The 144,179-nt window shown below is 36.9% G+C and overlaps 7 protein-coding genes and 1 long non-coding RNA gene across 14 annotated transcripts in view; 4 read left to right on the top strand and 4 right to left on the bottom strand.

The window, feature by feature from the left end:
• Window positions 1-31,041: 31,041 nt before the first annotated feature.
• On the bottom strand, window positions 31,042-44,535 carry LOC113111821 (suppressor of cytokine signaling 5-like). 3 transcript variants are annotated; one of them, XM_026276922.1, is made up of 2 exons: window positions 44,410-44,535; window positions 31,042-34,363 (listed from the first exon to the last, which is right to left on the bottom strand). In XM_026276922.1, the coding sequence occupies exon 2, from the start codon at window positions 34,342-34,344 to the stop codon at window positions 32,755-32,757; it is 1,590 nt and encodes a 529-aa protein (XP_026132707.1). In that variant the 5' UTR covers window positions 34,345-34,363; window positions 44,410-44,535; the 3' UTR covers window positions 31,042-32,754. The 3 variants fall into 3 exon arrangements, with proteins under 3 accessions (XP_026132707.1, XP_026132706.1, XP_026132708.1); XM_026276921.1 differs by lacking the exon at window positions 44,410-44,535 and adding an exon at window positions 43,494-43,900; XM_026276923.1 differs by lacking the exon at window positions 44,410-44,535 and adding an exon at window positions 39,661-40,364.
• An 11,722-nt stretch (window positions 44,536-56,257) lies between these two features.
• Window positions 56,258-61,100, top strand: LOC113111822 (GTP cyclohydrolase 1). The gene is made up of 6 exons (XM_026276924.1): window positions 56,258-56,821; window positions 57,652-57,761; window positions 57,987-58,042; window positions 58,660-58,691; window positions 59,278-59,362; window positions 59,588-61,100. The coding sequence occupies exons 1-6, from the start codon at window positions 56,515-56,517 to the stop codon at window positions 59,718-59,720; spliced, it is 723 nt and encodes a 240-aa protein (XP_026132709.1). The 5' UTR covers window positions 56,258-56,514; the 3' UTR covers window positions 59,721-61,100.
• On the bottom strand, window positions 60,478-62,391 carry LOC113111823 (cysteine-rich PDZ-binding protein-like). Its single transcript, XM_026276925.1, has 5 exons — window positions 62,257-62,391; window positions 61,896-61,961; window positions 61,750-61,804; window positions 61,544-61,647; window positions 60,478-61,453 (listed from the first exon to the last, which is right to left on the bottom strand). The coding sequence occupies exons 1-5, from the start codon at window positions 62,270-62,272 to the stop codon at window positions 61,389-61,391; spliced, it is 306 nt and encodes a 101-aa protein (XP_026132710.1). The 5' UTR covers window positions 62,273-62,391; the 3' UTR covers window positions 60,478-61,388.
• Window positions 62,392-62,613: 222 nt separating this feature from the next.
• On the top strand, window positions 62,614-67,925 carry LOC113111818 (phosphatidylinositol-glycan biosynthesis class F protein-like). Of its 4 annotated transcripts, none has more exons than XM_026276916.1 (6): window positions 62,614-62,748; window positions 63,062-63,317; window positions 63,412-63,503; window positions 63,581-63,697; window positions 64,450-64,558; window positions 67,706-67,925. In XM_026276916.1, the coding sequence occupies exons 2-6, from the start codon at window positions 63,090-63,092 to the stop codon at window positions 67,817-67,819; spliced, it is 660 nt and encodes a 219-aa protein (XP_026132701.1). In that variant the 5' UTR covers window positions 62,614-62,748; window positions 63,062-63,089; the 3' UTR covers window positions 67,820-67,925. The 4 variants fall into 4 exon arrangements, with proteins under 4 accessions (XP_026132701.1, XP_026132700.1, XP_026132704.1 ...); XM_026276915.1 differs by having other exon boundaries at window positions 62,614-62,816; XM_026276919.1 differs by having other exon boundaries at window positions 62,626-62,644.
• LOC113111819 (rho-related GTP-binding protein RhoQ) lies at window positions 66,651-85,280 on the bottom strand. The gene is made up of 5 exons (XM_026276920.1): window positions 84,698-85,280; window positions 84,084-84,142; window positions 71,697-71,861; window positions 68,801-68,896; window positions 66,651-68,652 (listed from the first exon to the last, which is right to left on the bottom strand). The coding sequence occupies exons 1-5, from the start codon at window positions 84,837-84,839 to the stop codon at window positions 68,497-68,499; spliced, it is 618 nt and encodes a 205-aa protein (XP_026132705.1). The 5' UTR covers window positions 84,840-85,280; the 3' UTR covers window positions 66,651-68,496.
• An 11,228-nt stretch (window positions 85,281-96,508) lies between these two features.
• On the bottom strand, window positions 96,509-102,880 carry LOC113111820 (uncharacterized). Its single transcript, XR_003293364.1, has 3 exons — window positions 102,250-102,880; window positions 99,895-100,095; window positions 96,509-96,964 (listed from the first exon to the last, which is right to left on the bottom strand). It is a non-coding gene; the product is annotated as an uncharacterized LOC113111820 (long non-coding RNA).
• Window positions 102,881-105,533: 2,653 nt separating this feature from the next.
• Window positions 105,534-118,563, top strand: LOC113111817 (uncharacterized). Its single transcript, XM_026276914.1, has 2 exons — window positions 105,534-106,792; window positions 113,910-118,563. Exon 2 carries the CDS (start codon window positions 113,913-113,915, stop codon window positions 116,037-116,039), a length of 2,127 nt encoding a protein of 708 aa, XP_026132699.1. The 5' UTR covers window positions 105,534-106,792; window positions 113,910-113,912; the 3' UTR covers window positions 116,040-118,563.
• Window positions 118,564-125,980: 7,417 nt separating this feature from the next.
• The window catches only part of LOC113111815 (ephrin-A5b), a 96,013-nt gene continuing 77,814 nt past the window's right edge, over window positions 125,981-144,179 (top strand). The window contains exon 1 of one of the 2 annotated variants that reach the window (XM_026276913.1): window positions 125,981-126,647. In XM_026276913.1, coding sequence (XP_026132698.1) covers window positions 126,523-126,647 — 125 coding nt within the window. In that variant the 5' untranslated portion in view covers window positions 125,981-126,522. The remainder of the gene's footprint in view (window positions 126,648-144,179) is intronic. The other variant, XM_026276912.1, reaches the window with a different exon arrangement.

Below are 144,179 nucleotides of genomic sequence, written 5' to 3'. Positions count from 1 at the left end.
TATGTCATCATTTATTCACCCTCAAGTTATTCCAAACTTGCAAAACATTCTCTCATTATTTACTTAATGTCATTGCACACCTTTGACTTTTGTTTTTGTTCATTGGATCCCCGATAAGTCTTTATTTATTTGTAAGTTTATTTATTTGTATCAGGTCAGCAGAAGTATAAGTGGTTTGTATCTGATGCAATAAAGCCATGTATCTCTCCCTCAAAATTAGAGCAGCTCACGTTTTGTGAATTAATCTTTGTGAATCAATTTTGTGAATCCAAATTAGTTGGATTATTTTAAAGACTCAGTCAATCTGGTTCACAAAACCTATTTGAATGATTTGTTCACAAATTAGACTGGTTCTTGACTCCAGTTCACTAAATCTTGTAGAAATGGTTAAAGGGATGTTTTGACCCTCATGTTGTTCCATACCCATGAGACCTTCAATCATTTTCAGAACACAAATGAATATATTTTTGGATGAAATCCGAGAGCTTTTTGATCCTGCATAGACCGCAATGCAACTGACACATTCAAGGCCCAGAAAGGTTGTAAGAACATTGTTAAAATAGTCCATTTGACATCAGTGGTTCAACTGTAATTTTACGAAGCTACAAAAAAACATTTGCGTGCAAAGAAAACGTTTTTGTGTGTGTCTTCCGTCAATGTAACATGAACTATTTTAAAAATGCCCTTATACCTTTCTTGGCCTTGAACGTGTCAGTTGCTTTGCTCTCTATGCAGGCTCAGAAAGCTCTCAGATTTCATCAAAAGTATCTTCATTTTTGTTCTGAAGATGAACAAAGGTCTTATGGGTTTGGAACGACGTGAGGGTAATTAATTATAGATTTTTAATTTTGGGGTAAACTTTCCCTTTAAGGGAGGATTATTTGAAGCTTGCAATGGCATCCTCAATGGTGTTCACAAATGAAAAAAGGTCACAGATTTGGGACAAAATGAAGGTGAGTGCACGATGACAGAAATTTCATTTTATGCTATGATTGATTAGTGTACATGGGTTATATGGCTTCGCAATGCCAAGGTTTTGAGTTCACGTCCAATCTGACAAATGCTGATATTCTAATCTTGGACCTTTGCCATAAGCACAAGGGTTACAAATTCAGATCCACTTACTCTGTGACTTAATATGATCGTAATTCTGCCCAATTTTCCATCATGGACTTGAGTGATGCACTTATCGGCAGGTTGTTCCAGAGGAACAGCTCCTGTGGTTTGTGTAAAAAGGCTTCAGCTGAATGAAAAGTTACCCTTATATCACCCTTGGAGTGTTTCCCATTATTACCAGAGCAACAGCACAGTGTATCACACCATCCTTCTGCTGATGAGAAAAAGTAGACAACTAAAGTAGCCACTGGGATGTCTCTAAACAGCCCATACATAATGGCCAACATAAATTTGGATCAAAGCAATATCGCTTTTATTAGATGCAATATATCCTTCAGCATTCCTAAATGCAAAACGAGAGCCATGAGAACAATTTGTGTTGTGCTTTACGACCTGTACTTACTTGTCATGTGCTTTTACCTCATCCCTAGATGCATGTGTTAAGTCTGACATTAAAACCATTCATCTGTCCGACTGGTCCTTTGACCTTTTAGCCCAGGTGAAATTCCAGCATCTGGAGGAAAAGTTATTTAGTCTGTTTGCAGAGACATGGTTTAAGTGGTCAAACAAAGATATTTATGAGCCAACTAAATGTAATCCGTATGAATATCTTTTATTTATTGTATGACAATAGATGTTAGTGATCTTTAGGCAATGATCTACAAAGGTTTGAAATCGAGTTTGAACATTTCTTGCCAGAGCTGTGGTGAGTCTAATGTGATCATGCACACAGTAATCCATTTAAGTCATTTTATGAATGCTCAGCAGGGAGACGGCTCAGTCTCCTGTCTCAGATGGCCTTGACTTCTCTAATTGATCCACAATAATCGATGAGCTACTCACGTCCGGAGCATGGTATTGTACTCCTGCAATTATATTCAAATGTTAATCATGTAAAGATAATTCAGTTTTATAGTTTAGTTCCAGAGAGGATGTATTATGTTTCTTGGTGTACAAACACAATAATGGCGGAGTGAAATGAATTGAATTCCCAATTGCTTGAGTTGGAAATCTTTTGTCTGCCATATCACAAAGCATAACCAAATAAAACAATGATAGACAGAGGTATCACCACGTAATTACTACCATTACTTTTGGGCTGCACATTACCATTCAAAATTTTGTCTGGTAAGGTTTTGTTTTTAATGTTTTTTTTTTTTTAATGCCTCAAAATATTTATAAAGCTTGCTGAAATCATATAGATTTTAATGTTTTTTCTTCTACAGTCTTGCACACAAAACAGTTTAAAATTGCCATAAAAAATATATTCCATATGGGGTTCAGGTCAGACATGTTGGCTGGCCAATGAAGCACAGTCATATCATGGTCAGCAAGCCATTTGGAAGTGGTTTTGGCACTGTGGACAGGTGCTAAGTCCCGCTGAAAAAGTAAATCAGCATCTCCATAAAGCTTGTCAGCAGATGGAAGCATAAAGTTCTCCAAAATCTACTGGTAGATGGCTGTATTGACTTTGATAACTTGACTTGATAAAACACAATGGATTAACACCAGCAGAAGTTACGGCATCCCAAATCATCACTGACTTCAGAAACTTCACACTGGACTTCAAGCAGCTTGGATTCTGTGCCTCTCCAGTCTTCCTCCAGACTCCAGACCTTGATTTCCAAATGAAATGGAAAATTTACTTTTATCTGAAAAGAGGACTTTGAACCACTGAGCAACAGTCCAGTTATTTTTCTCTTTAGCCCAGGTAAGAGCCTTCTGATGTTGTTTCTGTTTCAGAAGTGGCTTGGTGGTCCTTCTCCCAAAAACATCTGAGCATGGTGACTCTTAATGCACTGACTCCAGCTTCAGTCCACTCCTTGTGAAGCTCTCCCAAGTGTTAGAACCAGCTTTGCTTGACAGTATTTTCAAGCTTGCGGTCATCCCTGTTGCTTGTGTACCTTTTCCTACCAAATTTTTCCAGTCAATTTTGCATTTAATATGCTTTGATACAGCACTCTGTGAACAGCCACCCATTTCAGCAATGACTTTCTGTGACTTACCCTCTTTTTGGAGGGTGTCAGTGATCGTCTTCTGGACCATTGCCAAGCCAGCAGTATTCCCCTTTATTGTGGTTTCAAAGAACAAGCGATACCTGGAATTTATACTGTAGAGATGGTCATTTAATGAAACTTAACGTAAATATTGTAATATTTTGAGATACTGGATTTTTTACTTTCATGAGCTGTAAGCTCTAATCATGAAAATGTAAACAAAAAAACTTTTGAAATATCTTACCTTACATGTAACGAATCTAGGATCTATGAAACTTTATAAGTTACTACAAAATGAACTTTTCACGATATTCAAATTTTTTAGATGCACCTGTATGTATGCATATATATATATATATATATATATATAGAGAGAGAGAGAGAGAGAGAGAGAGAGAGAGAGAGAGAGAGAGACAGAGAGAGAGAGAGAGAGAGAGACATTATCATTAATTTAAGCATGGCTGTTTAAAGAATTATTTAACAATGCCAGATTTTTTGGTTATGAAGTCATGAAATTCATTAGATAATAGCTTGTGCTCAAATATAATCCATGCATGATCTCTGTTTGTGATCACACACAGGCCCCAGAGCAGACAGACATAACCAATATAAATTATGATTTTGAGTTAAAGCAGTTCTGTGAGGGATTTAGGTACAGTAGCTCTTGAAAGAGAGTGTTGTTTTAAGTAATGGCTTTCTGTACTGGTCATTTTTGGAAGAATCACTAATGACAAAATCCAAGGAATCAGCTGTCTCCTCAGTGCCATTGCCCATGCACCATGATCCAGTGATCCTGCCATGACCAATCTCTAACATATGCTTCTCACTATGATTAAAACGCCCACACTCGATCTAAGTTACAGAGACAGATGATATTTATCTGCATAGCTGCATGCACTCGCATGCTAATGAAAACAAGATCCCTTGAAATCTCTGTGACCTCAGCTTAACCTGTCTGAACCTCTCTGAAGCAAAAGAAATGAAGCTAAATTAATGATTTAGACACAAGTGAGGAAAACTGACACTCCTTTGAAAATACTTTCCCACTGAAAATTTTGAGTAACACTCAAAACATAAAAACAAATTGTATATTCATAATAGAATATTTATTTCATTCTAATATTGTGTATTTTTTCTTCATTTGATAAGTATTTTATAATATAATATAATATAATATAATAATGGGTGAAAAACTATTACAGTGATATGAACCTTCATAGATCTTACCAGAGAAGGTCACATTTGAATTATCCATGGCTTAGAACCCCACCTGTGTTTTTTTCCAGTGACTCCCCAGATGAGATGGCCCTGACAGGGCCTCAGTAATGGAGTCGGACCCAGGTGCCCCAGTATCCATTTCCTCTACCAACACGGGCTCCCCTGGATGGGCTGCACTGCTCGATTGAATGACTCTTGAAACTTTGATGAGCTTGAATAGGCCAGTGCCCCACAGACAAAGAGGCAGTGTTCTTTGCCCAATAGCGCTACTAGGAAGATGCTGGGTCAGCCATGGGACATGGATAAAACCTGTTATTGAAGCCAATCCAGTGCTCATGCCTCCATGAAAACAGGCTAATGGGAAACCGCTGGTTTATGCCAAAATGCAAACAGATTGATTAGACTTGTAAATAGAACTAGCCTCAAGTTCACCTGTGAGGAAGACGATAGCATATTTCTGTTCTGCGGTATTTCATATTAACAGCTGAACTGTAAAATCATTTAAAAAACAGAATAAAAAATAGAACCTTAGGTGATAAAACCAAAGCTGTTTATTAGACAAAAAAGATTTATAAAAGGTAAAGGTATTTATTGAAATCTGAGTCTCAGTAGTATGGAAATACTTTAAAATAGTGAGCCCTTTATGGATATTTACGAATATGCAGCGCATAGTTACACAAACCTGATCAAAACATTAGATAATCCATCTTCAACCCAGACTGAAATTCCTGGCAGAGGACCAATAACATCTTCACAACAAAACATCTGAAGAGGAGATGCATTCCTGAGAAACATCGCAGATAATGTGCAGCTTCAAAAACATATTTCCATCACAAGACATTTATAAAAATAACAATGCTACACAGGAAAGCTATTTGTAGTTTGTGTATGCTATTTGTAGTTAAGTTATAAGCATCTCATAATAAAGTAGTGAAGCAACCCTTTGAAAAAAAGCAGTTAGCTTCAAGCTACAAGCAAACTGATGCAACAACAAAGCAGGCTCGAGATCTCCTCCACATTGAAATAATGCCATTTACAGTAATATGACATAAATATATAAAAATGCAGGGATATTTACATCGATTACCACACATTCTATATTTAAGTACCAAGTTTTAACTCTGCTTGCAGACCGTAAACCACCAAGGTAATTTACCACCAAAACTATTATGATAACTATAATGATAACTATATTAGCATCCACATCAACGGAAGATAACGTTTTGTTTATTATGAGTGTGTGCTGCAGTTACTGTATGTTGTCTACCACTTTAATTGCTTAGGGTTTCAAAGTTCTAAATGGCTGTCAGTGTTTTTATTGTTCGCCATTTGGAGAAAAAAATCCAGTGTTTGTTCCATTTCTATATCATTTGTTTGTGTTGTTATTATTATAGTGTGGTGTGGAAATAAATAGAATTACAACATTACCACTTACTGTCCTTAAAGTGATCAGCCCTTAAATGCACAGTCACACTTGAACATAATTTTGGCGGGAAAATTTAGAGGGCAAAAAAGATTCATATTCAATTGCATAGCTATTGATAGACGTAATTTTCAAACCAAAAACATATATACTGTATAGCTTGGCGAAAGAAAGAAATATATTATTCTGAACAATTACTGGTGTATTTTATTTGTCATATTTTAGTTTTCTCAAAAGCAATTAGCCATTTGAGGCAGTGATGTTATTAAAAATAAGGGGCTTATAGGTAATATGCTTCACATTGAGCCAAATGTCAAGTAATCAAGCAATGTATGGTATTAAGTTGCTTACTGCTTTATGTTTAGCATTCTGTCACAAAACACTGCTATTTAATTCCTTGCAATAGAGAAGCTAGTATTTTCAAAACGGCTGCAATACTGAAAGTTTGCCTCTGAAAGCTACTCATCAATATGAATAAATACTGTAAGAAGATGTGAAGGTTTTTTTTTTTTTTACATATTATTATCACTTTTTCATCTCTCTCTGAAAGCTGATGGTCTAGAATAATGGTTAATTATAGCCACTGCACATCCATAACCAAGATATACAACTCATCCCCATTGTGAACAGAAAGGAAGGTGGGCTGATTATAAAGAAGGAGAAGAGAGAAAAGAGGCAAGAATGGGGGAGGGGGGGGGTGCTGGAGAGAAAGTCTGAAATGATTTCCCTTTCCACAAACCCATGCATTAAAAGAACCTCCCACACTTGAGGGCGAGGAGAACGAGAGACTTTACATCACAAGTGATGGTATAGATTTCAGATATTCCCACCAAAAGGGAACACGATCACATCCCCCACATAAGCAATCTTCTCCTGGGGACCTTAAGGGTTCTGCTGGGATCCACGGTGTGGGATACAAGAGAAAAGGATAAGAGGATTAGACATTAAACACCTGCCTCTGGGAGTCCTCACCTTACATGCCCTGCGTGTGAGAGAGTTTTTAACCGTTTGGTGCACAGCACTGCTTCTTTCATGCAGGCAGGCCTCTCTGTTAGACAATATTTATCCTGTCAGGCTGCAGCCAAGGGTTCAATACTGCCATTGCGTAATTGCCCGGAATGCTACCCCACCAATGGAATTTAATTATATCCCCTGGAGAGTCGATGTCTCTTGACAGGTAATTGAAAAAATGCAGGGGACAGAAAGCCCCGCTCAGGAATAATAGGATGCCTGGAAACTGCAGTGCAATGAGGAAATCCTAAAACACCAAGGACAAATTAAATTACTACTAGGCTGGAGTCAGACAGAAGAAATTGTACTGTATCATTCTATGACTTTATACTGTTTAAAGAATTTTGAGAGATACATACATACTCTGATCAGGACAGATGGAGGAGCAATGTCTGCTGGCCATGAAGCACAATTCACGCACAGTTGCTTCTCTTCATAAGTTACTGTCTGATTAGTAGAGGAGAAAAGTGAACAAAGGGGAAAATCAACTACATAACACTATGTATACTAGTCTTGTACTATTCAAGTGTCAGGCCCACACACAACTTTAATATGAACTGCATGCTCAAAATTAAATATTAAAATATTATAACATATTTGAGCCATAGCTATGTGAAAGCTAGCACATTCATTCTTAAAATCAGAAACAGTCACATTTTAAGATATAAAATCAGTATTTACCCTTAAATAAAGTTGAATTGTGATAAATAGTCACATTATGAGAAGACATGATGTAAAAAATGTTTGTCGGGACACAAAGGTTTTGTGAGTGAACACAAAGTATTTACATATATGGGCCATTCTACAGAATTGGTCAGGGGTTAGAGTTGAAAAAAAATGAATAATATATATATATTAATAAGTAATATATTTATTTTTTGACAAAACAGATTTTTCATTTACAAGATGATGAGATCTACTCACACCTCACATAAATGTATGGGTTTAATTTAAATCAGTCTCGGCCAATAGACTAAAACATACAGTAGAAGTACGGTAATGCCATGAAAAATGCGGGACACTTTTAGTTTTATTTTTTCATAATTTACTTTTTTTTTACCACTTTTTAAAAGAATCAAAAAGATACTTACAATAGAACAAAACAACAATAAAAAAAATTACAAAAATGAATTCAATAACATTTTTATAAGTAAAAAATTATGATTTTATATATATTAAACTTACTAATATTTGAAATGTTATTGTGGGTTGCATTTTAATACTTAAATACTTTCTAAATGTATTTATTTATTTTTTTTTGGTTGTGAGAAAGCAGTTTGCATCAATTCTGTAGAATGGCATACATGTGTATGTGTATGTGTATGTGTATGTGTATGTGTATGTGTGTGTGTATATGTATATATGTAAATATACATATACATATATACACACACACACACAGACAAATGAATGGACAAATGGACTTTGGATGTGAGACTGAAAAATGCCTAAGTGCTTCCCCCCCATCTATCAAAAAGTTTAGTGACATGCAGTGATATACAGTTAGCATCTATTAACAGCACCAGACATGTTGGTGTGACTATTTCATCATGTGCTATAATGGACAGCACAGTCATCACACTGACGACCCCAATTATATAAATCCAAAAACGCACCAGACAACTCCAACAGTTACTGTCACTTACACAATGTGGCTCCTCTTCCTTTCCATCTAATTAAAATATTACGCATTGTCAAATGTCTGACATGTATGTGCTTGAAAATCATCGCGTCTATTTTTAAACCAAGGTGGTTACATAAATCTTCACACAATGAAGGAGATCTGAATGCCGATCTTTTCTGACTGACTCTCCCCTCCCTTCTCACCCCAGTCTGTCCTTCTCCGGACCTCTTCTCTTTCTTTATGTGCATTCTCAGTGAGACACTTATTCCAATGGAATAAATATTCAATTATTCACACTGCGATTGTGTGGCTATGCCCTCAGGTCTGCATCACACTAATGGAGATGGCAGGCTGCTTTTACTATAGTACTAGAAACAGATGAGCAACACCCCCTCAGTCTCAAATCCATCCTGGCCTTCGATGCAATCACCAGATATCCTCATTAAAGCTGTTTATTGATCCAAGTGCTCTGCTTTCTCCAGTTTAGTGACTGACTTGTGTCTGTTAATGACCTGAAGCGGAGACCGCACACAAAAGGCCCAGCTGACTCCCTTGAATTATAGAAACTCAAATGTACTCAGACTGCTGTGCCTGTTGCCTTTGTAATGCTGTGTAAATGTTTAGGTCAACCTGGTCTTCTAAAGTACACAGGATGGTCATTACATAGTGTACAGCAGGTGGAAGATGATACAATTCTGTTCCAACCTCAATGACTTTCTTTCTTTGATGAAACACAAAAGGAGTTTTAAAATTGTAGCGCTTGCTCTTTTTCACGTAATTGCGATGAATGGGATACTTAAGCTCCATTAAAGAATCATAAAAGCGGTCCATATGACTCATGTGCTGTTTCCTTTTCTTTACAGAGAGATTTTTTTTTGTTGAGAAAATCTTTTCAAAAACCTGGACATAATATCTAGTCCCGATTACATTCATGAGAGAAGTAATAAGCGGTTTGTGAACAAATTGTTCTTTTGAATCAGGTCTTTTCAATGAATCAAGTTTAATAAAACCTGTCTGAATGATTTATTATCAAATCAGAAGTTTAACTCGATGACTTAATAATCTATTTGCAGCAGTTAAAGTCTAATTGAATGAGAAGATGACTAAATATATAGTTAAATGTAAATGAAATAAAGTAACAATTAAAATTCTGCTAACATTTACTTACAGTACCCCCATGTTTTGAGGATCATGAGAAATTATAGTGGGATCTGTCAGGCACAAAGAAGCATTCTGTCCAATGCCGTTCATACTTGTTGTTGTCATGCATTGATTTACTTCATTAATATTTCATTAAAGAAAATTAAAATGTGTCCCCGTCCCAGATTAATGATAACAAGGCGAGATTTACATTCTATTTGTATGTATTTGGTAGCCACAGCTGACGTTTCATTACTTAAGCAAACTTAATAAATGAAATACTTTGTGCTCAAAAAACTAAACAAACATACTGTATTATTGGACTTTGAGAAATGCAACCTTGAATAAGTAGAAAGCATGTTTAAGTGGTCCCTGAAAATAGTAGATATATGAACAATAACTGCTGTCCATTCTCTTTGTCTCTCTCTCTCTCACACACACACACACACACATACGAAAGTGTCTGGGTGATGCAACCCACTGAAATAATGAGAACAACATTCGATTTTTCTTGCTACATTTGAGCTAAGAATTTACAGCCATTTTGAGATGTACTGTACGTGCATCTTCTGCTTGATAGTTATGTATTATGTTATTCATCGTTCTACTTTGTGCATGCAAAATGTATCCTTGCAAATAATATCTGTAACTGCAGCCAGTCAATCAATTACCAATGAGTCTCTTTCATTAGATCTGTTCCATCGCAGAGCCTACCCCGTCTGACTTTGAAATGAACTCAAATGACATCAGACATTACACTTAGGTTTCGTCTGTGCGAGGAGAAAGTGATGGCCCCCGTATGTGTGCGAGAATAAAAGCAGGTCATAAGTGCTTTGACCTCATCTACACCTACACCCATCTGTCCCTGGTCTCATCTCACTGCAGCGCTGACTTAATTGGACAAGAGATGACACTCGCACTAACCAAAACCCTGGAGGTCACAACCTCATCATGGAGAGGGAGGCGGAGCTAAAGAGACAGCCATTATAAACTACAGTGTTAACTATGCGGTGAATTTATGGTAAAACTGGTTAACCCTAATGGGATTACCCTTGTATTTGCATGGATTTGAAATAGAAATCTTTTGTAATATTAACTGCCTATCAAAAATTTTATCGTTTACATCATGTTGACAATCAAAAGTACTATGGAATCTATGGAGTTATGGATGAAAAGCTGTCACTGGGGCAGTACCTTTGTAAAATGGTACAAATATGTACTATTAAGGTACTAATATGCACTTTTTAGGAGCAAATAAGGTACAGATGTTTACATTTTGAGAGGGTACAACACCAGTGACAGTTTCTGAGAGTGTACAAACATATCCACATAAAAATAAAGAGGAGTGTGCATTGGTGCTAAGGCCCATTCGCACCAAGAATATAATAATAACGATAATGATATCAGCGTCTACATCAATAAAAAAATAACATGCTTGAGCTCTTTAAAGCAGGATAGATTTTGATTGAAAGTCAATAGCTGGATAAAATGGTTCTGAAAGTGATTTTAATGATATTGTGTTGTTACCGTTATGTGGACTTTCCCATTCTCATAGATTTAAAATGATTATTTAAACTTAATAGTTGTCGTTATAGTCAACCTTTATTATTATTTCTATACTATTTTAGTTTTTATTTATATTTTAAGTTCTAGAATTGAGAATTTTTTTTTTTGGGACATTTGTTTAAAGGTTTCTTTTTCTTTCAGTTTAGTTCAGTTTTTGTATTTATTCATTTCCAGTTAGTCATTTTAGTTCTTCTCCCGAGGATTCGTGTATTATAACTACAGCTTTCTGTCAATGAATAAAAACATTTTTTTTAAGTTTTAGTTGCCCTAATTGGTGCAGAGACCACATGGGCAACCTTTGGGTGCCTTTGGTGCTTCTCATACCCATCAGTCTCCAGGAAGTCACTGGGAGTTTAGTTGGATCAACAAATGCCGGTGTTAAAATCCCTTGGCAGCATGAAAAGGGCACCGCGAGCTCCCTTTGCCAAAATTTACCTCATCGAACAATTTGGGTCAGCAGGGCTTGGCATGTTTACACATCTTCCCTGTGAAGCATTGACTCAGTTTTAGACATTATGCACAGTGATACATGTCCTTCCCACTAGTTCACCCATTACAAATATTCTTATTTTATGAATAATCTACCTTCTCTCTCTCATTATCTCTTACTCTCCCTGTCTCTCACTGGAATTAATTAGATAGCTTGTTAGAGGAAACCTCAAGGCCCATGGTGCAAGTTCTGGTTATTTATAAAAGTATCTTCGCACCATCTAATAAGGTACCAAAAAAAAAAAAGAAAAAAAAGAAAACACACACTCAAGAGGAAAAAGAAGAACAGATATAAAAATGATTTATGGGACTGTTAGAAAGAAAGCTTGCCCCTCGCTGTCTGTTCTGTTTTCAACAAAACCACCAAAAAGAAAAAAAAAAGAAAAAAAAAAAAACCTTTTTATCAAAGCGAGTATTATACTGCAGACTCTTCTAAGGAGCACTTCAGACTAAAACATTCAGGGAATTATGGACCTCTAGAGAATCCTCATCTTACCTCTGTTACTATCTCTTCCCCTGGATGGAAATAAGTGTGTTGGGAGACAATGTGTTGGATGAAACTGGCTGAAGTACTCTGATGGAAGAGAAAGAGACAGTATGTGGATAAGCGAGATTCATCGCATTGCTCATTGTAACAGACCTTAATGTGCTCTCATATTTTTGGTATTCTTTAACAGAGAAGAACAGATAATATACAGCTATTAGTGGTGCTTGCTAAGGCAATATTTCACTGTTTTAATGGTTAGGGATTTCAAAAAACTCTTAACCTAAGCATTAAAATTCAGCACATATCTCATCATGCACTATAATGAAACACTTCAAACCCAGTCATTTCAAAAGACACCGATGTGTTCAGAAGTATCACATGAAACTGAAAAACAGCCCTACGTATATTCCACTCATGATCAAGTTGGTGGCATGAATTCTTGATTGAACCTTTTCTGTCTGATTAGAAAACCAATCACTGAGTCATCTTAAGCCCACCTTGTAAACTTGAATACATCACCAAAAAGAAAACTGTGCTTTTGTTCAGAAGGTCCAGTTATAATAGTTTGATTAGACATTACAAGGGCAAATAAAACAAATAATAATACAAACCCGATTGCAAAAGAGTTGGGACACTGTACAAATTGTGAATGAAAACAGAATGCAATGATGTGGAAGTTTCAAATAACATTTTTTTTATTCAGAATACAACATAGATGACATATCAAATGTTTAAATGAGAAAATGTATCATTTTAAGGGAAAATAAGTTTATTTAAAATTTCATGGCATCAACACATCTCAAAAAAGTTGGGACAAGGCCATGTTTACCACTTTGTGGCATCCCCTCTTCTTTTTATAACAATCTGCAAACGTCTGTGATTTCCATCACAGTAGCATTCCTGTATGTGATGCTGTCTAAGGGCCCAAAGATCATGGGCATCCAGTATGGTTTTGTGGCCTTGACCCTTAAGCACAGAGATTGTTCCAGATTCTCTGAATCTTTGGATGATATTATGCACTGTAGATGATGATAACTTCAAACTCTTTGCAATTTTTCTCTGATAAACTCCTTTCTGATATTGCTCCACTATTTTTCTCTGCAGCATTTGGGGGAATTGGTGATCCTCTGCCCATCTTGACTTCTGAGAGGCACTGCCACTTTGAGAGGCTCTTTTTATACCCAATCATGTTGCCAATTGATCTAATAAGTTGCAAATTGATCCTCCAGATATTCCTTATATGTACATTTAACTTTTCCAGCCTCTTATTGCTACCTGTTCCAACTTTTTTGTAGCTCTCATGAAATCCAAAATGAGCCAATATTTGGCATGACATTTCAAAATTTCTCACTTACAACATTTGATATGTTATTTATGTTCTATTGTGAATAAAATATAAGTTTATGTGATTTGTAAATTATCCCATTCCTTTTTTTTTACACACAATTTGTACAGTGTCCCAACTTTTTTGGAATCAGGTTTGTACATATACAAATATTAACTGTTCAAAATAAGATCTATATATCATGCATTTAGGAAATAGATAAACCAGATCTCACAGGAAAATGAAATTATCTTCATAGGACGCGATTTCATATAAATTTGTACATTTTAAATTGTACGAAAACATATGTTTTTAGAAAACAAGGAAGCATGAAGGTCCACAGATAACCAGAACCATCAGAAAGGCGCAAGCAGATTGTACAAAAATGTATGAATGATATTCATACAAATTAACCTCTAATTCGCCAAAACATAAAATAGTTACGAACTGCCATGAGATCGAGTTGAATACATATGCTGAATTTCCATTTCATGGCAACTTTTGCCCTCCATCCACACATCATGACAAAGATCCACTTCTGCTTTCCGGGGAAAGAACATGGCAAAATAGAGTGATGTGTATCTGAGAGAGAGAGAGAGAGAGAGAGAGAGAGAGAGAGAGAGAGAGAGAGAGAGAAAGATACAGGGATGGGTAATGGGAGGAAGCAGTGATCGATGCTCTAATGCATTACTGATGTTTTGCACTCACCCAGTTAGTGGTTTTTGGACACACAGTCATTAATGAGCCATGTCTGTCCTCACCTCAACCACATACAAATACAATGAGAGTGGACGTGGCTCTTAGCTCGACAATGCACACACCCACAGACACACATTAGGTGCACAGATATACTGAATGCACAAGCTCTTAAAAGTGTTCACCAAAAAGCATCTCCAGAGCAGTTTAGATGCAGGAACTTAATTTGGTGTGACTCCACCAGAAGAATTAGAGAGATGAGCTGGGCAGAATGAATTGTGTAAGTATTGCTCCAAACACCCCAGCCCCCTCCAGCAGGCAGAGCTGTGAGTCACTCTTCCCCCTCATTCTCATTTCACTCAGCCCAGCCATGAGCTCCAGCACTCGGCTCTCAGCTGCTCAACCCAACAGACACATGGATGCATGAATACCAGCAGGCGCTTGTTTACCAAAAGAAAGCGAATGCCTCATGCAAATCAGCTGGGCTCATTTTAACACACCTTTCAGGATGTCTACTGTGTCTCATTTCTCGTGTTGGGCAGGATGCAAATCTTCCATTTGGATTTACAATATGGAAATCACCTAAGGCTGTGTTTAGTTGGACTGATTCTGTCCAGATTTGAGCACAGCTTGTGTATAGGCCTGGATTTCTGCATTGGAAGAGTGAATCACCACCCACTAGTAATCACCTCTATATTCACGTATAGTCACAGTGTCCTTCCCATGCTCTACACCCACACCCAGCCTACAGCTGACCATCTCCTTATGGAGCTCTCTCTCTCTCTCTCTCTCTCTCTCTCTCTCACACACACACACACACACACACACATACACTTCAATTTATCTATCCATCCATTCATCTATTTATTTATTTATTTATTCTTGTTTTAAATAAAAAAATAAATACATTTCAACAACTCTCAATAGGCTAAATATTACTACTAATAAAAACAATAATAGGTTAATACTATAAATAATAACAATATTTTTTAATGTTATTATTGAATATGGCTACATATCTAATAGGAATCAAGAACCTTTTCACAGGATTAAATAAATAAATACATGTTTTGAGGGCTAAATAATAATAATCTGATAGTAATAATAATTGATTATTATTATTACTATTGAATACATCCATATCTCTAACACCAACCAAGACCGGTTTTACAAGCGTAAATAAATAAATGACAAACAATACTTAATAGCAGCTAAAACGTTTAATACACACACACACACACACACACACACACACACACACACACACACACACATATATATATATATATATATATATATATGTATCATGTAGATTTCACTTGAATCTGTAAAGCAGGTCTTGAGTGGCATCAGACAAATAAAACTATAATCTCTAAGGCACAAAAGTCTGCAGTGATGCTGTAAAATACTTTTGTCATTCTGAATCAAAACAGCACTATTTACATAAGATGAGAGCAGATTTAGGAATGGCTTCGAGTCTCTGGAGAACAGTATGTTCTCTCTGGTTTGCACCCACGAAAAGCAGGGTCTTGATGTGCTACTTACAGAACTCTCAGCTGACTCATCAGGTTCATTCCAACTGACCACAGACAAGTGTGAACATGACTCACTCCGTTTGTAGATCCGACAGTCACACATTTATCAAAGACCAACATCATGCAGTAAGATCTTTGGTATAGCGTAACACCACACACAGAGTTGGAAAGAGGGCCAGGTGTAGCCCTCAGACCACATCTGAATCCATCTGTATTATCCTTCTACTTCCTTGCTTCAGACTCCCTCACCTGACCTCTCTCTGCCTGTTGGGTGCACTACCTCTGCCTACATAGTTCACTGTATACCAGCTGCCTATTTTTATTGCTACTTTTCAATATTGGATGTAATGTTTATTAATCTTAATCTTTAAATATCTTTTTATTTAAAGACAGCCTAACAGTGGCTCTCGTTTAGTGCAGTCAGCTGGACACAAGCAGTTGTGTCAGATGCAGAGAACATTGCTTAACCAACAGGAACAATGTCTCATATCCATGGCAAGATTTTCACCAGTTTTTACCCACAGCTAGGGGCTTACATAACTGAGTTATTCAGTGCTTGGCAGTACTTCATTTTGGATGCAGTACAGTGCTGTTCTTATCTCTGCTCCACCTGTACATGAAACAACACACACGCGGGGCTCAACAATAAGGAGGGCCTGGCAGAGTATGAGAGATTTGGTCATGAATTCTGCTTGTCAGCGAAAATTATTGGGTTCGAGTTCCTTTCAAAATTGGAAGAATATGAGCATCAATAAGAACGCCTTGGAAATTGCAATAATCAGATATGTTTGTCATAATTTTCCAGGAAAGATCTAATTACCCACATCATTTTGTATAGCATTATGTCATCAAAGTGTGGACTCGGAGGTGGATTGCGAGGCCTCAGGCCAGCGTTTGAGACTGGGCTAATGTTCAGACAGTGTATCCTTCTTTATATCACTAATGGTCCATCTGCATCCTTGCTTTATGCAATACTTTTGTAAACCCCTATCTGTTTGAGCTGACCCACTAGAGGATTCTGAGAGGAACAGAGAGTGAGGACGAATCTGAATTTGAACCGAGGCTGTAGAAGCTCATGAAGCAAACACAAAACAGCTGTGGCCCGCAATCATGTGACGTCGGCTGTTTACTTACTTCATAATCAACCTAGATTACCAGCACATTCGTGTCAATGTTCTCCTAAAAGCACAACAGCAATGATGGTTTGAACTGATAGTAACACGGTAACAAAATAAAAGAAATCCTCACGAGTCAGTGATAACAGATACACATTCACACGAACATAAATTGCCACATGCAAATTTGGTTACATGTTGTGTATTCCGTTTGTTGGGCTTTTGACCCAATTAGAGGCTTCTCTCGATCTCTAAACCAATCAGATCCATCCATGAGTTAGGAATCCCCGTTGCCCTAGCAACTGTGAGGTCACTGAAACAGATGGGGGGAGGGTGGTGCTTGGTCGTAAGGTTGTAAAATGCAGTTTCTCTCCCTTGACAGTACAGCTGCTGTGCAAGTGTTTGATGCATGCATGCATTCATTAGCGCAGGCATACAGGAAGGAACAGAGGGAGACAGGAATCCATTGAGGCAGATGTGCTTTGAAAAGGAATTTTCCTCTGCATGTTCCTCACTGCATCATTGCAAAGCCAATCCCTCACTACTGATGACCGAAATCAGGGCAGATCTGATTGCTCATGATCAAACTTCTCCGCTGTGAGTGAAAACTGCAGCCTGAACACATCAGAAGAGAAAAGCAAAGCAAGGTGATAAAACTCCTCCATTCTCTTTTCCAGCCTGACCTATTATTATTCACTGAGAGAATTCGCTCTCATCCATGTTTTAAACTCCCATCTCTCCCCCACAAAGAAAAGCACTAGCTCAAGCTGAAATGTTAATGATGACGCCAACAAAATGAATCGCAAAAACAGTCCTCGCACGTTTCTTGCAGTCTGAAATCGGGTGACCAAGCTGAATAAAGGAGGACTGGATTATGGAACGAGAGCAGATGAAAGGAGAGAGGAAGAAAGGCGAGTAGAAGTGGAGACCAGGGCAGCGGAGTTGAAAAGCAAGGAGAGTGGGGGCGTATAGAGCTGTCATTTCATCTTAGATTTTGCTCTCTCCTTGTCTCCACTCGTCTTGCATGGTGAAATGTTAATCTGGCTTGGAGTGGAAAACAGCACAGAAGATCAAAAATAGGTCAGAGGGAAAGAAAAGAGAGGGTGAAGAACGCTCCGTCCTGTGATTCGAAATGCACACGAGAGAGATGATCAAGCTTCAGAAGATGTTGAAGATATTTACTGAACACAGGCTGCAGATACTTTCTGTATATATAAAAAATCATACCCAACTGCTGTAAATAGTTTCTTCTGATGGGATTCAACTTAAAATGGGCCACAGGTCTGCTCTGACAGGGTCGAGAAGAGCTACATGCAAATAATAAATATCAACTTTTAAAAGTGAGGGGAAAACACTTCACGGTGCAAATTTGCAAAACACGCAAATTCATCTGTCACACTAGACAAATTAGGCAATGGTTGCCTGGCATGCCCTTATCCTCAAAAACAATGAACAAAAAGGACACAATGTGAAAGAAAAAGCTGCATGCTTCATTAAATATGGTTATGCTGTTCTATGCTGCATCACTAACTGGTTACTAAAGCAAAACAGCTTTTGCAATTTCTAGTCTCTTTAAAAACAAATTTGCACTTTAGTAAAAAAATATATATAGCTCAAAATAATATATACATATTGGAAAGATAAACTGTCATTATTCTGCTTTATAAGATAACATGGTTTCATATAGCGAGTCCAAATTGCTTTTTTCTGCTCTTATTCTGTTCCATCGTTCAGTCTGAGCATCTTAGGATGTGCTCTGCACGGATCATAATTCCTCCTCCTCTCACTCTCAGTCTGTCCCGGACAGCAGGGGGCTGGGAGGCAGTCCTTAGACTACATTGCTTACACGTTGAGTGGAGGAGGGAAGCAGAAGGGGTTAAAGATAATAAGGAGTTACTTTGAACAACAAACCTGCTGAGACAGGAAGTATGTGCCCTCATGCACAGACTCATTCCACACATGCAGAAACATCTCACACTACCTTCCCTGAAGAGTTCGGTCTCCTTCACAGAGCTCTTTAGTGCTCTCTGCTGGGTGAGACGCAAACCTGCCACTGCTGACAGACTGATAAACGTCAGAATTCATGAAACAGCACCAACACCACTCAGCTAATAAAAGCAGTGGGTTTCATATGTGAACTCTCAGTGTGCACCATCTGCAGCCTTGTGAGGTAAATCACACTGAGCCTTATTTAAAGAGATAGTCCACCATAATATTACAATTCTGTCATCGTTTTATCACCCTTGTGTCATTGCAAAAGTGTATGACTTATTTTCTGGTGTGGAATATAACAGAATGTACTTGTTGTGTAACCAAACAATTTCAGTTCCCATTGACTTCCATTGTATTTTTGGCCATAAATTGGAAGTGAATGGGAACCGAAATGTTGTGATTACCAACCATCTTCAAACTATCTTCTATTATGTTCCACAGAAGAACATCTCTCCTCTGGTGACTTCTGCTACATTTGCTACATTTTTCCTGGTTCAAGAGGAAACACACACACACACACACACACACACAAATGGAAATGTTAATCAATAGCTTTCTACAGGTATTTCATTAAAAAGGAACACTAATACTCAGAAACATCAGATGTGCCCAAATGTTCTCTTGACATCATAATCACAAGGTGAACCATTTTATAATCTGAAAGCAATTTGCTATTCACCTATTTTTAATTTGTATTGCTCGCATATATGTGTGCTGCAAAAGCCTAGCTCGTAATGTGGTGCTAATGTAATCCAACTATTCTGGACTCACTGACCCCCATTATGAAACTAAAAATGTGTGAAAAGATGTTTCCATCAAAAGAGGCCAGTCTCCTCCCCTGTTTCTCTGCTCCTAAGCTTCTTGTCCATCCAGCTTTATCTCAATCTCCTTCCACAGCTTCCTTCTCCCCATCACCAGCTGCGCACACAATCCCTGGCTCTGTAGGCCTTCTCCGAGGGGTCATAATCTTCCATCTTCTTAATCACACCCATCCACCGCTACCTCCTGCAGAGAGAGAGATGGATATGTATTTTACTGTCGCTCCGCTGTTCACGCTGAAATGAGCAGCCCCAGCTTTCTCACCATTCCCAGAGGCAGAGAAAGATGAGCCTTTTCAAAGTTCAAGACAAAGTGACACGTCCAAGGCCACCTTTTCTCCCTCAACACTCGCTCACACATTCACACACACCTCTCTCTGGTTTTAGGTCTAATTATACTGAGAAGTAGGCTGCTGTTCTAGTTCAGAGCACCCAAGTGGGTGGCCTGATTCACCATCACTGGGTGTGGAGAGGACAGGAGGGGGTGAGAGAGAGAGAGAGAGAGAAAGGGAGAGCTCAGCATAATGTGATGAGGGAGATGATAAGCATGGTCCTGGAGAGCAATGGGATGTGCTGGAAACCGTTCCTTCTGCTTACTGCAGTGATCTCCTGAGATATGGGATTTGTACAAATTTCTAAAATGAAAGGACTTTAAATTTTATCACCAGAATATCACACATTTGAGTGCAGCCTCTTCTAAAAAGCAAAACAGTGGCAACTAACCAGAACAGCCTGTAACAGAAGCTAACTGCAGAGCAGTGTGGGTATGCCTAGGGTGACCATATTTCAGTCTTCAGAGAGAGAGAGAAGAGTGAGGGCCAGAGCCATAGAGAGAGAGAGACAGACAGACAGAGAGAGAGAGAGAGAAGAGTGAGGGCCAGAGCCATAGAGAGAGAGAGAGACAGAGAGAGAGAGAGAGAGAGTGTGTGTGTGTTCAAAATGCTCAATCGTAATGTGATTCATATAGACCTCAAATATTTCCAGGAAGTACATAGCGGCCAATATGAAGTTTAAAACAACTTAAAACATTTTAACATATTTAATCATATATTTAATGTATGTTGACTTTTGATATGCACTTATTTGCAGTAATTGTTTTATACATATGTTATAAACCGAAAAGCATGTTGTATAGTCTCCACCACAGTTTGTTGTACTGCATATGAATGGTCCAGTCACTCACAGAAAAGAGTGTGAATGTATGGTTTGCCTACTGATCTGGAAAGGAGACAAAAAATTATGTATCATGTTTTGTTTAATTCACATTTATTTGTAAAGCTTTTTATTATACACATTGTTTCAAAGCAGCTTTACAGAAAATGAATGTTTCTAAATTAGCCCAAAAGTAGCACACTGACCATATCCCAAATATCAAAACTCAAAAAATGTTCCATACCTAAAACACATTTTATTTACGGTTATCCAGATTGGTCTTAAACACAGCTAAAAGCCTTCCAACCAGTGGTCACCCCAGTTATCATAGTTAGAATGCAAAATGTTTCAGTACAATGATTTCAGACCAATGCAATTTCTGCAATATTTAAAACCTTTAACCATTAAACAAAATGAACCCACCGCCAGAGTTCAGACCAATTCCATGCAAAAAATGTGGATTTGGTAACCCTGCATTCAACACAAGCTGCATCCAAAAGGATTTAAATACTTCACAAATTGATAGTGGCTCCCTGATGCATGAAAATGATATTCAATATTAGAATGTTTGTGGGAGCAGGTCAGAAATTCAGCGGGAGTGGGATTAAGAAAACAGTCCTGTGCAGAGCTTTAATACAAAAATCTTACACAATGAATTACAACTGTAGAAAGCAAAAGCAGAATCCCGGACATTTTTGGGCTATTTAGAAATTCCAGCCAGACACATTTCTTTATGTCCGGGAAAAACAGGACATATGGTCACCACCCTAAGTAAACCTAACTCCCTTGATCTCCAGCGACTGATGCTAGGCTTCTTGTAAGCAATCCTGGCTCCCATGCCGGAAATGTCAGCTTGAATCCCACTTGAAGCAAGTGAGGCGAGTAGAAGGGGAGGGGTTAAGTTGGTGCCGTGACCCGGATGGGAGTGAGGTTTAGGGAGGAGGTGTAATGAAGGCAAGCTGGTTAGGGTGGTGATGGTAAACCTCAATCTCCTGATCTTAAGTGGCACACTAGTGACTGATGCTAGCAGAGTGAGGCAAGTAAAATACGAGCCAAGAAGGGGTTACACAAGCAAGTACTCAATGCATAAGCAACCACTCAGGATGTCCTAACAATGTATAAGCCTAACAACTACATCTGGGTTAAAAAATATCAATGTCTCGAATTCAACTGATTCTCGGATTTTATGAAACAATATTGATCATTTAATTCCAAGAATCGTAATCTAGCTTGTTTTCATTTAATTCACAGAATACTGTAGTGCGCCTCGTAACAAGGATCTGTGCTGTCTTAAGCTATTTTGGACACAGAACAAAGTCTCAGATTTTAAATTCTGTCCATTTTATCGCAACATTAAAACAGTAAGTGCTTTGCCACTGTTTAATGTGCCATCATTTGATTTCACAAGCGAAAACGGTGTACTAGTTCTAATGCTATAGTGAAAGTTTGAGCAAAGCATGCTAACTGTTCTACCTTTGGCTTCACAGACGAGTCCCAGCCTCAGAGGAGACGAGAGCAGTGGATTTATTGATTTATTTACTGTTTGTTGTTGCTGCCACACAGATCTAAAATAAACTTGCATATTTTTTTCCAGCTGTATACCTTCACAGACATAACCAACTTATTTTTGTAACTCATGTATATTTTAAACATAAACTTGTGTGTGAATGAGGACTTCACATGCTTTGTCTGCTGCTTTATGTACGTGTGTACTCAGAAAACTGTGTATCAGAAGATTTAACACTAATATTGTTTAAAACGCATGATTCCAGCTTGATAAACATGATAATCAGAACCAAAACACATGTTTTTTTTTTAGCAGGTACAAGCTCAAATTGCACAGCTCTATTCTGGAAAAGGGGGCAGAGAGCAGCAGCTCATTTGCATTTAAAGAGACATGCACGAAACAGCGGTTTCTGCTTCTACTCAAAATTAGTATTTTTAAAATGATATAATACATGATCTGTGGGGTATTTTGGGCTGAAGCTTCACAGACAAATTCTAGGAACACCAGAGACTTATATTACATATTGTAAAAAGGGGCATAGTATCCGAAGTCCGTATTATTTTAATTCAATTATTTAATTCCTGTTTCATTCATAATTCATGTCTGAATAAATATATTGGCAGCGAGTTTACATGCATTGTAGAAATTGGCCATAAAGGGGACTAAATATAAAGTTAGCATTATAACTTTTAGCTGCCCAGGACAACTAAGCTATGCACTAGCAACTAACCATAATATCTTAGCAGCCACCCAGAAAATCTTTAAAATGTTTGCAGGCCCAAATAAATACTTTAAAATGGATAAAACGGAGACCTTTACTCTACAGGCAATCACTCCCATCAAGTCCAAGAGTGCATCATGTACCCGGACAATGTTTATGTCAGACCAACGGAAGTCATCCACATATAAACATGCTGTCAGGCAAAAAAAAAAAAAGACCCCAATGAAAAGAGCCTAGAGTTAAAACGAATGAAGATGAACCAAAAAAGAGAGAGGACTTGCATAACCATGAGCAGCTTCTGGTGAAGCGTTGGTTGCTAAGCAACAGCATCCGAGCAGCAGCTGCATTGCGACAGAGTTGAGAACACTTAGTCTGTAGTTGACCACTGTCTCCCCATTTGACATGCTTTCCACACAGTTGTGACTTTGAATTGAACACGGGTTTCAGAGAAGGCCTAAAATAATATTTTCCTACCACATCTATGAAAAACAACTGCCTTTGGTGCAGGCATACAGTGTGCAGATCATGGACTCGTGTGTGTGAGCTGTTGTGCTGAGTCACACAGAGCCAATGAGAGAAGAGTTAACTCATCATGTATGGAGGAATGTAGGAGAGAGAGGGAGGAGGGATAAAGAGAGGGTGAGAATGATATAATCATGGCAGATAGAGTAAATATCTTAGTCATTTTATATTGTGTAAGCTTTTCATCTAAAGAAAATTCCAGCACACCAAAGTTCCAAATGGTTTGTTCCACATCAACCAGTCACATATAACAATAAACATAATATAAGATAGAACATAGATCAAAGAGTTCAATTTAGAAGCAAAGATGTGGCATCAGAGAAACCTGCAGGTCTTCACCTCCTAATTGCGACAGTGCAGTGGCGAATGTCTTTTCCTTTTAAGCTGCAGCGACACCTGCTGGTTAAAATGGGAAGCACAGGAATCATTAAGAACCTTGAAACCACTATAATATATTACACTAAATAACTTTAAACTTAATTATTTCCTTGCCTTCATCTCTTTTCAAAACTGTATGTCTGGAATCTGGCTCTTCAAAAAGGTTGCTGAACACCTAACAAGTATCATGAATGCAGTTCATATGACCTAAAACCCTCTAATACAAGTCTTTCTGTGAGAAGAACATGCCATCATTTAAATTTTTCAAATATAAATTTCCCGCCAGTTAAGCCCCATGAATGCAGTAACATCTGCGACCAAGTGCATCAAGGAGTTAAAACTGAAAACAGATCAGTCTGATTCATAAATGAATGACAAAAGTGAAACAAATGATTCATTAAAAGGGTCATGAACTAAGGAATTTAAATTCCCTTAATCTTTTGACATAAGAGGTCCCTGTGCCATAAAAATATCCTGTAAGTTTCAGAACTTTCTCGTTACTCTAAAAACAGCTTATATTGAGGCCAGTTTGCCAAAAATAATTTTGAAGTGAAGTGACATTCAGCCAAGTATGGTGACCCATACTCAGAATTTGTGCTCTGCATTTAACCCATCCGAAATGCACACACACAGAGCAGTGAACACACACACACACACACACACACTGTGAGCACACACCCGGAGCAGTGGGCAGCCATTTATGCTGCGGCGCCCGGGGAGCAGTTGGGGGTTCGATGCCTTGCTCAAGGGCACCTAAGTCGTGGTATTGAAGGTGGAGAGAGAGCTGTTCATGCACTACCCCCACCCACAATTCCGTCCGGCCCGAGACTAGAACTCACAACCCTTCGATTGGAAGTCCAACCCTCTAACCATTAGGCCACGACTCCCCTTAAAATTCCCCTTTGGAATGCTGTGCAATGCTGTGGTGATTATATTGGATCGGACAGTAGTCACACCACATAAGTGTGTGTTATTGTTTTAATCACACGGTCACTATTGCTTTGTTATTACAGATCATTTGATATGTACTGAGAATTTATGCGTTTTTAAACCTAAAACACAGCAGCCACCATCTGTGAAGGATGTAAGCTGTCAAACACACACAACGGAAAGACAATCATATCATTAGGTATTTACTTCAGAGTCTACAATCTGCCACAACTATTCAAACAGAGCATTACAATGAGGGGGTAAAAACAGCTCAAAATTGCACTATATACTTCTGAATTTATGATTTTTTTTTAATGTAAAAGTGTATAAATGGGCCTGAAAGAACAGTACCAAATAATAAAAAAGGCAGTTCATGACCCCTTTAAAAAGATTTTTATGAAAAGGTTCCGCTCTGTATATCTTAAGAATCCATCAAGTGAATAATGATTTTAGTTTTGGTATGATATGGTATGCCTTTATATTTCTTTAACCTCTTAACTGCCTACGCCACTTGGTGCTTTTTGTTGTTGTTGTTGTCATTTTCTCTATCAAATTTTTTAGTAATAATCATAAACATATTATGTATTATATACCTTTGAAAGCTTAGAAGCCCAAGATTCATCCTGTGAAAACTATTTTAAATCGGATATTGCTTTGCCATGGAAATTATATTTTAAAATCATCTGATGTTCTCCTCCCCTTAGTGGGCAGTGTCAATTACAAAATGCATTAATCTTTCACAATCAAAACTTTTTATAATCTTGACAAAAAAAAAAAAAAAAAAAGAGTCACATGATTCCATATTTTGAGACAGAATTAGACATTTGTGAAAGAAAATGCATACATTTTTTTAACGGAGTTTGGATGGCACCCAGTGGCTGTGGTATAATGCCTTAAATAAAATCTCAAAGGAACCTCAATTATTTTTATATCAACTTCGATTTTGGAACCTATCTTATTTATACACAAGGCTTTAATTTTATACCAACTTTAGAGTAAAACCTGTTATGTAAAATACTTATTTTAAGATATCATAAAATGAAAACAGTATAGTGAATTGTCTTTACAGAAAATTTAAACTTCTATAAGTTTTTGATACTTTAATTCCACTTTTGCAATAATCTGCTGATTTTCTCCTTTAAAAAGAGCCCACCTTAGGTCTTTATTTCAAAATGTTTTAAATTACCACAATTTAATTCTGGATAGTGCACTTTCTTTTGTTCAAATCAAAGCGTAAATATACATAGAAAATGTATCCTTGTGTCGCACCTGACACAGAATAGTGTTCAGTTTGCGTTCAGTGGATATTCTCCAAAATGGTGCAATGATGACACAGAGACACAGAGGAGACAAATTGTTGAATAAAGTCGTTATTTTTGTTTTCTTCACATAAAAAAAGTAAAGTACTTACTTGGGAGTCCGTGGGACAGTCACAAGCCTCCCGGTTTTCATCCAAAATATCTTAAATTGTGTTCTGAAAATGAACGAAGCTTAATTAAAAGGACATTTTTATTTTGGGGTGGCGTAACCCTTTAACAAGACCTCCAAAAGAGACCCACGACTGTCAGCGACTGTCTGTTTGTGTGTGAACTACATCTCAGTGTTGGCAGCAAATTCTTAGAACTCTTAATCAACAGCAAGACATAGATTTCTCCAAAGTTACTGTATCGAGTTCAAAAAAAAAAAAAAGGAAAAAGGAAAACAATTTCTAGAGGACAACTTTGATGTGGATTGTTTGATGAATAGGTTTACTTTATGTCATTTGGTAGTCCACTGCCCATTACATGGGGGTCTTCCAAACCCCAGCCAGACATGGCGTACAGAGGAGGGAATGCAACCCGACCCTTGCCCTCCCCGTTTCTGTGAAAGAGACGGAGATGATGAACTGACAACATATTATAGTATCACAGAGTCGAGGAGGAGGGAATCTGAACACTGGGTCCAGCAATAAGAGGTGAGTGACCTTGGACCTTTCCTACAAATTTAAGAGACAGCCAATACAGAAAGCTATTCTGAGCCACAAGAGATAGAGCTGAGCATTACAGAGGTTCTGAAGTTAAATTAATAGGATGGATTTTTCTTTTTCTAAATGTAAAAAGTCTCTAGCAGAAGAAGAGTCTTTTAAAATTACAGTGTTTAAGTGTCTTGGCTGCAGTAAAGAAACAAGGCAAGTTATTTCCCTTCTTACCTTGTTTGAGCTGGATGACGAGACCAGATGAACCAGATGTCACTTGAACACAGTTATTCCATTGCGGCTAACACAAGACCACGAGAACCTTACTGTGAACTTTTAAATGTTGGCAAGGCCCAGATGTCTGGGGATATTTATAGCACAGTACAGTGTCTTCAAGGCAGACTCCAACCACACTGAACTCCTGCAGGTACCTACACATTTACCCACTGACCTGAAGCCTCCAGAACAGGGCACTGAAAACACATGGAACGTGGGTTAATACAGAATTGGTAAGAAGTGCATTACATAATACTGGTTTGATATGGCTAGAGCATTTCATTTTAGAGGTTACATAATTTTTTCACTTAGCTCTCATCTTCCATCTTCTCAATCAATGCAGCCTTTCTGTGTTTAAATAGATCTGCTGCAGATAAACCGAACCCCCCGATTTCAACACAACTCACTGCATGACAACCTGACTCATCCTTGGGACTTAGAGTCATGCAAGATCCCTTTACTTAATGCCTAACCAGAAATATAGCACATTATCATCTTAAATTTTTTTTTTCTTAAACATGTTAGCATAATGCTTAGTAGTGTAATGCTAATACACTGCTAGGCAAGGGGTAACTAAAAACAAAAAAAGATGTAATTTAGCACCCTAAGATCTTACACAAACTAAAATAATGGAGGTGAGTCAGGTGACCTTTTCAAATATTCAAAATTTCAAATCTAAATTTAAAAAAAGGATTTGTTTTTGTTTTTCTCTCCCCCTTAATACCCTAATTTGATAGATGTTATTTATTTATAAATCATCGTAGAAGCAACCTGGGACCTTTTTCATAAAACAAGTTCACCAAATAAGCCAGGCTTATTTCAGTTAGTCCATCTTATTTTGAATCAAATCAACTGACAAGAAGTCAAACTAACTGAAATAAACCTGGCTTATTTGGTAAACTTGTTTTATGGAACAGGCCCCAGATGTCATTGTGACAAATTAAAAAGTAAATCAAGGAAAACAGATTACACATAGAACACTTTTATTTCTGAATATTAAGACAATGAAGCATAAGCCAAAAGCACCAAGAGTGACAGGTACTGGTGAAAGAGGGGCATGCTGAGCTGCAACCCTCTGCCCCCCAAAAACAGCAAACTGTAACTGAAAGTCAAACCAAATAGTACAACAGAGCAACTTAGTAACAGCCTGGGAGTAGGGACCATTAACCATACATTAGAGAGAATGAAGGAAAGATAAGAGAAAGGGCATCAAGAGGAATTACATCATACAGAACAAACCTTGGGCAGTGTATACAAATAATAATGATTGAAACATAAAAGATGGTGAGAGACAGTGATAACCATTTCACCCCAGATAATCCATGGTGCATGTCTCAGCAATTGTTTTGAGGGGCTAGTCTCAACGGTCCTATCAGAAATACAAAGGCAGGTCATGGGTGGCGCAAAAGTCATCCTTGTCCTAAACTTCATCTTCAGCCCCTTTCTCTAAAACAAATGTGCATATAGAGCTTTACAGTAACATAGTTACCATAATGATGCTTGTGATGTAGTGAATCTGAAACAGATTGAACAGAATCGAATACAAGTTGGACAGCCAGTCTTTTATTTCTGTCTAAACATTGTCAAACTCAACCTCCCTATAGTTTGTGAACATATCAAATAACATTGAACAGAAATTCTTTCCTGTAGGTAATGTGCAAGGCTCTACACACAAAATCATTTTCTTTCTAATATTTTAACATAGTCTTGTTACTTTCTAAAATAAATTCCAGCTACACCAGCGTATTGATAGGTGTATATCATGTGAGGCAACACGCTGCCAATCTAAGCATTAGTATCACATCTGAGAATTATGACCTTTTATCTATTTTATCTATCTTAATTATGAAGTCTCCATCCACGCTGACTGATCACTTGAGCCAATCATACACATGATGGTCTATAAATATTTGATAATCATGTTTAACTACATTCTTCTGATAGCATATCCAGATCTTAAATTGGGCACTAAAATATGGGAGATTAAAAGCTTTGTGCAGGCTAATTCTTTGAGAGATTTTCAACTTTCTTGTGGCACCCAACTACACGCTTGTAGAAAAACAAATAAAACGAATGCATATGTTTTTGTTGCATTTTCTACAACAGGGAATTTTGATTTGCTGCAACATGCAAATGATCCAGACTAGTGACCTTGAAGAAAGGGTAAGAAAAGGCACTTCTGAAAGTTAATAAATCTATACAGTGAGCCAATTAGCACCTTTGGGGTCTTAAACAAGGCCCTTTCTAACTTTGAAAACATTTACCTTGGAACATATTTGTAATCATTTTGTGAGGATGGGATCTAAAAGCTATCGCACTGACATTTTTTTCACCAAACTGAAACCTTTGGTCACAATAATCCATAGTATCTCTCTCATACATTTATAACACATTGCACCATGTCCATTTTTCTCACGATGTGAACACTGATCCTAACCTGGAGACAATTTCAAAGGAGACCGACTTCCCAGAAAATTCACATCAGTTTTCAGAAGGGTCACCATTAGAGCTAAGCCCAAGATTGTTATTGCATTTTCTTTACTAATATAAAAAATATTTTATTTAAAAATCTGCATGTGTGTGAGATATATATATATATATATATATATATATATATATATATATATATATATATATATATATATATATATATATATATATATATATATATATATATATATTTTTTTTTTTTATCCATTATGTCTTTAGTAAAACTAGGGAAAACTGGGGGAGAGAGAAGAGGCACCAGGACCCCATCTCTGCCCCCATCTGACTGAGCATATGTTCCATCCCTGATGAAAATTGGTACACACAGGTATAAGTAGGTTCACCTCAAGTTTCATGAGTTAGTGCAGTGTGGAGTGTCTGGAGCGAAGCCAAGCATGACACTTTTACAGGCGAGTGGTTAGCAGGACAGCTGGCACCTTCAGATGCCATGTCAACCTGAAACCTGCTTCATAACCTCCATCTAAGCCAAGGCTCTGTCTAAATTGCACTAATTTCACCCACACCGTACAGAAAGAGAGGAGGTGAGGGGGAACACACCACACAGTGGTGAGTCAGCATCTACCCCAAAGTTCCCTCCCCGGGTCTTTGAATTCTTCCCAGAATGACCCCGACATCCATTCTTGTGCAAGGAAAAAGACTCAGCGGGATAATGTGCAGGAAGACGACTTTAAATGCATCAGGATAGACTGTGGATTAGTGTTGCTTGGGAGGAACGGATAACACAAAACCTTTCATATCAGCAGAAGTCTCTTGCGGTTGATGGGGAGGTCAGGGGCAGTGCAACACATTCACACAAGCACACAAAGCTGGTTATAGTCGCATGGTACCACACTGCTGCTTAGGTGTTGTTGTTTTTTATCGCTTTGGACAAAAGCGTCTGCTAAATGAATAAATGTAATGTAAATGTGTGCCTGAGCTGAGCATTTGGCAGTTCTACCTCATCTCATCGATCGAAAACAAGTCAGAAAGATGTGGGACTCAATAGTTGTATCCCTAGCAGTACTCAAAATACATCACACATCAGCACCAGGCACATGAAGAGGATGTCTCACAGCGCCATTGGCACTCAGTGCAGGAACAGTCACTGGAAAACATGTTTTTTTTTTCCAATAGGACAACTGTTAGCAACCCATCCACTGAATGCACCATATGATGAACTAAAAGTTTTAGATGTATGAAGGCACACTGCTAAAGTGATCTAGGTCTTTTGTTGAGACTAAACAGATGGGGCAAATGGCACGAAAGTTAGAAATCTGTCTTTTCCTTTTTCCAGCATTCATCAAAAACAACCGTGGTATTTGAAATCCCTCATTTTAGTCAAAGAAATTTGAGTGCGGATATGGCTGATTCTAAAGTGAAAAAGAAGCTGGTCTTGGCTTAGGGGCCAATAATGTGATTATACTCTTCCTTAAAAAAAAAAAAAAAATCTACTTAATGTACTACAGAGTTAAAGGGATAGTTCAACTATAAAAAAAAATAATTCTGTCATTAATTACTCACCCTCATGTCATTTCAAACCTGTAAGACCTTTGTTCATCTTCAGAACACAAATAAAGATATTTTTGGATGAAATCTGAGAGCTTTCTGACCCTGCATAGACAGTAACACAACACAAGGCCCAGAAAGGTAGTAGGGACAATGTTTAAAATAATGCATGTGACATCATCAACCTGAATGTTAATGAAGCTACGAGAATCAATTTTATGCGTCAGCAGCACCACATGCGTCATGGTGAACTCTTGTGAATGCACGTCAAAGACTGACATGGATAAGAAGAAATTGTGGAGTAAAGTCATTGTTTTTGTTTTCTTTGCACACAAATATTCTTGCAGTTTAATAAAGTTATGGTTGAACCACTGATGTCACATGGACTATTTTAATGATGTCCTTGTTACCTTTCTGGGTCTTGAAAGTGGTTTTTGTTGCGGTCTATGTAGGGTCGGAAAGCTCTTGGGTTTCATTAAATAAAATCTTTATCGGTGCTCTGAAGATGAACAGAGGTCTTTAAGGTTGCGGAATCAATGAGAGAATTTTCCTTTTTGGGTGAATTATCCAAATAATCAATTATTAAATCATCCCAAATCCAATGGCACTGATGGGGTCACCTCAAAACAGAACAATATGGGCTAGACAAAGTAAAAGTAGACTGTTTATATCTATATAGGAGGATGTTTATGCCAAAAAACAATGGTCCCACTGTAGCAGGTTTATGTATTGCCTCTGCTTCACCAACTTACATAAGCACAGTTAAGTTAAAGTGCTCTCAACCAGCGCCCTATTTCCAGGTCTCTGATAGACCATTCAAAACAACAACAAAAAAAGACGAAACAGAATAAGTCAACCCTCCCTGTGCAATTAGTGGTAGGAATTAATGATTACAAAACATTGACAGCAACAGAACGAAGAGTGTGAGTAATGTTTTTTGAAAACCAAGCACTCTCACATCACACCGTGTCACGTTGTGCACATCATCCTTATAGCTTCCTGGAAGCAGAACAGCATAGAACCCTTCTCTCCACTGCAACGCATTCCCAAAAGCTGTCTGGACACACAGTGTAAGGTCAATCCATCTTGGAAATCTCCATCACGTTCTCAATTAGGCAAGGTGAAAGCCTTTCTGTGTCCTGCTCTAGAACGCCTCCTCCTTTAACAACGGAATGAGCGCAGGATGTTACCATAGGAACCACTGACAGAGCACCATGAAAGCTAAGGATGATGAAAGAACCTGGAAAAGCAATATTTTAACATCACCCTTCATTTCCCCTCCCTTCAAAATTTGTCCGCAATGTTACTTTGAATAAACATTAACAATGCATATTTAATGCAAGGGAATTAAGAACAGGTGAATGGTACAACACAAATAAAATGGAAAGGATATAAACCACATAGTCGAGCAGTGAAAGAGTGGAGGGGCATGAAAATATATGTATCTGCAGATTCCCCCACAGCCATGGGAACTGAGGGAAAGGAAAAAGGAGACTAAGACCTCTGCTGCTTCTTCAAAGTCCAGAGTCCAGAAGCTGTAGTGAAATGTGCACACTGGAGAGCCAATGTATATGTGATTTCTTTGTTTGTTAGAGTGATAACAAAAAATGATAGAAGCTTATATAGGTTTCAGTTTAAGGTCCCTCCTTTCAACCCCTTAACCCCCACTCTCCCCCCTCCCCACCAAAAAAAAGAACTGTAATTCCTCCACCTCTGCAAAGTGCTGAACGGACTACTCCTATTGGAGAGCTGAGAAGTATCTGCCCTGCCTCACTTGGCCTTGACTGGCTCCTTCTCAAGCCAGCGTACGCGCACCCTCTGCTTATAGTGATACTCCCTGAGGTGATCCTGCAGAGCAGGGGGCAGTGGCAGTGCCCCGATGCCATCATAGGTGATCCCATTACAAATGGCTGATCGAGCCAGACTTTGCAGGCCAAATGGGAAGGTCCGGTGCAGAGGCACAGTGAGCAATGGCTCAAAGAACATGCAAGCGCTAGGGTCCTTGTAGTGTTCCAAGAGTGCCGTGACGGTGGCTGCATGGAACACGCAAGGGTCGTGTGCATCAAAGCTGAAGTTGTGATTCCACTGCTCAATGCGTGCGTGCAGTGAACGGCCATAGCGGCGGAAGCTAACGGAAAATAGGTAGTCTTCCTGAGCCGAGTCTCGCAGGAGAAAGGTTCCCTCGGGCCGACCATCCAGCAGCGCTTCAGCCTCATAACGGTCCATCACACCCCAGTAGCAGGAAAGTGCTGTGATCTGTAGCAGATCTGGAACCAAGCAGTGGATGTAGTCAATCTGAGTGTGTACCTTCCAAGGCCCCTGTTGCTTGCTGCTCAGGTGGCCCTCTGCCGAAGCATGTCGCTGCTTGGGCCTGCGAGCTTGCAAGCAAAGAGTGGTGGTATCGTCGTCCTCAGAATCACAGCTAGCTGCTGTTGCCCCCCGGCTATCGCCTAGGGCCTCACCAATTCCAGGGGCCAACTTAGGTCCCAGTTTATAAAGGGAAACAAGAGGGGCTGTGGCAGCCTCCACTGTGTGGATTTGGGCATCTGGAGGTGGGTCAACACCCTCCTCGATGCTGAGTCGTCTCCTCTCTCTCAAACGCTCCTCCTCATCTTCTGGCGATGCACAGATAGCACCGCAAGCACCTGAGGATGAATCTACTGGTGACACTGGGACTGGTGCTGTGTGCTGTTTAATGAGGTGCCATTTTCGGGCAAGGTCTGATCCTGGTGCGAAGGGGCATGTCTCCAGCATCAGCTCTGTGATTTGTATCTTACGTTTGGGTGGTGGAAGGTGACTGTTCCGAGAGGATGAGCGCAGTGGGAGGCACAGGCCCACTGTATCATGAATCTGCTGTCGTAGAGAGCGTGTTCCCCCTGACTCCAGCTCCTCATGGCTGCTACCAGTCCCATGTCTGCGACGAGACCGGCCTGATCGCCGATCAGTGGTCTCCAGAGAACTCTGAGCCTTAGTGGAACATGAGTGTCTCTTCTTTCCACTCCAAGGTGCATGACGTGTGTAAGAGTCTCTGCGGGCACCCATAGGAACACGAGCATCTTCGGTATCCTGCTCTACTGTGATCTCCAGTATCTGGGGTACATCCACTACACAGTTATGGCCCTGTCGTGTCACACTCCCACCGGTCCTCCATGCCACCAGAGGGAGTGCCTCCACACTACTAGAGGGACTAGCAGCCTCCAGTGTGATGTCTCCCTGGGCCTTGTCCACACTCTTGCAGACTGTCTCTCTTTGTGGTTGAAGCTGTGGTGGTGGCGTTTCAATTCGAGAACCCCCATCTGTGTGGAGCAAAGATTGGCATCCCCTCTTAAGGTTGCTCCACACCTTGCCAACCTTCTCCATGAGGCGGGGGCACCTGGATCTGGAACAAAAAGTCAGCCTTCTATTAGTACATGATGACAAATCCCAATGAGATGAAAACCATTTAGTTATAAGTACGAAAAAAACAGAGGAAGCACAGACATTGGTGTGTGCATATGGGTTGACTAAGGTCCATTTATAAGTCTATCTTGGGTTATCCAATCACAAGTTAATAATTTTAAATATAAGTGTTGATCTTCAAAACTGTTTCTTCCACGTTCAGAGGAAGTCAGAAACACATTTGACCACTTTGCTTGTGTAGTAACTTGTTAAGCCATCCATAAATAACCTGAACAATCAATTCCTTAAACATATTTATACTCTGCCAGCCAAATCAGTATTTTTTTAAGAAACCTTTAATTTAAATGAGTCCAACATATAAAAGACTTACCAATATATATATAAAAAGACCATTTTAAAACAGCATAAAAAACATAAGTTCCTTAAATAATTGCATAATGGCTATGATAGTGAATTAATGTTAACTCACACAGTTACAGATCTAGCACAATTGAACGTCAATTAACATTGAAATAAGACAATAACATACTCAAAAAAAAAAAAAAAAAAAAAAAAAAAAAAAACATTGCTACTGGAAAGTGATCATATTTTTATGATTTATCAACAGGGAGTGATAATCATTCAATACATGATGCAATCATAAGTGGCCACAGGAGACCATCATGTTAATTTCAGGTGAATACGGCAATCTTTCTCGACTGACCACTAAGGATTGCATCACCCAAGAGGGATGTTAATACCAGGTGTAAACAGGGCCTAAGTGATTAAAGTGTTGCCAGGCAGACTAACTGAGACTCAAGGCCAGCGCTAAAAATGAACTCATGGAACTGCTCCCAGTCAACATGCTGCCGTGGGCTGAGTTACAATGCTGGTCTAGGCCTGTCTTTTTCTGACCCGCCATAGCAGAGCACTAAGCATCTCATGAACTGAAAGATTTTGCATGATCTCTGAAAATACTATCTTAACTTGAAAAAGCTTATGCACTCTTCCCAAACATAAGCATGAATCTGTGTTTGGGCTAAGTAACTGTTAACTGGCAGTTATTCACAAGTAACACCATTATGGAGCAGACCAAAAAGTCAGAAAAGGCCAAACGTGAGTCTGCAAAAATTAGAGTGATAGCCTCCAGATGAAGCATGAGCTCAAGAACTCAGAAAAACTAGCTTTTTTTATTTTTATTGAGCACATGTACTATGGCTAACCCATCATTTCACATGATAAACTTTCCACCTATGAACACATAAAGCAAACTGTATAACCCAAGAGCATATCTTTCTATGCAAAGATAAGTGAGTTGCAAAATGTTTTAATAAATAAATAGTAATAAAACCAATAACATAGTATAAAAAGCCCCCACAAAATAACTAATCAAAGCATGTCATTGCATTAATTTGCTATCAAAAACTAGGACTTTAAATTATTTAATGTAAAATATGTCACAACAAGAGAAGCCTGAACTAGAGAGAGAAACTGCCATAAATAATTAATGATAGTTCATCAAGTCTCCTGATAAAAAGAACAACAGAATGTAGGTCAGTTGGGAGAAAGAGCTACAGTGCATTATTCCCCTTCTCTCAGATAGTGGAGAGGAAAAGGATAGGTGTCATGTTTTTTTAGAAGCTGCTAGGCTACATGTCTACTGTAATTGTCCTACAAATCACAGTTGGAACCAACTTATGACTTGTATCAGAATGGATTGTGATATTGATTAGGAATGGGAGGTGAAGACAATTCTGTAAAACTGTCTAGTTAAAATTATACAAGGCTATATTTTCTACGTCTAGAAGAGAACAGCTTATTTGAGTAAGGGTCCAGTTCAAATGCTCCTGAAAATATGGTCTTGGACTTGAGACTCGAGCCCAGTCTTGTCCAAACTCATCCAAACCAAACTTCCAAATTCCAACTCCTGAACCGAGAGAGAGATATTTTGTTGCTTTAATATCATGGTGGACTAATCTTTGTGCTAGTGTTCATCAGGTTAGCCGACTGTAAATGCAGTAAAAGTAATAAAATGTGATCACAGTCGCTAAATGGAGAGGCATCTCAACTTTAATTGAGAATTTACATTTTCTTTTAACTGGATGAGTTACAAGATTTAAGGACAGCAAGTCATAATACCCCTGTACTTTTAAACCTTCACCTCCATTCATGTTTCTAAATATTGGACATGGTGACATTTTGGCAGAACCTGCTGCTCAATGTCAGTACGTTGAGTGGACATAAAGCAAAATCTTATGAACTCCCTTTTGTCTTTTCTGCCCATCTTTCCTCTGGTTACCCTGTCAAAGCCAGTCTGAGAGCAAGGATGACCATAAATCAAAGTTCAGATCTGGCAGTGCAGCTATGGCAATAATGTGCACAGAGGCCAACAAGCCTAACCTTTCCCCCAAACTGAGAAACTTGCTACACTTCCAGAATGAGCTTGTACTACATATGTGAAATTGTGGTGCAGGGTGGTCAGAAGGGTTCATGAAAAAGGGTCAAAGAGTTCATTAAGATGTATTCTGTGAAACTTTGTGCTAAATATGAAGCCAAGGGTCATTTGTTTTTTGCCTAGATTCTTAATCAGAAAAGTTGCAATACATACTGAAACAAGACTGTTGCGCAAAAAGTATTGCACGACCAACGTTAGCACTACTGAAATGACTAAAACTGTGGCAAATTGATATTATATAACCTAGCTAGCCTAGGCAAATGTGGTTGGGAGGCACAACAGAGTGAATGTACATTAACTTCCTAGTGCACTCTGGTCTCAAAGGCCAAGTCTATCACTTGAAGTCAACACCTTCCCAACATACACCAACTGTGGAGATTTTCAATATACTGTCTTTTGAACACCCAAGGTCAAAAGGCCAAAACTAGAGTACACCCTTTAATCATGCAATGCTATACCTTAGGGGTTTTCATGTAAATGAATTGTAAATATGTCTTAGAAGGATGTGTATATATTCTATGCAATGGTAATCTTGGCAATAACCTATAACACATACATGATGTAATGAATCCAGCTGTTTTGTCAAATGTATCTTATCATTTTCTTATTCTTTTACTGTGCAAGTGACACAGGGGAGGCTCATATTTGGCTGTGGGGCTCCCTTGTGTGGCTAAGAGATAGAACTGCTCCCCCAAGAACAAACAAAACTATTTAAAGGTCCCGTTCTTCGTGATCCCATGTTTCAAACTTTAGTTAGGGTGTAATGTTGTTGTTAAGAGTATAAATAATATCTTTAAAATTCTAAAGCTCAAAGTTCAATGCCAAGCGAGATATTTGATGTAACAGAATTTGCCTACATCAAACGACCAGTTTAGACAACATCACAGTTCCTGGAGTAATGACGTCACCAGAACCATTTTTTGACTAACCTCCGGCCACAGGAATACACAAAAAGGGGGGCGTGGTCTTGTTGCACTCTCAGGGTGAAGAGGAAGAGTTGCGTTTGTGTTTGTCGCCGAAACGTTATTTTCATCTTGGAGTCCAATCACCTTTGTTTGGCCTTCCCAGGGACGCTGTACTTCGAGATCAATGGTTACAATTTATGTTTAACTTGGTTCTCGAAAATTATAATCCACATGTAAAACTATGTGCAGCACATTTTGCTGAGGACAGCTTCCTCATTCTCAATCAGTTTAATGTCGGATTCGCACAAAGATTATTCTTGAAAGATGGAGCAGTTCCCTTGTCTGGAGAAGGCGTTATTAATGGACCACAAAAGGTAAGTGTATTTTGTTATTTAAATTGGTGCGTTTAACTAATTACATTAAGGGCAATGCTGTTTAGCTTTGTTAACTAGATGGTAGGGCTGTGCAAAAAATCAAATGCGATTTTCATGCGCATCTCGTCAGTAAAGGCGTTCTGTGATTAGAATTACATCTCCAGCATGTGCGTTCAGATCAGGATTGCCAGGTTTTCAAAACAAATCCTGCCCATTTGCTTCTCAAAACTACTCCAAACCTAGCCCAATCACGTTTCCAGGAGGGCAGCGTGCGCTCAGCTGGTGTCGAATCACAACACCGGAACTGCTGGCACAATCAGAACTTGTTACGTATTTATAAAGGAGGGACTTTATAGAACAAGGAAGACATCAGCCCGTTTTTATGACAGTGAAAACAGCAGTATACAGAGAATTGTGTGAAAAAACAGTGTTTTTATACATGCGAAACATGAACACATGTTATATTGCACACTGTAAACACAATCAAAGCTTAAAAAAAAACACCAAAAATGTGACCTTTAAAATATTTGGCTCAAAAATGGGTTGAGACAGCGTACTGGCAAAGGCAATGCCCCTTTCTCAAGTGGAAATCATACCTAAACAGACACTACAAATAACTCCAGAATTTGCCATTCAGGATTGAGATGATGATATAGTTAAACCAATATATCCATATCCTTACGTATATAATTATATTACAATACTTATATAGTTAATACAACACATTATAGTCCTTATATTATAATATCAGGAATGGAATAAAGAACTAGTCTACACAGGGTCTATGGGTAACAAAGTGAAATTGATTCTTATTTGCAGATTTTGTCTTGGTTTGTACACCTATTACTTCAATGACAGCAGTACTCAAGCTGCATGAACTCCAGAAGTCTGTGTCAAACCTGATGATCATGTTCCTCAGCATGATTTGAGATTGTTCCAAAGAGCATCTTGTGCTTCAGTGGAAGAACATCTGACTGTCTGTACAAAGGAGTTCACATGATCAGCATAACAAATTGAATTACTTGATTAGCAACCTGGAAATCCAAAATCTTAAATATCTCACTTAATATGAAAAAAATATGCTTTCAGTCCTTTTCTTAAAACGTCATAACCATTAATTTCTGTAATATTTTTATATATAATATTTAAAATACTTAAGAGTAACGTAGTTATAAATCGTTAGAATTTCAGAATTTCTGTATTTAATTAAATACAGATATGTGCTGGTATATTGTACATTACTACAAGAAAACACATTACTACAAATAAAATTACATTACAGATTCGACTGCAAGAATACATCCTATTATATCAGAATCACCAAATACTTGAGTCATACCCACCTTAAGAAATTTTTCCTACCAACATTTACATTCAAGCTTTTTTAGCAAATGCATACTGCAGAAATATAGTGCAATGAGATGAGTTCAAATACTAAGAATGGCATTTTCAAATCCTACATTTACCCCATTATTTATGCTTTTCCAATGGCATTTTGAGAACACGCACACGTACACATACATGTATATTAAATATTAGCAATACTTGATACTTCTGTACTTACCAATTTAAACCCTCATAACTCTGCACTCCATGACTTTGGTTTTTGCTTTAACCAGTTTGAGTATAGTAATGGATAAGTAGATCTGTTCTTGTATTCCCCTTGTTCTACCATTGACAAGATGCAACAGAACTGTCTGTGGATGAATCCTGGCACCAGATCACAAAACACTAGCCCGTTAAATACTATGCTATTCTCTGCTCAGCTTGGGTTTCTGCTACCAAGAACACTAACAAGTCTTGCCCAGAGTTGCAGCTTCCTGGTAGCGTGGGCACAGCCCCCTCTGTCCCCCCAGGTCTCGCCCCCCTTCACCTGATACTGCAGCCAAATTCTACACCAGACATCTCTAGCACCTAAGCGCCAGAAGAGGAAGCAGTCCGGAACAGTCCGCCTCGTTCTCATGCCGGACAGACTCTCACAATCTACAGAGTCATTTAAAATAAACATTCACACCAAAATTCAGCTCCGGTTCTCGACAGATCTCGCCTGCTGGTCGTGCCTGAACTCTTTTGATAAAAGTCTGAGCACCACATGAGATTAAGAAAGAGGCCCTGTCAACCGCATACGCCTTCAGTAACTGCAGAAACTACCTGATGTAGAATATGCCCTTCTCTGATGATAAAAACATCTGTATTATAAGAAGTAAAATAGGAGTACACTCAGTGGTAGAGTCGTACATATAGTTGACCATAACACATCCATGCCCTGGAAAAGCAGACAGACAGGGTGGGATGTACTTCCTTGCACAACAGATAAGACAGACCTAGCCTCAGCAATGGTGTGTTATACTATAGCTGTTCTAAGAAAAAGTGGCATCTTTGTTCAACTATACACTAGTCCTTTTAAACGCAAGGAGCAAGCTTTTTTTTTGTAATTAACACATGATCACACAATTATGATCCACGTAATACCATGACATTTTTTGTTTTTGTTTTAATATAAAACTTAACAGCATTATGTATGCTATTATTTAAAATTTTTGGGGTCCAAAAGATAAACTTTTTTTTTAAAGAACAGTTCACCAATGGTTCTTCTATGGCATCACTGTAAAAATCTCCTTTCAGAACCTTTGTTTTTAAGGGTGCAGTATAAATTTAAGACACATGGAGCCTGTAATTTCTTTAATAAAATATCCAATAAACAAATCTTATTAGCATTGATATTTGAGACTAATTTGAATCATACAACCTGGCCACTAAGAAGTTAAACCCAGATATTACCACTTTACAATAAGGTTTCAGTTGCTAACATTAACTATATTAGTTCAGCATTTATTAATCATATGTTAATTTCAACATTTACCAAACATTTATTTAAAAAGATATCTGTAAGCAATAGATAATTCACTAAACATTTTTAACACTAACTATAATTAATAAATGTTGTAAAAAAAAAAAAAAAACATACTGCTCGTTAGTTCATGTTAGTTAATGTGGCCTCCCTGTACAGTATTACTGATGTACTTAATGTAGTGAAGCAGCTTTCTAGGAAACGTCTGCTGCAATGTCTAAGCCCTGCTCAAGACAACTAAAATATCTGGACAGGCCTTAACCTCTGCACGCAGAAATATGCCAGCAGGAGTTTAGAGCCTCTTACTCTCTGTTAATTGTCTTGCGTGTCAAAAGAATGTATCTGTGATACCCTGAACTAGCAGGTAATATTTCAAAAGCTAATTTGTTTTCTGAACAAACCCACTTAAGCACTGTGGGAGGTCTCCAGAAATAGAAAATATTCCTAGGCATCCTCAAACTCCACAAACCACACTTTTTGGGGAAAAGTCCATTGTAAAGCTGTGGTGTTAAGGAGGTTTTATGGGCCTACTGAAGTTACACCACTGTATATCTTATGCAGCAATGAGTCATAACCCCCTATATTTAGGACATATAGATAGGCATTAAACCTATATTGAGTAACATTTCCCACCTGATAGCACTTGGATCAGTGCACTTTTTGCAAATTCAAACAAACTAAACAAGGTTTGAGGCAAATTGCCTCTCGGAAGTTACAAAAACATTTTATCTAACATTTGACATATTTCATAAAATATTTTCTAATTTTTTTTATTAACAGATTCAGTATGGGTTTTGTTTCCCTGCAGACACTGTGACCTCACATATCTGTCTCAAAAACAAGTTCTAGTGGTGATTGTTTTATGATATTTTGGGATTATTTATGGATTCTTTCCTATTTAATTTCACAAATTCATTTCACAAGTATTGGTCAAAATTGTTCAGATTCAGAATGACCAGATTTAATTATAGTATCCAAGTTTTTTTTATGACACTGGACCACAAAACCAGTCAATAAGGGTCAGTCAATGTTTTGAAATTGAGATTTTATATATCATCTGAAAACAGAATAAAAAAATGTGGTAACACTTTAGAATAAGGTTCCATTAGTTAATGTTAGTTAACTACTTTCGTTAACATGAACTAAGCAAGAACAATCCTTCTACAGCATTTATAAGTCTTAGTTCATGTTAATTTCAACATTTACTAATGCATTATTTAAATCAAAGGTTGTGCTTGTTAACATTAGTTAATGCACTGTGAATTACCATGAACTAACAATGAATAACTGTATTTTCATTAACTTACATTAACGAAGATGAATAAATACAGTAATAAATGTATTATTCATTGTTTGTTCATGTTAATTAATACATTAACTAACATTAACTAATGGAACCTTATTCTAAAGTGTTACCAAAAATGTTTTATTTTGTTTGTTAGGATAGGACAATATTTGGCTGAGATACAGCCATTTGAAAATCTGGAATCTGAGGGTGCAAATAAAAAAATAAAAAATTCTTAGCCATGCATATTACTAATCATAAATTAAGTTGAGAGATTTATGGGATCTTCATGGAACATGATCTTTACTTAATATCCAAATTATTTTTGGCATAAAAGAAAAATCGATAACTTTGACCCATGCAATGTTTTGTTGGCTATTGCTACAAATATACCTGTGCTACTTATGACTGGTTTTGTGCTCGCGGGTCACATATGTATAAAAAATAAAATAAAAGTGGCCCACATAACAGCAATAAATTGTCCTTAAAGTTATAATGTGAAGCTGATTAAAAATGTATGCTCGCAGCTTAAAATTCATATATATTTTAAAAAATCTATTCTGGTGTGCAATTTGAAGAAAATGTGAAATGTAAGAAATAAGCAAAAAAAAAACCTTAAAGATGAAAAGTTTATCACACAGAACTGAACTTGGTTGGATTTACTCTATAGCCAAGCATTTTTATTCTTTGACATGTTATGTCATTTCATAAGCAGTCATGTGTATATGGCTAATAAACTTTGGATAAAGAGATTACATTTTCTTTACATGTGCCCAAATTTGTCAATTAATAAACCTCAGATAAAGATAATAACTTTTCTTTGCCAAGTGCCTAAATTTATGTCAGTAAAAAATAAATAAACCTATTACTTATTTATTGACATGACGTAAACTTTGCTAAATAGACTAGTGTAGGCCTTTGCATTAACAGTGAGGCAGGTATAGCAGTCAATCCAGGAAAGGAAATAGCGGTATTTTTTGGGATATCCTCATGATTGTCACCACACTTTGCCTGCTATTAGAACCACTGAATAGCATACATTATATTTGTGGATGATCACCAATCTAAGTATTTGCTGAATAACTCAATGTACGTCATTTTAAGTGTTTCTATACATGTCTCTTGGTTGCTTTAGTTGAACCGGTTTCGGACAATCAGAAAGGGGGCCGACTGAAAAAAAAACTAGTTAAAAGACATCGAACATTTGCCATAACATGAAATAATCGATGGGCATTCACAACACACGGGGAGATAAACTCACCGATCCTTCTGTCGTGCTCTTTTATTGGTTTTTCGTGTGTCTTCTTTTGTTTGTGAAAAAAATGCAATCAAGAATTGTCGGGTACATTTTCCCGAGGCTAGAGACGGTGGCGGATAAAACACACGGACGGGATTCGATTGGAACCATAACTGCGATCATCGAAAAGCAAACTGCACGTCAATGTGTCGTAAACATTTTACATTTTGTATTTACATAGCCTTACGATCCCCTCATCCCGTTGGCATTTCTTTCCCTAACGGCCGTTATGGTCGCCAAGTGCAGCAGAGAAGAGAATCAGGAGAGGTGCTGGTGGCAAAGCTGCAGTTGACTGACATCAAGGGACTCCAATTGCGCAAAGTTCTGTGTTCCGGCGGATGCGGATGGGGAAAGACTTTGGAAGAACGCGTCACTTCCCCGCTCGAATTCCAGCTAGTGATGTGATGTCTGAATCAATTCGTTTGAACAGTTAGTTTCAGAGAATCGGTTCAAATATGATTCAGACGTTATTTTACATATTTACGACCATAGGTGGTCCCTGATATCCTGATATATTTCTGAAACTTTCCGAACAATAAAGCCGAATATAGGCACGTTTTGCAGTTTAAAAGCGTTATAAATAATTATAAATAGGTGAACATATTTTGCTTAATGTAATATCATATCTAATTTCAGTGTGTTCAGCCTTTATGTGCATAAAAGCACTTTAATCATAACTTGCATTGAAATTAGGCCAATACCTACTAAAACTATATTTCATTTCTTAGCTAAAAAGGTTCCCACGTGGTACAGTGATATTTATTAAAACTAAAACTCTTTCGTATGTTGATAAAACAATGAGGACATACAATGTTGCACAAAAACATACTTAAGATTCGTTTTAAATTAATTTTAGCATTTCCGAATTAAAGTAACTTACTTTTTGCCTCATTAAATTCTCAGTACACTTTTAAAATTCGTGTCTTCTCATTCTGGTTATCTTCTCCTTTCGGTTTACTACCGCGAATCGGGCATGTCCGAACAATTTCCTCCTGGATCTGTTCAGTTCGATAAATGAATCGTTAAGGCGATATTTGTGAATCGGTTCAGCTCCATAAAAGAGATCCGATTCGAAAGAACGCCTCGTTAACGATTCGGGCTTCATCCAGTCCCCAAACTGTAGTCTGCTCTGGACGACAGCCTCAGGACTCAGCTGGTGGCTCAAGTGAAAATATATAAACAAATGAAGACGTTAAGTGTCTGTGCTGACAACATAAAAGCAAACTCGCGGGAATGGATAGTAACTTGCATAACGTGTTTTGATATGTAGTAGCCTAATGTAGGGCGATTATATAACCAGAAAAACGAGCAATTGCATGAAGAAGCGTTGCCGATTAAAAGAAAGAATAATCTTAATAATAATAATAATAATAATTTAAAGCTATATATATATATATTTGTGAGTGTAATGAAAAATAATCTTAAAAAACGCCCTGACATTATATTTAGCTATATTATAGTAAACAATAAGGGGAAAAAAAAGAGTTTGTCTACAAGTAGTTCTAAGAAAGTAGATAGCGTTGATTGTCATGTGAGTGGGTCTTCCTTCATCCTTCATGAAACCTAGTCAGGTGACATGGGTGCATGTCCTGTGACAAAGGCTTGTTGTTCTTTAAAATCCCCCTGTAAGCCACAGTGTTAACTACTGACCTTTACAATCAGTGAAGCTCATGCGTGGTTGGATTCTAGCAACATATGCTTTTCATCTCCTTAGAGTGCTCAGATACTTTGATATTCATATAGGGCTCTCTGTGGATTACTTAATCATGCGACTTTAGAAAGTATTAGTCAGCAAAATTCACATGAGGAAGATTAGGCAAAAATGTGTCCAACCTTCTTAATTCCTTGAAGGATACCGCAGTGTTTGTTTCCTGATATTTGGAGACATTTGGATGGAATTTACAACATATCCTTCCAAACTTAAATAGAGGTATATAATATATAAAAAGTAGTTTAAATTTTAGGTCGTTTGCTAAGACAACCCCCACCTCTTATTTCATGTAAAGTTGTTTCAATTAATCCTTATAGAATAATTAAAAGTGATATACTGCCCTCTACTGATTTAATCTGCTTTAAACATAAAAATGCCTTTTTCAACCACAACACAAATTTGATTGATTTATTTGTAAACTGCATTTGTTATGTTGTTAGGGTAATTTTTTAGTGTGCGATTAATTATTGGTGTTCTTTTTATTAGTTTTTATCTGATTTGTTGCACTTTAAACTGTTCATTTTTAGTGAATGCACTAGTCTTTCAAAGCTAAGACTTAAAACTTACAGAAAGTGAGTAGTTTTAAAAGGATTTTCTAAGGATATTTAGATCATTGATTAGTCTATGCTTTGAGAATTCATGTGAATGAACTAAGAAATCACAAGATCTTTGGCTCAAAACCAATTTCATGGAATTAAGGTGTGATACTAGAATGGAAGGCAGTATTAAATTAAGTAAATATAGAAATAGTATTTCATAATAATATTTTCAATAGTTATAACACGCCAAGAAGGAACAGAGTTTGTGTTTTACAGATTCCAGTATTGGCTTGAAAAATTACATTTACTTTTATTCATTTAGCAGACGCTTTTATCCAAAGCAACTTACAAATGAGGACAGTGGAAGCAATGATATATAAGTGCTATAACAAGTCTCAGTTAGGTTAACACAGTACACGTATCATGGGATTTTAAATAAAATAATAAATAAAAAGAAAACAGATAGAATTAAAAAAAAGAATAGAGCAAGCTAGTGTTAGAGGTCTTTACACACACACACACACACACATATATATATATGTACATACATATATATATATATATATATATATATATATATATATATAATTACTTACCAGATTTACCTGTATTATTTCAAACCCGTATGGCTTTCATTCAGATTTTGAAAAATATGCATCTACTGTTCTTACAGTTACATTAAATGAATCCTGGAGCTTACAAGCATAAAGAACATCCCAACTATAGTCCATGCAACTTGGGTGCCATATTCACAGTTATCTCAAAGCATATGCAAAAGCTTCAAGATGTGAAATGTCTGACATCACTAAGGTATGTATGAATATATATATATATATATATATATATATATATATATATATATATATATATATATATATATATATATGCTTCCAAAAAATGCTAAAATATAGTGGATGAGTCATACACAGACCAAAAAATTTGTAAAATCAGGCAAAGTTAAATTAATCAACTTTTTAAACTAATCGGTTGATTCAACTCAATTATTAAGAAAGTCACTTGCTGCCACCTCTTGGCGTTTGTAGTTTCTTATTTTAAAGAGTACATAACATAACAGTTTCACCTAATCTCATGTTAATCTTGAGTACCAATAGTGTAGTACTGCATCCTTCATATATTCAAAAAGTCAAAAGTGCTGTGAGCGGAGATATAATACTGATGTTTCGTGTTGTTTCCATTAACATATATTCACTTATGTGCTGATGTCCAACAAAATATAGAAATCTGATGCAATTGTACATCCATGAATGGGGTCTTTTATCACTGGGACGGCTCCATGTTTTAATAGCAAACGATGTGCAAATCCATTGTCGACTTGGACCTTGTTTATAAAACATTCATCACTCAAATGACCAGAACACACAAACGCACTTGATACACTCTGTTGCTGTCCCGGAAAAACAAACTGCATCCACTGTTCATGTAACGCTAGGTTCTTGGGGAAGCTGAATACGGTAAACTTTCTTTCACTTCCAAAGATGCACTTATTTGGAGGCATTCTCGAACAAATCCTATGCAGCGATGCCAACTATTTTGAAGTGCATTGATATGCTCCTCTGGTTCTCCTCTGGTATATGTGTGTGCGGGTGCGCTTCTCCGGGAGAAATGCTCATATAAGGACTTCCGTTCTCGTCTATGTCATTAGATCCACGATCTAAAAAATAATAATTAAGAGTTTCGGCACAGAACTTCTCAGTCATTCTTCTAAATTATGTTTTAAAACTTTGTCCATGTTTAGCATGAGAATCCATCTTTTTAACACTGTGAACAACTCTGAATACATGAAACACCATTGTACTTCCCCTTTAAAAAGTAGCTTATAAAATTTGTCCAATCATTTAATATTTCTGTTTAAGCTTAACATTTATGCACAACCTATCTATGAATTTTGTTGACTGTGATTTCATTTCATTGTTAATAGCCAACATGTCTTTTTATTCGATTGAATTTATTGATTAAAAAAGAACCTGACTTAAGAGGACAGATATAACAGTAACTTTTATAATACTAATAAGCCAACATCCTTTTTTTTTTTTGGTCAAAGTTATTTCAGGGTTTTGATCTCTTAACTGAGAGAACACATTCTGTTTATTATATTGTAATGAATATTTAATATCACATTTAAACTTTGAATAGCCTAGACGTGTTGCATATTAATTGTATTTATTAACCTCAAAGCATATGTTTGTGTATTTTGTGTTACTCCATAAGGATGTTCTATTTGAGGGCCTTTGTATTGTAGGTATAAGGCCCAAACACAACCTCAAGCCCAGGGCACCCCACCCCCCTAAGTCCTGCCCTGGTCATGCACTATGGTCTTGGCACTTCATGCTACCAAGCATTTTAGAGACCTGTGTGAATGAGTTCATGTGCACTAGTATTTTCTTATGGCAAGCTATAAATACTTAACATAGTCAGCCTACTTCATGTGATTGATGCTGCACTTATGCTACCAACACTTGCTTCACATGATTGGCTCCACTACGTGACTGCATGCTTCATGCTACCAAGTAGTGATTTGGATGACTAATTACTTTGTTCTTGTCAGCTCTGCTGTCACATTGAGCTTGAACTTTTGCATGAATGTGGGCAATTTATTAGTGTGTTAAGTTTCTTAGCTACGGAGATTGAGAGGATAGCTCTAAGGCCATTGGTGCAGGGTCTAAGTTGACATCCAAGCTTTCACTTCTGTGGTTGGTGCTGGCTTGCCTGATTTTAGGATCTATTTCCTGTTTCAGAGTTTTTCCCCGCAACTTGGGTGTTTCAGTGCCTCAAGAAGGATGATTAGTCTGTTATATAGTTACACCATCCAGCTTTTATGGTACTTCCCATTTAGGAACTAACGCTTTAACTTCTAATCTGACTCTTTAATTTGGATTTGCGTCACCTAATCTTGTGCTTGAGTAGCAATTTCATATTGCAGACGCAGAGGTTCATCCTGTCTCTATCTGAACCAGAGATTGGTTTGTGACCATTGATCTATAAAGATGTGTACTTCTGCATCCAGATTGTCAAGAGACACAGGAAGTCCCTCAGGTTTGCTTTTGGAAGAAAGCTTGCTGATACTTTATTCTTCTGTTTAAACTGGCCTCAAACACAAGGTCAATGGACATGTCTCTGGCTCCGGTCGGTCAGAGCAGTCCATGTCCCAGGTCACCTGAACTCAAGAGCGGACTTATTCTTCAGAGTTTGGAGGGCGGAGTATGGATTATGGAGATTGCACCCTCAGTTGGTGAGTCTCATTTGGCTGCAGTCCGGCCAAGCAGAAGTGAACTTGTTTGCTTCAAGCATGACTACGCATTGCCCGATCTGGTTTTCCCTGTCTCCTCCATCACCTTTGGTATGGACTCTCTGGCCCATGGTTCTGTTAAGAGTATGGACAGAGAGGAACATTTCCTGTTGTTGGCCCCTTACTGGCCCACTCAGATGTGGTTCTCGGAATTAGTTAGTCTGTTATCTGGCCCTCCTTGGGAGGTTCCCCTCAGACATGACCTGTTGACTCAGGCTCGGGGCATGATTGGCACCCACATTAGGATTATGTGTGTGGCCCCTGAGTGGAGTACATTGATGTGTTCTGGTTTCTCGGCAGAGATTACAGACACTATTCTTAATTCTAGGGCTTCCTACATGAGACTCTTGTGAGGAAGCTTGTTGCTTCCTGGTGTAGGCAACACAATCTCGACCTAGACCATTGCCCTGTAGGTCGATACTAAGTTTCTTTAGAGTAATTCTTCTAAAGGGGTGGCCCCTGCCACTCTTAAAGGGGTCATATGATTGAGCTAAAAAAAAAAAAAAACATTATTTTGGGTATTTGATGTAATTAAATGTGTTTATGCAGTTTAAGGGAAAAAAAAAACACCTTATTTTCTACATACAGCACCTTATTATTTCTCCTCTATGCCCCGCATATCTTATCATTCTGAAAAGCGAGGTGTGTTCTGATTGGCCAGCTATCCAGTGAGTTTTGATAGGCTGAATGCCTCAAGCATGTGATGGAAATGTTAAGCCACTTTGATGACGTGTCCCGGTCAGAACACTGGTGCAACAAGACAAAAATAATAAAACACATTTTAAACGAGGCATTTGTTGCATCCAATAGGGACATACAGTAATTACGGATTATAATGACTTATACTGTCTTTTTACGAGTTGCGTTGCATTGCGCCGCGTAAACATAAAACCATGTCTGCATTTGTGAACTGAGAAATGATAAACAAGCGCTACTCTACACTGCTCAAAACTCATGTTTGAATCATCAGTGGCAAATCCTTTAAATATGTTAACGTACTTACAGACGTACTTACAATGCGCTGCACACATTTGAATATTTGGGTTGAACTATTCTGGAACAGTGTTGTAAACATGTCCTCTTTTGGAAGACCAAACAAAGTAGTTTCACATTCGCAACGAAACACAGAGCATCTACACAACATGCTGGCGATGGTGGCAGCAACAATAAAGTAACGCCTTGTTTTTTTGGCTGAACATTTGGGCGGTGTTATGTAAATCTTCCCACATCATCACCATAGCGCCATTTTGGAGAATATGTGCTGAAAGCAGGCTGTGTATGTTCTTCAGTGTCAGCTGCGGAACAAGGATGCACTGTTTTCTTTCAAATCAAAGTGCAAATACATGTAGAAAACTAGTGGCGCAGCTGAAACAGAAGAACGTATGCAGCCTTTAGCTCATATTCTCCAAAATGGAGCTACGATGATGTGGGGAAAGACAGAGGAGACGAATAGTTGAATAAAGTCATTATTTTTGTTTTCTTCTTGTACAAAAAGTATTTTTGCCGCTACATAAAATTATGGTTGAATCACTAATGGCAGATGGAATATTCTGTCGATACTTTTGTATTTTACTTGCCAGTCTATGGAACAGTCAAAAGCCTCCTGGTTTTCATCCAAAATATCTTAAATTGTGTTCCGAAGATGAATAAAGCTTTTTCCGAGTTTGGGGTAAGTGATTAATGACAAAACTTTCATTTTGCGGTGGAGTATGCCTTAAAGAAATCAATTCAATATGCTGATTTTGTAATGTAAAATGTAACAATGTAAAAGTCTTTACTGTCACTTTTGATTAAATGTATGCATCCTTGCTGAATCCAAGAAAATAAGTTATCACTGGCTTCAATCTAACCTTAAACTTTTCTAGTGAAAAAAAAGCCTATAAATTCAACAGAGGAAATAGTCATACAGGACTGGACGTAAATAACATGATTTCATTTTTTATGAACTTTTTTATTAATTTGATATCTCAATTCTTGACTTGTATCGCCACATGCTTAATATGGCTGCCACTGTATACAATACATGTTCTTGTGAAGGGAAGCTTCTGTTTCAGAACATGTGGTTTCTCATATGGCCTGTATCTCAAGCGTGATCGACACAGCTTTCGTTCCTCACGTCATCAGCAAATACTAAAGTCCTGTGCATGAAGAACTTCTCCACACTGATTTGCACAGATATCTTTTTTCGATTTTAACATCTCCTGTGTAGCCGTACATGTGTCTGTACATTATAGACATGTTTCATAGAACCATTCTTCTCAAAAAATATACGGCCATTCATCCAGGGTGTTCTTTTCTTGTGAAGAAATTTTCAACCTTACTTTATTATAGCTGACCCTTGCTGTAATCTAGTGTTCATTGTTGTTATTGTTAACTAAAATTAAAGTCTTAAATTTTTTTGTAAACTGAAATACAGCTGAAATAAAATATAAATGTTAGATAAAAAATGAAAATAAATAAATAAATAAAAATAAATAAATTACTAAAACTAAAACTGAAAGATTTTTCTGAAGAACAGCAGGAAGTTTAACTCGTGAACAACTAAATCACTAACAAAAAAACAAAAAAACAGCTTTGGATCATCCAGTTAACAACACAGTGTTACCAGTTCTTACCACAGTTCTTTCTAGGAATCAATGCTTTTTTTGAATCTTTAAAGTCTCTGCGAGCAATCTTACAGGTGCAGATATATTTGTGCCAGCTCAGCTATTCGACATTCATGTTGCTAGTGGCTAGGCCAGAGATAGTGTTCTCTCTTGTCTGACGTCCATTGAATAAGAAACGAAAGAAAAAAAATCGCACATCAAAGAGGGTGGAGTTTCAGAACATACCCACCGATTGTGTAAACGCCACAGACTAATAGAAACTCAAAGATGTTTAGGAGCCGAAACGAACTTCCCCAGAAAGTTCCCTTTGGTCAGCTGTTTCAAACTGCAGAAACGAACTCAAAACGTACTTTGTTTTGGCCTGATTTTGTTCGAAATGACGTCATATCAGTTCGTTCTTCGATTCAGTTTGAAGTATATCGGGGCCTTTAATATTCAACTGGGTCATTTTTAAAAATAAAACTATTATTTTCTCTTGTGGACTGTATAAACATATTTTATGTGAAATATATTATTCAGGTCAGTACTAAATAAACAATAACGTGCATTTTGTATGATCCCTCGTCTTGTTAAAAATAATTAACATTTTGCAGATTCTCAAAGGGGGGTGTAAACTTTTGACCTCAACTGTAACCCTTTAAATAATAAATTTGGCAAAATCTTGCAATTTTCTACATCATGTATAAAAACACTAATACTTGTTCCCTCAAGGTTTTTTCAACAGTGAGTTAGAAACTCTTCCTCTGTGCATGCACATGGGTCATGAACAGTCCAAAAAGCCTGAGGGGAAAGCATTTTGTTCGCCTGGTCTCCAAAGTAACCTGGCTTATTTGATCTGCTTGCATGGATGTTGTGATTCATGCCATCCACTGATATCCTGATCTTGTCATACACTGGTGACGTCTGGCCCGTTAACAGCAGAACAGCATCATCCTTGTACAATGTCAAAGCAGGTCTACATTAAACAGAGCACGCAGCAGGCCTTGCGACTGGCGAAGGGAATTCTGGCTTTTTAGTGAGCCAGATCCTTCCGTTTAGCTCAGCTGTATTTTGTATATTTATATTTAGGTTCCCCAATTGTTTTGCATGTCTGGCTTTTATAATTCAAAACATTTAGAAATGGTTTGACCTATGCTTAAAAATATCACTTAAAATGTAAAATTTCAAGAATAACATAATTGTACATTGTTTGGTGTAAAAACCTTAAATAATGTAAAACTATCAAGCATACACATTATCACTAAACATTTAATTTATATTGAACTATCAAAAAAAGAAAAGAAAAGAAAAACACTCCAATGCAAACACTCACACAATCACAGCAGCATCCAAAAGTTCTGAAATTGATAAAGCTCATCTCTTGAATTCCACTGTGATGTTTTTCCAAAGAGCAAATAATAATAATTTAGGTCAGTCAGCCAGCTTTCCATTTTACCTCTCATAGGCCAGCAGCTGTACCAGAACCTTCACCATCGCCACTAAAAAAAAAATAAAAATAAAGAAGCCAGGTGACGCAATATACTGATGCAATGGAGTTGCTGAGTTATTTTAGAACATTGCATAAAGGAGTAATCTCCTTTTGGTTATGATCCTGGATTCTGTGTTCTTTTGTACTTTCTGAGCAAATACATTTGATTATTCTCGAACATTGTAAGTAACAATTGCATAATTCCAAAACATTCATGTTAATCTATACATACAATTAATTTATTGTTAATATAGTCTAGACGGGAATAGGGGTCCACGCGCACCCCCCGGCTTTTTTTATGTCACCTGATTTTTTAAAATCCTTAAAGTGTCTATTTTCATAATCTGCCAGGTGCCAAGCTGAAATAATGTCCCAAAGAGTTCTTTTTTAACCCTTTGCTGCACCAGACCGGAACCCGAAAAATCTAAAAGTGATATAGAAAGAGGCATAACATTAGAAGTAAACAACATACAGAGACAAATGAACACATTTTCCCCAGGAATTTAATGGAATGGTTATTTTTTTACATTTGACAACATATTGACCTTATTTCTGGACAAAAATAGCAAAAAAAAATGGCCAAAGATGTGTAGAGGATCAACTATTTTTTCGTTTTCTCAAGCGCATAGGGTGATTTTTTTCCCACAACATATTATTTCTTTATCATTCAAGTGTCTATTAGAAGATTAAATTGGGTACCAAGCTGAAATAATGTCCAAAATGCTTAATTTTTAACCCTTTGCACCAAACCCGAAAACTCTAAATATGATTTAAAGTGGCATAACTTTTGATGTAACCAACTCGCAGAGACAATTGGACACATTTTTCAATACAATTCTGACCCCAGAAATTGTTATTTGTCATGTTTTATAACATCTTGACCATCTGTGGTCAAAAAGAGCAAAAAAAGTTCATTTGACAGCGTTTTTATTATACTTAACAGCCTGAAAAAGGGTTTATTTGAACCTTTTACTTCACCTATCCTAAACCTGAAGATATTTAAAATAAGTTTACTTTTGATATAGTTTTAGAATAGTTTTACTTTTGAAGTTAACAAAACAAAGCAAATTAGCTTAAATAAATAAATAAATAAATAAAAAAACTACAGAAAAAATCCAAAATGGTCCAAAAAGTTGACTGAGCATAAACTGCAAGTTTTTGAATTTTGGGGCTTTGCAGTTGGTGGTCGTCGGTTCATGAAAGCATTCTTTAGGGATGTTGGCCCATATTAATAGGATAGCATCTTGCAGTTGATGGAGATTTGTGGGATGCACATCCAGGGCACGAAGCTCCCGTTCCACCACATACCAAAGATTGGGTTGAAATCTGGTGACTGTGGGGGCCATTTTAGTACAGTGAACTCATTGTTATGTTCAAGAAACCAATTTGAAATGATTCGAGCTTTGTGACATGGTGCATTATCCTGCTGGAAGTAGCCATCAGAGGATGGGTACATGGTGGTCATAAAGGGATGGACATGGTCAGAAACAATGCCTAGCTAGGTCGTGGCATTTAAACAATGCCCAATTAGCACTAAGGGACCTGGCTTACGTGTGATTTTTCGGGTTCAGGTCGGGTGCAGCAAAGGGTTAAAAAAGAACCCTTTGGGACATTATTTCAGCTTGGTACCCAATTTGATCTTAAAATATACACTTGAATGATAAAGAAATAATATGTTGTGGAAAAAAAATCACCCCATGCGCTTGAGAAAACGAAAAAATAGTTGATCCTCTACACATCTTTGGCCATTTTTTGCTATTTTTGTCCAGAAATAAGGTCAATAAGTTGTGGACCCCTATTTCCATGTAGACTAATACATTCAATCACTAATTCATTACTTTTTGTATGAAATAAAGTCTAGCTGCATACAGTCAAAACCCACTGTAAGCTATTTCAACAGTACACGCCTGACGTTCACATGATTAAATTTAAAGCAAGAAACTGACCTTTTTTGGGGAAAACGAGCTTTGTCACAGAAATCAGTTTTGGATATGCTGCTATTTGGAATGACCCTAATGTTAATATTTTCAGTCATATGATTTCAATAAATAAGAAAAAACAATACAACTTAAAAAAAAAATCCCTCAATAAATCTATCTTTTGACTTTGATCAGATTTTGCTAACATAATGGGAACTAAATGTGCCTGCCAGGAAAGTAACTAAATCATTAGGAAATATGCGGAAGATATGACTTAATAAACATACAAAACAATAATTTTATGTAATATTAATATGCAAATAAATTCTTTGTGATAGTTAGATTTTAAATAATGGAATATAAAATATCCTAAGGTCAGTACACAATTAACATCAATGGGAAGTCACATGCAATGGGCATTTGTGTACACCTTTCAAATGAATATAATTCTTTGCCAATACATTTATATTTCACATCAACAAAACAACATTATCAGAAACATTAAGTCTAGTTACTAGGCTATTATTATTATTAGTCTATTATTTAAAACCTATCTTCAAGAATCGTCTTAAAACCAATCTCTTCCATCTTTATTTGATCTCCTAACTGTAGCACTCACTATTTTAATTCTATTCTTGAAAAAAAAATCAAACGACCTTTCTAATCTTTTTGTATTCTATTTTCTTTTCATTAATTATGCAATTATGTGTATGTGTGTGTGTGTATACCTCTAACACTAGATTGCTCTATTTTTTTCTATCTGTTTTTTATTTATTTATTATATAATATAATGCTATGTTTACTGTGTTAAGCTAACTGAGACTTGTTATAGCACTTATATATCATTGCTCTTTTTGTTGCTTTTTGATTGCTTCCACTGTACTCATTTGTAAGTCGCTTTGGATAAAAGCGTCTGCTAAATGAATAAATGTAAATGTAAAACTTTCAAAGAATCTGACGTGTCTAATACAGCTTATGGGGGTCTGGCTTACGTGTGAGCACGTGAGATCATATGCTCAGAAGTTTGACGCTCATTTGTGCCTTTACATTCAGTCCAGCTCCAGCAAATCACGAATCAGTTTCCGCCGTTTGCATGACTGTAACGCATTATTCAATTACACCACATAGAAAGGGTGTGACATGTGTAAAACACAATAGAGCGCGTGCTCACACTAAATACCGACGTGTTCAATTGGACACCGTGGTGGTAGAGGGCTGCTATAAATGCCAGGCTGAGTGGGACAGACTTACACAGCAACTGAATCTCAACTCAGAAGCGCTACAACGATCAGTAGCCTAACTTTACCTGCGAACCGGTTGCACTTCTGAAATAATATAGGCTACATCTGTTTGCTTTACGACTGTACTTTTAAATAAACAATAATAGCATAATAATATTTTATTCTCTTTTAATTAGTCATTTAAAGCACATTCAATGGAATACCAAAAGGCGGCAGAATTGAACAGTATGGGCAAAGGCAAAATCGTCACAGAGTATCTTTGCCGTAACGGCTTTAGCGAGCTGACAGTCGATTCGAAAAAAGTCTCTGTCCAGCACAAAAACGACACATCCCGGAAAGAGACGGAGGAAGAGTCGCCGTTACCTGCTCTGGAGGCGGCGTACACAACCATCCTGCGAGGTCTGGGAGAAAACACTGACCGACAGGGGCTCCTCAAAACCCCGCTCCGAGCTGCAAAGGCCATGCAGTTCCTGACCAAAGGCTACCACGAGACCATCTACGGTAAGCGTCTAGGCTATTAGTATTATGCAGAAAATAATTAGATAATACAGTTCCAGCTGATTTCTGACATCCCGTTTTAAATATAGGGTTTTCAAACGACGTTTTAGTAGGAAATTACAAGTTAGTCAGTAGAAATCACTTTCACCGGAGGTGGTTACTATAGCAACAGCAGCAGATCGGCTGCTTGAACACTTCCAGCTAGCATAGGCTAGTTTTTATTTCTCTCATATTACTCGTTATACTCTACTGTTTATTGGAACAGTGCGTATCTTTAACGTAAATATGTTAGAATTATGTTATTATTTTCTAGTTTTTAATATGTAGTTTCACTGTTTATTTTATTAACCCCTTCAGACCTGACTTTTTTTCCCCACTGAGCATTTTTAGTACTCACTAGTTCTTAGTTCATCACCAAACTGGGTTTTTTATTAGTTACATTCATGGGTGTTGATTGTAATCCAAATTATGATCACATCATTCTAATCCAAGTGTTTTTCAATGGTCTAAATCACATAACACTCCAACTATTTACCCATGGTGTGTTTGGCAATTCCACTACATTGATGAGGTATTGTGTAAAATACTTATACGTCATTCTGGATTTACTCCATTAGTCTGCAACAGATGCTGAAAGCACCAGCTTCAGTACACAGTCTGCTTGATGTGAAGAACTACTTAAACTAATCACACTTTCTACTGAACTGACCTGATTTATGAGAGGCCTTTTTAATGCATATTGTTTTCAAAGTTTCATATTTTCAATTTCTGTAAACCCTATCAAAATAATTTAAGTAACTAACTTTTGTATTTATGTTTTTCTTATTCCACAGATGTCCTTAATGATGCCATCTTTGATGAAAACCACGAAGAGCTAGTTATTGTGAAAGATATTGACATGTTTTCGCTTTGTGAACATCATCTAGTACCATTTTTTGGCAAGGTATGTCTAAAGATTCTGCTAAAAAAATGGCAGTGAAAGATGCTTTTAGCCACTCAGTTTATATTATCCTTTATGTTGCACTGCTAGGCAAGCTGGTTTCATGGGTTGTAAGTGAAGCATTGATGCATACTTTTGTTTGGGCCTGCTTGCTGGGAGGTCAGTGGGTTCTTTTCAATGAGTTGTAGTTCATGAGAAATAAATGTTTTTCTGTTAATTTATCTATAGGTTCACATAGGATATCTGCCAAGTAAAAAGGTTGTTGGTCTCAGTAAGCTTGCGAGGTGAGTATACAACTTGCAAACACACACCACACCACACACACACACACACACACACACAGACAAAATTTAGTTTGCCAGTCTCAGACGGATGGTAAAGGGCCTTGTTCTCACATCAGAGTGGGTCTGAAAAAGAGAATGTATTAGTTACAAGTGGCTGAGTTCTTCTGTTATCACAGCCCATTCACTTGAGGCTTAGATCCAAAGCCTGGCACAGTATCCTGTCCCATCTGAAAAACGCCAGACTAGCTGACTTCTGGCGCTGAGGAAATCCCCCTCAACTCCAGCCTCCACTGTGGAGTGGTTGTGGGAACCATTAACATTGCAATCCTCACAAAATATCATGTACTGCCTGGTGCTTTCTTTGCCCGAGTAAAATAAACCAGACTTTATGAGACATCATTCTTCAGTCCAATTAATATCTTTTATTAATCTTATCACAAAATTGTCTAGAATGTTTACAGTTTGCATTTATAGTTCTATTAAATATTTATTGTCATTATTTTGGAGTGAAATAGCCACATATTGACTTGGTTGTTTGATAAGTGTTACATGTTTGGTGTTTTTTTTTCTTTTTCTTTTTTTTTACTTACATGCTGTGATTTTTTTGTCCCACTTAGGATTGTTGAAATCTACAGTCGCAGACTTCAAGGTAACTGTAACAACCGTTTTATTATTTAGATATCTAAAATAGAATGTATATGGACCTATATTAATGTAAAAAAAATAGAATTATCTATATATATTTTAAAGAAATTAATACTATAATTCAGCAAGGATGCATTAAATAAGTCAAAAGGGACATTTCAAATAAATGCACATGCATTTCCTTTTTATTCATCAAAGAATCATGAAAAATAATCATTATTTTTAATTATCAGCAAAACATATTTATTGATCACCAAATCAGCATATTAGAATGATTTCTGAAGGATCTCTGCAAAATTATGCCTTGCAAACATAGGAATAAATTACATCCTGTAATTTATTAAAATAGAAAACAGTTATTTTTAAATGTAGGTTTTTTTTTAACATTGAAAATCTTAAATTCCCATAACTTTTTGAACTGTATAGATAGATTTACTTATATAGTTACATTATACATAGTCCTTTATAACATTTATTTTTGCCATTAGCATCTCTCAGTTTCAGCCTCAGAATTTCCTGTTGAATCCATGTTGCACCTCACATTTGTTCACATTTCTTAAGTGTTTTCTTGTTAATTTTTTTTATTACAGTCCAAGAACGCCTAACAAAGCAAATAGCAATGGCAATCTCTGAGGCCTTGCAGCCTGTCGGTGTGGCAGTTGTCATCGAAGCAGCGTAAGTACAAAACACAATCATTCTATTAAATTATATCCTAGCCTTCTTTTTCAATAACCCATGCTTCTTCAATGCGATTAGAACTTTGAAGCTCAGAATACACGCAGTCATTCAGCTGCTTTTTATAGTGGCTGTCATGGTTGATGAATTATTTCTACAATAATACGCATGAAAATTTGTATTTCAAATATTATTTGTGGCCTGAATGGACGTTTGTTGTTGCAGTCACATGTGTATGGTCATGCGTGGGGTGCAGAAGATGAACAGTCGTACTGTGACCAGCGCCATGCTGGGTGTGTTCAGAGAGGATCCAAAAGCTCGAGAAGAGTTCCTGGCCCTGACCAAAGGTGCACAGTGATCGCACTACCTCCCCAGCTCCAATTCCATCAGTGTGTTTACAGCCAAACAGGTCAACAAATATTCTCTACATTTGAAACCCACAATGGTGCTAAGAGAATCTAACTGAGCCAGAGTTGTAGATCTTTCCACCAGCTACTGAGACTCAGGGGTCTTCACTGTTTGAATAGAAAATGTGAATATTGAAATATCAGTGTTACATGAACTACTAGTTTTGAGAAACTAACACCGAATGGCCAAACATTCACACAGCTGCCTTAAAACTGATATTTCTATTATCTAACTTCTGATATTAACAAATACTAAATTAAACATATTGCCTGAGATACTTGTCTAACCTTATGACTTTTTACAAAATGAAGACAACTAATTTGTATGTAACTTTAAAAGAAATACGTTTTTTTTGTCACATACTCGGATAATATTTAAGAGGTCATAAGCAAACATGATGAATTATTTATAGTTCCATAAATCAATGAAAGGTTTCTTGTGACATTACCGTGTGACATATTTTATAAATGGTTAAACAACATTGCCATTAGGATATTGTCACTTTTTTTACATAATGCATTGAACTGAATTGTATAAGAAATCGAAACAAATGCCAACCACAACAATAAAGCACCGTTATGAGATGCATTTGTCTGTGTTTTTTTATGCAATTAACTGATTTCTGCAAAATGTAGTAACTATTTTATTTGTAAAGAAACATTTACAGATAAAAACTCACGTTGTCTCACGTTGTAATACTGTAGGTGTCCAGGACAATTCTTAATTTAATTGTTATTTAGGAAATTATATAATACAGAATCTAAGTATTGCTTAAAATAAGGTTAAAAATATACATACTATAATAAGATTATCTATAACAGTTACTATCTACAAACCCTATTATACAATTGTGTGGATCTGAGAGAAATTAAATTCCAAATGATCACTAAAAAAGGAAACAACAGATCTCCTGAAAACATCTGGAACAGTGTTGACAAAAAGACACAATGGCAGAAGAATACGAAATGGAAACTGACTATAAACAGAACTGTACACTGAACTTGTAGCTGTCTTATATTGGTATGTCAGTGTGCATTTGTTTCATATTTACATTAGATTTTGTAATAATGACAATGCCTTGACAACAGAAGAAGAAATATAACTTCAAAAAGATCAATATATTCATATTTTTTAATTGCGGGAACAGGTAACATTTATAAGTGAAAGTCTAAACTTTGCTAAGATCCAATGGCTAAATAAGTAAAATAGGCCATGAAGAGAACTTATTTTTTATTAAATAGCCCTATCACTGTCATGTTTAGTGGATTAAAAAATGATAAATTATTCACTTAAAAAAAACAAAAAGTTTTCAAATGAATTAGAACGTTTTTAAAACATGCTCCCCAGCAAATGTACTCAAAGGCATCTACATTGTCCAAACAGTACAAGCCAATATATTGCTCTAAGGTTGTTTAGTGAGAGAAAAATGCCACGGATATATCTGATATAAATACAGTCATAAACTTAGTGCACTCCTTTTGCACCACAAAGTGCAGCAAACTAAGCTCTTTTGTGAACTCGAGTGATCATTCTCAACACTTGGAAGAGTCAGCACAGATATCCACAAACATCCTCCTCTCAGCTACAGATGATTCTCCATCAACCCATTAATAATAAATCAAACTGAAGTCTGTTTGTAGTTCTTGGTGTCAAGAACCTTCTTTCCACACATGGCACAAATTCCTGTAAAAGTAGAAACAGAGGTCTGGTGAGAACATATAGATGTGTGACAGAAACAAAGAGTCCTTAGCATTCCCTTGCTATCCATCTCACCTTTTTTGTAAGCACATCCCTGACAGTAATGTGAACCTGACTGATGGACAGAGCTTTTGCATATTCTGCATGTGGAAAATCCAGATTTCCCATAAGGATCAAACCTGTCAAAATAATACAAACAATGTTATTATGTTATTATAACTTTTTAATCTAAACGTATTACAAGAGTGTATTGGTGAACCATAAAATTCCATGCAACAAACCTGGCTTTTTTTGATGTCAGCATTTTATTTTCATTAAGCTTTCGACCACCACTCTCTGGAATATAAGGGTTTGTAGGATAATATTGAATACAAATATATAAAAGGGTAATAGCCATTACACGTTATTTCATCTTTAAAACGATTACCTGTTGTGTTTCTAGCCCCATCTTTCCAGGTATCAGGCGTGATAACGCGCCCCAGCTTCTTCTCGCCTGCGGAGGCCATCCAAACATTCATAATTCACAAAAGACCGACAGCACACACATTTCATGTTTGATTTATCAAATTTCACGTCCGAATACACGGCATATTAATGCTTAACATCGTCGAGATAAAAAACAAAAAACTACAAGCGACGTTTGTATTTATAGCACACTGTTCTGTTGTTTCTCTCAGTGATCTTGCTAGCGAGCTAAGCATACGAACTACATTAACGACGTATACATATATTTGTGTAAAACAGATAACCCTTTGCTATACAATATGATTTATAATATAACTACTTACACTTCTCGCAAACCATCTTCAAACGTGCCAGAAAAATCTTAGTTAACACGTCTAGATAATTTTCAGTTACTGTTAAACCGAAGCTAGAAGCAGCACTGCTCACAGGGTGACGTAGATATGGTGTCAAAATAAAAGTCATAAGCGTACCACTCAGTGATACCACTCAATACATTTGTATCTAAGTCTAAAGTATTTTTTTTTTGTATTTAGCGAGAAACTACAATTTGTGTGTAGTAGCAGTGGATGCTAATACCACAAATAATAATAATAATAATAATAATAATAATGTTTAAATTATTTTACTATGACAATCTTTTATTATTTTTTTGTTTAGTTGAGAGTGATTGTTGGTGACTTCATTCTACCGGAAGTACACGGCAGTCATGTTGTAAATAAACTGTTCGACTTTTACATTTATTTGTAGTCTTATGGCATTCGGTTTAGAAAATATACGATTGTAATTTGTACATACTGAAGTGCTCGATTAATCTGGCAACGCATTAGTTTAGGAATTTGTATTTGCACATATAAACTTTGGTTAGTTAGGCACCACTCAATTGGTACGTTAAGTCTTTACTTCAAAGTAAATTTAATTCATCATTAAATCTATCACTTATTATAGCTGTTTGCAATATTTTCCTTTGCCTTTATTTTCATAACCGGTGATTGCCAGTCTCATTGTTACGTGGGTTTCTTTTATTTGTGTCCTTTCTTTGACCTTACGTGAATTTTTTTTTTTAAGACACGCATCTGTTCTTTTGGAATTGTTTTTTAATCGATAGATTTACTCTTTGTTCTTTATCAGGTAACATTACTGCCCTTTAACCTCCATAATGTGGGATGTTGAGATCAGGGGCATGGCATCGGCTCATGCCATTATTGCCTCCTCCATCTTCATGGCAACTGTGATGCCTGCTGTGTTTGTGGAAAACTTCTCTGTTTATGGGAGCCACATGGTTTGGCTGTATTGTGTGGCTGGATCTGTTGCTGTGGTCAACATCGCAGTGTTTTGGCTTCTTGGCATCAGCCCACCGACAAAGAAGAACACGCTGAGCTACAAGGTAGAGATGGGCAGCACATTCTCCAATATATGCAATCAAACATAATTAATGACTTTCAGAATTGAATGGGCTTCATTTGTTATTTCTTGGACAGATCAACAGATTGTTCAAATCCTGTCTGTACTTTGTACTGTCATGCCTCTTCTTTCATACTGTGGTGGTACTATACGGAGCACATTTGCTTGAGTAAGTATGTGTTTGTTTGTTTTTTGTTTATCCCAAAATGTAAAATACCAATGTATTAGTCATACCTCACATTACAGGTCAGCTCTGGAGACATTTTCTCTGGCCGTGCTGCTGTCCACCCTCACTACACTGAGATGTCTCTGTATCCTGGGTCCTAATGTACAGGCTTGGATCCGGGTTTTCAGCAGAGATGGGTAAGTGGAGGATAAATGCTTTACATTTTAACCACCGGAAACATTCATTTCTCTCTTTATGGTGTGGAAGAGCTTTGGTGAGGAGTCCTCAATGGCTGGAATCCACTAGATGGAGACCTTGTCCAGCTTTGACGAATGGGAGCACCAGTTTTCATTGAATTTCAAACAGAAGAGATTATTGTAGGTTGAACACCTTATATCTAGAACAGATGAATTCAAATCCATTTTGAAATGACAATTGCAATGCTCATATCCCCATATATGAGCAACTGGAGTTAAGTGTGGCTTAATGCCCTCAGATCAAATCCTGTTTTTCTTTTCTTTTTTTCATCACTGTAGCCTGAGCGGAGTCTTGTTTTCTGATTGTATATATCACCATTTAAATAATATAATCGCTAAAGCGTCTCTGTATGTATCATTTTAGCTTAAATGAACTTCAAACTAACTGAAGTGTTTGGAAACAAGCCCACGGAATCCTTTAGTGATGTTCCAGTGGTATGATAATCAGAGATTCGGTGTGTTGTTTATACAGCTGCAGTATCTCTGCTTAAGCACTGCAGGAAATTTCTCTCTCAAATGTAAATACGGAGCTGTTTTCATCGAACATTCATAGTCCTCTTGTATACTACATCTCTTCACCCTATACCAGCTTCATGTTTAATATCCTACATACAGTGCTGTTTTCATTCATTTCATTTAACATTTGAATGGTAGTGTACAGTGTTATGATGTTGAGCATGTGTGATTTTCAGGGCGATGTCAGTGTGGGACACCTCTCTTCAGATTACCACTGGCTGTAGTGTGATTGGGGCCTGGTTGGGAGCTTTCCCTATTCCTCTCGACTGGGACAGACCCTGGCAGGTTAGTGTCATTACACTATTGCAATATTGGGTTACACTTTATTTTAAGGTTTCCTTGTTAGTGTAATTGTACATTTAAGTACTTTGTAATAGTAATTAACTACATGTACTTACTATATGCTTAGGGTTTGGTTTTGGGTAACTTGCATGTAATTATGCATAATTTATTATTACAATAGCAAGTACATGTAACGTGTAACAAGGATGGCCCAATACCAATAATGCAATGCAAACTGCTTCCAGAAATTCCAGTCATTTTAAAAGAAATATCAAATAGCAGTTAACACACATGCTTCTTGCTCATTGAGATGTGGCGGTTTGAGTCTGGTCTGTAGCATATTCCAGCGCATTTCTTCTGTGAGTTCCTGTGACTCTTCGTTATATCGGTTTAGTAAAGCAAAAGAAGCCCCTCAAAAATGTGTCTCTTAATGAGAGCATTGGTTAGTTCCATAATTATGCTCCGTGAAAAGCAGATTTCTGCCGTGGCAGCAGATTATTAGTAGAAGGTTCCTTGTTTCAGAGCACTTGCTGTCATTTTGCATCAAACCTCAGAAACGAGGAACATGCCAGAGAAATTGCTTTGTATAAATATTTTGGTTTTGTTGAACTTTCAGTTTTATGTTTGTGCTATTTATAACATTTAGTACATATTTATTCAAATTCATTCCTCTCTGTTTGCAAAAAAATCTTGATTTTTGTCCATCACGCTTGGTTATTACGTTTCTTAAAAAGGGATAGTTTACCAAAAAATGTAAATTAATTTGCTCATTCTCATTGGAAAACCTGTCATTTCTCTAATGATTGGAGATTTTGATGCTCTGTTTATGACCATAAAATGAAAATAACTTTTTTCCAAATATAATATATTTTGAAATGTAATTTATTCTAGTAATGGCAAAGCTGAATTTTCAGCAGTTATTACTCTTAGACAGTGTCACCTGATCACTCAGAAATCATACTAAACATTAGATTTCCATTCGAGTTCATCAGAATTCTGATTATAAAGGTATCATTGCTTCAACAAAAATACTAAGCAGAAAAAATTAGTTTTCAACAGATAATAATTGAGTACCAATAAAAACTGAGCTCCAGATCAGCATATCAAAATGATTTCTGCAAGAATCACGTGACACTGAATATTGGTTTAATGGCTGGTGGAAATTAAACTTTGACATTGCTGGAATAAATTATATTTTAAAATATATGAAAATTTATAAAATAATTATTTTAAATTAGAATATTTCACAAGAGTACAGTTTTGTGATCAAATAAAGGCAGGCTTGATCAGCATAAGAGACGACTTTTCTATATAAATATATAATATATATATATATATATATAACAAAATCATCATACTAGGGATCATTGTCAAATAGAAAAAAATGATGTGTAGTGTAACACTAAAACCCCTTTTTGACAATATACTCATCCTCTCAACCGATAAATTGTGCAGTATAGACATAGACTTTTATATAGTCATAGATTTTTGTTGGGAATGAACCAATCTTCATGAACAATTTAATATTCTCGAAGCATAGAAAGACTGCACTGGTACTTCAATTATTCATGTGTTGTACAGAGACATTGATCAGAGGCCAGTGTTTGCCCTCGTTTTGCCCTCAAAATGTCACACTGAAGTCTCCCATGTGTGCTTTTCGACACGCTGTCTACACACAGATGTCTAGACGAGAGCAGAGAGACGATGAGAGAGAGGAAGCTGTAGAGTGACTTCTCAACACATGATGATGGGCTGAGTGTGAACAAACGAGAAACTCTGGGGTGGTTCAATCCAGATGTCTAGCTATAGAGAATGGAAGAGTGGTGTGACTCACACAGACTCTCTCCTTCTCATTGCCATGACGCTTGCAATATTGATGCCCATATTATGGTTTTGAGATAACTGAATAATCAATTTTGCTGACATTTTTATTTAAAACTCAAATCTTCAGTCATTAGAGATCAAGTATTCAGGGAAGAAATCTCATTCTCTGTATAAAACTGGCAGAAATTAGTGCTGATCTCTCTTTCATTCTCTCTCTCTCTCTATATATATATTTCAAAGTTTAGGGTCAATCATGTTTTTTATATAAATATTTTTATTCAGAAAGGATGCATGGCATAGATTAAATCTGACAAGTACATTATATTTTAATGCATGCCATTATCTTGAACTTTCTTCATATCAAAGAATCAAAAAATGTTATCAGCATTGATAAGAAATGTTGCACCACATCAGCATATATGAATGATTTCAGAAGGGTCATGTGACACTGAAGACTGGAGTGATGATTATGAAAATTCAGCATCACAGGAATACATTTAAAATAGAAAACCTTTATTTTAAATAATAATTAGTGTTTTACCATATTTTTTACTGCAAATGAAAATGCAGACTTAGTAAGCACAATAAATTTTTTCAAAACATTCTTACTGACCCAAAACTTTTGAACAGTTTTCTTTGTGTGTGTGTCAGTTAACTGGTATAATAATAATTATTATTTTTCTTAATATAACAGAAAAATAATTGCATATTTAACTTTCTTTTTTATGTGCAAGACTGAAATAAGGCATTCAAATCTACACGATGAATCAAAACAACTAAATAAAAAAGGCAAAGTTTTTTGAAAAACCTGTTTTATACTCAGTAAAGATTTTGAAGCAAGTCATTAAATTTACATTTTGTTTATCCACTGCGCATTGGGCGTCAAAAGCAAGTTTTCATATGAATTATGTTCTCCTATAAAACCATTGTGCCTTTTAATTTTAGATTTAGATCTACTATTTTTAAAGGCTTTTTTTGTTGTTGTTGTTGCTCACAATGTGCTAGAAGCTTTAAAGACCACTCCACATATTTGCATGGACTGCAAAAAATGCATAAAATTTAAATAAAAAAACAAAACAAAATTTGAAATCGCCTTGATCATATGAAGCAAAAGTTCTAAATGCAGAGCAGTTGGCACACACCTGAGAGGCAAGGCCACCAATACGTAACACTCAAAACTCTACGTTAAAAAAAGAAAGAGGAATAAAGCAGTCTGAAATAGAAAATTTGAAAACACCACAGTGATTCTGTAGAATTTCCAGTCAAGTCACTTGTGCTCCTGCAAAATGAGAGTTTTGATCTTCATTTTCTGGCTCTTATATCCAGGTTTGGCCCAACTCCTGTACCCTTGGGGCAACTACTGGATTTCTAACGGGCCTCCTCGCTGCTCCTGTCTGGATACACTGGCATCGCAAACAACTCACATACAAGCTCAAGTGAGGAAAAGAAGGACACAATCACAGGCCACAAGGAACTGAGAAAGAAAGAGATCCAGACTGGAGTCAAAAAACGACTGTCCATCCCAGTACATGCTAAGAAATGCTGCCTGACTCAGATGTCCAATTTATAGTTTCTGTGTTTGTTTTTTGTAGAATAGATATTTAATTTGTTGTTCGCTCCTAATGGCAGTATATTTATTCGATCATTCCTCTCGTTCTTCCTGTAAATAAAGCTAGTACTGACTTGAGACATTTTGTAAAAAGCAAGTATTTTGCAACCTAAATTGAGATGCTGAATTCCCCTTTTTGAAGAAAGTCTTACTTCTGTAAATGACCGATGGGTTTGGTTGTGCTGTTTCATCTCTCAAAGGAACTCATGCTTGCTGTGCCAGACACGTTGGAACTACAGTTTGATTGTTTTTAGTCATTAGAAAGGGTGTCTGTTCTCTGTGCTTGTATGTTCAATAAATCATTTTGTCCGTTTTTCTTTGTATTCCATTCTCAAGGATTAGTGTTCGTGTCATTTCTCCCTGAACAATGTGTCTTTTTGTTAGTTCCTCGTCCATGACTTGGACTTGGAGGTGAATGGGCCCATTGGTTCGCCTTGCTTTAGTTCAGAAGTCAGATTGAAATCTGGTTGGTTGTCAGTTGGTCGCTGGATGCCCCTGAGCTGGTGTATCATGTGATGAGGCAGCAGTTGATGCAGCGTGGCCCCAGTCTTCGCTTGAGCGCACCTTTCTTAGGAGCCAGAATGGCTATAATGGCCTCATCAAACACAGTCTTCAGGCCTTTCTGTGTCAGTGCTGAGCATTCAACATAACAGCAGGCACCAATCTGGAAAGGCATAGAAAACGAGACACTTTTTTTTAAGGTCTAACCAGTAAGTCACGACAATCTTTTAGCTTTTTCTGCTTGAGTTTTTCTTAGTACAAAGTTTCATTTTTATTTTGTTCTTGAGAAAGAGGAACTATCCATTTCTCACCTCCTTTGCTAGCTTTTGGCCTTGTTCTGTCACAATGGGCTTTTCCTTCACATCGTTCAGCTTGGCAATAGTCTTGGGGTCGTCCCGCAGGTCAATCTACAGCCAAAAATGGAGTCAAATTCACAGTTAAGCAAGCACGCATGAGGGGTTAACTGTAAGAGCACATGTGCTCTCTGCATTTCTTTTGAGGACGGCGGATGAGATTCCATATGATGGGGTTTGTTTTTAGAGCAGAAGGCTCCAGGAAATTCAACCCAAGACCAGATGGTGGCATGCATCTGCAGACTCCCCTTTCACCTAAAAAGTACCACTGCAGTTGTCTAGGAGGGTCTCCGTCTTCACTGTTTCCAATTAAAATTCCACTTCATCTGAGTTTTTGCCAGCTCCTCTCCACAAAAAGCCGCTCTCCATACATCCACTGACGTATTACCAAAACCACCACACAGAGCAGTGCTTCCTTCACATCTTTAAATTAGGCACATGGAGCACAAATTGAAAAGGTTTCCTTTAAATAGACACACTGATGATGGCTTAGGCCGAAACGCGTCTGTGTAAGACATGGTACGAATACATTTATTAAAAGGATATCTTGAGAGTGCGGTTTTTCCTCTTTTACCTTTGGATAACTTCTTTATTACTCGCACCCATTAAACGACTTGGGAGTTGAGCGCACCTTCTCCACTGCATTTCCTTTAAATATGTCACCAGCGGAAGTGAAGCTTTGTAGGGTTCGGTGTAGGGCTTGATCAATTAAACTCAAGTTTCTGATAAAAATCATGACTGCGAAAAGTTTGCTGCATGATGGTAAAAAATTTGTGGTTGTATATCATTATGCCTAAAAAGAAATATTGCTATAGAATAATTATTATTTTGTGGAATAACTAAATACGAGGTCAATTTTACATTAAATAATCTTCCAAACTCAATACTTGGAATTCATTTACTGCATATCGAAAAAAAGGACTACATTTCTTTGCAACTGTAAAATTACAATACTAATATTTATGGACGCCTTCATTTCAAAAACGTTAAATCATCAAACTTTTATTTTGAGGGAAAACCACAGGGGAGCCTTAAAGCTTCTTTTTGTTGAAAAGCGATCCTCATTACAAGTATGGAAAGCATGTTGCATTCCTTAATGCACATTAAAGTGGCCCAAACTCTCGAATACAGATGCATAGAAGAGCTTGCATGGAGCAGCTTTGATAATCGCGCTAAACCATATCATGATTTTAGTTTTATCCCAGTTTATCCTGCCGGTCTTGTTCAGGGTCCTTGGTCCTATGACTTTCTCTGGCCGCCTTTCATATTGATTGCACTGCATCTGTATTCATCTCACTCTGTGGTCTGATTAAGACAGGAAGCGTGCACACAGCAATAAACTGGCTTGTGACAAGCCCTCACTCTTAACACACATGGTACAGTAATTACCAAACCATAATCATAAGCCATTTGGACAATTTCATTGACAATATCATGCTGTGAACACTGTATGACTGAACCTTTCATGATGGCACATAGATCAATATCTTCAATCAATAATATTACCACAGTTTAACCACACATCAGTTACAACCACATTAGATTTTCCCAGAACATAAATATATGTAGCATCAGTAATTCTGACAGTCACCACAGAAAAAAAAAAAAAAAACAGAAAATAAATGTGCTTGGGCTACATATGCAATAGGCGGCTTATCATGCAGGGATGCACAATATATTTAACCATAATGGTTATTGGCTGATATTAGATATATTTTTACTTATCAGTACTGGTTGATATTGGATATATATACTATATGTAAAACAAATTTGGAAAAAAAATCAAAACAATAAAAAAAATACAGAATTTAATAGCACTTTTAAATTACATTTTTCTCAAAATGCATATCCATATTAAATTGTACATCATAACATTGTGATGCCTAAATTCACTTGTAGCATTTACATTTATTTATTTAGCTGACGCTTTTATCCAAAGCGACTTACAATTGCTATATATGTCAGAGGTCACACGCCTCTGGAGCAACTAGGGGTTAAGTGTCTTGCTCAGGGACACATTGGTGCCTCTCAGTGGATTCGAACCCGGGTCTCTCACACCAAAGACATGCGTCTTATCCACTGCGCCAACACCACCCCCATTTAAAACAACTGATTTGTGTGTGTGTCTGTAAACATGGGTTATTCCAAAAAATTAGTGCCTTTTGTGTCCCTTCTGATTCTAGAAATAGATAACAAAATAAAATAATTTAAATAGCATTTATGCTGCTGATGAGGGTAAGGTTTTAGGCCCGTCCCCCACTATGATTTTTCTTTTTCAGCAGGACATTTATTTTGCAAAATGAAGGCAAAATTAAATCAAATTCACATTCGCATATTCTTATAAATACAGTCTCATTGTTAAGCAATGTTTTTGGCATAAGTCTAAATTTTTTTTATAAAACAGAAATAATTACGTCAGCCCGGTTACCCTCATCAAAAAAAACAAAAACAATCCTAGTTAAAAGAGGGACTAAAATGCTGCTTGTGTGAAAACTATGACATAGTTCTAATTGAACTATAGTAACGCTTGTGTCTGTAACAGTGTTGACAAAAATACCAAAACATGAGGTAGAAATACAATACAATTTTGTGTGTATGTTTTTTATATTTATGATTTAAACAGACTGCAGAAAAGTAGCAATTTCAACAATTTGTAAATAAATAAATATTTCAGAGAAAACAAAAGAGCCACAATAGCAACAATAGTATACTGTAGCAGTTATATATTCAAACTGTATAGTTTGAAATGTTTTTTACTAATTTATGCACTGTTTCACATACAATCGCAAAAAGTATGCAGTTACGTTATAAGGAATATTATATTGCTGTTGTGTGTAGCGGCAGGTGTGTGTACCTGAGTGCCGATGAGCAGGTAAGGGACATTGGGTGCGTACTCCTGCAGCTCAGGGACCCACTCCTCTCTCACGTTCTGGAAGCTGGCCGGATTCACCACGGAGAAGCAAATTAGGAAGACATCTGTCATGGGGTAAGACAGGGGTCGCAGGCGATCATAGTCCTCCTGTCAGAGCAGAGGACACCGTTTAAAAACAAGTACTGTTTTTTTCTTATTGTTCATCAGGTCAACAATGATCAAAAAGGCATCAGGAATGCACTCAAAAGTTGTTCATAAATTTTTTTGTCAATTACGCTAAATATGAGCTTGCTTTGAATAAAAAGTGTCATTTTCTTCTCTACAAATCTTAATTAATAGCATTCACTGAATCATTGTCCACAAATACTCTGTAACCGAACATTATCAACAATCACTTAAGCAGCACCCAGAAATTACGCTGACCCCAATGACGGAGCAGAGATTAATACGATTTAGATTACAACTCATGAGCCACAAATCCATATTTCACTCAATAGCATTTCCTCCATCTCCCCATTCGTCCTCCAAAAGACAGCACAGAGGCAGAGACATGTCCTCTGGAAACCAGAAACCCCAGACGCTACAACAGATAAGCCTGGATTTACAGGGGACATGTGACTGATATTTTTGGGAACTTGTTTTTTCCCCGACGTGTGTGTGTGTGTGTGTGTGTGTGTGTCTCTCTCCACAGGCACCATGTGTTGGTATGAAATCATCCATGGTTATTCTTTCTAATGAGAGTGTGTCTAAACTATAACAGCGAGTGCCTCTGGCCATGTGTTGCAGTATAAACATTTCATTTGCGAAAGGGAACCATCCTGGGTTTCCAGAAATGAAACTCAGAAATGTGGAGCTTTAGAGTTTAATTTACCGTGACGTCTCTCATCTTGGAGCACCTCTGCATCTGAACCGCGAGGGACGTTACTAACAACTGCCGACTGAAGATTGAGAGTGAAAACGTACTGCTGCCAGTTTCCATAATTTGCAGCCCTTCAGGACTTTGGAGTCCTTAAGGTGCTGTCAGATTAAAACATCAAAAAAACTCCATTGTCTACAGCACAGAGATGAACCAAAGCAGCTTTCTGTTGATCAACATGTTGAATTTGTGTGATACGAGCAGAAATCTGTGTGTAGCAACTGGAAACTTCACAGAGCAATGCTAAATGTGATCTCCCCTTTAAAATGATAGTTCACCTCAAAATGAAAATTCAGTCATTAATTACTCACCTTAACATTCCAAACCCGTAAGACCTTTCTTCATCTTCAGAACACAAATTAAGATATTTTTTATATATTCTGAATGCTTTCTGACCTGCAAGCAGGTGCATATCAATAAATTAGAATGTTGTGGAAAAGGTCATTTCAGTAATTCAAGTCTAATTGTGAAACTCATGTATTAAATAAATTCAATGCACACATACTAAAGTAGTTTAAGTCTTTGGTTCAATTAATTGTGATGATTTTGCCTCACATTTAACAAAAACCCACCAATTCACTATCTCTACTAATTAGAATACTTCATAAAAATATATATATATATATATATATATATATATATATATATATATATATAGATCTCATAATATCAACAAATTAGAATATGGTGACATGCCAATCAGCTAAATCAACTCAAAACACCTGCAAAGGTTTCCTAGGCCTTCAAAATGGTCTTTCAGTTTGGTTCACTAGAAAATACACGATCATGGGGAAGACTGCTGATCTGACAGTTGTCCACAAGACAATCATTCACACCCCTCACAAGGAGTGTAAGCCACAAACATTCATTGCCAAAGAAGCTGGCTGTTCACAGAGTGCTGTATCCAAGCATGTTAACAGAAAGTTGAGTGGAAGGAAAAAGTGTGGAAGAAAAAGATACACAACCAACCCAGAGAACCACAGCCTTATGAGGATTGTCAAGCAAAATCGATTCATGAATTTAGGTGAACTTCACAAGGAATGGACTGAGGCTGGGGTCAAGGCATCAAAAGCCACCACACACAGACGTGTCAATGAATTTGGCTACAGTTGTCTTATTCCTCCACAGACAACGTCAGAGGCCTTACCTGGGCTAAGGAGAAGAAGAACTGGACTGTTGCCCAGTGGTCCAAAGTCCTCTTTTCAGATGAGACCAAGTTTTGTATTTCATTTGGAAACCAAGGTCCTAAACTCTGGAGGAAGAGTGGAGAAGCTCATAGCCCAAGTTGCTTGAAGTCCAGTGTTAAGTTTCCACAGTCTGTGATGATTTGGGGTCCAATGTCATCTGATGGTGTTGGTACATTGTGTTTTTTGAAAACCAAAGTCACTGCACCTGTTTACTGAGACATTTTGGAGCACTTCATCCTTCGTTCTGCTGACCAGCTTTTGAAGATGCTGATTTCATTTTCCAGCAGGATTTGGCACCTGCCCACACTGCCAAAAGTTGGTTAAATGGCCATGGTGTTGGTGTGCTTGACTGGCCAGCAAACTCACCAGACCTGAACCCCAGAGAGAATCTATGGGGTATTGTCAAGAGGAAAATGAAAAACAAAAGACCAAAAGGTGAAGATGTGCTGAAGGCCACTGTCAAAGAAACCTGGGCTTCCAGACCACCTTAGCAGTGCCTCAAACTGATCACCCCTAACAAGTATTGAGTACATGTACAGTAAATGAACATACTTTCCAGAAGGCCAACAATTCACTAAAAAAGTTTTTTTTTTTTTTTTTTTTTTTTTTGGTCTTATGAAGTATTCTAATTTTTTGAGATTGGTGGGTTTTTGTTAAATGTGAGCCAAAATCATCACAATTAAAAGAACCAAAGACTTCAGTCTGTGTGCATTAAATTTAATACATGAGTGTCTCAATTTGAGTTGAATTACTGAAATAAATGAACTTTTCCACAACATTCTAATTTATTGAGCTGCACCTGTAGGCAACAATGCATCTGACATGTTCAAGGCCCAGAAACATTGTAAGGACATTGTTAAAATAGTCCATGTGGCATCAGCGGTTCAACCGTAATTTTATGTAGCTACAAGAATACATTTTGTGTGCAAAGAAAACATAACAAATTTATCCTAAAATTCTTCTCAAATTATCTTGCAGTATGATTGCGGCCTTTAGGGAGGTTAGGACATAGGACATTTTAGAAAAGCTAATTTTGAGTAACGTCAATACGTACACACGCAATACAACACACACAGTCGCTCATCCATCAAGAAGATTGGCGAGTTGATATAAAACTTCTACTTTTACCAGCAACTGTCAATTTTTCAAGGCCAAATGTGGCATTCTGTTGCTCCGATATGAACCTGCAATATATAACCATAAGAATTACAGCCCAAAATGGTTTGCTTCTGCTGTAGGGAGACCGTCCTGTTCCTGCCACATGATAAATCAAGATTTGTTGCAACATAACCTGACAAAACAAAGTTGAGCAGGTGCATCTGTGGTGTAAGTGAGAGTGTTGTGTGAGTTTGTGTTGGCCCTGTGGGGCGGCTGCATTATAAATACACACGCTGCCCATCTTCTTGTCTGTTCAAACATTCTACAGGGGGCAGGGTGGGAGGGAGGGATGGTATTATTTACAGCTGCCCTTTGCCAAAACTGAATGTAGAATAAGCCAACACATCATCCACCCACGACTCCTGCTACCTCCAGAGAACGCACATTTAATCACAAGTTAAGTCAGTGTTGGGGAGTTGTTAATAAACGTGGCGATGCTAATAACTAAAGGTGAAATGTGTAATTGTCAAGCCATTAGCAGCACCTAACAAAATCTTTTTGTGAAAATCAGAACATTTTGACAATTTGACACTGGATACGCTACAAGCTTCCCACAATTTTAAGTAGTTTCCACCACATTGGTTTCTATTGTCGCATAAAAAGTCAGCTGAGCTGAAACAGGCTGCTTTAGTGGCTTGTAATGAAGTTAACGTAATATAAAAAAACACATAAAACTTGAAGTTAATGAAGTTGATTGTGGCTTGTGAAAACCAGTTGATTAAATAGGTTTTTATATTAGTGCTTCATTACCTTGAAAACGCCCTGTGACAGCTTATCACGATCCAGAGCTTGTTAATAATGAAATATGTGACATTTCTGTGGAAACCGTGAGCGCCCTGCTCTTTTGAGAGCTGAAGGGAAATGGATTGAAAAAAGCGAGACAGCAGTCTAATGCAGTGAACCTGGAAACACCCTTTTCTGCTGCCATCATTACCATACAGCTCTCCCTCCAGCTGATACCACTGACAACAGACAGCCTCTGAATGCACACATTTCTCCTGGAGTATGAAAACGGTGACAATACAGTCAATTGTACACTGTTTCTGCTTCACACATAGTACTGTAAAACTCCTGCCTCTGTCCTTCTCCTTTTTGTTTCTTACAAAAGCAAATATCTGATATGGGATAGAGGAGAACTATTAGCCATTTGTTATCTGTACTGACATGCCTAGTCACTGTCCTTTACTTTCTACAGACATCCGAGCTATATATTCCTTTATTCCCCCTAACACACACTCACACACTTAGTTTAAAATATGTTTCTCAACAAGGCTGCATTTATTTGATCAAAAACACAATAAAACAATAATATTGTGAAATATTATTACAATGTAAAATAACCGTTATAAATACATATGTGGGTGTGTGTGTGTACATGTATGTATTTTATATATTGTATAGTATACATTTCATATCTGCATCAGTCAGCATCTATTGAAATTTATGCTAAATTGTTCTGTGTTTCAATTGTACAGTGTTGACTGAGTCTGGCTTTTATTGCAGCAATATTTACAACACTATAAAGCAGGCATCTATCCATCCATCACTCAGAGTGCAATTGCCTTGCCATTTCTCTTCCCTCCACCCCTTGTCTTTTAGATCAGATTCCAATCGGTCTGTCTGTACAGTCCTCCTGTAAGATTCCCACAGTCACAGAGATGAGTTAAAAGAGTGAAAAAGAAAGAAAGAAAGAGTGTTTTTACACTGCTGTTCGTATGAAACATTTATCTTCAGAGCCCCCCTGCACTCCATTTACTGCATGTATGCATGTCTTCCTGCACTCTTAATTCAATTAGATTTAAACTCTGTTGTCTGTATGTGTGTGTGTGTGTCTGGCTATACATTTCGAAATCTGTCTTGGTTTGTCAATCTTCTCTTTAAAAATAATATGTGAATGTGTGTTAGGTTATCTGTATGGCTTTGCTGTAGTGAAATAAGTGGGTCAATCTGCAGTTGATAGTCTCTTTGCAGTTAGCACCTCATTCCTTACATAAGACAACAGGAATCAGAGGGAGATACAGAAATACAGCAAACTAAAATTACCACAAGGCCCAGTTATGCAAGTTGAAAAAGAAAGAAATGGTTGGCTGATTTTCTCCAGAAAGTTTTATATTCAGAATGTATTCAGCAAGGAGGGGACTTGAAGAAGGGAAGGAGAAGAAGAAAGAAAGAGGCTCCTGTGCCTTTATCCAAAGAGAATAATTCATGGCTGTGTTTACTCAAATGATGCAGATTAATTGAAGCCTGCTGTGTGGTACAATGAATAAACACACGTATAGGCGGATTACTTAGCCCAGATGAAGCTCAGTCAGGTGTTTCCTCTAACTCTACTTTCAGGAGCTCAATCAGACTGGGACAACATGTTATTAACCAACCAAGACAAACAACAACACCTGAGGTGAGAGCAAATGTGTTCAGTAAGAATCCACAACATTTCAGTTACATTAATGGTCTCAGTCTGCTGTTAAGACCCAGAATGCGATGACATGTTTGCTCTCACTCCATTAGCTCCCTGTAACTGCCAGCATCAAATTCATTCGTGACTTGACTCTGAAATGAACCACATCCTCCTGCTTGATCATACTCCTATAGGTCTGTGCTCTCTCCCGTCCTGAGGTCAGTGAGTGAGCTGTGTCTGGTGCTACACATTCATTTACAAGAACCTTCACTCTCTCTGTTTCACTGTGGTGGAACTTGCTTCATACCCCACCTGATCTGCTGAGACCATAACAACTTTTAAGAAATGCCCAGTTCTGCAGGTAAATAATTCCTAACAATGAGAAATGAAGTTTTTCTCATCGTCTCTTTTCTGTAGTAACAGTTGTAGTTGCCTTTATATATGTAGCTTTGGTTAACTCTGGGAATTAAATACCCAGTGTTATTACTGTTAACTAAAACTATTTTGTATCAATTCATATTATATATATGTCCCCGACTAAGGATATATATGTAGCTTTGTTTAACTCTGGGAATTAAATACCCAGTGTTATTACTGTTAATTAAAACTATTTTGTATCAGTTCATATTATATATATGTCCCTGACTAAGGATTTTCATAGTCAAATCATAGTCAAAATTTTTTAATCTTGCCGATAATCAACTGATAGTTGAATACATTACAAAGAGTCAAATCTGGGGCTGGGTATTGAGTTAGATACTTTTTAGGCACCGACCAAATTGCCTCGATACCATCAAGTATCGAAAAACATCTTGTCATTCGGTACCAAAGTCCAATACCTAAGGGGTTAATCTAATCAGTGTCATGTCGAATACACCTAATAGTTTACACCGGTTACACTCGAGATGTGGCACACACGTGAGGTTGTAGTGTGAATACGTCCCAGCCCCCTTAGATACAGGCTAAATTTTCACTGGACCATTTTTATTTTCAAATGAAAACAATCCTCGACATACTGACATTTCCACTGCGTTTCAAGCCAGCTTTCAACTATCTCTGACAAACAACAGACCAGAAAATATACATTTCCAATGGAGAGTGTGGGAGCTGCATGGAGCTCCAATCATATGGAAATTTCTGTTCATACTGCACGGCCGAAATCGTGTGTTATGTGACCATTCTTGCAAACTGTAGAATCATGCTACATAAGACAATAAATTAGATTTATATTCTGCTTTTACTCAAAACTCTCTTTAATAGATAGTTTGTATTGACTTCCCATTACAGTCTAATGTGTGTATTGGCCATGTAATGCTGCGGAAATTAAAGTGGCGTGGCATGGTGCGGTGCGACAAATAGAACCCATTATAATCAGTGATGCTGTTTACACTGGCGTGGCATGAATTTAAATGTTCAGTTATTTTTGTTATAAGTTCAGTTCAGTAATGTTTAGTTATAAATGTTATTAAACCTGTTATGCTGTATTTATGACTAATTTTTTGCAAATATTGAAATACCGTGATAGTACCGTATACCGTGATAAAAGCTTTAGCAATTATCACAGCATTAAAATTTGATACCCTCACATGCCTACTAACAGCACTACTGCTAATATTGCTAGCTTCTATTTAATAAATTGCCTGTACTTTTCTTTGCTTGTAAGTTACAAAATGTTATTCAGTCTACAAATTGTGAGCTTTTTCAGTCCTGTCTTCACTAATAAAAGACATTATTTGTGTGTGTTTGTGTGTGGCTCAAACTCAATGTCCTTTTTTCATTCCAGAAATAGACTCAAAGCAGTTAGGAATAAAAAGGAACATTATGTGAGCACTTTCAAAACACAGACATTCTTATGGTTCAAAAATCCCTTTTAGTTATCTCCCTGGTCACGAGGTGTAGCCTGAGCCCCAGAAAGGGCAAAAAGCAGTAGGGTACTCCAGGGTGGGAGGGTTTCCTGAATTGAAAAACAAATGCAAACTGCAGCTGTACTTCACATCTGGGGCCCAGTTCTCTCTCTGAGGCTCATTCAGAGCCTGTCAACTCAAAGCCATGTTAAAACATCACCTTGGTGAAGAAAGAAAATGTTGAAGGACTGAGAGAAGAGGATGAAAGGTTAGGATATGTGAGACAGATGCCAACATCTGACAGGTTGCCCCTTTACTGACACTAGCCAGCTTACTCTCTGACTCCTCCTGAGGCAATAAGCATGTCAGGACCAATCAGACGAAGAGCCAGTGAAGGCATCCAACAGACACGCATCTGCTTATGAGCCAAGTGACACCCTCCTTCTTAGCAACCACAGGCTTGAAACTATTTTAAACATACTAAAATAGAACGAACACCTGCCTATTTTTCCAATATCGATACTCTTTATTCACTGCACAAAGTGTGCCAGAAAACGTTCTCTTTCCTTTCTCTTCTTCCATTGAGGTTTGAAATCACATGGCTATGGAGCACACACTCATTAGCACATGTCTGAGAAGGGCAAGTCACCCTTTTTCATACAAAGGGAATTCTGATGAGGTCCTTTATCTAGTCAACACAGGAAATGTACATGGAATATATAAATTGGAATATTGCAGTCAAACCCACAAAAGTACGGCTGCAATGCATCTAGATATATAGATGCGGACATGCTTTGACATGCTTTAATGTTCAAAAAACACATTATATTTAAAAAGCTGTACATTATTGTAGGTCCTCTATGCCCCACCTCTCTCAAACACATTTTCTACAAAGTACCTCTTTCAGACAAGCCCAGTCTGCTCTGGTTGGACAACTGACCCAGTGCATTGTGATTGGATGAACACCGCACATTCCGACACTCATCGGAAATGTAACACCCCTTTCCATAATCGTTAGCTTCATCTTTCAAAATAGATACAGTTAATAATGTCCTTAGTTTTACCATTAATTCAAGCCCAAAAGGGGAACAGAGTGACGCGACAGACACAGTGATGAAGCTCGTATGTGTTTGCAGCTCACAAGCCACGGACAATTAAGATAGCTGACTCCACTGTGTGACCCTGTCTCTCTCTCTCACACACATGCACACATATACGTGAAAAACTCTCAATTGAACAGTCAATAGCAAATACTTAAAATAATAAGAAAACGTACTTACACAGTAGCTGATTCAGAAGTGCCAGATTATCGTAGCAAAGTCAGATTTACCTCCTCTCCTAGGTTCATGAAGCAGTCATCCATAAAATGCATTGCTGATCTGTAATCCTAAAGATTCCTAAATGCATCTACTTTCGGAAGTAGTTTTGCTTTTGCCTAGATTCCACACATACATCTCCTTGACATGGCTGCTTCAATACTAACTGCAGTTACTGAAACCATGCCTTCTTTCTTTGCCTGAACATTTAGGTGGCATTACGCAAATATTCCCACATAGTGATGTAGACATGTGGGGGCGTGTCTGAATGAGCCTTTTAGGGGGACGCGGCAGAGTCTTAACTTTAATAAAGAATATCTCTTTGGACTTGAGACTTAGTTTTTTTGCATCTTTATAGATCTTGTTTATGCACCAAGAGCTTGTAACACTCCAAAGAGAAAGGAAAAATATAAATAGCATCAAATGACCCCTTTAATAAAATGAAGTCAAACATTTAGATATCAGACCTTTTTATTCTGTGTCTCTTTTTGCAAAACATTTAATTGCTGCTGAACACCATGAACAAAAATCAGCAGGCTACATAAAAACTTGACTCAATTAAAAGCTGTGTGCAAAATAGAGCTGCACGTTTCTGGATAAATTGAGACAATTAAACAAAATCTCACGGGATTTATGAATGGAATGATTCAATGACTCACTCAAGAATGAATTTTCATTACTGGATGAATCCTTGTTTTTGAATGAATCTCTTGAATGAATTATTCAAAGACAAATAAATTTTTAACAGCCCCTTTTTGCCACCTTAAAAAAATGATGCGCACAGGAATTGTTAGGCAGATTTCAATTTTATAAAAAAAAGTATCCAATTCCTTACAGCTGCAATCCATAACTTTTTTATGTTCAAAATTTACAAAATTAAATATAATAAGGGAGTACATCATGAATCCATTTTCTAAACCATGTTTTTGGATTCTCCTTAGTCACTATGGTACACCTATAATAAGTTTTTATATTTGAAATGGTACTGGTGGAACCGCTGCGGGGTAGCCCAGTACTTGTGTGATTCCTCATAGACATAAACAGAGAGAAGTAGCTCTGGCTACAATGTACTTCTGCAGCTTTAAGTATCCGATTCTGGTAAACACAATGTATTGTAACGGTGATTCTGATCCTACTTCATGTATCTTACTTTCGTGTGTACTTTATTTGACCCGGAGTATGTAAAAAAAAAAACACCATGATCATAATAATAATAAAAATAATAATAATAATAATAATAATAATAATAATAATAATTATTATTATTATTATTATTAATTAAAAAAATAGAAGCCCATTTCCAGATTCTTCCTAGAAACTGCTAACCAGCATTTGTGGGTGATTTCCTGCCCAAGCCATGTTTTTTCTATCTGGGTTCTTCCAACAATCTCTTGACGCTTAAACCTTGAAACTGCAAGATTCACAATCTCCTTTTCTTTCCAAATGCCTTATAAAGAACAGGTCAATCAAAAATGAAATTTCTGTCATAATTTCTTCAGCATTAAAATGAATGGGGACTAGGGGCTGCTCAAGCTCCAAAAATGATGAAAATGATAAATCATAAAAGTGGTCCATATGACTCTGCACTACATTCAGAGCGTCCATTTGATATCTTTGTATAAGTGACTAACTAATATAAAAGTTTTTATTCACTACAAATCCTGCTTAACAGCAATGGTCACCATTCACTTTCATTGGACAGAGAAAATCTGCTTGGCCAGGACACTGCACGATAAAAAAATAAGAGAAAAGTCAGGTCATCCAGGTTTCTAAAAGATTTATTTATTTATTTATTTTATTTTTGGGTGAACTGCTTTAAGTCTGAACATCATCTGAACACTGAACATCAGCTTTGAATATAACCCTCTTTCCAGTTCTTCGGCTAAATGAATCCTCTTGATCAAGGGATCGGTCATGGTTTCTGTATAGTACAAACTGGTTCCAGCTGTACAGAAAGGGTGAACGTGGGAAGTATTTTGTGTGTTTGAACTTCCTCTAAACTAAATCCCACTGCTTGGCCCTCAGTGACACTTCCACACATCTGGCCCGGCCACTACTCACATTCTTTTGTCTTTTTAAAGGATGACGCTCAATGGAAAAAAGCCAACCGTGTCAGATGTACTACTATGTTTATGAACTAGGCAATCATTTTTGTGTGTTTCATGATCATCAATCAAACAGCATTGAAAATATGGGGATAGGATACATTTTTCTATATCATATCTGAATTAAACTTATGCTCTTGTCTTTATTAGAACTGTGTGGAATGTTAATTGAACTCAGCCATCTTCAACTGTTCAAACAAAATAATTTCACTAGACATTAAATCCATAGAATAAATAAATCATCAGAGATCAAAGACCATGAGTGTTGACAGATATTCAGCTTTCTGATTTTTTAACAGTTCCACCCAATACCAATTTTGAATGGCCTTGGGCAAGAAGGAATCAAGCTCAAGCTCAGAGTTCAGTCTAGATTTACAGCTACTCGTTTGGTCAATTCATACATGTACCAACACACAGTTTGGTGATGTGAGAACAACCTTAAGCGATAGCCTGATATACAACATATATTCTCAGTTAAAGTCTAGACATTGGCTGCATCTGAATATGCATACTTCCCTACTAAGTGAAAAACAGTATGTGAAAAAAAGTGTTCAAACTATTCATAAAAGGTGACCTACTACTTTTGGAAATATTCTGAAACACACATCTAATAAACTTTATTATCCGATTATGCCATGGGAGAGGATTTGTGAAGAGCAGTGAAGCAACACAACTGACGCAGTAGGTCACAAGACAGTCATGACAAATCTAGTATCCAGATTAGTACATTCAGATACATCTAAGCACCACCAATTCAGAGAGTATGAGACTTCAGCCATAGCGTTTGCCTTTCAGATCACAAGTTTTAAACTTCCCATTTATACGCTAAACCTCCAGATACTTATTCTTCAAGACTAGACTACCTCTGGGAAGAAGTGTTCTTTCGTGATCAATTATTAAAAAATGGTTAAAACGGAGGAAGGAAAAAATTTCTGCTGTTGTTGCATTCCAACTGCTTCACATGTTTATCTTTCCTCTGAGAAATGCTAGTGTGTACTCACCTGTTGAGTTGGGCAGTGGCTAAAGTGATTAATGAGAAAAATCTGTAATCTAACACTCACACTCATGTTGACTTACAAGACTTTATGACTCATAATACTTTCTTCATTCTGTGGAACATTAAAGAAGAGGTAGAACAGAATTTTTTCAACAGCTTTTCATTGCATTTTTTTTTTTATATACAATTCATAGTATTACCCTGCCAACTTCAGATTTTGCATTCCACAGAAGAAAGTCATACAGGTTTGGAATGACATGATGTGAAGTAAATGATGAGAAATTACATTATTAAAGGATGAACTCTCTCTTTAAATGATATGCATATAATGCCAAAAAGACTCTAATGCATCTCAGCAGGCCACCGTGTACTTGGCCTGGATTGATCAGGTTACTATTGCTAATGAAAAGGCCTCATGGCCAATGAAAGAGGAATGGTTTAACCCTACCTGACCCGCAGTGTCATACAGCCCCAGCAGGTACTGTTTTCCCCCAACCGTCACACTCACTGAAAACAAAATCACAAATTAATCGTTTAAATACAGGACTGAAATTATCCTACATGATTAAGTGTGCTTGAATTTAGATTAAGAAAAGCTGATGGTCATCTTTTAGTCATTTCTGAAAAGGTGTAATAATAATGTAAATTAGTATGTAATTCTGATCACGTGAAAGAGCGATGCAGTCTATAAGTGAAAGAGGTGGGCTACTCAATTTTGTTTGATTTAGTTCTGTGAAAGAGGGATGCATTTTTTTTTCTGACCAATGTTCTCAATCAGATTTTATTAACCTCTGATCAAACAAAAGAGGAAAGCAAATTAGTTGTTTATTTCTGATCAAGAGAAAGGAAGATGAATCGTGCCACAAGGATGCTGATGTGCACCAGTTGCATCCTCAGCCCACAGGTGGTTTCCATTATAGAAACACAAGCGCGATACAATGCAAGTCACTCTGAGGTCTTGTGAAAACCGCTAAATGAATGTTAAATACATTTATACACCAAGCGGACACTGAAACATGGATTCATATGAATTATGTCGCAGTAATATAATGGCATATTTACCTGCATAATGATCAAAGACAGTGGGCACATATTCCTCTGGAAAGGCGTCGTTGGCATAGCTCATCAGCAGACAAGTTTTTCCAACGGCGCCGTCGCCGACGACCACGCATTTCAACATGATGCTGCCGGTTCCGTTTGCCATGACGATAATAAAACACTTGAAATCACCATCTTCAGCTGCTAGAGATATACCCCGCGTTATTAAAGCTCCCTTCAGGCGTCACCACCAGCAGCAGCGCAGCGCTCGGGCTGCAAAAACAGCTGAAATGCCATTTCCTCCACCCCGCTTCCCAAATCTAGCATTGACTGAGGTTTCTCCCTCTCAATACTGGCAAGCGCAGAGCGCGTGTCGCTTCTGGTGAGATGGAAGCAAGCGACAAACTTCGCGTTGTCAAGAAGACGTCAACCCTAAAGCCGCGTGCTCAACACCACACCACACCTCACCGCACCGCACCGCTGTCCCACTTCCCCCACTTTTCAACCCAGTCTCACCTCTTCTGACTCTTGAGCCCAGCACGGATCGACTTGCGACACAGGCGGGGTATTAACTCTGGATCAAGGGATCAAGTATAAAGATCGGTTATCGTTGTTTAGTGTTTGAATCAACCAACCATTAAGCAAATACCAGTCAGTATCTTGTGGATCTAAGGGAGTTCAGACGAAGACTAACCATTAAACAGCGGGGATATAAATGCAATTCAGAAAATCCTTAAGAAAAGTATCCTTTATTGCTGTTTTCCCAACATATATGGGCTCAAATAATACATTTGCAGCAATAAAGTGTTTGTGGAGATTCACTTCTTAATCCTGATTATCAGAAATTAGGCCCAATCACTCCCAGTCATCTTCAAATGTATGTGTCCTTTATGATACAAAATAATTTAAGGTTTAAATTACTGGGTTTTAGATTAAACATGATATAAACTGTTATTAACCGCCTTAACATTACAGTTGTTTTGATGCAATATGTTTTTTTAACAATGGATTCATATGACAACAATTCTTTGATGAAACCAGCACTTGACTATAATTTTCTCGGTTTTTATTAGCTAGCAGTTAGTATTCTTCTACATAAGTTCATAATTTGTTGGTATCACAATGTAAGAGCCATATTTTTCGTTTCTGCACTTTCTAGATGATCCCTAACACCTGATCGCAGTCCAATCAGCTGGAAGCGGGCAGGCTGGTCAAGGATGCGCTGCTGTATCACTTTTGACAGCTACTGCAGGAGTCACGTGACCAAACAATTACCTCATACCTTGTGAGCGCGCGTGTGCGTCTGTGCCTGTGGATCTGTGTGGGCGCGCACCAATAAAACGGTGAGGTGCAGACACATCACTGTGTCCGTGCAGATTCTCTTGTTAGAGTACTTAGTTACATTGATATTTTTTGTGTGTTTAAAATGTATTGAGGAAAATAAGTGAAAAAAAATAGGCTACTAGAAAAACCCCTCCGCTACATTTACCATTTATTAAACAATTAATGAACAAGATTCAGTAAGATACAGTTGCTTCTACAATGGCACTCGGCTGGCAATAAATTAATAGTTAACCAAAAAATGAAAATTACTTCATAATTTACTCACCCTCAAATAAGCCATCCTAGATGTAGGCTATATGAATTTCTTCTTTTAGACAAATACATTTGGTGGTATATATAAAAAATGTCCAAGCTCTTCCAAGCATTATAATGGCGGTGCATTATGATAAAGACTTTGAAGTAAAATAAAACACATCCATGATCCATCCATCATAAAAAGTACTCCACAAGGCTTATAAAGGGTGAATAAAGGCCTTCAGAAGTGAATCAATCTTTTTGTTTTTGTTTACACAATATGTGTGTGTACTGTGTTTATTTATCATCTACATACATAAAGCATAAATATTTTTAATATTTACATGTATTTACATATATTTCATATATAAATATATTTAATATATAAAACATTCTTAAATGCATGTGTGTGTGTATATACATAATAAATATACACAGTACACACACATATACTATGCAAACAAAAACTTTTATTTTGGATGTGATTAATCACAATTAATCGTTTGACTGCACTAGTAATAACCTAATGTGTTTTCAGATAGAAAAGTAAAACCTTTCTGAACCACTAAAATGTAGTATTGTAAAATTACTTCTGACTGAACTAATAGGAAGCTTTATAAAGATTTATCATGATTATATTTTGACTGACGCTGTGGGTCGCTGTGTCATTCCTTTAAAGCTCCAATTAGTTTTTTTGTTTTGTTTGTTTGTTTGTTTGTTTGTTTAGCTCCAGCCAGTTCCAACAAACTTGCCTGGAGGCTCTAGTGAGTCTGAAGACCTTGATTAATGGATTCAGTTTTGTTTAGTAAGGATTGGAGCTAAACTCTGCAGGACAGTGGCCACCTAGGAACAGGTTTTGATTATAGATATGTATATGTAGATTCCACATTAAGCTGTTCCAGATATCTCTGACATCTTGGAACGGTCAACCTGTTGTCACTTCATTAAAAATCAATGATTTTTTTCAAGATGCCATAACATTGCGCAGCCTCTGGTTGTAAAAACCTTTGAGATTTAAATTACCAAAGGAATTAGATAACCTTTCATAGTTGAGAATGTGTTGGTTTGAGCTTTTGATGTGTATTCATAATATGATTCATAAATGTGTATAACTATGGGTGCAGATGCACAGTCAACTTGCATCAACTTGTGTGTTCGAAATCCTTTGACTGTTCCAGTATGGCAGATGGCTTATGTATAGCTGCCCAGAGAAACAGCCGCTAATGAAGCGTCTATTTACATATATCTATGGCTTGGAAACCTCTGTCTTTATCATAAAAATAGAAGTATTAAAACAATGTTTACAATTATGTGTATTCACATTATATATTTTCAGACGATGATAACTGTGTAGCTTTAAATAACTTGACTACAACTATGAGATTAGCTCAAGGTCACAAAACCTGGTCCTACAGAGAAATACATAGCACCACTGTGGATTTTGATTGAATTATTGCCACTCTTTCTTTAACATTGCTATGGCCACACTATGACAGCAGTTTCACGTCAGTTTTTGAGTGTGCAACAAGGCTGCCAGCTTTTTGGATATCCTAAAATAGTTAAGAAATTATGTAGAATTACAGATATGTCCATAGGAAAAAAAAGAAATCAGAATTATTTGTTGCTTTTTATCAACAGGTTTGGGATATTAAATGGATCCAACTTTAACTGGACAGTAATAAGAGAGACAGTACGAAAAATTGTGTTCTATCTCCCTCTAGTGGAGACTTCATTTCAGTACAAATGACAAGTTCTAGTCTGTTTTTATACAGTCTATGGTTCTAACTAGCATTTAACATTAATTAATGCCAAATTAGTTTGTCTTTAATTATGCGCTGCTTGACAAGTATATAGGTATATACGTGGTCTATATGCTTCCCAATCACTGTTCCATCAACTTCCAAACCAATAAGACAGAGTCGGAGAAGCTGCAAAAGTACAGAAATTATTACTAAGCAAAATTGGTACTGAATAATTTTACAACCTATACTGACCAGATGAAACTTCCCAATTATCTAAGCTAACAGAGTGTGTTAAAAATGTAAAAGATTGGATGACAAATAATTTTCTCCAATTAAATTCGGATAAAACAAAGATACTAATTATTGGACCAAAAAACACTACACAGAATCTTGTAGATTACAATCTGCAACTAGACGGATGTACTGTTACTTCCTCTACAGTCAGAAATCTGGGTGTCATATTAGACAGCAATTTGTCTTTTGAAAATCATATTTCCAATGTTACAAAAACTGCATTTTTCCATCTTAGAAACATTGCCAAGCTACTAAACATGTTATCTGTTTCTGATGCAGAAAAGCTAGTTCATGCATTCATGACCTCTAGACTGGACTATTGTAGTGCACTTCTAGGTGGTTGTCCTGCTTCGTCAATAAACAAGCTACAGGTCGTCCAAAATGCAGCAGCTAGAGTCCTTACGAGGTCAAGAAAATATGATCATATTACCCCAATTTTACAGTCTCTGCACTGGCTACCTATTAAGTTCCGTATCAGTTACAAATTATCATTACTTACCTATAAGGCCCTAAATGGTTTAGCTCCAGCGTACCTAACTAGCCTTCTACCACGTTACAACCCATCACGCACCCTAAGGTCACAAAACGCTGGACTTTTGGTAGTTCCTAGGATAGCAAAGTCCACTAAAGAAGGTAGAGCTTTTTCTCATTTGGCTCCCAAGCTCTGGAATAGCCTTCCTGATAATGTTCGGGGTGCAGACACACCCTCTCTGTTTAAATCTAGATTAAAAACACATCTCTTTCGCCAAGCATTCGAATAATGTATCTTTTAAATTGTGAGTGTAGTTGCATCTGATCAAAGGTGCATTTTTATTCACTAGCTTGGGTTAAACTAATTTTACTTTGTTGGATCAGCAGCTATGCTAATGATGTCTCTATTTTGTTTCTATGTGTAGGATTTACACAAGCTCCAGTCTGGATCCAGAACACCTGAGAAGAGATGATGCTGACCCTCAGAGGACCTCAGATGATGCTAACCCTGAATCAACAAACAGAACTAACAATTATTGCTAAATGTGTGACTGCATCATATAATAACTTAATTAATAATATTGATAGTTCATTGTCTAGCTGACTACGTCTTGTATTATTATTATTATTTTTATTTTTTCTAAAATCCTGTCAAATGTGCACAAACTACTAGCTACTACTAAATATTGTAGAAACATAATTTTCTGTAAAGTTGCTTTGTAACGATTTGTTTTGTAAAAAGCGCTATACATATAAACTTGAATTGAATTGAACTGAACTGAATTGAATTGACCATGAAACGTGCATAAAGCCATACTTCACTGACAATAATAAAGATGTAAAAGGTTATGATTAACGCTGAATGTTAAAAGATTGTTACGAGTCTCAGAGTAATGTTTCCTTGTGCTTAAAACATATTATAATTTTTGCTGTTAAATATTTTTAAGGCCTAGTCCTGATCTCAAATGAACACTCAAACACAACCAAGTTCCCACGGCAACCAATAGATGGCGCACTCGGTTTATTCACTGCGAATCAACGGTTTAATATCCGAGTATCATAAATTACGAAACACAGCACGATATTAAACTAATCAACGACAACAATTTTGAGAACTTTATAGCATATATGCTATATTGTAAAATGAAATCATTCCTGAGTGACTCAGCTGCAGTAAAAGTAAGAAAGAAATGCAGTGCTGTGACTCACACAAAAAGGTGCAATGAGTATTAGGGCTACTAAATAATGTATGGCTCTGTGAAACATTGCCTTTCCAGCAGTGTGGAGTGTAATTGGCCGCCTGCGGCCTAGTTGTTCGATGTCAGGCCAAACTAATCTCGAATTCACAAATCCTTACCTCTATTCATCTCAACCCTCTTCACACGTCTTTCGTTGACGGTCTCCTCTTTTTTTTTTATCTTGCACGTGGCATGAGTTTGTTTATTTTCCTGCATCCTCTTCAGTTTAATGTGGCATCTTTTTTTCCTGTCACTTGTTGAGATCTCAGAGTACAACGAAGTCTGTCGAGAATGGGAAGGTGGGAGGGAGAATTTTGCATTAATGCTTTTGCATTGCCTGTCTAAGTGCCACTTACCCTTTAAACAAGAACTGAAGCCGCCCTATCTGTTTATCAATTCATTTCTCCCAGGCCAGTCATGAGTGCAGAGCTATAATTTCCACTCTCTTGGATAATGATGAAAATGAGACGTATGGTAAGAGAAAGACAAACAGGAAGAATGAGACTAGAGAGGAGGTATTTTCTGACCGTAGGCTATAATATATCTCTTTTTGTGTTGTATGAAGCTCAATCGAGCGAACTGTGTGAACGTTATGATATACTACTAGTTATGCTGGATCAAATCCACAGAGTCTGCGATATCAGCTTGACTGATGAGCATTTTGGGGAGCCACGTTTGAGAAGTTCCCCTACAGCTGCGAGACTGAGAAAGAAACGAGCCATTTTAATATTAGAGTAGCTCGACACACTTGACAGATCTTCTGAAGGAGTGGACATGAATTTTTAATTTCATTCTGAAATATGAAGTTATATTTTATTGAGGGCATTAAGTTTAGCCTGAGAACATTGTTCACATCAAAGGGAGAAAGAAAGGAATACTTGATGTTTCAATCAGCTATGGGGAAGGAAATGACAGTACGTTGTGTGACCGGGCCAGGTTTGCTACAGAATCTATTAGAAGAGTGTAAATATTTGCATTGCCTTTCATTTCTCTTTAACTAGAAGAGAATGTAAGTAGTTTATAACATAACTAATAATTTCCTCTTTCGAGATCAGGTTGCAATTAGAGCGGAAATCTCTGACCTGTGATAAATCAATGGAAGTATTTGAGCCTTCATCATCCTCCACAGTCCATTGCTTAAGTGATTTTTCTCTGTTGTGTGTTGCGTGTCGAAAGCTCTTCTGGCAGAGTTCATTTTGTTAGAGCAGCTGGCCCCTTGAGATGGGTTTCTGGATTCTTGGGCCATTACTGGACCATTTAGGTTTTCCAATGCTCTGGTTTCTACATTAATCTTGCTTGATTGAACACACTTTCTATTACAGTGTAATCATCCTCTGCTGGGCCTGTTTCAAAGTTGGGGAAATGACTCTCATGTTGCCTTGTATCAATATAAATAACACGTCATTTTATCAGGATGTCTGATACTTGGAGAACATGATTTTTCAGGGTCAGCTGAAAGAGAAAGTGATATTTAATGTAATAAATTCAAGTTGAACTGGAGCATGCAATGGGTTATCGATTTTTGCCAAGTGGGCATTGTATAAGTGATTTCTATCCTAAGATTGCTTCACTAAGAAAAAGGTATTAAATCAGTTTTGTAAGAAATATAAATCTGCTCACAGCAGACATTGCAGCATTTCACCAGTATGTCTATTTTTGCTCAAGATCTGAAGAATGCCTAGACGTTCCACCTGACAACATCAATATAAAACATAATATTGCAATAAACTGTCATGAATCCATTCCTTTTGCCCGGAGACACGTGTACACCACACTGAGCATCTATCAAAGGTCTGGCGCTAGTGTTGTAAGACATGGACTTTAACATCAAGGGATTCAGCATCATGGGTGTCCCGAGTCGAATTTGGAAATAAATGAGATCAGATCCAACTCTTGCTTTTATTGGTGAGGCAGAACTATTTCTGCATGTCATTACACATAAAGACAAATCACTTTCTTTATGAATCATGGAATCATTTACTTAACCGACACTGATTCATTATAGAAGTGAGAGTCCTTGAATCATAAGTTTCAATTTGTTCAAAACATTAAGGATCCATTCACACTGACTTTAAACATCCTATTAAAGCCCTAAACCGAGTCATAAATGTCTGTTGTGATGCTTAATATTAAAATAAATATCATATGGATGATTTTTATGTAACCTGTTATAATAATAGTTTTTTTATTAGATAAAACTATTTTAAATGTTAAATTAAACCAAACTTTCTTATTGTAATTCCATACTTTTACATGCTTTGGCCAATTAGTGGCTTATTTGTTGAAATTCAGTCTAGGTTATGTTTAGGGGTGATCCTTCAGGCTTGCTTTTTTTCTAAACATCATATGTTCATACAATTCACATCATACAAATTTATTCAAAATCATGTGAAAAATAGTTACTTTTTCCAATGAGATCAGGCAAATTATCAGCTCCTCTTAACTTTATTTTAACCAGTGTGAAGACACATAAACAGCATATAGTTAAATCATTAGTCAAATGTTCTGTTATCAAATAGAGTAGTCCAGGTTTCTGGCATTGATCTTCGGTACTACAGGACTTGATTGAGTCCAGCTGCAGCTATTTTCTCAGAGATTGTACTGAATTTCACACTGCTGAGCTCGACTATGACCAGGTCACGTAGGAAACATGAAGCAGCAGAGCTAATCAGAGCTGCAATCACGGCCCTCCTGCCTCTCTCTCAGCTCTAATGACCAGATTCACTCCCTTTGGCAAAACCAGTTACAAAAGCTCTCGCTCCAACCCCAAGACTGCTTTTCTTCTTCAGAATAGCCAGGTGCTTTGTTAAAACCCCCTTATTAGTAGCTGTCTGAATGAATCCTATGAGAAATCCTCTGATAAGTGGGTCACAGGTACACTGTAATAGTTGGAAAGATAACCTTCGTAACTGAATTGCTTTCCCCAGGGTTCCGGAGTGGAAAATACAAACAAAGAGAAAACCTTTCATACTCAAGGTAATTTCCGAGAGGCAGAGCATGTCTCCATTATCCCTATGATAAAAGGCTGGAAGAATTCTCTCTCAATTTATGTTTTTTTCTGAGGGTTTTGAAAACTTTGTTGTGGTTCATTTTTGCTTCGGAACAACCAAAGCATTTTTATTTTTTATTTTTTTTTTATTTGGCAGCAGCTACCCACCCTGATAAACACAAACATCAGCACTCAAGCATGAGAGGAATACTAATGAAATGAGTACAAGCATATCACGGAATCATTTCAGTGTAATCTGAAAATTGCTCTCTTCATTCTTCATTTCACTTCCACAGCCTCTCGAGCGTGCATCGATTACACATCCTTCACTCAAGAAGAATTTCGCCTAGGCTGTGGCTATAATACTTCATCAAGCTGTAAAGAAAAGGCAGCACAGGAAAAAACATATAGTGACCTTCCTCCATGGCCAAGTTGATTAACAGTAAGGCTATTTGTTTGTGTGTGTGTGTGTGTGTGTGTGTTTCGTTGACATATGGTGGTGGAGTCCCATAACAGAACCCACTACTGAAAGCAGGAGAGCTACAATTATAGTCTAAGCACCCTAAAGAGCCTGCAGACTCAGGGACAATCAGAGAATACTGCACTTTATATGGCTCTTGAGAGAAAACATGGTATAGGTGCTTTCACCGAAGATCACAGTGAAGGAAGATGTCTGTGGCCAACATGAAGGGAGTGATATTAGGATGATAAGATTACCTGGAGGGAACGTCATGGAGATCACAAACATAAGACTCCTTTTAAGTTAAGACCAGACAATTCTCAAGCACTGGCTCATGGGCTGCGATGCAGTACTGTGTGAATGTTATCCAGTAATGAGAGTTCATAAGGGGTGAGTGACTTGATATGTTCAATTCTGACATATAAGTTACAAGACATGGTGGTATGATTGTGCCTTACTGTTATTTGATTGACATGATTATTGACTTGATCCCTTCAGACCCTACATCCATCAAAATATATTTCTTTTTTGGGGGGTTAAACCAATGAAATTGTATGTTTTTATAATACGAGTACATGGTAAACAATTAAAAAAAAACATAAAACAATTTGTATTTTACCTGTGGTAAGAAGCATGTGTTCTTGTAATTATGATATATGGACTTTGATCACGCACTTTAGCGCATGCAAGCTAACATGTAATACAACCTGTATCTTTGGTTCCATACAATAACAAATTTCATTCTGCATTTTTAGAATTAAAGAGAATTAAAAAGATCTTTTTACATGTGCGAATGAACTATAATGATAATATTCAAAGTTAATTCGTAGAGCTTTCATTTTTGAACATTCACGTTTATTATTTTTGAATATTTTTTAAATTACTTTATTTGTCTTCAAAGTTACTATGTGGTGGGGTTTTATTCCATACCTCTAATGTACTTTATATGTTTAGTGCATAAGTATTTTTAAAATATGAGGATGTATTGTATCAATTATGAACAATCACAGTGTTTTTTTTTTATTAGTTTTTTTTTTAAAGCAAAATTTGAAATGTTAACCCCAAGGCCATTTTGATAGCTCAAAAGCATACTTAACATTTAAGTATGGGGTTGATTTGTCGTGACTTTTTCTAAAACTGATTATAAACAAAATGTCAACTAGATAACATACTTCAAACGTCAAAAAATAATTAATAACTATTTTTCTACATTAAAATTGAGAATCTATTGTATAAACGTCACATTTCTTTAAAGGGCATGCTATATTTGAGATTCATCCTAAGGCTGCTCAGAGATTAGTCAAAGTCAGGGGAAAAGTCAGCTTGTTGTTGTTTTAATAATATTATTATTTTAACATACAGAACTGTGTGCCTTAGGAGACCAAAACAATACATAAGGTTTAAAAAAAAAAAAAGACAATTTCTTTTCTATCAGTAAAAACTGTGAACCTGCATTCATTTCAAATGGCAGATCTTTTTTATTCTTCTTGTTTATGATAACTCACGATCTGCCAAAGCCAGACACAAATCATTCCGGTATGTCATTGAAATATTTGTTGTTTTAATTCAGAGTGAGATGGAAAGTGATTCATTTTGTGAATTGCATTGTGAATCATGAAAGAGGCTGTTTAATATTTTTCTCTGGGAATGAATAAGCTTATTTCAGTAGCTATTATTTGCTGGTCTTACAAATGCACATTGCTAAAAGAGATGTAAAAAAAGCAATAGTATTGTCCTCTGGTTCACCTTCGGTGTGTTTCCTGACAGATTCACACAGAGCAACAACACAGTGCACTGTACAGAAAATAGAAAAATGTATTTTTCTAATGGCCGATTCTTTTTATGTCTTCATATTGAAAGTAACTGCCTTTGTTTTGAACTTTTGTCCTAAACATTTCTAGGTGATTGTATAATAATGCAATGATGGCAATGTCAGTTTTAAAATTGCTGCTCTCTTTTATTAATATAAATTATCTTTTATTATTTTTTTGGTAGGGCAGTTGCTAAAAAGAATGCACAACACATACTTCCAAAATGTTGTTTAACAACTTTATCCTATTGGAGTATGATGAAATCTTTTTATAATTTTTGATTTGACAAGATTTTGTTTTATTTATTGCACCTGTGAGCACTCCAAAGCTTTGGCAATATTTCAGACAGTTCTTCCAATAAAGCTGTATTGACTTTCAGAGAATGAGCGAGATAGCACAAAAGCATAATCAGAGCGAAAAAATGTAAGCAGACCAGGAAAGGTCAGAGCTGCAGCTGAATAGAACATCACAAATATGTTTCATCACAGTGTAATTGTTCAGCACTTTGTATTCCAGAAATTCTCATTCACAGTTATCTCTTCAAACCAGTTGCTATGCAGTGACCACAGGGAATATATAGATGTTCTAGATTACATTGTTCTCTTCATTACAAACCCAAAGGAAGGCTTTGTTTTAGTATTTTTGCCCCTATTATGGATGTCTGTGTGCAACACAGCTCTAACTGAATGAAAACATAATGCGAAGTTTTAAATCTGAAAGTGCACCGTGAACAAAGTTATTGTCTCTCAAAAGAAATATTTGACTCTGAATGATTGAAACAAGTCGTTTTTAAAAAGAATCCCATGCCGTTTCATGATGATGTCAACATGAAACATGCATATTGCCAGTCAACTTGTTGGTATTTTATGGTATTTTCACATTGGTCTGAATGAAAATGCAAATTCATTCTTTGCCACTAGAGCGGTTTCCACGATAATGGCTGTTCACACAGCAGCACTGTGCTCACAAACGCTGCTTTATCAGGGATGATGAAATGAAAATTAGACCAATCGGACCAATCACCGCAGATTAGCATCACACAAAGAAGGGGTTTGGAAAAAGAATCGCTGAGCAAATCGTTTAGGAGTCAATGACCAAGTAAGTATAAAAAATAAATAAAAATGATTATAAGACAATGAAATGCATGCATGTCAACCTGTTGGGAACTCCCAAAACCAAAATTTGAACCTTTCATTACCCATAATCGGGGTACTTTAAAGGAAGTCACTTATCCTCTTCAGAGGTGCATTTTTTTTTTTTTTGAGGAAAACACACACAAAATTCTTTAAAAATGTTTAAACCTCTAGTTCTTCTAAAAGACCACCTAACAATTTTTCCCTATTAAAATGTGACCAGTGACCTTTGACCTTTAACCATAGTATTAACACAGGTATAGTTTGCACTCAGTTCAAAGTCCAATTGATTTCTCCCGATATGAGAGCAAGCGGCTCAGAAATGTGCAGAAGTCTGATATTTTAGAGGATTATGGCATGAGATTACTGATCCTATACAGGTTTATTTTGCCACTGTTGTCTTATGCCTGACGTGGACTGTACGATTTCGATTGTACAATTGTCTCTTGAGCAGATTCTTCAGGCTTTGGCTTGTTGTATGGTTGTGGGTGTCTGTCTTATGAACAGTTGGTGTGGCTCAAAGCCAGCACAAATGGTGTAGACTGCAGCCCCATCCTCCCCTTCCTCCGAGAACACTGTCAGAATGAGTTAATGGATTCTAGTAATCAAGTAAACAAGTTTTAATTTGTTCTCCACATTTTCAGAAACTGTGATTGTGTAAATGAAAAAAAACAATGTCCAATGTTTTGATTTTATACTATATTTTCAAAAAGACATATGATAGTGAAAACAATCTCCCACCATAGCATAACATACAGTTAAAATAACAATTTTCTATTTTATGAGGTTTTATTTAATTAAAACATATTTCTTATTATAATCAGTGTTGAAAACCGCTTAAAATTGTGAAAACCTCTGTAGCCTTGTTTCACTATTCTTTGATTAATAGAAAGTTCAAAAGAACAGAATTTGTTTTAAAGGATTTCTCTACCCCAAAATTACAATTTTGTCATTAATCACTTACACCAATGCGGTTCCAAAACCCTAAAAGTTTAGTTTGTCTTTGGAACACAAAGATATTTTCAATAAAATACTGGGGAGGCTTGTGACTGTCATAGACTGCCAAGTAAATTACACTGTCAAGGTCCATAAAGGTATGAAAGACTGTAGCACCATTTTGGAGAACATCTGTTGAACACAAGCAGTGTTCGCTCTTCTGTGTCAGCCGCGCTACACAGATACGCTGTTTTCATCAAATCAAAGTATTAATAGACATCGTAAACGTATCCTTGTGGCGTGGCTGACACAGAAGAACATTCACAGTTTAAGCTCCTAATCTCCAAAATGTCACTACGGTGATGTCGAGAGACACAGAGGACACAAATTGTTGATTTCTTCACATACAAAAAGTATTCTCCTCACTTCATAACGTTACGGTTAAACCATTGATGGCAGATGGACTATTCTGACGATGCTTTTCATACTTTTCTGGACCTTGACAGTGTAACTTTCTTGGCAGTCTATGGGCCAGTCACAAGCATCCCAGTTTTCATCCAAAATATCTTCAATTGTGTTCTAAGATGAACAAAGCTTTTACGGGATTGGAACGACATGGGGGTAAAGTTATTAATGACAACATTTTCGTTTTGGGGTGGAGTATCTCTTTAAGTAGAAGAGACATTATTTTATTTATATTATATATATATATATATATATATATATTATAAAGATTATCTTACATGTCTTCCTCTAAACAAGTCAATTATCAAGAATCCCTTCTTCTTTTTTCATTACATTAATGCAGTGTATTTAGTTGATTGTTTTTTGTTTAGTTTTTTTAGAAAGTTAGATGTAGCCAAGAAGTCAATAATGCATCAGCACTACTAAGAAACCCCCTGAATCCTTTAAACTCAAATGACCTACACACTATTCCCAGAGAAGAGCGAGAGGTTTGCCTATAGCCAAGTGAGCAGCAGGGCTACAGATGGAGACTAGCAACTGCTCGCTAGCTCTCTCTCACTGTCGGTTCCACAGACGGAGGTCTTACACCAGTCACACAAACTATTCAGACTACTGCACAGTTCACATCCCATGATGTCTGCTTTACCCTTTTCATTTTCCCCCAAGGACTTTGTTTGTTCATGAAGGAGTCATAAAGAATGACTTCCTTGTTTAAAAAAAATATGTTCTAAGAACATATTGCTAACATTCACATTAAAGGTACAGTTCACTCAAAAATTAAAATACTGTCATTAATTACTCACCCTCATGTCTTTCCGAAACCACAAGACCTTTGTTCATCTTTGGAACACAAATTAAGATATTTTTGATAAAATCTGAGAGCTTTCTGACCTGCATAGACAGCAATGGAACTGCCATATTCAAGGCACAGAAAGGTAGTAAGGACATTGTTAAAATAGTCCATGTGACATCAGCGGTTCAACCATAATTTTATGAAACTAGGAAAAAATACCTTTTGTGTGCAAAGAAAACAAAAATAATTACTTTATTCAACAATATCTTCTCTATTGTGTCAGTCCTCAATCAAAAATACATTAATCTGTATTCTGAAGATATTTCTTACAGGTTTGGAACGACATGAAGGTGAGTAGTTATATTGACAGAATTTTTTCATTTTTGGGTGAACTATCTCTTTAAGTTACGAAAACATTCTCTGAACGTTCAGTTTTAATCTATAAATAATTTTTTTTGTGCTAAGGTTTTGAGAACATTATTAAAGACCAGATAACTCTGAAAGAATGTTCTATTAATATTAGCCAACTGGAAAGTCATTTGTTTATGACTTTGAGGGAACCTTGCCAGACATTAGCCAGAGTTCTAAGAACAATCCCTGTTAGCTGGGTTCACTTAATCTTAAATCCAGCAGTGTTCATTTGAAATAAACAGGTCAAGAGATTGTAAAATTCAAGAGTATTTGGACCTTGAGACTATCATTGAGGTACATTTATAGTCATGATGACTCATTTACAATATAACTAGCTAAACTATCAGCTAACTTACTTCTGAATCCAATGCAGCAGTAGAATCAACCTGGCCAGAATGTAAAATCTAAATATTAATGACCTGTGACCACCTGGAACACTGTTTTAAAATTCCTGGCTGGCTTTACATAATTTAACAGGGTGAAAAAAAAATCAGAATTTTAAAATTCAGAACAGAGATACAAAACGAATACTGGGGAAGATCAAATCCATTCTTCATTCATCCATTCAGGCCGAATTAGGCAAACGAGAGAGATCAAGAGAAAGGGATACAAGTGAATTAAAGAAGGGCAGCGTGTTACAGGTTATGGACACAAATCAATCACTACTCTCAATCTCAAACACATTTGCAAGTGGTCATGTTTATGTTCAAACAAAAGCAGGTTGTGTATTCATTTAGTTATGAAATGCACATCATGGAGAGATGAATAATGCAAACAGAATTGACCACATCCAAGGAAACCTGTGGACCCCTGGAAAGAGTCTTGAGGTTGCCATGACTGTGTGGACTTAACCATGAAGCTATTACTAGTACAGCCGTACTTGGCAAGGAGATTACTGACCTCTTTAAAATGCTCCATGTGGCCGATCATTTTAGTTGCTAGTCTTTGGAGGTAAGCAGAGTGGCTCATAGATGATGCCGGGTGAATCACTGCCTCTCATTGTCATAGATGGTTTCACTTTGCTTTGTGCTCTGACAGCTTATCAAGCACCAGTGTGCAGTTAGACAGTTTGTCAGCCTCATGTTGTGTTATTACCTCTGACTAGAAAGAAATGTGGAAAAATAGCATTTAGGAACAATAGAAATCCTTTCTTTGCAGTTCTACAATGCTTTGGCCATAAAAGAGACGGATTCTAAGGGATTTTCTGGAAGTCCTTTTGTGTACAGTTTCTCCTATAGCCTGGTTACCATGTGAACAGCCTGAACAGGAAATTCAGAGAGCTTTTCAAGAGGGGTCTGATATACTGTACACACTATTCACACTTATGATACGAAATTAAGTATAAATGAGCATATAATCAATTAAACCTTAAAGGAATTGTTCACCTAAATTGGACAATTTGCTGAAAATGTCCTCCCACTTAGGCTATTTAAGATGTAAATGGGTTTGTTTCTTTACCAGAACAGATTTGGATCAATTTTGTATTACATCACTTTCTCGGCAGTGGATCCTCTGCAGTGAATGGATGCCGTCAGAATGAGAGGTCTTACAGTTTATAAAAACATCACAGTAATCTATAAGTAATGCACAAAACTCCAGTCCAGCAGTTGTTAAGTGTTGTTAAGCTTTGTGTTTGTAATTAATATTTTATATTTTAAACCCTTGTATCCAGAAAGTAGTCTTGTCTGAATCTATAGAGAAATATGCACCGATCAAACGGTTTTGGACCATTTTTGCTTAGAAAATATAAAGCAAAAATGGTCCAAAACAATTCCAAACAAATATGTTGGTAGATTTTGATTTGAGAGGATAACAATAGATGGACTTTTTCACTGGAGAAAATATTATGATGGATTATTGATGTTTTGGTTTTGGAGTTAAACATCTTGATGGATTTGTTTATTACAAAAACACATTTTTTAATTTCACAAGACGATATTTGATGCAATGTAGTCATTAATTTTTTTTTATATTTACATCAGCTGTTTGGACTCTCACTCTGTCGGCACCCATTAACTGGGTTTGTTTCTTTACCAGAACAGATTTGGATAAATTTTGTATTACATCACTTTCTTAGCAGTGGATCAGAGTGTGTATTTGAAGTTTTAGATAAAATACCCAAAGGTTATTTTTTATAGCTTGATAAATTTTCCACTTAGGGATTTGAGCCAAAACATGCTGTTTTTATGTTTGTCCCTTTAAAAGCAAATGAGCTAGTTTCCCAGGCCCCTTTTGAGAAGAGGGCGAAGCTTCAATGGCTCATGCTCTGGTGCCTCTAAAGTCGAGTTCAGGCTGCACGATTTTAGCCCCGATTTTGGCTCGCTGACAGGTTTTGAGAAATCATCGTCAAATTCCAGAAATCACAGGCATATCGGTGCTTGTTTACACAAGTCAATCACACAGTGATAATAAGCAAAGACACGATCTGAGAGAATTGCCAACAAGTCGGCGACACCCGTGAGATATTTGGCATGCTATATATCTGGACCTGTTGGCGATTCAAAATCAAAATCCTGCTGGTTGAAAAGTGTTCTGACTGAAAACTACATCGGTGATGACCGACAGCCAATAAGAGAGCAAGATACAGAGCAGTGGGGAGTTCGGGGAGGAGTTATAGACCACAATATCCTCGTGTCTCCCCAACCATTTCCTCCTCCATATACTTCTTTTCGTTTACTTGTTTTCCCTGCAAATCAGCACACAGGCAATTCGTATTGCAAGCTTCTTTCATGCTACCATTTTTAATAATAATCCCAGTCTCACATGAGAACTCTGGTCTTGCACGTGTGATATCGCGTTGTTTCCTTGTCACAACTCGCACATGTTTGGTTGTGAAACATAGTTTGTGTGGCAGACAGAGTTGTCGGCGATTCTTCTTATTGTAAAGTCATGCAGTGTGAAACCGATCCATCGTGCAGTGCGAACATAGCAGTGACTAAATGCTGGCCAAGATAGTCATGCAGTGTAAAAAGAACAGTGATCCAACTACTTTGAAAAATGTGCAGTCTGAACTCGGCTGAATAACAAAACAGGACAATCTCACACTGAAAATGTCAGAAACTCTCAAGCGGTCGACTTCAAATTGCTTTCATATGCAATTTTTAACTACGTCATTCTTACTTTGATTCTGGTCGCACCAGAAGGCAGCAACAGTGAAAACAGGCAGTGACAATTGTAGTTTTAGCAAGATTAGCCTTACAGAGTACTAATAACTCCTTTAGAAAGGCAATTTGAAAAGAAATATAACACACTTACTTTGTCTGGAGCTGAAGTCTGTGCACAGAGCATTGGTATCAATCCCTGTTTAGGAATCCATTTTGCAAAAATCCAGCCTAGAAATTACCCTCAGTTGTTAGACAGTCTGGCGTAAAATCTGTCCTTTGAAAATTAAACTTAACCACAATGCCCTCAGCAGTTCAGATGGAGAGAGTCTATGGCAGGGTTCCTCAAATCTTGTCCAGGAGGGCCAGTGCGCTGCGGAGTTTATCTCCAACCCTGATCAAACTCACCTACCTGTAGTTTTCTAATGAACCTGAAGACATTGATTGGCATGCTCAGGTGTGTTTAAATTAGGGTTAGAGCTAAACTCGGCAGGAAAGTGGATCTCGTGGGCCGGATTTGAGGATCCCTGGTCCATGGAGACTCCTATGTTCATTGGTGCATCCTAAAACACAACACTTCTAATGCCTCTTTGCTCTTTGACACTGACAAGCATCTACAACAAGAAAACAGTAATGGCGGACTGCTGCTTCTCACTCAGGGCTGTGTTTATTCTAATAAGGCAGCATCACAAATGGGAGGGACTTCTCCCAATGATGACGTCAACTAGAGAGAAACATAGATACCACAGACAGCTCCAGATACATTAACGCAGTGGTTCCCAAACCTGTCCTGGAGTACCCCCAACACTGCACGTTTTCTTTGTCTCCCTAATTAAACACATCTGATTCAACTCATCAGCTCATTAACCCATGTGATAATGAGCTGGTGAGTTGAATCAGATGTGTTTAATTAGGGAGATAAAGAAAACGTGCAGTGTTGGGGGTACTCCAGGACAGGTTTGGGAACCACTGCTAACGTGTCCGCCATTTTGGAATGGTCTATGTCATCACTCACAATAACAATCAATGAGTTTCAAAATGCAACAACACTGACAGATGTCAAAAGGTCATGGGTCAAAGGTCTTTAATTTGGTTCTTTTAAATTAAATATGTACATCTCAGAGGGCCAAGACATGAATGAAATTAATGTCTATTTAAAACACACACACACACACACACACACAAAAAACGCATTCCTTGGGGAAAATGGTGCATGAGAGGCACAGCAGCATTTCATGTCCTTACATTACATGTTTCCAAAACTGTGAAATGACCTTAAAGTATGGTAATATTGCATTAAGTGGCATAAGTGTGCACACTGCACTTCTCTTCAATATGGTTCCACATTTCCAGAGTATTCTACACATCCTCTACAAGTGTTAAAGCCTTTCCTATAGATTTCTCGTAGTCAGGCTTCCCAGAGGCACACTTAACATGCCCGAGTGTGTAACAAACACTCCAATCAACACTATTGAAAAGTGAGAGATCTCACCCTATTTTCCTTTCTTATCCTCTTCTCAGCATCACAAAATTTGTCAATCATTACCAAAACATGATTATCACTATCTCTCAGCCATCACACATCTGGTTTAAACCATCCTGTGCTGATGAAGTATAAATGGGGGTAAGAGTGTTTAGCTAAATTATTAATGTTATATATAGAGAGAGAGCATCATATTTATTACGCTCTTAAAAAATAAAATTTATTTAGCATCATCAGTGGCTTTCTGTGAAGAAACTTTAACATTCATGGAAACTTTACCTTGCACTTAAGTTTTTTTTTGTTTTTTTTTTAAGTAAAACAATGTTCTTTACACAAAGAAAAGATTATTTTAAAACCTGTTCACTTAAATGTTCTTTGTGGGACGAAAAATGGCATTTCTATGGTATTGTTGTGAAAACCCTCCAGTTGAAACCTATATTTTTAAGAGTATGTTCTAGATGAAAAATGAAATAACTGGGAACACTGACTTTTGGGGCTTTGGAAGTACTCAAATTAAGAACCACTGTTCTAATAAACACAACTAACAACATCCCAGATCTGATACAGGACACACAAGTAAAACGGCATTGTTCAGTATAAGCTTTGTCAGGACAGAGTACCTGTTCAGGGTAATGTTCATAATAAATACAACAAAGTTACACATTGCAAATGTTATTTGAATGCTGATGATGTGAGTTGATGAACATAGGCTGGGAACAGGTCATTTGTTTTTGGGCTGTGCTGCTATATATAGAGCTACGAGACAGTAGAGAGCTCCCCCGACTGTCAGTGCCATGGTGGTCCTGTACAAGAGTCTGTCTGAAACACCTCGTTTCAGATGAACAGGAATCTCTTCAGAGGCCTGGGTGGAAAATGAAAAGGTTGGGGGAAAATTGAGGAGAAAAGAGAGGGAACAATAATAATGTATGCTTCATATTCATTGTTTATTAAAATTCATTACCCAAAATTGAAAATTCTGTAATTATTTACTCACCCTCATGACATTCCAAACTTGCATGACTTATTTTCTTCTGCACAACACAAAAGATTATATTCTGAAGAATGTTGGTAACCAAAAATGACCTACACTTTACTTCTCTTGTATTTATAATCTACACAAAAGTAACTGAAACTGTTTGGTTACTAACATTCTACAAAGTTTCTTCTTTTAATTCCGATAGAAGAAAATAAGTCATATAGGTTTGGAATGATCATGTAAGGATGAGATAACAATGACAATTTTATTTATATCCCTTTAACTCAGCTACTTAGCTTAACACATCATATACAGGTGCTGGTCATATAATAAGAATATCACCAAAAAGCTGAATTATTTCACTAATTCCATTCAAAAAGTGGAACTTGTGTATTATATTCATTCATTACATACAGACTGATATTTTACAAATGTTTATTTCTTTTAAGATTATAACTGACAACTAAGGAAAACCCAAATTCAACTACCTCAGAAAATTTGAATATTACTTAAGACCAATACAAAGAAAGGATTTTTAGAAATCTTTAGAAAATGTAAAAAGCCAAATGAAAGGTACGAACATAAAAATTATGAGCATGTACAGCACTCAATACTTAGTTGGGGCTCCTCTTGCCTGAATTCCTGCAACGTGGCATGGAGTCGATAAGTCTGCGGCACTGCTCAGGTGTTATGAGAGCCTAGGTTGCTCTGATAGTGGACTTCAGCTCTTCTGCATTGTTGGGTCTTCCGCATTGTTGGGTCTTGAATCTTCCTCTTCACAATACCCCATAGATTCTCTATGGGTTTAAGGTCAGGCAAGTTTGCTGGCCAATTAAGAACAGGGATACCATGGTGCTTAAACCAGGTACTGGTAGCTTTGGCACTGTGTGCAGGTGCCAAGTCCTGTTGGAAAATAAACTCTGCATCTCCATTAAGTTGGTCAGCAGCAGGAAGTATGAAGTGCTGGTATACGTATTGTTTTGGAGATTCCCAATTTTGAGATGGGGTCACCTAGTCACAATATTTCCAATCGTGTCTCACTGGGTAACTGTGATAATGAATCAGGTAAATTAAAGATTGATTTGGATGATTTACTTGTTGAAGGCCTCCAGAAAGACTGGAACAAAAAGGTCAAACGACAAAAGAAGAAAGACAAGCGTCGAGAGAAACAGAAGAGGAGATCAACCGACGGACCAGCAGAAAATCGTTTCTAAGATAAGAAGAATAATTCGACTGGTGCGAAGACAAGAAGGCATGAATAAGAAGATAATAAAAATGATGAGAGAAATCATTAATTGTATTGAGTTGGTTAATGTTGATTTAGAGTTACAGTCTCTGGCAAATGGAATCGAGGCCTTGAGATTGCAAACCTCTGTTGCAAGACCAGAAAACCCTTAAAAGGTAATAATGAGATATATGAATTGTTAGACATCAACTTTTAAAAAGGCAGTATTAAGAAATGTATGATGTTAACATTTGCTCAACAGTTGAGACTGTCACGTACGCCAGTTGAGACTGTCACGTATGTTTGCTTTTTGCTAAGATAACAATGAGTGTGCAAGGAAATGCATCTTGCAATCTGGGTTGCAGGATGGACTTTCTTTCTAAAAAAATGTATTGTAATGTGTTTAATCTGATTAACACAGGGAGGAGGATGCTGTGCAGTGTAGCAATAGTTACTTACTTAGCCTACGCCTTAAGATTTTGTAACAGCTTAAAGAAAAGATTAATTTGCTTTAATGGAAAGAAGATAGAGCAGCAATTACTTAATGTATGTGTGCAGAAGAGGGGTTGCCAAAAAAGGAAATGTTAACTTCCTGTATCCATAGCAACCCGACTGTTAGTGTGTGCGTGCAAGCGGATGTGTTAATGTGTTTTACCAAAAGGAGGCATCCGGAAGAAATGATGTATTGTTTTTGGGGACTATATAATGTTATGGTTTGGACACATCCCCTGCCGCATCTCGGGGTGAAGACTTACGCTTTGACTTTTGTTTTTTACTTGTTAATATTTTGCTTATGAGTTAGTGTTTAAAATAAAGCGAAGCCATGTACAATGGTGATGCGTAAAAACCTTTAAACAAGTCTCTGAGTAATTTATTACGAGTAAAGTTATTATTCTAGTTTGTTCCTGATTCTGTATTGCCAAGCTTTGCAGAGGCAAAGACTCAACTGAGCTGATCTGGTTCTGGTGGGAAGAAGTGCAGAACTCTCCATTGCCACAGAGAAGACATCAAAGGTAAGAACAATGGTTTAGATTGCCTTTGCTGGTTTGAAATCTGGATGTTTGGAGAGAACATCTGCATATTTCTTTAGTCAGATAAAATTAACACAACATGGCGCCCAAACGTGTGGGGCTTGAATACAGGATAAAGGATGACTTGAAAATAATAACAAGCGTAATGTATTGACACTAGAAAGTCCTTACAGACCACGACCATTGTAATAGTCCAGAGGGACTTGTTTGTTTTCTATATGCTCGCGGAGGCTAGTAGATAGACCTAATATAGAAAAACAGAAGGCTCAGTGTAGCCAGAAGCGAGGAAGGAGATCTTGCTAAGAGATATAGCTAGACTCAAAGTAGTCCAGAGGGACTTGTTTTTTTTGTCTTATATATGCGCGCACAGGCTCATAGATAGACCTGATATAGGAAGACAAAAGGCTTAGTGAAGCCAGAGTAGAGATCTTGCTAGAAGATAAAGTAAGACTCTAAGTGAGTAAAACATGGATAGGATGACGACGGTCAGCCTTGTTTCTCATGATTTAGTTAAAATGCTGGAATTGATTGATCCTACACAGTGTAGGTGTGGTTCAGATCAAATTCCATGGCATAAGATAAGAATGCTAACTTCAGTGGTTAATCTTAGGATTTATGAAGGAGCAGAAATCCCACCCTTTATTTATTCAAACAGAGGAGAAAGAGTTTCTCCTAAAGTTAGAGTGTTTGATGAATATGGGGGGGAAGCCAGAAACATTCCAACAAGAGGTTGGGATGATCTGGATGAGTAGATACTGGGGAAGTGCCCAAATGTGGATCGGTAGCCCCCGGTTCTATGCCCCACCAAGAGGGGAATAGAGATGCTCTAGACCTAAATGCTCTGCAGCCGGAAGTGCCTGAAAGCCCAAATGATGAGTCTGAGTCGGATAGTGAAGAACCGTTTAAGACTTATTTTGGGGAAAGGTAGAAATCTAATTATCCTGAAGGAAGGATATTAGAAATTAAAGGAGGATGCTTTTGTTTTGATTAATCCAGTCAATAAAGATCTCCAGCACAGAAATGGGGTAGCTAGTGCCTTTAGAAGAAGGGCAGGCTAAAGATTACAGGTTAAATCAGACAAAATAATAGAGCACAGAAAAACTCCTATAAAGAAAGACGATGTAGTCTTAAAGAAAACAGGCAGACCTATGGAAAACCTGTAATATACTCAATAGGTCACAGAAAAGGTCAAAATAGTGATATAGCTGAAGAATTAACAGCAGATTTTAACTTTAGACACTTTGACTGACAAAATACACAAAGTAGCCAGGGATAATAATTATTACTCAGTGGCTATGCCAATAATCTCAGGGGGGATTTTTTGGAGTTAATGAAATCACAATGGGTACAGCCCTTGTAAATGCATTAATAAGAAAAACGGATAGAACTAACTTGCCCAAGTTATGAAAGATCTTTCACCAAGACCCTACAGTCATAGAGGGAATAACTCAGAGAGTTAATGAAGACCAGACTGCAGGAGAGGTGAGATCAGACCAGGGAGTTAGTAACTTACCCAGACCAGGAAATGCCATGGCAGAATTTTTAGAGAAAAATTCAGAACCAAAATGGCCAGTAATAAAACGGACAAGAACCGTTAAAGGGAGGAAAAGATAGGGTAGAAAACCCTTTCCCTAAACTAAAGCTAGGCAAAAGCTTTGAGACATTCAGGCTAGGTGAGGGATATTATAGACCCACACATGCTAGGGGTAGAAAGAGAGAAACTACCTTAGATACAATCAATAAATGGGATGATGAATATGTTCCAGGTATAAAATGTGGTCATTTATAGTCATTACTGAATGGAGGAGATGCTAAGCAAATCCTCACAGACACCACATTGACACAGTGCACTAAAAAAGCTATTTTGGCTCAGAAAGAATAGCACTCAGAAGTAGTACAGTAGAGAATTATGAGTTTGAGGAATAGTATTCTAATGTAGGTCCTTAAAGTGACAGAGGATGAAAGTGTAGTTCAAAGAAGTGATAGAAATATGATAACTACACTAATTAGAGAAACAAGGAGACCTAGAAGGCTCCGTTTCATAGAAGAGACAGCTGAGTCACAGTATCAGTCAGAGGAGGAAATAGTGCTGCCAGCTGAAGTGAGTGCACTAAATCAACATCTAGAAGCATTGCATTTAGGTGCACCAGGTCAAAAGGTACATACTCCTAGACAAACTGAAAATAGTGCAATGGAATCCGGAGTAACTCTCTGAGAATTAATGGAAAAAATATCAGGAGATTAAATTCTTAAAAAAAAAAGAGGCCAAAATTAAAAATAACACCGTAAAAGGCAAAGTGAGGGAACTAGTCAGATATGGTAAACGGATGAAATTATCTGGCAGTCAGTATACTCACATAATTTGGCTGAGTTTGGCCTGCATGGAGGGAGAAAATTAGTTAAGACTCTTGAGGGGTTAATTCCTACTAATAAAAAGGAAATTGAGCAGGAACACTTTGAAGAAAAGTGATGTACATTAGGATTATTGACAGCCTGTCAAGAAATTGCAGAAAAGTTGTAGAGGGGATCCTAAGACAAATTTTCAAGGTGTAAAGAGAAACGCCCGAAATAGGAGCAAAAGTGATTTTTCTTTATGGTCCAGAGACCTACCCTGAAGAATTAGAAAGGGCTCTAATTCAATAAGACAGAAATAATTCAGATAGACATAGAAAAATCAAGTAGTAAAACTCAGAGGCCTAAAGGCCCAACGAGACGGTCAAGTCGTGAGAAGAAGCCCTACAACCGTTATGAGGTGGAGGGTAGATTCTCCCCTCACCCAGAACAAAAACCAGATAGGAACTGGAGAAAAGGGAGAAACAGATCTATCCCTAAATAAATATTATTTGGAGGGAGAAAATATAGGAAAAAATTTATATTAAAATAGTGGAGAGAAAAGTAGTTACTTCAGTCCAGAAAATTTGAATAAATTGAGCCCAGAAGAGAGACAACAGATTATAGAAGAGAGACTAAAAAGCAGGCCCGAAACAGACAGGCAGGGTAAAAGGTAGCTGACAGAATAGCAGAAGTCAGTGTAGAAAAAGAGGAAGTCCAGCCAAAGAGAAAGTAGAAGAAGTAAAAATATTGATTAATCAAAGATCATGTAGGCTTTAAGCCAAGACAATTTCATAGTGCAATTTTGAAAGAAATAATAATAATATATCAGAAATACAGCTCACAGTTTACATTAACATTTTATATTCACAAAGGATAAATAAGAGCACTTTAAACTGCGGTGACACTTTGTTTCGGTAGTCTGTTTTTGGGCATTCTACTGGCGGTGGGTAGCTTTGCAGCCACATGTCAACCAACAGTTGGTGGAGTATTAGTAGACTGCCTGCTTAATATCTTCTAACACTTTCAACTAACACTAACCCTAAAACCTATCCTGACATTCTGCTTTGAGAGATTATGGATGTGTGGTTGCGGGGTTGCTTATAGTTGGTGGGGTGCCTGGAGTGGACAATCAGGACAGGATCAAGTCAAGGCACTTGTATTTATATAATGCTTTGAACAAGAAAGATTGTGTCAACGCAAGTGAACAACATTTAATTGAAAATCAGTGTGTCAATAATGCAAAATGACAGTATCTGTGCAATCATTTGCTATCAAGTCAATGATAGAACTATAAGTGAAGTAATCCCAATTTAGCAAGACAGAGGCAACAGCAGCAAAGAACCAAAACTCTATGATAGAATAAGAGGAAAAAAAAAAAAAAAAACCTTGGGAGAAACCAGGCTCATTCAGGAGACCAGTTCTCCTCTGACCAGACAAAATAGAGTGTAACTGAAATAGGTAGAACAGACACTAGATATGTTAACAGAGACAGGTCTTAAACCTAGTGGGAAGAAAATGGAAATTGGAAAACATGAGATAGATTTCCTAGGGTTTAAGCTTGGTAAAGATACAAAAGCTTTAACAACAATTACAAGAGCTAAGATAGAAGAAATACAGCAGGCAAGGTCCCCCAGAAACAGGAAGCAACTTCAGTCACTGTTAGATACCTTGAATTACATTAGGGAGCTAATAACTAAATATTCTGAGGATACTAAAATATTATATCAAGGAACCAAGAAAGGAAAATGGCAGTGGATTGAGCAGATTGAGCAAGCTAGATTAAAATGAATTAATATCCACTTAATAGTGGTGCATTAGAAAGAAGAGATGAGACTTTTTCTCTGTACATTCAGGTTGCTGAAAAAGAAGAGGAAGTTACTCTAACAATACAAAAAACGGAAGGGGCGACATCCTATTGCATTTTTGACACACCAGCAAGAACCAACAATGAAAAGATTTGATGAGAACAGTGCTGAGAGAATATTAGCAGCTGTTTGTAAGAGACTGTTACAGCTAAAAGCTGTAGCAAAGGAACAACCAATAGTGATTTTCTCTATGGCAGGGGAGCTAGCTAGGTTAAAAAGGAATCTAGTGATGAATCAGGCTCGCATCAATAGCCATAGGTGGGATCAATGGAGTTTAATTCTTGGAGATAATCAGTTAGATTGGAGGAGAATTAAACAGAAAAGGAAGGATAAGATTACTAGGTATCATGAGAACCATAAGCACTTACCCAAATATTTCACTGATGGAAGTGAGAGGGGAGGGAAAGTTAAGTGGGGATACTTAGTTAAATTTAATGGACAGCTGTTCACATCACAGAAAGAGGAAATCCAGGGGACCGCTCAGTTAGCAGAAGTAATAGCTGTTGAACGTGCCCTACAGAGGGCTGTTGAGCTGGGTCATACAGAGATTGTCCTGACATGTGATTCAGAATATGTTACAGATGGGATTAACCTGGAGCTAGACAAGTGGAAAGCTAATGACTTTCACACAGCTAAAGGTAAACCAATGGCACATAGAGATCAGTGGAAAAATATAGCCAATTTACTAGAGAAAGTAAAGGCTCATGTTTATCACCAGGTTAGCCACACACAGCAAACTAATGAGTCTGCTGAAGGAAATAGACAGGCAGATAAACTTATAGGTCGAGTTAAGACAAAAGAAATAACAGAGTTATTTCAGAAACTGCATAATGAGCTAAACCATCCCAGTGTTAAAATGATTCAAGTGGAGCTTAGATTAAGAAATCTAAACATTCCTAATTGGAGGAATCATTACAGGGAGGTGAGGAAAGAATGCCAGATATGCAGGAAGTTTATGACAGCTAAAGGTTGTGAGGAAAGTGAATTACCAAAGGAGTATCCTTCACAACAGATTAGCATTGACTTTGCAGGGCCATTACGCCCCAAGACTAAAAAGGGGAACTGCTATTTTCTGCTCGCCATTGACAACCACACTAAGAAAACCATGATATGGCCTTTAAGGTCAGCGCTCGAAGCAAAGGTAGTAGAGTGTTTAACAGAATGGATTAGGTGGCAGGGACCAATGGAGAGTTTGAGAGCAGATGGCGCACATAACATAAGTGGGAAACTAGTACAGAAATTCTGTAAAGAGAATAGAATAATACTAGCTAAATCCATAGCCTACCGTCCAGAGACAAATGGAATTGCAGAACGTGCAATTAGAAATGTTAAGGAATGGTTTGCTAAAAATAAAGCCTTAGGTGACTGGGATCAGAACATTGATCGGTGTTTATTACACCTCAACAGGTACAATACGGTGAACCTGAAAGAAAGGGAGGTTAAGAAAAACACAAGGTTCGATGTTGGTGATGAAGTCATTATAACACGAAGGCACAAAGTAGGTAAGTTCTCTGAGGGGTTGGATACTGTTGATAAAGTGAAAGCAATAACAGGGTCCAATACAGTAGAACTAGAAAATAACGGAATCCAGAGTAATAAGGATTTAGTAAGGAAATAAATAATGGAGAGAGTAAAGTCCATTATTAATCAAAAAGGCCTAATCCGGGTGGAGCATGGTAAGCATGGGTCAAGAGCATTTCTATGGTTGGAACCAGAGATGAAAAGGTACCTTGGCTATGAAGGAACATATGCCAAAGCAATAGAAGTAACAGTACGACCGTTCTGCTGTGTGATATGCAATCAACAATGTGCTATGCAGAGTCTATCGTGTAGTGACGAAAAGAAGGACATGGGTGCAGAATGGTTGATGCATAAACAAACTCACACAGAGATATCTGGAGTACTGATTTGTGAGAACTGTAGGCCAGGACTCCCCAAGTTGAGAATAGATTCCTATAAAGTGTCTGGGAATTTTGGAGAGAGATGCGGTTGCACTTGGGATGGCACAGTTTTGTGGTCATGTATGGTCTGTAAGGCAAAAGAGAGGACTCTGATGTCCTCTAGGTCAGTTTGGGAGACGCTAAGAGTCCTCAAACCACTGGGATTATTCCAGGAAGGAATAATGACCAGGTTCTCTAGACATCCTTATATTGGGATGAGAGAACATGAAAGAGAGGCTTTTCTTGGAGCAAGAATGCCTATGGTTCCCAAGAATGGGAAAGGAACTAGGAACAAAACTCTTCTAGGGAAAGAAGATTTTGCAAGAGAAATAAAAAGACAGGATCGAGAAAAGGATCTATCTTTTACAGACATTGAGTCAATGAGATGGGAGCTGTCATTGTGGACACAACCCATTTTAAGATGTTTCCCTGTGGTAGATCCTAAACAAGGGTCTCGAGGGAAGATTGCCTGGATTTATGTAAAAATCGGTGATCAGTGGCAAGTTCGAAGCTGGGGACATCTAGCGGTAGAACTGGTACAGGGAAGTGGCTGGTTGAATAGCCCTCCCTATGAGAAAGACTTTAGAGCGACACAGCCTCGTTCTAATGTGACAAAGGAGAAACGAAAATCTACAAGGAAAGAGAAATTTGTGCAGTTAACAGTGTCCTTAGTAAAAGACCTGGATAAGCACAAAATTTGGTGTCCTGAAGATGAGACATATAAGTTTGTAAGTTATTATGATAACGAGCAGATCACAGAAGTACCAAGTGAAACCTTTACTGTTGTAATGCATTTTAAGTTGAATGTATTGTCATGTTCACACCCTGATTATGATTGGATTGGGGGATTGGAAGTTGAGTTACATGATAAACAGCCAGAGATAAAGGTTATCAAAAAAGGTATATTTAGGAGGACTAGAAGGCTCATAACTGGGCCTCAGAACTAACCTCTACTTACAGGAAATGAAGAGAGCAGAGTCACTCGAGAGCCTCTCAGAAGAGCTGGGGGAGGCCAAAGAAATCATCGAGAGGATGAAGAAACAACGGCGCATCTGCAAATGGATGAGTATAATACTGTGGATGTTAATAATTCTAGGATTATTATTATTAATATTAATTAGAGTGAGCTTTGTTCTAGAGTGGAGAATTTTTACTAATTCTTTGATATTAGCTGAGATTTTAGTTCAACAACAAAATGTTTCAGGATTTGAAGTTTCTGTATGGGCAACTGTTAAAGGAAACAGAACTAAAATAGAGAACAAAACAATAGGTTTTTGGAGATGGCTAGATAATCTCCATGACAAAAAGAATGATTACTACATGGTTAGAAAACCAAAGGTCAAACTAAAGAGCACTGTAAAAATAAAACATTGGCACAGTAGTGACATTGAAGTATATGAAGAAAATAGTTTTATCCAAGAACAAGAAGGGAATAGGACTATTAAATATTTTATAGGTTCTACCTATAGAACAAGTGAAAATGAGGAACTAGGGGGATGTTGGATATTTAGATCAGCAAAAGATTTTAACCCCTGGACAATAAGACAGTGTAAATATAAAGGTACTGTTAAAAGAAGTAAGAGAGATAAAAATATGGATAAAATAAAAAGTGCAGCAGGAATAAGGGAAAATGTTGAAAAATGGATAGAAACCAATGGTATGTTATTTAAAGAAGGAAATTTCATTGTGTTAACGACAGTAAGAGACCGATCAGTAGGATCAAGAAAAACAGGATATGCAGAATTAGAAATTACATCTGAAACCAGAATTAGTTTAGAGTTAAATAAAACCGTACCATGGATATGGAAAAGGAGATTAGCTTTACCTAGAGTAAAATTTAATTTCAAGATAGGTTACTGGGAAATAGATGAAGTTAAATGGGAAACTGATGTATATCTAATCAAAATGGAAATAAAAGAAACATTACAAACAGAAATAGAAATTAAAAACTATTATGAAGATAAGGTGAAACAAATAGAACAATGTGTTAGAAAAGAAATGGGTAAAAAATACCATGGACAAAAATACAAATACATTAAGACTGATAGTGTTGATTTTTCCTATGCTCACTTTTGTGACAAAGATGAAGAGAATATGGACTGTGATGATTTCTGTAACGGTACAGATCCAATCACAGGGAATAAAACAAATGAGAACTTAAGTATAAAGAGAAGGTTATACTTAAAAAGATTAAACCTTAATCGAAGGAAAGACAAAGAAGGTATTTATAGAAACAATTTAGTTTTCTTTAGTGATGCTGTTTTTGGATTATTAGGAAACGAGTGTGGGAGTATTATTGAAAAATGCTCATCAGGACATGATCAAATTACTATTAATCAAATAGCATCAGTGTTATGTTATTGGAGTAAGGGGATAGTTCCCTTACCTTGGACTTTTAAGAGAAGTAAACTGGCGAACAAATATGAAATGACTTATGGAACTGGAGGGGTAATAAGAATCGTTAGTAGGAACCCTCAGTGGAAAATGTTTTATGGACCAGTATATTATGCAACAAATAGCATGTTAAGGTATAGAGTTCCAAAAGGAGGGAAGAATGTACCCTTAACTAAATTAGATGCTATAGCAATTGATGATTTGTCACTAACAATTGAAAGAAGAAATTGGAAGGAAAATTGGTGCAAAGCAAAAGATAAAAATTATTATCTGGGTTTAGACTGGTTGAGAAATGATCTATGTAATACTAGCATAGAGATCAAAGGTCAGAAAATAAAAGGAGGACCAAGATGGTTTGAAGATCCTGGAGAATTTGTGAAAAAAGGAGTGGAAGGTGTGAAAAAGGCAGCTGAAACTGTGTTTAATTTTGTTACAACGGATTTATGGAGTAGTCTAATTAATCTCTTTATTAGAGCCGGATGGTACATTTTATATGGGGGATTAATTGTATTAGGACTAGTTATAATAATGGTTATTATAAAATGTTTCTGTGCATCTCTAGGCCAAAGAATGATGTCCAGAAAAGACAATGGAGATGTATTAACGGTATTAGGAAAATTAATAGATTTTCAAGATAAAGGGCATAAACGTATTAAACGAACAAAGAAGCATGACTTAGAAAAACCGTTATTGTAGAGAAACGTGGCATACCTTAAAAGGAGCAAAAAAGGATAGCCGTTAAGATAATGAAGAGAAAGAAAGTAGGTGGAGTAAAAACATATATATATTGTAGAGGGAACGAATGAGACGTTTACAACTATCCGTAGTTTCACTTGTAACTGGACAAGACTAACTGGATATTTGGGTAATTTCTATTTGGGAATAGAAAACTCATTGAAATTTATTGAAACCAATTACTATACGTAAGTCCAACAGAAGATCTCAATTGTTAATGATAAAAATGGCATCCAAGGGGACAAACAATGGAACCGCAAGGAATGAGAATAAGACAGAAGCCAGAGGATTTCTGATTCCTGAAATCCCTGGTAGTGGATTCCAGGTTGGTGTTTATATTTTATGGATGCTTTTGCAAGGAATTAACAGAAATCTCTGGTGGCTGTATTTTTTATCAGTTTTACAAGTGGTAAGAATAATGTTAATAGGAAGAATTAGCAAAATGATTTTTGTTTGTGCTCTGATGATTTTATCAATTGGATGGCAAAAATTGCTAGGACATCAGGGAACATTTGGTTTAACTGTAACAAGCATATTAAAACTTGGGGTTGATGTTACATCTGTTATGATATATGAAGATGAGTTTGTCTTTTGGGGAGAAATATGTATTATCATAACTAGCGCAATATATCTAATTGGATTGTTGATATTTAAATATGGTAAAGAGGCAATGTTATGGACAATTATAGGATTTTTGACATTGAGTGTTTTTATGTTAGGATTTTTTCTGAAAGATGATGATATTGTGCTACTGGGAATTATGATATTGATGAACCGGTGGGACAAGATGAAAAAGGCATTGAAAAAGTGTACAACATGTTTCAAGCAAACTACCACAATAAATTCAGAATAATTAACTACCTATAATTAAAACTTAAAAAAAAAAAAAAAAACTGTTTGAAAAGATCTAAATTCATTACATGGGTATGGTGATTTGAGAGTACAGAGCGGTTTATGTATTAGTGTTATGATTGGCATGAATCTCTTCCAGGGCCCAGCAGTGATGATCCAGGAGCCCGGTGGCCCACTGAGTGGGATGAGCTTCAGACGGTTCCTAGATCTGGCGAAAAGCTAGCCGAGAACGATTGAGAGGCTCTGGCTCCGCAGGAGAATCCTAAGGGTTTTTGTGGAAAGAGATGGAATTGACAAGTGCCTAATGCATGAACTGCCTAGAAATCAAGATCCGTATTCTGTAATGGAAATGGGAGAATTGATAGAAGTAACATTGATTAGAAACAGGAGGAATGTTTTTGATGTGTTCATTGAGAAAATGTATAGAAGTGTAAGAGTTGGGAACATTTTGGTGAAATGTGTTGAAGATAGAATTCCAGTGAAGAGTACTAGGACGAGAGGAAATCTTTGTGACAATTTGACCCCAAGTGAGGGTGTTTTGGAGATTCCCAATTTTGAGATGGGGTCACCTAGTCACAATATTTCCAATCGTGTCTCACTGGGTAACTGTGATAATGAATCAGGTAAATTAAAGATTGATTTGGATGATTTACTTGTTGAAGGCCTCCAGAAAGACTGGAACAAAAAGGTCAAACGACAAAAGAAGAAAGACAAGCGTCGAGAGAAACAGAAGAGGAGATCAACCGACGGACCAGCAGAAAATCGTTTCTAAGATAAGAAGAATAATTCGACTGGTGCGAAGACAAGAAGGCATGAATAAGAAGATAATAAAAATGATGAGAGAAATCATTAATTGTATTGAGTTGGTTAATGTTGATTTAGAGTTACAGTCTCTGGCAAATGGAATCGAGGCCTTGAGATTGCAAACCTCTGTTGCAAGACCAGAAAACCCTTAAAAGGTAATAATGAGATATATGAATTGTTAGACATCAACTTTTAAAAAGGCAGTATTAAGAAATGTATGATGTTAACATTTGCTCAACAGTTGAGACTGTCACGTACGCCAGTTGAGACTGTCACGTATGTTTGCTTTTTGCTAAGATAACAATGAGTGTGCAAGGAAATGCATCTTGCAATCTGGGTTGCAGGATGGACTTTCTTTCTAAAAAAATGTATTGTAATGTGTTTAATCTGATTAACACAGGGAGGAGGATGCTGTGCAGTTTAGCAATAGTTACTTGCTTAGCCTACGCCTTAAGATTTTGTAACAGCTTAAAGAAAAGATTAATTTGCTTTAATGGAAAGATAATAGAGCAGCAATTACTTAATGTATGTGTGCAGAAGAGGGGTTGCCAAAAAAGGAAATGTTAACTTCCTGTATCCATAGCAACCCGACTGTTAGTGTGTGCGTGCAAGCGGATGTGTTAATGTGTTTTACCAAAAGGAGGCATCCGGAAGAAATGATGTATTGTTTTTGGGGACTATATAATGTTATGGTTTGGACACATCCCCTGCCGCATCTCGGGGTGAAGACTTACGCTTTGACTTTTGTTTTTTACTTGTTAATATTTTGCTTATGAGTTAGTGTTTAAAATAAAGCGAAGCCATGTACAATGGTGATGCGTAAAAACCTTTAAACAAGTCTCTGAGTAATTTATTACGAGTAAAGTTATTATTCTAGTTTGTTCCTGATTCTGTATTGCCAAGCTTTGCAGAGGCAAAGACTCAACTGAGCTGATCTGGTTCTGGTGGGAAGAAGTGCAGAACTCTCCATTGCCACAGAGAAGACATCAAAGGTAAGAACAATGGTTTAGATTGCCTTTGCTGGTTTGAAATCTGGATGTTTGGAGAGAACATCTGCATATTTCTTTAGTCAGATAAAATTAACACAACAAATTGCAAGATGTAAACTCAGAATTGCGAGATATAAACTCAGAATTGCAAGATGTAAACTCAGAATTGCGAGATATAAACTCAGAATTGCAAGATGTAAACTCAGAATTGCGAGATATAAACTCAGAATTGCAAGATGTAAACTCAGAATTGCGAGATATAAACTCAGAATTGCAAGATATAAACTCAGAATTGCGAGATGTAAACTCAGAATTGAGAGATATAAACTCAGAATTGCGAGATATATTAACCTCGGAATTACACTATTATTTTTTGTGTTCAGCATCATGGGACCTGAGAGTCGTTTTGGGGTTGAGCAGCGCAGCTTTGATTTCCAGCTGTTCTTAGAGCTTCAGCAGCTGGTGTTTCTCAGCATCATGCCTCTCAATGCATCACACACCGACATTAAAAAAACAAACCCTTTATTTCAGACCAAATAAATAGTGTGATTGCAGAGGGACCTGATTGTGGGTGCATACGGGTTTGGGAAAAACATTAGTGAAGATGTATTAAATAGCGTAAGTGTTATCTGTTCTGCTGAGATATAGAGTGTCAGTGATACAGAGCAGCTGGAGATCCAGGAAATGAATTCATTTTAATTTAGCATCTAACAGAAACACAAATGCTGTTGCCTCAGTGTGTTTGTGGATGTGCATGAGTAAAGTTATATGGTAAATGTTAACCGGAGCTGTGCATGTTTGATTTGAACAGAATCGACCACAACAGGGAGAGGAATTCACTGCATTATAATAAACAAAACAAAACTTATTTATTATTATTATTATTTTTTTAAATAGCAAACAATCAAATTAAAAAAAAAAAAAAAACATATAGTTGTTAAAGTTTTCTTCTGCTTTAGTTCTCTGTCATCTCGTAGTGAGCCGGGGGGAAAAACTGGTGCATGTCGCCTGTGAATGTTGAGTAATTTGTTAAAGCAGATTGAGGAAATAAGGATACTGTAACATGTAATACTCTTAGCCCACCAGTAATGCTCACTAATGCTAACGTAATATGTGTTATGTAAACTGAATTAGCAGACACATAAACAAGTTCATAAATCCTCAAATGGCCATGTGGAAAAGAGTAGGTTTGTTGTAGTGAAGTGAAGGAAATATTTGTGCAGGAAGATTAACGCTGAGATATTGTGTTGGTGGGCCTCAACTCAGACGAGACTTTTAAAAAAGACTGGAAGATAAATTGACAAGTGCTTCATTGTTGGCAAGGCTTTGGGAAAACTCCTTAAAGGGATAGTTCACCCGGAATAAAAACAATGCTGTTAATTTTCTCACCCTTAAGCCATATGAGATGTAGATGACTCTTTAGAACAGTAAAGATGACTTTTAGCTGAAAAAAATATAATGAAAGTCAATAACCGCCATCACTTTAAGAGTCAAAAAAGCATGTTTAAAATTACTTCATCTGGCTCCTGACGATAAAGCTGTAAGTAATGCACAGATTGATCGTTTCGCTTCATAAGACCTCAATATATCAGGGGATTAATGTTTTTTTGACTTTCAAAATGTGACAGCATCCATTGACTTGCATTTTGTGAATCACCAAGGAGCAAAGTTTCAGCTGTGTAAGTCTTCACTGTTTTGCTGAAGAAAAAATCACCTACATCTTTGATGGCCTGAGGGTGAGTACATTTTCATTTCTGGGTGAACTATCCCTTTAACTCAGACAAGACTTTTAAAAAGGGGTGGAAGATAAATTGACATGCACTTCTTTGCTGGCAAGGCTTTGGAAAAACTCCTTAACACATCTTATTGGTCAGACCAGGTCTTCTGCTCTCAGCCTGCCTGTGAGACTCTCCATCATCAGCATTCAGCCAAGGGAAGCGTCAGAGGAAATATATCCAATTAGATCACTCCGATCGATCTCTGCCTGTGTTTGCTACATGCTCGAGTCAGGCCATCTTTCCTGTTGCAGAACACAACAGGCTGATTTGATTAGCGACGGATTGAAGTACATTTAGCCCGATGGTAAAATCTCAAAGCCAATACGTGATGAATGAAATGACAATAAGTGAAGGTAAACAATGAACTAGACAAGCTCAGTTAGGAGCATTACACGTGGAGTACAACAGGTGGTTTTAATACGTCACTCTGCGGCTGCTAAAGTGTTTCTGATTGATGCAAGAATGTGGCTGGTTGCTAGGGTATTCTGGGTGGTTACTGGTGTGTATTGTGTGTTTACATTAGTACTATGGGCTGTTGCTACAGTAGAGTGCTCTGGGTTGTTGTCAGGGTGTTACAGGTGGTTGCTAGGGCATTCCTAAGTGGTTGCTAGGGCATTGTTAGGTTGTTCTGCGTGGTTGCTAGGGCATTCTAAATGGTTTCTAGGGCATTCATGGTTGTTATTAAGGTGTTGTGGGCGGTTGGTAGGAAATTCTGGGTTATTGTTACAGTGTTGTGGGGGGTTGCTAGGGCATTCTGAGTTGTTGTTATGGTGTTGTGAGGGGTTGCTAGGGCATTCTGAGTTGTTGTTACAGTGTTGTGGGGGCTTGCTAGGGCATTCTGAGTTTTTTTTTGAGTGTTGTGGGTGGTTGCTATGGAATTCTGAGTTGTTGTTACGATGTTGTGGGGGGTTGCTATGGCATTCTGAATTGTTGTTATGGTGTTGTGAGGGGTTGCTAGGGCATTCTAAGGTGTTGTTACAGTGTTGTGGGGGGTTGCTAGGGCATTCTGAGTTGTTGTTACGGTGTTGTGGGCAGTTGCTAGGGCATTCTGAGTTGTTGTTAAGGTGTTGTGGGTGGTTGGTAGGGCATTCTGAGTTGTTGTTAGGGTGTGGTGGGGGTTGCTAGGAAATTCTAGGTTGTTGTTACAGTGTTGGTTGTTGCTATGCCATTCTGAGTTGTTGTTACGGTGTTGTGGGGGGTTGCTATGCCATTCTGAGTTGTTGTTACGGTGTTGTGGGGGGTTGCTAGGACATTCTGAGTTGTTGTTACGGTGTTGTGGGGGGTTGCTAGTGCATTCTGAGTTGTTGTTAGGGTGCGGTGTGGGGTTGCTAGGGCATTCTGAGTAGTTGTTATGGTGTTGTGGGGGGTTGCTAGGACATTCTGAGTTGTTACGGTGTTGTGGGGGGTTGCTAGGGCATTCTGAGTTGTTGTTAGGGTGTGGTGGGGGGTTGCTAGGATATTCTGAGTTGTTGTTACGATGTTGTGGGGGGTTGCTAGGGCATTCTGAGTTTGTGTTAGGGTGTGGTGGGGGGTTGCTAGAGCATTCTGAGTAGTTGTTATGGTGTTGTGGGGGGTCGCTAGGAAATTTTGAGTTGTTGTTAGGGTGTTGTGGGGGGTTGCTAGGGCATTCTGAGTTGTTGTTATGGTGTTGTGGGGGGTTGCTAGGAAATTTTGAGTTGTTGTTAGGGTGTTGTGGGGGGTTGCTAGAGCATTCTGAGTAGTTGTTATGGTGTTGTGGGGGGTCGCTAGGAAATTTTGAGTTGTTGTTAGGGTGTTGTGGGGGGTTGCAAGAGCATTCTGAGTTGTTGTTACGGTGTTGTGGGGGGTCGCTAGGGCATCCCGGATGGCTACTATGTGTTTTTTTGTTTTGTTTTTTACCAGTTTTATCAGCCAGAAGTAAACATTATAAGTCTGATCACTTGGTGAAATAACGCACCTTTCTCTCTCTCCTTAGTAATTGCTTAACTTGTAGTGAACACCGCTTGTGCAACTCAGAGCTATAGGGATCATCTGAATTTGTTTAGCTTTGCAATTAGCAGCTAAATGATTGTTTACTGATATTTGGATTGCGAGTGCATTGGATTAGCAGATATCTAGAGTGAACAATATAGATTTTTTTTGGATAATTATGTGCACCACTGTAAGCATTGCACATAATTATTTGATGGAATCTGATGGTCTTTCTGACTTCAACACAATGGGAACAATAGAATTACATGACAAATCTAATTCGGCTTTTTTAAATGCATCCAATCTGGTCTGTTCCCGGATATCTGCAATCCCAGCAACTCTAATCTTCATGAATGGATTTCCACACTGAGGTCCACCAGAACAGTTTGCTTGCAGTATTGTTAGGTTGCGGTCCAGCCCGTGACACTGTGCACACGCGTGCTGCATGTCCGTATAGCAGCGCGACATGTGCAACTGATCCTAATTCACAATGGCTCCATTGTCTGGGTGAATGCGGGAGTATTACAGCATGGCCTGTGATCTGTATACAAATGAGATCCGGCATATTTGACTTCGGCCGTCAGGATGGCAAATGCTGCTCCGCTGCTGGCATACAGCGTTCGGCTCTGGCTGACGTGGTGGCGATTGAATGAGACAGCGATCTGAACCACATCCAACACTCTCTGCTTTTCCAACTTGGTAAATAGAGTGTGGGCTCATCCGGGATTATGTGCAATTGTCCTTTATGGATGCACATTATAACTAATGTGTCTGTGTTGAGATTAGAAGCACGCCAAGAAAGCTTTACATCCAAGCTTAAAGTGATATTTCTGATATATATTTGCTGTTTTTACTGTTCTACCAAAAAAAAAAAAAAAAAAGACTAATCTACATCATCGTTGATGACCTGAGTGGGTGAGTGAATTAACAGCACATTTTAATTTTTGGGTGAACTATCCCTTTAACTGAAAAAAGTAGGCTTCTTAAAACATCCACTGAATCAACACTAAGTACATGTCTAAAAACAATAAAGTGCTTCGTCCAGACACTATTGTGTTCAATATAACAGCATCGGTAAGCAGTTATCTGATGCTTTTCTTGGGTTTCAGTCTCTCGGCCATTAGATGCTGAACATCATTTATCTTGAGGGTCATTAATTATTTGTGTGTACTTATTTATTGGCACTTACTCTTGGAAAACTCATATCTCTGCGAACTTTTTATCAGCGAGGACTAGAGGGATGTTTTTCCATCTCGCAAGAGTCTTTTCCCGCATGATAGAATCGCTTTCTGCACCTCCATAGACAATAAGAATCAATCACGATAAATGTGTCTCTGGGATGAGGTTCATAGTTGGTCCGTCCGTTTCTTTGACAGCTCTGCCTTCGATGGAAAATTATATGGAATAACAAGTAATCGAAACGCCTATTGTGATGCAGAGGCCTGGGTGAAAGGCGAGTGTGAGGAATATCATCTTTCTCTTTGAAATCAGATGTAGACAACATGCGTTCTGTACGCAGCTCAGCGGGAGAACACGGCTGTTCGGTGAGGAGAGATTGCAGAGACGCTGCTGCTGCTGATGCAATGACCTCATCCCCCCGAGCCGCCCCCTGCTGCTCGATGTGACCAGAATACAGGCCACAACTGGCCCTCTCTCGCTGCGTCTGAAGGCCAAGCACATCCGAAAACACTCGCTCCACAAACAGACAGCTTCTGAAGGTCATCAGAATTCTGTAAAGCAACAGGTTGAGAGGCTCGAGGATTCCCAAAGTTTTAGAAGGGATGTTATATTTAGTGTTCTGATGACACAGAGGTCGAGAATCGGCTGGCATTTACATAATTCCTGTAACTAAAGTAAATATTTAGCAACTGTGTATTTTCCAGCACTGCTCGCAGCTCTTTTATCATGTGTTTGTGCCTCTGGGTGTAGATTAGCTGCATTTGTATGATACTTTTCTCTATTTCCACTGCAGGACAGCACACACACACACACACTCTCTCTCTCTCACACACACACACACACTGCAAACAAGTGCACACTGGCACCAGCTCAGGAAACAGTCATACAATATTTAATAAAGTGAGTAAATACATTTGCAAAAGTGTTTTAAGATACACCATTCTTTATCTATATATCTGTTTATGTTTTGCTTTTATATTTATATTTAATTAAACCAATATTTCCAATTTTAGAATAGTGTTTATTTCTAATATATATTATATCATTGTATTTACATAATAGTGTATAAAGTCACACTGTTATATGTATAGTTTTGTGTTTATAATATTTATTTAATAATATATATTATAATATTTAGTCTATCTATCTATCTATCTATCTATCTATCTATCTATCTATCTATCTATCTATCTATCTATCTATCTATCTATCTATCTATCTATCTATCTATCTATCTATCTATCTATCTATCTATCTATCCAGTGCTTTAAGTGGCCCATAAGAGGTGCCGGTACTCTATTTTAGCCAAAAAAAAAAAAAAAAAGGTTTGCTTGAGCTAGAAAGAACAACTGAACATAAATAAAATGTGCTAAAGGATTTTGAAAAAATACCCTTAGAAAGAACTATTGCATTCAAACTGACTCAATTGATTCGCGAACCCGCTACGAACTCTCGAATTGACTCAAATGATTCGCGAAGCCGCTCCGAACTCCCGAACTGATTCAAATGATTTGCGATCCCCAAATTGACTCAGTGATTTACGAACCCGCTACGAACTCTCGAATTGACTCAAATGATTCGCCAAGCCGCTCCGAACTCCCGAACTGATTCAAATGATTTGCGATCCCCAAATTGACTCAATGATTCGCGAACCCGCTCCGAACTCCCAAACTGACTCAAATGATTCGCGATCCCCAAACTGACTCAAATGATTCGCGAACCCGTTACGAACTCCCGAATTGACTCAAATGATTCGCGAACCCGATCCGAACTCCAGAACTGGTTCAAATGATTCACGCTCCATACTCCGAACTAGGAAGAATTAGGAAGCGTGCATTGTGAAGGGCGCTCTGAAAAGCGGCAGCGGCAGGAAAAGGATTAAAACCTCTATTAAAGCAGATGTCCAAATGAACGTACTGGTACGCTAAAATCTATCTATCTATCTATCTATCTATCTATCTATCTATCTATCTATCTATCTATCTATCTATCTATCTATCTATCTATCTATCTATCTATCTATCTATCTATCTATCTATCTTTTGTCTGCCTGTATGTATTTATATGTTTTTGCTTTTATATCTATATTTATTTAAACAGTTATATTTGATTTATAATGGTGTTTATTTCTAATATATGTTATATTATTTTATTTATATAAATAATGTATATGGTCACACTGTTATTTTTTTGTATTAAATGTATCATATTTAAATTAAAATAGCCTATATAATAATATTTAGTATCCATATATCTATGCATCCATCATCTCTCTCTCTATTTTATATTGATGAAGTAAGTGTGTGAAGTAAAGGGTTAGATGAGGGGCGGGGTTTGTGTCGTTAGCGCCCCGCCCACCCTAGTTCGGACCAATGGGCTTAACTGAGCGCAGAGTCATTCGCAGCGAGCTGCGCTGGGTTCACATCATCATCATCACACCTCCAGCGCGTGAACTAACCGATGCCCCCCGCGCTGCTCCGTGTCTCCCGCAGTAGAATGACGGAGAGTGACGCGCGTGTGTTCCTCGAGCTCTGCGTTTCTCTGAGCGGACTTCTGCGTTGAGATCAGTCTGTGCAACTTCTTCAGATCCCTCTCTCGGAGGAACACCGCGCGCATGTGTGGATGAGACGCGCTTCTGCAGACTCGGTCGTCTCTGATTGATATGAGCGTGTTTTCTAAAACTAGAATGAACCCTGAACACTGACTGCCCGGTTTTCGTCTCTCCGGCGGCGCAGTCCACAGTTATTGACCGAAGTGCGGACATTCACACCACTGACAGAAGATCTCGGACATCTCAACACTTGCTCCACTGTCTGACATCAGCCGAGCCACAGATGCGAATCAAAGTCGACTAAAGCAAGAGGAATATAGGTGTCCGAGTGCGCTGTAGCGATGCTGCAAGTGGAAATGATCCTATTCGTGGGTGTGATTCTGTGGATGTGTGTATTTAGTCAAGAGCCCAGCTCAAAGGTGATGGCTGATCGATACGCTGTCTACTGGAACCGAAGCAACCCCAGGTGAGCGGATCGATGTGTTTATATTCGCCGCTGTGCGCGAACTTTCTCTGCGCGACGCTTTGCATTTATATAGAGAGAGATATTAACATGCATGCGTCTTTAAAGTGCAGTTATAGCTCATTTAAAATATAGTTATTAAGATGAAGTAGCTAAACGCAAAGATAGATGTGGTGTTTTTTTCTGGATGTGGACGCTTTATCGATGCCGCTACAGTTGCGCGCATCGGCCGTGTTTCTGCGATTATTCGTGATTTGTTATAAATTATGAATCGTGGAATTTTTTTGTTTTGTTTACATCAGAACAGTAGGATAATATCTCATTCCGTTTATTCATATGGATACACATGTTGTATCATAAACAAAAGTCATTTAGAGATTAAACATTCACAGTTAGAATAAAAATAAATAAATAAGGATTTTATTTTATTTTTTATTATATCGCATGGCGCGCATTTATTGACAAATCGTAACAGTTTTGCCGCGAACGCCGCTACGAGTGCAATCTAACTTTATATTTTAAGGTTTACTTAAATGTTTGGTTCAGTATTATGCTTATTTATCATTCAGGTGGTTTCTTAAGGCGTTGTGCATTTTTCCAGCATGATATTTAAATTACTGATCCAAAAATATTAATAATAAAAAAAAAATATTAATTAATCGACGCTTTTCAGATAGACGATGGTTTCACTGTGAATGAAGCGTCGATTCACTGCCAGTTAAATTCTGAAATAAAAACTCTATGTAATATATATTATATGTTCATTATCCTGAAATTATTTTAACTGATGCATTAATTAAAAAGCAGATGTAAACCCTATATTTGTGGATATTAAAAGGGCCGCACGGTGAAGGGATCTGTCTTATTAAGCAACACAAATATAAATGACTGTGCAATTCTCAGTCACAAAATAAATAAATAAATACATGTTAAAATGTCTTACCAGGTTAATTTGTGGTGAATGCACTTAAAGATTAAAGCACTGTTTTTATATTTCTAGACCTAAAACACAAGAATGCCTTCAATAATGCTTCATGTTTATTTTTTCTAATTAAGAAAACAAGTTAAAATGGGCTATAACTCTGGTCTACATGGCTATTCATATATACTGTTTGTATCAGTCACTAGTTTTTCCTGCATTACCTGTTATTTAAAATCTGTAAATGTGATTGGATATTCACACATTTATAAAAGCAATAAAGTGCATTTTTTTTCAATGCATCTAGTGAAAAGAATAGGTTGCATTTCATATTTAAGACTTGTTTGAAAGCAGCAGACAGTTGTTAAACCCCTCCGTCAGACTGAACAGATCTCTGCTGATTAGAAGTTTTGCGGTCAGAATTACTCTCCTGCGTCGAGAGCCGTTTATTTATGTGACACTTTGTTTAAACAGAAAAACGCAAAGTCAGGTTTCATTTGGTATGTGACGCTGAAAAGCCACGGGTTCTTTTGGTCGCACGGTTTGCAAGCCTTCTGTTTCATAATTAACCAAAAAATGAAAAAAGTTTAATTGCAGGTTGCTGTGCACAAAAAAAGAGGAATAAAGTCTTGTATTTTTTCCCCTCCATGTTTTTTGGGGGAAATAACCCTAGTTCCCAGAATCCCAGATGGTTTGCAGTGATTCACGTCAAGGCCTGTAAGAATCCAGTGGTTTCTGAAGTATTTTATTGTCTTGTTTTTGCTGGAGAGAAGCAGAAAGACTCACAGAAAGCATGTTTTGTGTCCAGTAACTCAATTTGATGTGCAATAATCTTGTTTGTTTGACTCTTACAACATCAAAATGATCTCAAAAAGAAGTGCATGCATGCACAACATGACATGAACGGTCTTTATCTGGAAATTTTAGTAGTGCGTCCACTGTGTTTGTATTCATCTCACGAGCCCTGACTGAATATCAGATTGACTCGGGCCATCTGTTGGCTGTCCACACCTCCTTTCTGAGGATGAATCGTTAATTGGTTAATTACTCACTGCATGTTTGGCACAGTAAACAGCCGTAATGAGGACGCAGTACCGTTTCCCATGCTCAAGAAACCCTGCTAGCCAGATTCTCTCTGACTTCCTTCCCTTTTAGCTGTGACTCTCTTTATTTCTCAGTGCCATGCTGAGCAGAGAAAATGAATGAATACAATTAGATATTTCAGGAGCTTCATTCCGGCTGTGCGGAGACCCGGGTGCAAGGGTCATGCACTCTCTGAACAGAAACCCCACATGCATTCAGCTGTAACACGATCGTTGGTCGCTCGTGAAAATGTTCCATGATGAAGCAGTCAGAAATGTGTTCCCACTCGACTTAAACATGCAGGGCCATCCGGTGTTTACGGGACGACTGTGTTTACAGCAACATTTCCCGTAAAATTGCAAATTTTATGTGTGTGTGTGTGTGTGTGTTCTTTTTTTAATATATATATTTTAAATAATGATTAAATATGAAAATAATAGTTTTTTATGAGTTTATTAAAATTTTGTTTGCTAAGAAAAAATTACAATATATTTCTAATAAAAAATATTTTTTATGCAGTATTCATAATTATTTATACATTTTTTAATACATTTATTATTTTACACATTTTTTGTTAGCACAATATTTTTACAATAAAAATTGTAATACCCCCAAAAATTAATTATTAAAATTTGTTTGCGAAATAAAGAAAAAAATAAACACTTTTTTTATTAAATATTCCATATAATTAATTTATTATAATTAAATATATATATAATTTTTATTTTTTTATTTTTTACATTTTTGAAAACAACTTTCTATTAAAGTTATGTTTGCAAAGAACTATTTTGCATATTTTTATTGCTGCTTTAGGCCAATGCGGTTGTTTGACCTTTCTGACCTCCGCAAACACCACATGTAACAGCTTGCATGTATTTTATGTGCATTTTAGCATCTTTTAAATCTCCCTCTTCAGTTAGAGATTAATAAAGTACTGTAATACATGATCCAGCTGAGCGGAGAAACATAAAACACGGTATGTCTCTCATGCATGTGGCCATATATGACTTCTGCTCCAAATATAAAAACAGAGCCTCTCATTCTTCAGTCTTAAACCGATCCTGCTGCATCTCGGACTGACTTGACTAGTTTTGACACTGCCTATTTTCCTCTTTTAGCCTTGTAAAACTACTCCCGCGGTATGTAAAATGTGTTGTGCCTTTTCCCCGTCGAAATTCATTCTCAAAGACGGTTTGGAGAGTTCAGCAAGTCCGTGAGAAACCTGGTGTGGAGAATTATTGTGATGATTTTAAAGACAACAGATTTAAAAAACAAAAACAGAGACCAGGATGACACTGGATTAATGTTAGGATTTAAAAAAAAAAAGCTGCAACAGCTCATTAGGTGCTTGATAAAGCAGCGGGACATTTGTGCAATGCAACAGTTTTTTATTCCATAAGAGAAAAGAGGCAGGAATCTACTGTCTGCTGTTTTTGGATAAAATGCTTTTTCGGGACAAGGCTGTGTAAACTTTTCAATCTGACGGTGGATTCTGCTCTGGATTAGACACACATGAGCAACGCTTCACTGTAGAATCAGGACGAATTTATTATCTGCAACATTCTAGCTGATTCTCTCGTGTAATTAGATTCACGTAATTAATTTAGTGCAGACTCTTATTGGGTTGTGCTTGTGTTTAATCTAAAGCCACATGTCTTAATGTTCTGGTCCACTTTTAATATGCAGTAGAGGAATGTGAGTTAAATACGTCTGTGCTGCAGGTTTTGGTTTTGTTGAACATGTTTTGTGCATCAGCATGATTATGATGGTTAAAATAAGCAAATGCACAAGACAGATGTTTGTGCATCGTCTGGTAGTAATAGAGGAACGTTTGAAGCAAGAGCATCTACTGAACAAGACTTTAGTGCTCATTTTATTTGCTTTTATTCATGATGCATGTGCAATATAAATTAATATTTGACATTTGAAAACCTTATCCAGCAAATAATGGTTATAATAAGAAAATGCAATTAGCAAAAAAGGTACAAAAGCTGTTTTTGGGATGCATACCCTTTCAAAAAGCATACCTTTGTAACTTCTTTACCCCAAAAAGAGCATTTTAGTAGCTTAAAGGCACATATTTGTTCTTAAACTAGTACCTTAAGGGTACAAATTAGTATCATTTGAAAGGGTAACGCCCCAGTTACTCTCAGACCCTCGGCTTTTGTACCTTTTTTCTCAGAGTATGCACAAGCATGTAAAGCAAGATCCTTTCCCCGAACAAGACGGAAAAGTAATGTAATTTGTTTTATTTGGTTTTATTCATAATGCATTCTTAATATTTGAAATCTTAGAGCCTTTTCCAGCAAATCATGGTTAAAATATGCAAAAGAAGTAAAAACAGATGTCATTGGGATGATACACTTTCTAAAGGTACGCCTTTATACATTATTTATCCCCAAAAGGTGCATTTTAGGTGCATATTTTTCCTAAATTAATACCTAAATGGATTTTTTTGTTTTACAAATGTACAGTATGTTTTTGCATCTTTTAGAGCTCATAAAACAAGATTCTTTTAATTCTGTTTAAATGGAATTCATTTTATTTGGTTTTATTCAAAATGCATATGCAGTATAAATTCACAGTCACTTGGACGAGACCCTTTCAAACTTTGCATCTTATTTACCTCCAAAATATGCATTTTAGTACCTTAAATGTACATATTTGTGCCGAAAGTGTATATGTCAGTTCTTATTGAAAGCGACAGCTTTTGTACCTTTTTTTTTTCTTAAAGTGTGCACTAGAGAGATATTTAGTAGTAATAGAGCGTGCAAAGCATGTTCTTTTTATTGTGGAGTATGTGCAATTATTTTTATTTATGTTTTATTCATAAAACATATTTAGTATGAAGCATGCATTCATAAAAAAAAATATACTTCCAAATATTACACCTTTGTACCTCTTTTCCCTTAAAAGTCTGCATTGTATTACCTTAAAAGTATATATCATATCATACATAATTTAATTCCAGACAGTGAACATATTAATACATTTATAAAAGATAACACCCCTTATAATGCATATGTAATTATATTTAATGGTTGAGAGCCTTATCCAGCAAAAATGGTTAAAATATGCATATGCACAATACAACATTTCAAGTTTTCTATTTGCTTTTATTCATAATGCATGTTTACAATGCAGTTATTTTATGGTTAAAATAAGTCATGTTGCAATAGAAGAACATTCAAAGCAGGACTTGATTCTTCTCATTCAGTGTGAATTAATATTTGGTGCAAACAGAGTTTGTGACTGTTCCAATGCTTTATTTGTAACGCTGCATTGCTCTAAATGTGGCATGACGCCCGTGTGGCTGGCGCTCCGGTCATGCCTGCTTCACCCGTGCCATTCCACATTCACACCTCCGTTTAAGGAAAATAAATCAGTCTCCAGCTGCGGGTAAACTCTCAAGAAATTGAAACCGGTTTGTTGAGCCAGGTAGCATGCCGTAAGATTTCATAAGTGCAGAGAGTGTGTGGAGTGAGTGCATCATTTGATTATTTTTAATGTGCATCAGTGTTTACTCCGGCGAGCGGCTCATTGCATGCACAAACAAACAAACCAACCGCCCGCTGTAAATATTGAGTGGCCAGTTCCTCTCTCTCTTCCTCACGGCCAGGCCTCGGCCGCTCTGAAAGGCCACTATTGTTTCCCCTCGCTGTCGCCTCTCCACAACCCGGGCCGAAAGTATGCATGCATTTAGAGAAAGGAGAGCAGGAGAGGATGAAGGGGGTGAATGGAGTGCTGCTTGTAATACTCTCTGCGTTTACAGGGACGCCGTGAACGGGTCACAATGGAGCGCAGAAGAGATCTCTCCCATGCCAAGCAGGGTTTCACAGACGCTTCGAACAATCTAGGTGACATTTGGGAGCTCGGGGTCTGAGACGTGCCCTAAGCCGACAGGATTAACCCCAGAACCGGCCTTTGTCCTTCTTGAGGTCCTCCGGGGGCAGAGGGGTTTCGTGATGGGTCGAGGGGGTTTTGTGGCACTCGAGATACAGTATCAGGCCTCGTGTTGTTGGAAAGATGTCGGAGACGTGCACAAAGCACAAAGGAACATGATTTGCCTTCGCTTTCCCGAAACACTCGGGGTCCCCTGCGTGAAGTGCAGACACGCTTGACTGAATCTGTGTTTTTTTTTAAGATCTAAAGAGCTTTTGATCTGAAGGTTTCTGCCCTTTATGCTTCGAATCAAGTTTTTAGACAAAGGTTCAGCACACAAAGGAATTCTAGACAAAATAAACAAAAAGTAAATATTTGTATATATTAATATTTGTTTTATTGATTTAAACATTTTCTAAATTTTTTTAAATTAAATATCTTTTTTATCATTTTTTAAATTATATTATATATTTTTTCATTTAAGATTATTATTATTGTTATTATATTTAATATATATCAATATTTTCATATATATTTTTGAATTATTTTATTTATTTTTTATTTTTTTTGTCAGGTATAACCAACTAAATTTGATTCAAATACATTTTTGATACACTGGACTAAAAGATCTAAAGAACATTTGATCTGCAAGATTCTTCAAATCTTTTAAAATATTTTTTTTTATTCCATATCATTAAATGTTTAGGGTTTTTGTTTGTATTTATTCTATTTAATACACTTGACTGCATGTGTGTTCCTCAAAATAAAAAGAACTTTTGATTTTTTAAAAGATTTAGAATGTATCCTTTTTATTTATTTTCTCTTTTTTTGCATCCAATTGAATGGATGTAAGCTAATATTTTTCCGTCAGTAATTAATATATTTTTTTCATTTAAGATTATTATTATTGTTATTATATTTAATATATATCAATATTTTAACATTTTTTAATATAATTGTATAATCTTTTATTTTTTATTTTTTTATTTTTGTCAGGTACAACCAACTAAATTTGATTCAAATACATTTTTGATACACTGGACTAAAAGATCTTAAGAACGTTTGATCTGCAAGATTCTTCAAATCTTTTAAAATCTTATTTTTTTTTATTCCATATCATTAATGTTTAGGGTTTTTGTTTGTATTTATTTTATTTGATACCCTCGACTGCATGTGTGTTCCTCAAAATAAAAAGACCTTTTGATCTTTTAAAAGATCTAAAATTTACCCTTTTTATTTATTTTCTCATTTGATTTATTTTTTATTTTTTTTATAATGGATGAATAAGTAACTTAATATTTTTCCGTCAGTGGTTAATTTGGCCTGATTTGTGTATTGATGCATGTATAAAACAGAAGGAGTAGACTGGCTGTGTGTAAAGAAAACCCTTTGGCTTTTTTTGTCTCAAGCATGCGGTCAAGTATGTTTAACATCTTGCATCTTAACATGTTTAACATCGTTTGGCGTAAACCTGGGCTCACCTGGGAATGCGTGCGTTCACAGAGATACACAGAGGTGTGTTTGTTAAGCGTCTCTGTGACTCGAGGTCTCCTCTCCGTCCCTCTTTCATGCCTGGAGTCACTAAAGGGCTTAAAAAGCCATCAGCTCATTGTCTACTGACACAAAACCCTTTCCTCTTCCTCTCCTCCATAGAAACCTTCCCGCTCACATTCGGCATTCATATTAATCAGTCTTAAAGGCCTAATGAGAAAAATAAGACTTAAGAGGAACCCCGGAGTGTCTTTGGAAGTGCGCAGAAACATTTAAGTTATAGATATCGTCCCGGACAGTCGCTTTGAGAGCCTGAGAACGTTTACTTGTCCTCTTCTGCCTGAGAAATTGAAGATGTTTGAGTTTACAGCGTCTCTTTCTAAAGCCGTGTTTGTTTGGCTGCTGATCTCTCTGCTTCCCAAACCTCAAGATGTGTTGTTGTTGCCCTCCTGGAGCTCAGTGGTCCGGTCTGCATGGAAGAGGTTCTCTCTCTCTCTAATCGGGGATTACTGTGCCCTTCACATCGGGTGTAATAGGCTCAGGGCTTTAGGGCTGTTGGGGTGTCTCCTGCGCTCCTCTGTTTGATTTGTGGACGCTTAGTTAATGCGGACGAGTCACGAACATCCAGACGGTGAAGGTGGAGTCATCGACTGAAGACTGAGATCTAATCTTAAAGTGTACGGCTCGTGGCTGAGGATGTGTGAATATAAAATACTCGACCGTTTTGAGCTGCACACGGAGAAATATCTAGAATCAAGGCTTATGTGTAAAAGTAAAAGAGTGTGTAATGTGGAACTGTTTGTATTGACCATCAGAAATCTTCTTTGAGATTATTTTAGTGACATTAACTTAACATAAAAATGAGAATATAATGAATTGCCAGTTTGAATAAGTGCATCATTAATTGCGATAAAACAAAATTATTTAGACACCAGATGAAATTCAGATTACTACTTAGAAATCATCATAATTCATTTTTTTTATTTGGTGAGATGTAGAACTTTTTATAATAATAATAATAATAATAATAATAATAATTATTATTATTATTATTTGTATATATATATATATATATATATATATATATATATATATATATAATTTTTATTTTTTATAAAAATATTTTTACATTAGTTAAATCAGGGTTATTAAAATAAAATGAAAACCACTGAAATAATTTTTCATTACTTGAAATAAAATAAACATTAGCTGAAATAAAAAATGAATAAAAACTCTATAATATATATAAATTAAATAAAAAAAATAAATAAATAAATATATTATATTATATTATATTATATTATATTATATTATATTATATTATATTATATTATATTATCCTCAAACACTACTACAAAGTACAGAAATGCACAACAAAATTACTAAAACTAAAAAAAGACTTATATAGTATTTCAGGGATACTAAAATAACACTGGTTTAACTGATTTATCAACATTTATGTTTACTTTATATATGATATTTTTATTTCATTTTCAAATGTATATTATTTTAAGTGCATTTAATAGATGATAGATATCTTGTAAATCTAGCAGTAACACTTCTTGAAAGGTTTCCATATTCACAATAGTTTTAATAATTGTGTTTTGACGTGGCTGGTTTATTCCCCGTCTTTGAAATCTTCTCAGCAGACCTGCAGGAGGCCTGTGGTGTTTTGGGGCTGTGGATCAGCCAATGGGAGCGCAGCGTTTCCTGTCGTCTGATTGGCTCAGTCGGTGAAGCTGAATGTGATTCTGGTGAGAGTATGAAATATTAAAAACTGTTTGTGATCTCTCAGTCGAGCTGCGCTGGCAATCCTTCGCACGCAATCCTGAAGAAACCAGGTCAAGTCTGCCACGCAGAGGTGAAACCCGAGGGTTCGAGTCCTGCTTTTATGTGCTGAGACATCCAGAGTTCAGTCTTTAACTGTAGACCAGCGGATTGCAAAGTCAGTCCGTATTTTCACCTTAAACATGAACACAGAAGCAGACTTGAGTATCACAGACGTATATTTGTAGAAATAGACAACAATGCATTGTATGGGTTCAAAATTATACATTTCTCTTTTATGCCAAAAATCATTAGGATATTAAGTAAAGATAATGTTGCATGAAGATATTTAGTAAATCTCCTAAATCAAAACTTCATTGCATTGCTAAGAACTTCATCTGAACAACTTTAAAGATGATTTTCTCAATATTTACATTTTTTTGCATCCTCAGATTCCAGATTTTCAAATAGTTGCATCTCAGACAAACATCGTCCTCCTAAACAAACCATGCATCAATTGAAAGTGCATTTATTTTATATATGATATATAGATGTATACATCTAAACCCTTATGGTCTTGTGGTCCAGGGTCACATATTTTCCATGCAACTCTCCTCAGAAATGCACTGCATCAGACTAAGCCAAGCGTCGAAAGAAGAAGAAGCAGTTTCTCAATAATTCGGCTAAAAGCGGCACGTGAGCCTGACGCCGTATCGCCGGTGAGAGCACCACGGCACGACGATGGCTGAATTATTCACGCTCATAATCGTCCTTTATGTCGTGCGCCGCTGCCGGGGCCCGTGTTATTCCAGTGCATAATTGATGCTGCTCAGAAGGGGAAAAGTTAGAAAAGCAGAAGTAATGTGAGGGGAAAGTGGTCAGACTCAATCCCGGTGACTCTGAACTGAGATCCACTCTCTCTCTCAAGAGTTACACAGAAATGGCTGGCATTAATTGTGGCTTCGCTTTGTGTTTCAAAGCATTCTTGGGCCGCTCTGGTGTAATGCTAATTGGAAAAAGAAAGGGTTTTTGGGTTTTGTTCGCCAGCCGTATTTAGTCTGTGCTAATCAGGATCAGATTCACATGCTAAATGAATCAGAGAGATGGTCCAGCTCTGAGGTGTTTATAGAGCTCGCTCTACGCTTCATTAGAAACCACTCGCTGATTTAACACGAACCTGTCAAGAGCTTGAAATGAGTCCTTCTCTCACCAAGACTGCCTCAAAAATACAGTAAATCTGTCATTAAATATGTATTTTCACATCATTCCTCCAGTCTTCAGTGTCACATGATCTTCAGAAATCAGTGATTTACTCAAGAAACGTTTCTGATTATTATCAATGTTGAAAACCGTCGTGCTGCTCAATATTTGTGTGAAAACTGATACTTTTTATTTTTCATGATGCACAGATGAATAGAAAGTTCTGATGAACAGCATTTATTTGAAATAGAAATCTTTTGTAACATTATAAAAGTCTTTATTGTCACTTTTGATTATTTTAATGCATCCTTGCTGAATTTTTAATAATAATAATAATAATAAAAAGTTTTACTTCAAACTTTTGTTGAATGGCTATGTATCACAATGCTGAAAATTCAGCCATACATCAAAATAATAAATTATTTTTTACAATATACAGTTATCACATACTATACTGTTAAATTGTAATAACGTTTCAGAATTTTTAATGTTTTTATTATATTTTTAATCAAATGTATGGAGCCTTGGTGAGCAATAAGACATAAATAACATTTAAAAAATCATTTATTCCAATATTTTGACCCTGTGAAAATTCAGCGTAGAATTAACAGGAATAAATAACATTTAAAAATATAATCAAATAATAAAAAAACAACTCTTTTCACAATATTACTATAATTTTGCAAGCGCGACTCGGTTATGAAAGAAGCTCATGGGGAATTCTCAATCTTCAGGTGAACATGACACCTGAGAAACAGATGCATGATGAGGGCATGTTTACAGCGACTCATCCCACACATCCCACATGCATTTAATCCAAACTGCTAATGGCTGATCAAACCATGCAATCTCTAGCCACTTCTGCCAGTAAAAGACATGCATCCATCCAAAAAATCAACTTGCATATAATAAAACATGAATATTTCCATACAGAGATGAGGTAATACGCCTGTCCTGCTGCGTGAGCAATTAGCGGTGTGGAGAAAGCCCTGCATCCGAGCAGACTTTACAATGCTTTTATGGCATGTTCGAGCAGCTACAATGCAGTCATAAAGCATCTGATAGACGCATTAGTCGCTGTGTGTCCAGGAAACATATAAAGAGATTTATGAGCACTTTCTCAGTGAGAGCACCTTCAGAGACGGGAGTTATTTATGTGTGCAGAGAGTCAGCAGCAAAACAACGGTAAAATATTTGTTACATGCAATTTTGATCCCATCAGGTTCTTTTTTTTATATACAGTATTGTGAAATCAGCACATCATGTTTCACAAATTGCATTGTAGTTGGGCTGAGCTATAAGTTATGTATTGATATACGTTTAATATTAATGTAAAAAAAAAGGCTTTTATGACAACCCGCCAAAATAAAAGTTTTATTTAACTTGAGGAAATTATGAACGAAATATGTTCCTGTTGTATATAAGACACACTCTCAAAGTTATAATAATAATTATATTTTAAAAAACATCATTCATGGTTTCAGCATATTATTTTTTTCAAAGAATAAAAATCCTAAAAATGTATAGTCGCATTATTTATTAGATGCAATTTAAATAAATGAATAAAAATATTTGTATTTAAACTGTTTGATTAACATATAATTTAATTAATTCATCAATTGATTTAGTCGTTTAATAAATAAAATAAATAAATTATAATAATTAAACGTGAACATTAACTGGCATATTTAGCCATTTATTCATTACTTCTTTGAATAAATAAATAAATAAATAAATGTGACTATTAACAACATCAGAAAATTATGATTATGAGAATTTAAAAAAATTAAAATAAATGTTACATTATGTATTTAAAAAAAATATTCAATTGTTAAAGTTTTATTTTCGCACAAACAATTTTTGATGAGATGATTGTATTACATCATACTGTAAATAGAATATACACAGACTATAGGGGGAAAGTAAATGGATTTTATAGAGTCCTAAATTAAAAGTTGACTTACTCTGTACTTTAATTGTGAACAAACAATTAATGTTTAGATTCATTCTCAAGGTAAATGACAATTGTGATAGATATGGCTCTTAATTGAGTTCTCCACACACACGAGACACTGTGGAAACCACCGTACCCTGCCTACCATTATATTTCACAATAATCATGTAATTACTCATTTTAATTTTATTATGTTTTGTTTCATATCATAATTTTTTTTTTTTTTGCACCCTTATATGGCTTTTCTTTATTCCTAGCATTCGTTAGCATTCGTTAGCATGTTTTATCCCCATTCATTTTTGACATATAACTTCTATTTGTCCTACAACCTTCAAGTGTATGTATTGTATGCTTTATAAGGGGTTGTAAATAATGTTTTAGTTGCCCTTATTGTGTGGAGAGCAGAGTAAACCGCTTGTATGTGTGTGGATGAAGGCCTTTCTTATTAAGAATCTCTCTTCATGAAGTTTAGCTGTGGTTTTTTGCACAAAGAGGAAATGCTTTGTTAAGTCTGACTTGTGTCTCCTTGATCTAGCTCTCACCCGAGTGAATATGATCTGGCTCGTGTTGTAGTGAGAGACGGCGCACTTCAAAGAGCACTTTCTCTTCACAGAGATTATTAGTTAGGGGTTTTCCTTCATGTGGCTCTTCTTAATCGCCAAAAATGCACAGAAGTGCTGCCGTTTTCTGCCAGATCCTTTTTGCATGTAGGAAAAAATCAGTGTTTGTGTGAAAGAAGATACATCTGTGTGAATTAGTTTTAGAAATCATGACTGCAGTTCATCTAGAAAAGCATTTTTAAGAGCAAATTCAGTTTGAAAGGCGTCTGATGAAAGATTAATTAAGCAGTCTATTTACACTACGTGCACATTAAAGTTTGCAAAGTTATTTTCAATAACTCCATCCAGCATTGCTCTGATATTACCTCTATTTATACCGTGCATGAACAGCATCAATAAACAACATTTATACTTCATGCAAACATTTTTACCACTAATTTTACTCTCATATTTTTTCACTTAGTGCTTAGTTATTTTAATTTTTATTTATCATTGAATTTTGTTTTTGTGGGCATTATTTAGAAAAAAAACCACTCTTTTTTTCTTACAAAAAAGTGTGTAAATAATTATATATTTTTAATAATTATAAAAAAATTGTTTGTTAAATTTTAATAATAAATGTATTTATTTTATAATTTTTATAATTATTAATTGTAATTATAAAAAATATAAAATGATTATTTTATATATATTTATAATATTAAAAAAAAAATGTGACTTGGAAGTGTGTGCATTAAAAAATGCATATAAAAACAAAATAAGTCAATAAAAAAAATTATAAAAAAATAATAATAATTTACTTTTTAAAAAAATATAAATTCTGGCTTTATTTTAGAGCTGTATTATTTATTTTAGGCTAATTAAAATGAAGCTGGCAGAAGGTCCATTATATTTACTGCTGGCACGTGTTCACAGGTTCGTTTTTTGCTGTTGCATGATCTGCATGATTCCTGTGTGTTCAGGCTCAGACTGCGTGGAAATAAAGCGTTTCTCTCCCAGTCCTCCTGATCTCAGGACGAGGAGGGAAGCTCTGAGCGTCCCATGAAACGCTCTTTTCACCTGCGCTGAGAAACCAGTCTGCAGAATTAAAGCACAGCACATTGATTTCTCCCCTGTTGTAATATCCTGGTGCCATTACCTGACTCACAAAACAGACGATCAATATCACATCTGCATTGTGATGAAAGCAGAGAGAAAGGGTCACTGTATATAACACACAGACTGAGAACGCAGCTCACTCCGATTGCATTTCCAGATAAACTCAGACGATGTGATGTGGCCGCTCAGCTTTAATTAAAGAGAGATCGATCAGACGCACACGTTCACCTTTCTGCTTTCACATCTTCTCACATTTTAAGTTGAGTCTATTTCTCTCTCTTCTGAGATTCTTGAGTCAAGCAGCTTCACAGTTTGATCTAAAAAATGTATAATGCACTGTAAAAAATTATGAATTATTCATATGCTAATGTACATGCATTAAATGTCTGTATATTCATTAAAATCATGAATGGAAACTATTAGTTCAAGTTTCAACCTAAAACATTTCAATGGATATTCTGAAGTGTAGAAACATATTTTTCAAACTAAATAAAACCCAAATGTGATATATGCACGTATACATATTCATATATGGAAAATATTGTCAGACTAAGAAATAATGCATATGAAACCTATTAGAAATTGGAACGATTTAATATATTAACATATATATCTAAACTATACAAATATGTAAATGTACATGTATACACACACACACACACACACACACATATATATATATGCATGCATGCATACATACATACAGAAATACTGTATATAGTTAACATATAGATGTATACATATGTTATGCATTTTATTATGTGGATATTATATTATATCTTCATCTGCACTGTGAATGCTCATATGTATATCTCTTTATAGGTAATATCACTCTTGATATGATGCAAATGTGGTAAGTTTATACAAATATTAGAGCATGCATTTGGTCAGATTTAACATTTTTTATATATATTTTTTTTCTAAAGCTGCAATGAATGGATTTCTATTTTTTTGTCTTGACTTGTGTAAATCGCGGTCTTAGACATGCACGGATGAAACGAGTTTCTCTCTCTCTCTTCACTGTCTGGCAGGAGGCACAATAGATGTGGAATGTGCTCACATTGAGTCTCTGCTCGCCTCACACACACACACACACACACACACTCACACACACACACACACGTTTCTTTTGTTAAGGTCTATCTGATCCAGATCTGCTCGGCTCACGATGAGCCCTGCTGACTCAGGACGTCCACAACAGACCACACTAACTGAAATCAGTCTCGCGTTACAGCAGAGCACTCTGAGGACATGATACGCTGGATATTATTGTTATTAAAGTCAATGTGGAAACATATGTAGGGCGTGAATTGATTTTATCATCAGGAGTTGATTGGATGATGAATAGTGGGTGTTTCAGAGCTGAATGTGAGTTCATGTTACATTAACGTTAACAGCATTACATCAGGTCCGTACAGAACGGCTAAACCGATGTCAGCTGAAAATAATTAGGGTTTTCTGTTGGCTTCAGCAGTACACTGAAAAACGGGGAAAGATTGGGGTTGGTACATTTGTGAAGACTGCATTTATTCCAGTAAAATAGTGTAAAACAGTGTAAAAATATTAGAATTTAAAACATCTGTTTTCTATGTTGATATCTGTTAAAGTGTAATTTATTTCTGTGATGCTCCGCTGTATTTTTTTAGCATCATTCCTCCAGTCTTCAGTGTCACATGATTTTCAGAAATCATGGAAATACGATGATTTGAAACATCTCTGATTATTATCAGTGTTGAACACAGTTCATATTTTTGTGGAAACTGTGATGTATTTTTATTTTTCATTTGAAATAGAAGTCTTTTGTGTCACTGTTGATGGGTGTAAAGCGTCTGGCGGGGGGTTCATCGGGGTGTGGTCCGTCTGATGGCTGTTTTTACATCCTCTCTCTCTCAGATTAGACCCCATCTGCTGGACGGCCAGCCCATGGTGTCTCTTGTAGTGTTTTAAAGGCTTGTCATTACGGAAATTCCTCCCTTTTTCCCCCGCTGTGAGTAATTATCTCTGAGAGAGGGCCGCATTAGTGTTCACGGGGGGCGAGTGTGTCGTTCACGTCTCTCAAATCTTCTTTCAAGGTCAGTGTTTGTCCAGGGATCATCTGTAAAGCACACACACACACACACACACACACACACTTTCCTTGCGGCTCTTTGTTGTCTTGAGTGTAAAAGTGCAGGGATGCTTCATGCCACTATATGTAGTGTAAAAAGTTTAAGGGTAAATTAAAAAAGTGCTATTATTTTTCAACTCAAAAATTATATTTACACATATTTTTAAATTATATTTTTTACACACACACATATATATATATATATATATATATATATATATATATATATATATATATATATATATATATATATATATATATATATATATAAATTACAGTACGTTTGCATAACTTAAAAAACCTTAAAAATAAAGCTTTTTAATCATTAGATTTTTTTTAATATAAAATTGTATGTATGAATTATACACAATATATTAAAAACATGATTATATATATATATATATATATATATATATATATATATATATATATATATATATATATATATATATATATATATATATATATATATATAATTATAACTTAAACATAACTTAAATGGCTTTAAATAATATTTTTAAGCATTATGTTGAATATAATTCTATAAATATGAATTTTATGTCTATGTATTCAAAAAATTATATATTAATAATAATATATATAAAATATAATATATATATATATATATATATATATATATATATATATATATATATATGTGTGTGTAAAAAATATAATTAGCATACACACACACACACACACACACACACACACACACACACACACACATATATATATATATATATATATATATATATATATATATATATATATATATACAGATTTTTGATACTGTTTATAATTCTATTTTATTATCAAATTATATGTATGAATTAAATATACAGTGTATATTATAAAAATTATAAATAACGTTATATATATATATATATATATATATATATATATATATATATATATATATATATATATATATATATATATATGCATATACTGTAGTAATCTACTGTATTATATTAATATCTGTCTAGAAGGAAAAAGTAAACTAAAATGTAAAAAAGTCACTGAACTTTTTACAAAACTTCTAATTCAGGTGTTAAGATCACAAGAGCATGTCTGTGGACCGCTCTGATTTCTGTGTGACTTTCTGTTCTTACGGTGGTTTCTGTCTGGTGTTGAATCCTCTCGGGGACACACATACTGTATTTCTGACTTACTGGAACAACCTTGAGTCTCAGCGGTCAGGCTTTGTTTGTGGAGGACAGAGAGATAAAAGGGGTTTTATTGTCCTGATATTATGGCGGCCGCAAAACCCATGAATGATTTGTGACTGATTCACTGAAGGAGCAAACACAGACCAGAAATCTGCAACTTTCCTGTAAAAATGTGGTCAGAACTCCAACATTTTTTATCCCATGTGGTTGTCTGGTGATGCCGATAATCTTAAAATCGGTTTGGATTATTTAGTGTTTGACTTACTGCAGAAAACGACCTCTCAGTGTGGTTTTGGATGGAG

Source organism: Carassius auratus, chromosome 12 (genome assembly GCF_003368295.1).
Source record: "Carassius auratus strain Wakin chromosome 12, ASM336829v1, whole genome shotgun sequence".
Taxonomy (NCBI): domain Eukaryota; kingdom Metazoa; phylum Chordata; class Actinopteri; order Cypriniformes; family Cyprinidae; genus Carassius; species Carassius auratus.
Note: the sequence above shows the minus strand (reverse complement) of the source record. Positions and strands in the feature narration are given on the sequence as shown.

Excerpts from the sequence above, each read along its gene's own strand:
- LOC113111821 (XM_026276922.1), bottom strand. The coding sequence starts at position 34,344 with ATGGAGAAGGTTGGCAAGGTGTGGAGCAACCTTAAGAGGGGATGCCAA.
- LOC113111822 (XM_026276924.1), top strand. The coding sequence starts at position 56,515 with ATGGAATACCAAAAGGCGGCAGAATTGAACAGTATGGGCAAAGGCAAA. Across the intron at positions 57,762-57,986 it reads TAGTACCATTTTTTGGCAAG|GTTCACATAGGATATCTGCC; the intron begins GTATGTCTAAAG and ends ATTTATCTATAG. Across the intron at positions 59,363-59,587 it reads GCAGTTGTCATCGAAGCAGC|TCACATGTGTATGGTCATGC; the intron begins GTAAGTACAAAA and ends TTGTTGTTGCAG.
- LOC113111823 (XM_026276925.1), bottom strand. Across the intron at positions 61,648-61,749 it reads CTGACATCAAAAAAAGCCAG|GTTTGATCCTTATGGGAAAT; the intron begins GTTTGTTGCATG and ends TTATTTTGACAG. Across the intron at positions 61,454-61,543 it reads GGGATGTGCTTACAAAAAAG|GAATTTGTGCCATGTGTGGA; the intron begins GTGAGATGGATA and ends CTACTTTTACAG.
- LOC113111818 (XM_026276916.1), top strand. The coding sequence starts at position 63,090 with ATGTGGGATGTTGAGATCAGGGGCATGGCATCGGCTCATGCCATTATT. Across the intron at positions 63,318-63,411 it reads AGAACACGCTGAGCTACAAG|ATCAACAGATTGTTCAAATC; the intron begins GTAGAGATGGGC and ends TTTCTTGGACAG. Across the intron at positions 64,559-67,705 it reads ACTGGGACAGACCCTGGCAG|GTTTGGCCCAACTCCTGTAC; the intron begins GTTAGTGTCATT and ends TCTTATATCCAG.
- LOC113111819 (XM_026276920.1), bottom strand. The coding sequence starts at position 84,839 with ATGGCAAACGGAACCGGCAGCATCATGTTGAAATGCGTGGTCGTCGGC. Across the intron at positions 71,862-84,083 it reads TGTATGACACTGCGGGTCAG|GAGGACTATGATCGCCTGCG; the intron begins GTAGGGTTAAAC and ends CTGCTCTGACAG. Across the intron at positions 68,897-71,696 it reads ACCTGCTCATCGGCACTCAG|ATTGACCTGCGGGACGACCC; the intron begins GTACACACACCT and ends TTTTGGCTGTAG.
- LOC113111817 (XM_026276914.1), top strand. The coding sequence starts at position 113,913 with ATGAAGAGAGCAGAGTCACTCGAGAGCCTCTCAGAAGAGCTGGGGGAG.